Below are 144,179 nucleotides of genomic sequence, written 5' to 3'. Positions count from 1 at the left end.
GATATTGTCTTCGTACTGGAGTGTCTGGAAGATGATGATCATTCTAAAATCCTCCACCGGTTTTCGTATTGGGAGCACGCCGATGCATGCTTCTCAACTGCAGTTCCTTGCTGTGTTGGTTGGGGTGAAACCTTTCAGGGCACAGCTGAACTGTAGGACGCGCTGCTGTTGTGAGAAGCGGTGGGTTTCAGGTTGGGTGAGTACTGTTTGCTGGCAGGCTCCACTTGTCTGTTAGTGCTATGGGGGCTAATTGACAATGTTTATGAAAACCGGCCCCAGGCTAGGGTCCTTTGTTCAGCCTCTTAGGCGACAGAAGACCTTGGTCTGAAGCCCATTATAGTTTTAACTAGTGGGCCGCGACCATTAACACTGGTGATCCCTGTGTTTTCTGGACGAGTGGATATCTCTTCTGTCACCGTGTAGCCCCTTCTTTCATATCCAAATGAGAGTATTCCTTCACGAGGAGATATGGGCATAGATGTTCGATAGCGGAAGATCTATGTTCAAGTCAGCTACAAGTTCATGTTAGCTGCGGCGTTAGCCTGCTGTGATCACTGCGTGGCCTACATATGTTGGGCCTACTGTTAGCCAGTCAGCTGTTAGCTGCGGCGCTAGCCTGCTGTGATCACTAGGAAACATTAGCTTGCTGCTATCGGCCAAGGCCCAGCGCGGGGTAGCTCCGGCTCCTCGCGCGCCGCCGCGAGCTCCCCTCTGGTCGCGTGCGCCGTTCGCTCAGCGTCTCGCGGGCAGGGGCAGTAGCGACCGACGGTTGGAGCGGCCTTTAGCTTAATGCTACTCTGTTGAACGTGCTTTGATTATAACATGTTTTAAACACTCTTGACTACGACGTCATCTTTGACAGAGGATGTTCGTCGAACCTGCCCTGGGCCAGGACGGCAAAGCCTGCGTCAACAAAGGGGACCGTAGCGACGGGTTGGAGCGGCGACGCTGCCCAGGCCGAACAACACAGGGCGGCTGTGTTTTCTACGGGGCCTTGAGACTGCACTTCGTTGATCTACGCTCCGGGTAGGACAAGGTTTGGCCAGACCTTATACACGTCTTCTGGCTTTACCTTCTACATGTTTTGTAAATAACGCTGTTTTCCAAAAACGTGTGTTGCTGCAATACATTTAGGATACGACGCAAGTTTTGTGTGAATTGTCTTGTCACTGGTAATTAGCTTCTCCGTGCAAATCGGGTTGTTGTTACAGATGTGAAAATGATCTGGTTGTTGTGTGAGAAACATCATGTGTGTTTATATGTACCGTGTACTCACAACTAAGGGGTAACTAACCTATGAAGCTATGCTTAGTGACAAATGAGTAAAGAATATTCTTTTCTCAGCCTGTGACGACAATGAACAGTGTGTTCACATATTAACAGGTTTTCCTGTTTTAACTGGCCGTATTAAGGGTAAAGTAGGAGGATTGTGTTTTTCCCCACGGTTCCCTGGGGACTTCTTCATCCTCCTATCAGACATGTTGTTGCACTACATTGTGTCTTTGTGTGGTAGGGATGCGATGTAACCCTTAGCTTGATTGCTGAGGTTGTGCTAAGACTGCTGGAGAAACTTTATTTTTCTAAAAGAAAAGATTGTTTGGTCGCTTTCGTGTGTGCTTAGCAAGGCCTGTGGCCGATACTAATCGAGAATTATGTATTCTCTCATTATGAAAAACGGCGTTCCTCTGTAGAGTGTTTTTGCCATTTTTTGTAGGTGATGATGGGTTGTGTGTGTCATGTGACCTACAACTGGGTTGGACTGGCCACAGAAGCACATGTGTAAGTTTGGACCGGGGCTCTTAGAGAGCCCTCTCTATTCTGTGTTTTTTCCTTAGTAAAAATCAGATAGCAGGTTAGCTCATGCGCTGTGTGAAGATGTCAAATGCTTCATAGAGCTGACTATGACTGTGTCATACTCTCTTTTTGTCATTACATCGTATCATGGGTGTGGGGTCGTAAAGGGGTGAACTGGTAACCTTTCCTCTCCCCCTTTTTTCTGTTGGTCAGGGGTACACCCCCTGTCCTTCAAGGTTCCTGTCACGTTGCGGTTCGGCACGTTACGGGGTGAGGGGGGGGGAGTTTCCTGGTCCCACGGCCTGGAATATTGGGCGTGTGCACCGCAGAAATTCCCCCGCCATAGGGACGTCACCGTGCGTGTCTCTGTTGGTAGGACTTCCGTGTGCTGTTCAGGTCCATGTGATGGATCTGTTTTCGGGGGGTGGTCAGGGCTCCTCCTCACCAAGCGCCTATTCGGGCCTTCTGTGAGTTCGGACTCCTCCTTCCATGTGAAGGAGCCTCCTTCAGAGTACAGAGCCTCCTCCTCAGATTGTCAAGGTGAGTGGACCCTCTAGAAGGTGTCCTATTCTATTGTGTATGTATTCGATTCAATTCGATTATTGAGTGTGTATGGGTTCAGTGCCTCTTCCCCGGAGAGCCCTAAAACCAATTTTTTACATGGCTCAAGGTGCAATATATTCTTTTCAATCTGTACAGCTCGCGTGGGAAGTCTCTCTGGGGATTCCCGTCTCCTTCCTATGGGAGGGTGGTGGGATGTAAAAATGTGAATTTTTTTTACCCCCGGCTGTGTAGACTGGGATACATACTGTTGGTGCTTCCTTCTTTTCTATTAAAAAAGAGTTGGAGTTAGGAAGTGTCACACCCCTCTTGTCGTTCCCCTGGGCGCCTTGGGGATTCAATGACAGGTCTAAATAGCCTGTTCATTGATGTGGGTGTGTCCCGACGCACGTATAGTGCTAGCTCGCTGTAAACAGGCGACTGACTGGCACGCCTTGGTTGCTTGAGGTTAAAACGGCGTTTTTATAAAGCAACTGGGATGGAGGTTTTTCCTCTTCCGACGACCACATCCCACGACCTGGGTTGGTTATCGACGGATTCTCGTTCATGTCTGGGGGATGATGACGGAATGTATCTGAACATATGTAGAGGGGTCTCACGCCCTGGGGGTGGGCCACCGGGCGCGGTTCGCCCGAACGTCTGGGTGGCGCCTTCTTTTCATGTTAAGATCAACACGCAAATCTGCCCTTTCTCCTGGAGTAGGCATGTCGGCGTGGTTAGGGCACGGGACTGGTTCTGGTCACGCTGGTCCGGATCAGTTGAACCCGTTGTCCGCCGGGGATGCAGATCTGCTGTTCTGGTACCCTGAGGGACTTGGGCTTTTTTCAGGGGGAAAAATGCCAGGTTGGTCCGGGTGTCACAGGGTTAAGCACTATGGAGACCCTGGTTGGGTACGTTTTTTACTCAGCACTGTCGTAATGGCTTACGGCCATGCCAACCTGTACACGCTCGATCTCGTCAGATCTCGGCCGCTACACAGGTTGGTCCTGGTTAGTACTTGGTTGGGAGACCGCCTGGGAATACCAAGTACGGTGTGCTTAGGGGCGGGCTCTCCATTCTTTTTCGCTCCTCTCTCACGCATGGCGAAGAGGGGCCTGTTGGGGTGGTCTTTGACCTCCTCTGGTGACCCTGTGCTTCCCGTATCGCCAGGCCCGGTCCGAAGTAACGTTTCGTCGACCCGTAGGCCTGGGTTAACCCTTTTTTGAAAACTGAAACACTTGTACTGCGGTATAGCCGGTGTATACCCGCAGGTGTGTTTTGGAGTTTTTTCTTGAGGGGTTATAGGAACAACCACCGCATTGGGTAACACCAAGGTGGTTGATTCCCTGGTGTGTTGGAGCAGTGTCAACTCCCGGGTTCACCGGTTGAGGGTGCCCCTGCACGTTCATGACGTCTGCCAATCGTGTCAGCCTTCTCTGCCTCAACCCCTCTGGGTGGGGGTTTTTAAATGGAGGCTTGGTCATGCAACAACGCCAGCATACGCCCCTTCCGCCGGAGCGGCTGTGTTCAGCTGTCCCCTCTGGCGCCTGTCTCGTCCGCAGTCTCCAGGCTAGGGTTAACAGCATGTTGCCTGGTTTTTCCCCGGTGCGCTGCCTGCTTCCGTTGGTTAACCTTTTTTGTGTGCGTACGGCCATGCTGACTGCCTGTTCTGCAGGGTCAGTGTACCAGGCGGTGTACTATTGGGGGGACAGGGCCCGCTCGGCTGAGGGGCCTTTGTCCGAATACGCTGGCGATGTGGGGGGCGGGGTCACTAAGTGCCCACCTGGTGGGGTCCCGGGTGGCATGCGGGTTGTGCGTGTGTGTAGTCGTGGGGTCAAGCCACGCTCTGCTCACCCTGTGCGTTGAGTTGCTTGAGTGCCTCTTCGCACGGTCGGGTCCGTCGCCCTCCCGTGAAGCCACCAATAGGGGGGGTGCCCTCCATTAGGGTGGGTCGGGGGGGCTCGGCCCTCCCTGATCTGATGGCTGTGGGGGGCCTCAGCGGGGTGTATTTGTCGAGCTTCTAGCTCCCGCTCAGCTCCTATTATGCAACAGACGCAGAGCGGGAGCTAGTGTGATACAGAATGTTAGGTTATGACTATAACCAAGTTCTGTTAACACTAGTGGACGCTCTGCGTCTAGACGCCGCTGCGGCCCTTGATTTTTCATTGTGGTGAAATTTGTTGGGAAGGAGATGAGTGTGTGGCACCACCCCTGCTTATATAGGTAAGCGGATGGGGGTGTGGCCAGATGAATGCTGGCATTTAAAGGTACATTTTGAAATTTATTCAGTGTATATATGCTGAAGCGAGATATATGCAACAGACGCAGAGCGTCCACTAGTGTTAACAGAACTTGGTTATAGTCATAACCTAACGTTAACAATTATAGTCCCACATGGCAGTAGAGTTCATGCAGTGTGGTCTCCTACTCATCACGAGAGGAGGTCATTGCCTGCCCAAACTCCACATAGAAGGGATGAAACATACAGACTGGGGCCCTGTTGTCCAAGTGCTTGATGCTGGCCTTTAACTTGCCATATAATATGTACTCAATGATGCAATGGCCCTGGACCGAGAGGCCGATACCACTGAGGGGTTGGCCTGCTATGTATGAGAGAAGCATATCTGAATCTAGCAACATATTATTTAAATGTATGACTTATTGAGTTCACTAAAGAGGGATGAATAGGATATATAAATAAGGTTTGCCAAGGTATTTCAAAATGTGCAAGTGTGTTGGTGTAGTTATGTTTACCAATACCATGTGGTTTGTGCTTCAGAAGGGGCACCCAACACTCAACTTGAGGGCTCTTCCTTGTAGTTCTCAAATTATATTTGTAAAGTTTGTATCCCTTTTATATCATTGAGTCCATCGGCACGTTCCAACGGCGCGCCGGCCCTGTCCTGGGGTTTCCTCGTCTTCTGACAGCGGATCAAGGGACGTCGTGCGGCGGCTAGCTGTCATGGCTAGGTCGCGCCCAGGTAGGGTCTGCGCCACTAGGCATAACAATGCTGGCGTTAGTGATGCTGCTCGTTGTCCCGTGAGACAACCGAGTTGTGTATTGGCGCAAGGGGCAGGATATCTGGGTAAACGTTGTCGTTTTCCTGGTTATCCTGGAGCGCGCGGCTAACGCTATGCTACGATGCTGGGTTACTGTTCTGTTTGATTCCCCGCTAAGGGCTGTCTTTTAACACTTTCAGTGACGGGCCGTGTTTTCCTTTTTACCCCGTTGATGCCACTGTCCACGGACCATGTAACGTTAATATCGCCTAATCTATGTTTTTAATTATGCTATGTGTCTAATCTGCCCATCGCTTATCAAAGAATCATTTTCCAGTCAACATTGGCAAAGCAGATTGTGTTTTTATCGCTTCATTTCCTTTTTATAGCATTTTGAAAACCACTCGGTTTCGAAGAAAAAACAACACATTCCATGATAATCGCCTTTTACTGGAATATTCCAGAACGTTATCATTTGTCTGTCTATTTATGAATCGTTTTCAAATAAACGCTAGATGGTCGATAGTATATATGTGCTATGTGTGATAATCGCTGCTATTATTTCCTCATGGCTTTTACAGTGAAACAGCCATATCACATATAGTGGAAACGCTTATATCTCCATGAAAACGAGTCTGATTATCCTAACACTGATAACATAGATTCCTTACCTGACATCAGATGGTATCCAAATGGTATATTCCAATTCCTGATCACCATTCGAAAAAATCGATAAGTATATTGATCCAACGTGTGTACAGTACAACCCATTTTCATTGAGTCCATTCCAAAAGGGTGATTTACCATCTGGGAGACGATAGGGGCGCTTTTTTCACATCTGATCGCCGGCGGCCTCTGGATCTCCAACGGTAGGCTTGCGTGATGCAATATGATTTCAGATCGCAAAAACAAAAAAAAAAAAAATCCGAGAAAAGCCGTGACGTGGCGCTCAAGGTGTTAAAAAAAGGTTTAACCATTCATGCTGACGGTCAATCGGTGTCTACTGTTGGGAGTGTTGACGGGGGCTTGTTTACAACATCGCACAAGGTTTTGACGTTATTAGCTTTGACCTAGCCGCAAGCTATAACTGCAGGGAGGGCTAGGATGCTGTCAACGCTTGTTTACAGACATATTGGTTGGATTGGTCTCCCTTTGAGGGGGTGAGAAGTTTTTTTCCCTCCTCAGGGCTCCCCTCTCCGCAGAGGGACTTTGGTCTTCCGCTGGAGCGCGGGCGGTATTTGACCTAGGCCCCACACCGCGCAGCCAGAGGTGAGAGCACGGCCTCGCCAGCGGCTGTGGCGAGGCCCTCAACCAGCGGCCATGTTTCCCCCGCCTGAGGTACCCTGGGCACAACGTCAACAGGTGACCGCAAGGCCGACAGCCTTGGCGGCCGAGGGATCGGCTACATTAGATGAGCACACCTTAAAAAAACATTGCCATCTAGCTGTGTGCAGCTCGCTCTCCGGTCACTCCCCCCCCCCCAACACCAGCGGGATAAGGGCTCTGATTTGTTTCCCTTGGTTGCGGGTCGCGTGTCTTCAATGAAGAGCAAGCGGCCCCATGTTTCGCTTCTCATGGGGACAGGGGCTGACACCCAGTTGATGGCTGAGACTGGGTCTGTCCGTGAGAATGTTGTGCTGTCAAGCGGCTCCCACGCCACACGTTCTGCGTCTGTGTTTGGTTGAGCCTGGTGTTACGTCTGTCAACTACAAAGGTTGTCAGCAGGGGGGCTCGAGACCTCTTGAGGCAAACAGTGCGGGTTCCCCCGACCTCGCCTTCGCCAGGCCGGGTATCACGTTAGTGCCTCCCACTCCCGGAAGGCCGGCAGTGGTCTGGCAGGCGCGCGTGATTTGGGTGGTAGTAATATCACTGCACGGCTACGGTGTGTAGGAACCCACCCTATCGGGCAGTGTGGGGGCCTCACACCTTGCATGTCCATCTGTAGAACAACTCCTCAGCTGTCCATGCTGGAGGGGTGTTCAGTGGGGGAGCTTTTGTCACCTAGTATGATGTCAGCTTCCCCTGTATCAAACAGGCCTTTTCTGTCGGGGTCCACCCTTGGGTGCGATTGCCTCGTGGGTAGTGTCAGGGTCCGATGTCCCGACTCCATCGAACGCTCTGCTCGCACGGTTAGCGGGTGCAGGGTTGGCTATGCACAGCGGGCGGGACTGGGCCGCCTATCTACAGTTCCTACCGGACCAGCGCCAAATGGCGGCGGGTGCGTTTTGGGAGTATCATCACATATGGCTACAGCAGTACCATATGTCGAGGTGGATGGAGAGAACGCTGAGGCGGGGACTTGTGTTTACACAACCCCACCCGTTTTCAGGTTTGGTACAGACCCTATTGTCAGGGTCACCAGCAGTGACAGCTCTGGCCAACGAGATCCAATCTCTGTGGGCAAAGCAAGCCATCGTCGTGGTCCCAAAGGAGGACGCGATGCGTGGCGTTTCCTCCCGGTATTCTCTGGTGCCCGAGAAATCGGGAGGGGGGGTGTCAGACCCATGCTGGACCTGTCCCATGGAAGGTTCAGCATTTTGGACCGTCTCCCACCTGTTGAACGCTGTCAGGTGGGGGCCTGGTTCTCCTCCATAGACCTGTAGGATGCGTATTCGCATCCCCGATCTTCCATCCTAGGGCTTACCTACACTTCCTTTGCAGGGTTTAGCGTATGAGTACCAGAGGCTGCCGTTCGGCTATTCTCTGGCTCCCCGCATCTTCACAAGTGCGTGGAGACCGCACTGGGGCCTCTGCGTCGTCAAGGGTTACGAAGTGTATTCTGCCCTGAACGACGTTCTGGTCCTTGGTGGTCAAGGTAGATTGTTAGGTCTCATACCAGGCAGGTGGTGGAATTCCTCACCAGCCTGGGGTTTGCTGTAGACTGGAAGTAGAGTACTCCTCTTCCCAGTCAACGGGTGGAGTACTTGGGCTTATTCTAAGCTCAAGGTCTATATGGGCATCCCTCTCAGAGCATGTTATTGACACGCTCGGGAGGTTCCGTCCTAGGTGTCTGCTCGGTATGATGGCATCTGCTCATTCCGTGGTCCCTCTTGGCCTCCTCTTGACCTCATGAGGAGGATACAGAGGTGCTTTTCCAGTATGGAAATAGACCCGGTGAGAGGCAAGTGGAAGTGGATGTCAGTACTGGGGGGCCCTCACCAGGGGGGTCCCCATGGGCAGCAGGCTGTCACACGTCACGGTCTTCACCGACGCCTCCCTCACTGCGGGGGGGAACGCGTCGGGCCAACGCAGTAGGGGGCAGCTGGCAAGACCATGCTGCCCGGTCTGCGCTACATTCAATGTGTTGGAATTGAAGGCAGTCCTTCTGGTGTTTTGATCAGGACGGACAACACGACGTCAGCGTCGTATATCGACAGACAGGGAGGAGTACGCTCCCCCCATCTGCACCAGGCGGCGGTCGGCTGGCTATGGGCGTTCTCCATCTGTGCAGCCTGAGGGCTCTCCACATCCCCGGCAGGGTGAATGTCGGTGCAGGGGCGGTCCTCACCCTGACGAGTGGGGATTACGTCCGGACATAGTCGGGCAGGTCTGGGAACGATTCTGTGGCCGCCCGGGATTCTGTAAGTTTTTCCCCCCATACATCTGATAGGTCAGTTGTTGGTGCGGATACGTCAGGAGTGCAGGACCTTGATCCTGATTGCGCCGGACCAGGGCACAGCTGTGTGGTTCCCGGTCCTGATCCAGCTCTTGATAGCCCCGCCGTGGCCTGTTCCTTGGTCATCGCGGGCCCTCTCTCAGGCGCACGGGTCTCTGTGGCAGTTCCCTGTGCTGGGCCAGCCGCTGATGGTTTGGCTGTTGAGAGGGTGAGTCTGGAGGGGATGGACCCTTCTGTGGTCGACACCATCCGGAACGCGCATGCTCCCTCCACTATCGCGGTTTACGTGGGTAGGTGGCATATTTTCCAAGAGTGGTGTAGAGTGGGGGCCTGGACCTGGTGTCCTGCCCCCTGGACGCTGTCCTTTCCTTCCTTCAGTCTGTTTAGGATAGACTGTCGGCTTCGACGGTGAGGGTATATGCCGCGGCTATATCCTCTTGTCATGTGGGGTTTGAGGGTGTTACGTTGTTCAGCCACCCTCTTGTGAAGCGTTTCCTGCTTGGCGCTCGGCGCCTTAAGCCGGTGGAACGTTCTCTGTCTCCGAGTTGGGACCTACAACTGGTCCTCTGCCGGTTGTCTGAGGCCCCGTTTGAGCCTCTTGAGCAGGCGTCTTTGGAACAGCTGTCTTTCAAGACTGCATTCCTGCTGGCCATCACCTCCGCTAAGCGCGTGGGTGAGCTTTGTGCTCTCTCGGTGCGGCCTGAGTGCTTGTCTATTCGTGTCAATAGCGGTGCGACTCTGAGGCCTAATCCAGTCTTCGTGCAAAAAAATATCCTGAGCTATTTTCGCTCCAGGGATATTGTGGTTCAGGCGTTTCATCCGCCTCCTCACGCTGGTGAGTTAGAGGCGAGCCTTCACCTGTCGTGTTCAGTCCGGGCTTTGGGGGTTTACCTCAGCCGGACTCAGGACCTCAGGGCTACCGATCAGCTCTTTGTTTGTTACGGTGGCTCTCGCGCTGGTAAGGCACTGTCCAAACAGCGCCTGTCACATTGGTTGTGCAAGGGCATTGCCCTTTGCTACACGTTGGCTGGGTTGGCCCCCAATGGGGGTGTCAGGGCGCACTCCACTCGTGGGGTGGCGGCCTCTGCTGCCTTGTTGGGAGGGGCCTCGGTAGAGGACATCTGTGCTGCGGCCTCCTGGTCCTCCCCGGGTCCCTTCGTTAGGTTTTACCTCATGGACATGACTGGGGGTTCTGTCTCCCAGGCGGTTCTGAGGTCTGGGACCTCCCCTGCGTCCCTCCCTTTGGTGGGTTAGCAGGGGTGTGTGGGTGTGTGCCACGGGGTGATGTGTCACACGTGGTTCCGCCTGTGCTGTGCGTTTTTAGGGGTCTCTAGTTCCCTCTTTTTCGCACTTTGGTGGAGTTGACTGCCGCCCCCTCTTCACTAGGAAGCATGGGTGGACGGGACTCCCCTCCCCCCTGGTGGTAGGGCTTGCGGGTCCTCAGGGGGTACATTTGTCGGGCCACGCGTCTGCTCTGCCCCATATCTCAGTATGGTGAAGAGCGAGACGCGAGGCCAGTACGAATATATAACGAAAGGTTATGTCTATAACCTAGTTATATGATTACTGGCTGAGCGACTCGCTCTTAGCGCGCCCTGAGGTCCCTTGGTTGGGTTTTTTCTATGATGGAAAACTTTTCCAGAGGAAGGGCGAGTGTGGCCATGTCCGGTGTCTTATAGGGGACACTAGGGGCGGGGCCTGGTCAAGTGCATGGGTGCATTGTTTTCGTTAATGAAGTACAGTAGGTACTGGAGATGAGGTATATCTCAGTATGGCGAAGAGCGAGACGCTCAGCCAGTACACATATAACTAGGTTATAGACATATATAACCTTTCGTTAAACTACTAACTGACTGACACATTTTTGTGAACTGCTCAAATATAAATCTAAATTATTTAAGAATAAATAAACAATTTTAGAGAGCAAGTAACTTGTTTTTCATTATTTTCATTTATAGAGAACAAGATAGGTCTTGATTCTTGATATGGTTTCATGCCTCATGCCCCAGCCCCTAGGAATACACATAGAAAACAAAAATAAATGTTTCTGCCAGAACAGAAATGACAGTGAATATTCAGTTTGAAGTGCAACTATGCATTTATTTCCAGTTACCCATAGTAACAACATGCAGACACACACACAGGTCTTGTACTCATTCTGCCCCGTCAAGGCAGACCGCAGTAACTTCCAAACAGTGAAACTGAGAAAAATGGCTTTAAAGTTTTTTGACTTGCCATCCAAAATGTGTTATAGGTAGATAGATGATAGTACCCAGATTTAACATGTATTAATGAAGTAATCTTTAGGCATACAAAAATATGACGTAGTTATTTTAATTAACCCCAAAAAAGCAGATACTGCACTCTGCTGCACGATTTCGTTAAATAATTATACGGGTAATGTACAGGCAAAGTGCAGTAACTTCAAATACAATGTTGTTTTCCCTCCAGCTTTCATAACTTAACCTAGCCATTTTATTTGGATCATCCATTCCAATATATTCAGGTATTAAATTTCATTTTCAAAATGGCTAGGTTAAGTTATGAAAGCTGGAGGGAAAACAACATTGTATTTGAAGTTACTGCACTTTGCCTGTACATTACCTGTATAATTATTTAAGGAAATCGTGCAGCAGAGTGCAGTATCTGCTTTTTTGGGGTTAATTAAAATAATTATGTCATATTTTTGTATGCCTAAAGATTACTTCATTAATACATGTTAAATCTGGGTACTATCATCTATCTACCTATAACACATTTTGGATGGCAAGTCAAAACACTTTAAAGCCATTTTTCACTGTTTGGAAGTTACTGCAGTCTGCCTGGGTTTTGAGTGTGATTTTGTAGTTACTGCAGTTTTTAAAACCCCATATCTCCAAAACTGAGCGACATTAACATCTGAAACTTGGTCACAAGATAAAACATTTATTGACAAGGTCAATTTCACTCATAACAAAATTTTTACTTTTTTCAAGTTACTGCGGTTAGCCTTGACAGGGCAGCATTGATCTCTGTGGGAACTCAACAGTTTTACAAGGAGTAGGCTTGTTTTGAATAAACTTAGCAGATAATAAAAAGCTGTGTGTATTTATTTCTATAGCTTCTATAGTGCATCCAGGGCCCTGTTTCATGTACGTGGTTCAACTAAGTCGATCAACATGTCCATTATCCAGCTTCAGTTAACCCGATGTTCAAAGCCGGGATTTTCCTGTTTCACAAAGGAGGATTCAGTCTCGTTAACTCAAGCCAGACTTGAGAGTCAGGCTCAAGTCAGGCTAGATGCGCGCTCCCGTTTTAGGTGGAAAGCCAGCACGTATCGATGGCAGAGACCCTGATTCTCAACGGCATTGATTGATTAATTGATTTAAGACTTTATTGACAGATTGCAATAGGCTCAATCGCCTCGCCGACAAGTTAAATGCGTTATCTATAGGCTAATTCTAAGTCCCTCATTACCTCAATCAATCAGATTATATTTCTTTAAACTTGCCTGCTGGATTGAATAATCAAATGAGATCTTGCTAGCGAAAATTATTAGTTAACTGTTATACAGAATTACGATACGGCTCTCTTACCCATTGATTGATGTATAGTCAATCTTTTACTTATCTTCTCTGTGGTGTAACGGGTTCTTCTTTTGACTTTCACACGGACGACCGGGGTTCAAGGCCCTAGTCTTTTCCTTCTTTTTGCAATATAGGAATAATTCAATTTGGTGCACGTTGAGAGCTATATAAAGAATGACATCCTCAATGCATGTAGATTTATAATATTTTAACTTAAAACCAGGCTACTTTGGCGTATAATCATTAATATTATATTCAAAAAAATCATATTGGAAACACGGGGATTTGAACCCCGGTCGCTGAATTGGCAGGCATGAGCACTACCGCTGGGCCACTGGGCCAGATGGGATAAATTCATTGTTTATACATTAATGAACGAGAGACCCGTGTTTAGAATATCCGTTGTTTTGAATGAAGTTTATCTCTTTATCCTCATTCATTAATGTGACGTCAACGGCTCATTCAATTTCTCAAATCCGTCAAACAGCGCATCTCATCAGACATCTTAATCCCAGTTACAATTAAAATAACCACATCATGTGTACATCGCACGAGCGAGCGCCACCGTCGCCACGGTATATATAACGTGCATTATTTAGGACAAAGTGAATTTAATATCAGCATTTTGGGTCTATTTTACATTTCAAAAGCCCCCTCTGGAAGAATGGAGCACAAAAACGTAATTCAGAATGGTATAATGCAGATCGTAGACTGTGGGAATAGTTTCAGGAAACGGGCTGTCACTTCTTTGCGGGGGCGTGGCGATAGTTCAGGCTAACTTGAACTTGAACTCTGCTTTCGAGCAGGCTCAAACTTTTGGATATGTTGTCATGGTGATTTGGGAAATCCACGTACATGAAATCGGAAAGTCAGGCTAACACAGTTATCCAGCTAAAGTTATCCGGCTAACTCGGTTATCCCGGTACATGGAACGGGGCCCTGCTCTCAAGCACAGACAAGTGCTCCAACGTACTTGGTAAACAGTACTCTTAACAGGTAAAACTTTTAAATGTCCAACAGTACCCTCAAAACAAAACAGCCAGATAAATGCTGCGTTGTACATATTTCACTTCACACTTGGCTTGGTACACAGTAAATCTTGCAGTGTCAAATTAACACTAATCCGAGTGTATTTGGTCCCACTCAGAATAATAAAAAGCTGTGTGTATTTCTATGGCTTCTATAGTGCCTCCAGCTCTCAAGCACAGACAGGTGCTTCAACGTACTTGGTAAACAGTACTCTTAACAGGTAAAACTCTTAAATGTCCAACAGTACCCTCAAAACAAAACAGCCAAATAAATGCTGCATTGTACATATTTCACCTCACACTTTTATGTTGTCAAGCTGTTGTTTAAAATATTTCAACTTCCTATTTTCAGGAGTGCATTAATCTCCCCAAAGTTAGCTCTCTGCCTTTGTTATTGATACATTTATTATTGGAATTATTTAGTTCCTTCCATCAATAATTTTCATTGTATGGCTTGGTACACAGTAAATCTTGCAGTGTCAAATTAACACTTAATACAAATGAACACCTAAGTGTATTTGGTCCCACTAAGAATTGGTGTTAAATTGACTCTTGCTCTTGTGTTAAAATAATTGACAATAATTGTCTTTGGTGAAATTGGTACAGAAATACAACTTGCACAGATCCACACCCTACCCTATATTTATCTATAAGATAAAAATAGAACTTGAATATCTAACACATTATAAACATGCAATAGCATGATGTAGTGTAGTGTCTTTGTGGAAAAAATATCAGAATATTAGACCCTCTAGTCGACTGCATCAATGACATTCCCGGAGACATACACCTGTCTAGAAGGTCTCCCATGTATGGTTTTCATCACTTTGAATTAGTCAGTTAATCCTTGATAGTGTATCAGCACTACATCATGCTTCTTAACACAGATAACATCTGATCCGGTGACAAACCTTAACATCCTTCTGAGTCCTGTATCATCCAGTCCTCTGATGTACTGTTGCAGAAAAAACGAAACTTCTGGTTCTCAGCTTGAGTTGTAGGAGATGCATCCAGCAACTTCAAAAGCTTTCTTGTTGTTGGCTTTTTGTCCTCATACATTTGTAGGACAGCTTGTGGGCTCACAGATGCTTCTTTTAGGAAGTGGCTAGCAATTAATGAAATGTTTCTGCTGCATATCTTGGTTTTTGGATCAACTGCTTGTGTGCCACTTTTAGAAGGATGTCTTTCAAATTATCTCGTGTTGGAAGCGTTGTTACATCCAAGCGGTCCAAAAGATCAAGTAGTTCATCCCTGTCCTCATCTGAAAGATCTTCTTTTAAGGCAGTGGTTATCAGATCCCTATCTGACTGACTTATGTACATGAGAAGACTTTCAAACAGCATATCATCTGAGACTTCATTCTCACCAAAAATAAGTGCCACTGTGAAAACAGGGGCAAGGCGACAGGGAAAGTATCCATGGTCTTGAAATCCCTTCAGTAGAATTCAGCCAATGGATTTCCACTCTTCTTCCTGGCATTTAGGAGACAGTGATGGAACCCTCAGGTCCTTCCCTTCAGCTGTGTGGTCCATAAACTCTGTCCAAAATGCAGCATATACATCTCTTGAGACACCATCTGCGTCCAGTCATTTTCCCTCTATGAATGTGTATTTCAGGGGGTGGTTGAGGAGTGCTGGATCCTTGAACTGGCTAATCATTTCATCCAGAAGATTAACCCTATGAAGTTTTATGGTGACACATACAACTTCATATGAAACTGTAGAACTGCCTGCTTCATTGCCTATATATGGAGTAATATAGGAGTAATGAGGTGTGCTTGTTGGGGGAAGCATGATGGATGTGATGACCAGTCCATCTTCCTCAAACTGCAGGCTGGGTTGATGTATCAAAGTGTCATCCAGTTGACTAGCCATGGGTTCTCCAAGGAAGTGGCCAAACATCACCTCAGATGTGTCTGACAATGCATCTGCATCAACCAACTTCAAATCTGGTGACAGGATGACAACAGTTTGAGTAACTTGCTCATCTTCTTCATGTGTGTCTAGTTGTACATCATTGTTGTTTACATCTGATTTCCCCCCATCATATGCATCATCCTCATCTGTCAGGCTCTTGGTGCACAGGTAAAATCTTAACACTCCCATTCTTAGTACAGTGTACAGTTCCCCAACTGTGATATCTTCATCAAACACTGCTCCCTCCTGATAGTCTACTATGTCATGACTGAATGTCTCAAGTCTTCCAAGTTTACTTGTTCCATTTGGGAAGAACATTTATTTTGCATGCTGTGTAAACTTTTCTTTAGCTTCTTTGGGTACATCAAGGGCCCTTGTTCTCCCTCCTCTGCGTTTTCTCACTTGTGTACCTTCATGAATTCACCCCAACTGAACTTTTCTGGTCTTTTTTTCAGCCCATTTGTTGTTTTTTGCATTACCTCTTTTCCGCTATGGAACAGAAGTCTCTTCATGATCAGATTTATTATCATCATTCCCATCGATGCCCATCTTTTTCTTTCGTTTTTCAAGCAGTGACTGTTTTCTTGATTGTTTTGCACTTGTACCATGATTTTCCAAACAGAAGCGTCTTGCTGCAATCCGATCTCCATATGTTGGGATGTAGCCAGCCAGAGTGTCATCATTCATAAATTCAATTATTGTGGCATCAATCTGTGAATACAGACATAATCATTACAACTCAAGGACAAGACTGGAAACACCTGCAACATCACTCACGCTCACACACACACGCTCACGCACGCACGCACGCACGCACGCACGCACACACGCACGCACGCACGCACGACGCACGCACGCACACACACACACACACACACACACACACACACACACACACACACACACACACACACACACACACACACACACACACACACCCAGGTATGTGGAGTGTTCACAACCACTTCCGCCTGAGACCAATTTATCACGTTATAACGTGAAACGTTTTATGTTAAAACAAGAAGTTATCATGTTATAACGTGAAACGTTTTATGTTAAAACTAGACGTTATCACGTTATAACGTGAAACGTTTTATGTTAAAACAAGAAGTTATCACGTTTTAACGTGACTTTGTTATGTTAAAACAAGAAGTTATAACGTGATACGGATATTTTTGTTCTGTTTCTGGTGTGGCAGCAATACGCTTCCATAGTAATGTTAATTACCTGAAATTATTCCGTTTTTGTGGGGGGGGGGGGACCCTGCATATATCAGTATCGGTTGTTATCGGTATCGGAAAATAATAGTTGGACAATATCCGTATATCGGATATCGGTAAAAAAGCCAATATCGAACATCCCTACGTATTAGTCTAATGCAAGCAAAAATCAGAGTAAGTCATCAGCACCTTGGGGGATCAGCACCTTGGACAGTTCCAGGAGTTGGGCCAGTTCAATGCCCAGGCCGCGTGAACACTTTAGGCAACCAACTTGCGCTTCCGCGTTGCTCTGATTGGCCGAGCGCCTTCCGCGTTTCTCTGATTGGCCGAGCGCGGCTCCCCCTTAAGCTCCAGGAGAGAGGAGAGAGGCTGAAAACCCGCAGTTCTTGCCCGACTGATGGGAGCCGAATCCCGGATCCGATTTTTCTGATGAATACCCCCAAAACATGGAGGAAGTATTGATTGCGCCGTAACGAATCATTAAAAAATCATACCGTTAACTGGAATATGTTGTGCCTTTACACATATGTTGGATTATGTAATTGGTTTGTCATGACAAACTAATAAAAAATCGCGATTTACCCGGTGGCTACAACAACACACAGTGGCTACATGCGTGTTGATGTTTTGGGGGTATTCATCAGAAAAATCGGATCTGGGATTCGGCTCCCATCAGTCGGGCAAGAACTGCGGGTTTTCAGCCTCTCTCCTCTCTCCTGGAGCTTAAGGGGGAGCTCAGTATTCCTGCCTCTGAGGAGCGCGTCGCGGCTCATGCGCGCGCTCGGCCAATCAAAGCAATTCAGAGCAACGTGGATGCGCAAGTTGGTTGCCTAAAGTGTTCATGCGCCCAGGCCGGAGACTTGGTGGTGTTGACTTCATTGCGGCTTTTCTCCAGCGCGTCCAGCTCGTCTTTCTTGGATTGGCATGTCTAATGCTGTTTTTCTGAATACAGGTAGATGTCGGCCCGTCCTCTTTATCTATCCAGTCGTTTATGGTTAACGGGTACGTTAAATCAAATGTAACGTTGTCCGTGGAGTAGATCATGTTGACAGTTTCCATTTGATGAATGGCAGTTGAAACTTTCTACAACATTCTAAAGCCAGCGCAGTGGTATATATTCACAGTGATTTAAGCATGAGTGTATCATGAATATACTCACTGTTTAGAACGCTCTCGACCAATCACAATGCGTGATCGGATCTACCTTAATATAATAATATAATAGCTGTTACATGCAGATGTCTGCATACCGTACGGAAGGAAAATAGAGTAGCGGGGAGGTATTATTTATGACAAAGCAGGGTACTGAAGTGAAACAAACTGAAAAAAACTTTAAGAACAGGACAGCTTAACAACATAACAGTTTAAAATATCACAACAATCCATATTGTAGGATTATGTATGGTTTCTATGTAAAAAACAGATGTCCTCAGCTAAATAAAAGGTAGGTTTTATATTTTATTTCCTGGAAAATCTGTTCCTCAATGATGTGTCAAAATGCCCCATGGAATGATATAATCTTGAATTATTAAATTGAATTGGGGGTAGCATACAACCAGTGGCGGCTCGCTAGGGCGCCGACCCACCTGTTAAATGAGAGAAGAAGAAAAAAAAAAAACTTTTTTGTTTTTTGTTTTATAGCCCTATAAATAATATAAACATGTTTAAAATGAATAATATTTACTCATTTTAAGTATGTTTGTATTTCCAATGCACAATATAACGTTACTATCTACGTTTTTTTTTATTTTTTCGTATTTCTCGCCCGGGCAAGAAGCGATAGCGCTCTGACTGCGCGTCACAGTTTGATCGCTGTCTCCGTCACAGCCAATCAGTGCATACGGCGTTGTGCGTTGAAATATGACTATTATGTTGGAATCCGAGCGCGATTTGAAGCGGTCTAGAAAGCAGCGTGAACTTCCGTGAGAATTTCCATAGCCGCATTTCGCGGAGACGCTCTCTGATTGGCCGACGCCAGTATTTTTTTCTATGGCAGAATTTCACAGAGACGATCTCTGATTGGCCGAATCCAATTTCTAATGTTCCAATTCTAGCTTCTAGCTTGGTTCCTGGTACTAGGACTGTTGTTTGTCTTAGAGCGTGCCATGCTGTGACTGCAAGTTCTTTAGACTGTTAAGCTTAGGCACTCTTTCAAAGTTGGTTAAGGTTAGAGTTTGTCTTAGAGCATGGCGATAGAACGCCAGGTAGTTTGCAGTCTGTTCGAGCGGAAATGGACAAAGGAATGTACTTGTTGAGTGTTGTGCTAACGTCGACGAGCTCAGCTGAGCTAACACTTGGCTAACAAGCTATATGGCGGATTATACACGTTTCCTGCCCTGGACGTTTCAACTAAACAGTGAGTCTCTCTCTCTCTCTCTCTCTCTAACGTTAGTAGTACTACTAGGCTGGTGCGGGCTAACTGGCTATCGTTCTGGGAGCTAACGTTAGTAGTACTACTAGGCTGGTGCGGGCTAACTGGCTTAACGTTAACGGTTGTAAATAGTTTTTTTAGGAGCAGTACTACTGCTGGCCATTCATGAAGCGAGACATTGCTGATTGTTTATTTATCGATGGCTCATTGATTTAACTACTGCAGCTCTCTCGGATTGAAAATACGTGGATTATGGCTTGTTCAATATTGTCTATGTTTGAATGAATGAATGAATGAGAACTTTATTAACAGATTGCAGAATGGGTACAATACAGTACGGCTCAATACACACAATTGTTAAGGGGATGCAGACCAGAGAAAGACGTTTGTCTTGTTTACATCAGGGTCCCAGATTTTCGATTCATATCGATAGTTTAATAGCTAGCCTTGGCTCGTTTAACAATATGCAAAATATGTGTACAGCCCTGTACTCATACTGAAGTTATTCTTGGTATATAATAGGTCTGATTGTGTAACGAATCGATTCCACGTCGCGCTGTGTGTGAGAGAGAGAAGGAGAGAGGGAGAGATCTGCCTGTGTTTGGAGACGGGCGAGATTTGTTTCTAACTTTTCTATTTATATTGTGTTTCAAGTTGTGAATTAGAGTCTAGACTATACTTTATTTGACTGGTTGTGTGTTGTTGTAGTAACAGCTGAGCGACTCGTTCATAAGAGCCGATTCATTGCCGTGAGCGTGAGTCGAATCGCTCACGTCTTGCCATGAGTCTTGCGTGGTACAGTACTGTACTGTACATGTTTGCAAAATATTTGGTATAGCGCCCCTAGTGGCGAAGTACCCAGCGGCCGCCACTGCATACAACTGTGAACCAAAATCAAGTTGGGAGAAACTACAGCTAACACAGCCACAGCATCTGCATTGGAAAATGATGATACCACAGAAGGAAACCATTGCAAGTATCTTCCACGATATTTCTGCAAAGTGAGTGTGTGGAAATAACTGACAATTTCAACTTCGGAAGCTCTAATGATGCTTCCCCTAGTTCCCTGTTTAGCCTAAGCATTTCAAATAGATAGTGGTTGTGTTGACTATACTGTATACTGAACAGATCATGATCATACATAGGCTGTGTACTAAACACATTATAGAGAGGATGTGTACTAAACACATTATAGAGAGGATGTGTACTAAACACATTATAGAGAGGATGTGTACTAAACACATTATAGAGAGGCTGTGTACTAAACACATTATAGAGAGGCTGTGTACTAAACAGATTATACAGATGCTGTGTACTAAACACATTATACAGAGGCTGTGTACTAAACACATTATAGAGAGGCTGTGTACTAAACACATTATAGAGAGGCTGTGTGTGTGTGTGTGTGTGTGTGTGTGTGTGTGTGTGTGTGTGTGTGTGTGTGTGTGTGTGTGTGTGTGTGTGTGCGTGTGTGTGTGTGTGTGTCTGTGTCTGTGTCTGTCTGTGTCTGTGTCTGTGTCTGTGTCTGTGTGTGTGTGTGTGTGTGTGTGTGTGTGTGTGTGTGTGTGTGTGTGTGTGTGTGTGTGTGTGTGTGTGTGTGTGTGTGTGTGTGTGTGTGTGTGTGTGTGTGTGTGTGTGTGTGTGTGTGTGTGTGTGTGTGTGTGTACACCGTATATCTAAGGAGCTTGAGAGCCACACTCATCTGTTTTCCCTGAGGCCATTTTAAACCACAGTCAATAGAAATACAGTATCCAGTAACCACTAGTCAGAACTGTTTGTATGGCTGTAATACAATCAGTACTATATCTGGAGCTGTAAAGGGATGTAACATTGAGAGTGTCTGTGAGCCACACACACACACACACACACACACACACACACACACACACACACACACACACACACACACACACACACACACACACACACACACACACACACACACACACACACACACACACACACACACACACACACACACACACACACACACACACACACACACACACACACACACACACACACACACACACACACACACACACAGCACTTCAGGGAATCTTAACACCACTTTACTGGATTGCCGGAAACTTGGATTTGCAGTTGATTAGAGGGATGTTTCTCTAATGGCAACAGTCACATCAGGTCTATAAAAAGGTTTTGTGAAAACTACCCCTTGGTCTTGAAAGGTTTTTCACGGTCTGAGCTGTTTTGTGATATTTTAGGTTTGCCTGATCAACTTTTATAAAACTGCTTGTAAAACCCCAACCCTGTATTGTAGGCTACAATGAAGTGATGTACATATTTCTTTTCAGAACAACCTGGGCTATCAGAATATATGTGATTCAGTTTGGTCAGACCAAGGTATACATGCGTTTTACCACTATATATAAATATAAAATATATATATAAAAATATATATATCAAAGAATTGTATTGAAAAAAAAATAGAGCCCAATAAAGAACAATATTTTTGTCTCCAAAGATGTCTTCTATCAAGACTTAGGAATCAGTGGGGAAAAAGGTAAAGTCATAACTTATATGCATAAAGAATTATTGACATTTTTGCAATAGAAGTCGGTTTGTTTTCCAATCTGTATTCTTAGGATGCTCATACAGAACCAAGCATTTCACTGTAATGTACATGTACTTTATACGTGGCAAATAAAACAAAACTTTAAATATTAGATCACATAGAGACTGACACACACAGGCTTTGTTTTACATACAAAATAAAAATAACCCCACCATTACATTTACATGTACAACCACCACACAAGTTTAGTTTCTCTAATGGCAACAGTCACATCATGCCTTGAAAGGTTTTTCATTAAAGGTGTATTGAAGCAATCAAGTGTGTGCGTTATTTTTCCTTATTTGTGTTTTAGCCCAGAAACCAGTAAGTGATGGTTGAATACTGACTTTAAACCAGTTTAATATGTTTGAAACTAGGGCTGTCAGTTTATCGCGTTAATTAGATTAATTAATTACACAGCAAATTATCGCGTTATGAAAATTAACTCAAAATTAATTACAATTTTTTTTTTTTTTTTTTTTGTTTTTTTTTTAAATAATATTTTTTTTGTATCTCATTCATTCCATAAGAATGTAGAATACACATTTACAGACTTTTTTATTTTTTAATATGGTCCATTTGCATGTTCTTGGTATCTGATTCTAGGGACATCTATGAATCTCAGGGAATGTATTCCCAGTGTCAGAAATACTGTGGGCTAGATCCACAAATGGATTGCACGGTGCAAGTTGCACCCTGGTCTGCATCCCCTTAACAATTGTGTGACGTACTGTATTGTACCCATTCTGCAATCTGTTAATAACATTTTCATTCAATCAATCAATCTGCGCGGTGATTGATTGAATGAAAATTTTATTTTGAGTAAATTGTAATGAACCAAATGAGAATATCAATAAATGTTTTTGTATCTTTGACTGTGAATATAACACCATGCTCAAATTGACCAGACCTGAAAAATCTAAGCAAATTAATAGATGGAAGATGATTAAACAGAAGGTTTTGTAGATACAGTACTGAATTCTGCCATCCGGACACATGCAATTTGAAATATGATTATATAATATAGAATATCAGGCATAAAATGGTTATGCGATTAAAATGCGATTAATTAGATTAATTAATTACAAATCCTGTAATTAATTAGATTAATTTTTTTAATCGCCTGACAGCACTATTTGAAACACTAAGGCTAGGTTGATACACTAAAGAGGACTGATTATGCACTAATGGTTGGTGCTGGTGTCGAGTGGATTATGTATATATGTAATGTATATGCAATTATGCATAATCTGTGTGTGTGTGTGTGTGTGTGTGTCAAGTCAAGTCAAGTAATTTATTTATATAGCACATTTAAAAGCACAAGAGCCAACCAAAGTGCTGTACAATCAAAGCTTAAAATCAATGTCCTAATATAAAATACACAAATACAAAAATACAAAAAGGCACAGCAGGACAAGACAGTACATTCAGAGAATAGGACAGTAGGACAACACACGGATAGGGGAACACAAAGTACAGTAGCACACAGGGGACAGAGGAGCATAAGAAGAGATACAAGAGGGAGGGGGCAGGATAAAATTACATGGGAGTGTGTGAGTTAGGGTGTGGGAGAATCAGGGTTTATTGAAGGCCAGGGAATAGAAGTGGGTTTTTAGACGGGCCTTAAATGTCTCCAGCGAGGAGGCAGATCGGATCTCCAGGGGAAGCTGGTTCCATAGCTTGGGGGCCACGGCCTTGAAGGAGCGATCGCCTCTCTTTTTGAGTCTGGTGCGGGGGGGGACCAGCCGAGCCTGGTTGGAGGATCTTAGTGACCTGGGTGCTGCGTAGGGGGTGATGAGCTCGGTGATGTATAGGGGTGCTGCACCCGATAGTGCCTTAAAGGTGGGGAGGAGGATTTAGAAGTTTATTCTAAGTGGGACTGGGAGCCAGTGTAGGGAGGCTAGGACTGGTGTGATGTGCTCTCTCTTTCTGGTGCCGGTAAGGAACCTAGCTGCAGAGTGCTGGACCATTTTGAGGCGGGACATGGCTGCCTGACTGATGCCGGTGTAGAGAGCATTGCAGTAGTCAAGGCGTGAAGTGATGAATGCATTGACTACCGTTTCCAGGTCGACGGGTGAAAGGATTGGTTTTATTTTACTGATGTTGCGGAGTTGGAAGAAGCATGATTTGACTACGGCATTTACCTGCCGGTCGAATTTGAGCTCTGGGTCAAAGATTACACCCAGGCTCTTGACGTGGGGTTTGAGGTGGGTGGAGAGTTGTCCTAGGCTGTTGGAGAGTGTTTTGGTGGAAGAGGGGGGGCCAAACAAAATGATCTCCGTTTTATTTTCATTTAGCTGTAAGAAGTTGAGGGCCATCCAGCTTTTTATGTCCCTAAGACAGTTTTTAAGAGAGTCTAGGTTAGCTGTGTCAGAGGGGTTGAGGGGAAGGTAGATTTGGGAGTCATCGGCATAAAAGTGATATGAAATGTTGTGTTTCTGGATGATTTCGGCCAGAGGGAGCATGTAGATGGAGAAGAGTATGGGGGCCAGGATGGAACCTTGGGGGACCCCATACGGTAGACTAGCTGTGGGGGAGGAGTGTCCACCCAAACTGACCGAAAAGGAGCGGCCGCTCAAGTAGGATGCGAACCAGTTTAGCGCAGACCCCCCAATACCTAGCCTGTGTTCGAGACGATCGACCAGGGTGGAGTGGTCGACCGTGTCGAACGCAGCAGAGAGGTCCAGGAGGAGGAGCATGGCACAGCTACCTGAGTCGATGGTGAGAAGCAGGTCATTGTAGATTTTGACTAGCGCTGTCTCAGTGCTGTGCCCTGCCCTGAAACCCGACTGGAATTTGTCTAGGAGGTTGTTGTGAAGTAGGAAGGGGAGGAGCTGTGCCAGGATAGCCTTTTCTAAAATCTTAGATAGGAAGGGTAGTTTGGATATGGGCCTGTAATTATTGAAAAGAGCAGGGTCTAGGTTAGGTTTTTTTAGGAGGGGCTCAACCATGGCGTGCTTAAGGGAGGAGGGAACAGAGCCAGATTCCAGAGAGCTGTTTATGAGAGACAAAATACTGGGGCCTACTATGTCCATGGACTCTTTTAGAAAATGGGTAGGAAGGGCATCAAGGGGGGATGTGACAGTCCGCATGTCTGCCACCAGCTCTCTGAGAGTGGTTAGAGAGCTGGGTTGGAAGTTGTTCAAAAGAGCTGGGCAGGAGGGGTGGGAGGGAGGGGGAAGTGGGCAGGAGGGCTGGGCAGGAGGGGGGGTCCGACAGTGTGTGTGTGTGTGTGTGTGTGTGTGTGTGTGTGTGTGTGTGTGTGTGTGTGTGTGTGTGTGTGTGTGTGTGTGTGTGTGTGTGTGTGTGTGTGTGTGTGTGTGTGTGTGTGTGTGTGTGTGTGTGTGTGTGTGTGTGTGTGTGTGTGTGTGTGTGTGTGTGTGTGTGTGTGTGTGTGTGTGTGGGTGCGTGGGTGCGTGCGTGCGTGTGTGTGTGCGCCCGTACGTTCAAATGACTGGCTCACACATAAAATGAGAGTTTGAATTTTGTAGATCTGCCTTTGTCCATGGGTCGATTTAGAGCACTGGTTGCCAAGCAGGTCACCACAAACTGTAATTGTTTTTAAATTGTGTTTGAGTGTGTAATGCTTTAAAGGAATCTATTTTTATATTCTTAAAGTACAGTTTTATGTATTTTGATTACAATATCTTTTGTACTTTGCATATTAATTGATGATTGTAGATGACTATTGATGATGAACATGTGTATATTATCGAGTCAAAATAAAGATTGAATGAATGTGTGTGTCAGTCAGTCTGGATAGGGGCTGCTGGAGTGACTATAGGAGAGACAGACATCATTACGCTGCTTTACAATAAACATCTGATATGATGAAACACCAACACTGTAAGGGTTCAATAACATGTTTATTTCCTTCCATTCACATCATAGAAACACACACACACACACACACACACACACACACACACACACACACACACACACACACACACACACACACACACACACACACACACACACACACACACACACACACACACACACACACACACACACACACACACACACACACACACACACACACACACACACACACACACACACACACACACACACACACACACACACACACACACACACACACACACACACACACACACACACATTGCAATCTTCCATAATTCCTTTCCACTGACATACTGCCTGACAGCTTGACTGACGGCTCCATCTTCATTATTCCTTTCCCTCCCCTCGCTCCCTCCCCTTTCTCCATCCCTACTCTCCCCCTCTCTCCTCTCATTTAGCCAAAGCCAGCCTCTGCCTTCTTTACTCTCTCTGTGGATATCTGCCTGGCTCCAGGAGCTTCACAACTCCATCATCAACAGAGACAGGGCTAATAGCCGAGTGTCTGCCCCAGAGAAGGCCCTCTACGCCGTGGCACACAGGCCTGTTGGGCAGGGGGTCCTCCTGGAGGTGAAGACTGAAGCTCTGGACAGATCACTGACTGTGTTACACCCAGAAGGCCCCTGATTTATTGGAGTAAGAGAGAGAGAGAGAGAGAGAGAGAGAGAGAGAGAGAGAGAGAGAGAGAGAGAGAGAGAGAGAGAGAGAGAGAGAGAGAGAGAGAGAGAGAGAGAGAGAGAGAGAGAGAGAGAGAGAGGAAGACATACATAATCTTTACTTAGATCAGAGGTGGAGTTTTAGCTGTCAGTTTATCTGTATTTCACTATTCTTCTCTCCAGTGGCCTTTTATTTCCTTATACCACAAAGTTACTGAATGAATCGGGAATGAATCAATCTCACAACAGTGTGGATTTGGAGCTAATGAACCACTGATATAGGCTGGTTTCAAACCAGCATAGCAACATAATAGCCTGCATTTGTATTCAGGTGTAGACCCTAACATTGTCTTGGAATCTCGCACACCAAGATTACATAAACATACAGTACCATGATTGCCAGCATCTGGCCGGGGAAACTGAAGCAGCTAAACACGTTCTACATTAATGAATCACACTAAGAGGAGAAGTGATGTCTGAAACCCTTTTACATCCTCCCATTGTGCTCTTCCAGAAATTAAATTACATTTTTGGAGCAGCACCAATAGTCTCTTGTCCAAAACCAGCTGATTTGTAAAAACCAGCTGATTTGTACGACTTCACCTCCACAACCCTCCATACCTATCTCCAGGGGTGTAAAGTACTTGAGTAATTGTACTTTGTTACAATACAAGTACTGTTTTGGGGGATTTGTACTTTACTCAAGTATTATTAGGTTTGTATACTTGTACTTTTACTCAATTACATTTCAGGTTTCAGGTTCGGTAAAATAGACATGTAGGGGGTCCTTACCTTAGCCAGAAGGTAATCCAAAAAGAATAATTCCAATGATCCCATCGACGATCGTGATTACTCGTTTATATGTAATTACACGTGTTTACGGGACACTATATGTTTTGAGGCGAGCAAATCTGCTAGCGATTGCTTTGGAAGAGCTCGTCCCCCCCAGAGCGAGTCTTGATAGTCCGGTTCATTCATTGACTCTCCTGTTCCCTTTCCATCAGAGTTCAAAAGGTAGGCGATACTGCCACCTGGTTATATTCGATCGGCATTGCAATTTCAACGTAGGCAAATGAGCCAGGGACACTATAAATGATCCGGATGATGGTTTAGAACGGGGATCAGAGGAAAAATATCAAAGGATCTAAAAGCGTAATATTACGTGTTTGGCGCTCAAGCATTGGCGAGGCAACACATAATATTACGTGTTTGGCGCTGAATGAGTTAAGTACATTTAAAAGTAGACGCTTTTTTACTTTTACTCAAGTGTGTTTTTTGCCAGATACTCTGACTTTTACTTGAGTACGATTTTAAGACGGTACCCATACTTTCACTTGAGTATATTTTCTGGGTACTTTTTACACACCTGCCTGCCTCACACACCCCCTGCACTTCAGCTCAACCCTCCATACCAGTCTCACACACCCCCTGCACTTCAGCTCAACCCTCCATACCTGTCTCACACACCCCCTGCACTTCAGCTCAACCCTCCATACCTGTCTCACACACCCCCTGCACTTCAGCTCAACCCTCCATACCTGTCTCACACACCCCCTGCACTTCAGCTCAACCCTCCATACCTGTCTCACACACCCCCTGCACTTCAGCTCAACCCTCCATACCTGCCTCACACACCCCCTGCACTTCAGCTCAACCATCCATACCTGTCTCACACACCCCTGCACTTCAGCTCAACCCTCCATACCTGCCTCACACACCCCCTGCACTTCAGCTCAACCCTCCATACCTGCCTCACACACCCCCTGCAATTCAGCTCGGGCACTACATGTGCGTAATATGCACAGGTGAAATGAGTTCCACTGATGGATGGGGATTCCACACCTGCTCCAACTCTGCCTCCAAGAAGCATTCATTCAGCGTCAGATTTTCCATAAGAATAGCCTGGCAAGTATCCTCTACATTGCTCACATTATGCTGTTTGTCATAATGTGTTCGTGTCTTTTGACATTGTATTTTCTCTATACAATTCTCTTGTGATTTTTGACGTTTTATTTTTCCCATGTACAATTTTATCGGGAGGACTTATTTTTCTCTCTGTGTCCTCCACAGCCCCCTACCTCCAGCGATCCCCACCGGCCACTACCGTCCGCCCACCAGGCTAAAGCACCCAGACAGACTGCACCTGTTTTTTCCCCCCTCTACCCAGTAATAAATGCCCTATGGGGTTAAACAGTATTCTGCCTCCCGTGTTGTGCATTTGAGCCCACCAGCTACCGTGACATAACATTCTTCACACAAAAACATCCAGGAAAGAACAGAATAGAGCAGCATGGTGGTGTAATGATAACTAACACCATCCAGGAAAGAACAGAATAGAGCAGCAAGGTGGTGTAATGATAACTAACACCATCCAGGAAAGAACAGAATAGAGCAGCATGGTGGTGTAATGATAACTAACACCATCCAGGAAAGAACAGAATAGAGCAGCAAGGTGGTGTAATGATAACTAACACCATCCAGGAAAGAACAGAATAGAGCAGCATGGTGGTGTAATGATAACTAACACCATTCCGGAGAGAACAGAATAGAGCAGCAAGGTGGCCTGTTGACCGCTGGTCTTAGAGCTCCAATCCAAGCTATTGGCACATCTGGACCAGGACATCTTCAAGCTGTAAACACTGATAGTACACTTGATAGAGACATGATACTGATATAAGGGAAGCTGGGAGATCATAAATACCACCATGAAGTCCTTAATAATGAATAGAGTGGCCCACAGGATTACTATTACATAGTTTGATAGGACTGACAAGCACTGAATGACAATGCTGAGGACAACGTCCAGAGTGTAATGAACTATGTCACATCTGGATGAATGCAACAGCACCATTATTATACTATTGCCTGTGGGTGACACTGAAACAAGAAGACAAAATGCTAAACGTCTTAAAACACACACACACACTTTTTTCCACCAACACCATCTAGTCGGCAAACTCAGCTTCCAGAGTCCAATATGTGTGTGTATCTTTTAATCATAGAATTAGCTCTCAAAACGTGAAATTGGCACGTTTGGTCTCCACAGATACAGTAAGATAAGATAAGATAATATAAGATATTCCTTTATTGATCCCCTTAGGGAAATACAGGCATCATAGCAGCATGGGGGAGGGGAGTAGTACAGGTATTGACATGGTAATAGTAGACATGAATAGGCAATACAATTATAGTACAGTAGGAAAGTAAAAATAAGCAGTGTGAATTTAATCACATGAGCAAGTTGTCAGTGTAGATCCCATTCTCTGCTACAGTGAGCACTAGAGCTGGATCAGGATCTGGTTAGGATATCTGTGCATTCTGCTGCCTTTACGCTGGGAAAACTCCAGGGACATTCTGGATGACAGGCGCAGGTAACAGTTTCATCCAGACTGTTCCTGGAGACTCAGGGCCCTCATGTATCAATGTTTCGTACACACAGATATGTGCGTAACCCATGCATACGATAATTTCTAAGCAAAGTGTGGGACCTATCAATTTGAACGTGTGCTTGACTTTGTGCGTATATCTATGCACAGCTCGGACCATGCGTACCTGGCGGCCAGCGGTAGAATATGGAGACTGCAGATGCGGAAATAAGCTTTCGTGCATTACTTCCAACACTGGTGCGTGTTCTGTATGAAGCGTAATTCATTATAGTTAATTGTAAAATAGCGACAGTAGTGTAATTATAACGGGCTCACGCTCAAACAAGAGGTTGGCCTGCTTGTTTGGCACGGGGGGGGGGGGGGCAGACGCAGAACACCCACCTCCAAACGCGATTAAATATTATTTAAAATAAAAAGCAAAATACTATTATTTTGTGTGTCATGTTTCCAAATAAGATTGGTCACAACGAAATGCTTTCTACTTCAATTTGTTGGTTAGAATAGATTACCTCCGTTGAAACTTCACTGAGACTAAAATACTATTTGTGAGCTCCCGCACAGATGTGATAATAATAATAATAATAATAATAATAATAATAATAATAATAATAATAATAATAATAATAATAATAATAATAATAATAATAATAATAATAATAATAATAATAATAATAATAATAATAATAATAATAATAATAATAATAATAATAATAATAATAATAATAATAATAATAATAATAATAATAATAATAATAATAATAATAATAATAATAATAATAATAATAATAATAATAATAATAATAATAATAATAATAATAATAATAATAATAATAATAATAATAATAATAATAATAATAATAATAATAATAATAATAATAATAATAATAATAATAATAATAATAATAATAATAATAATAATTATTATTATTATTATTATTATAACAACAACAACAACAACAACAACAACAACAACAACAATAACAATAACAATAACAATAACAATAATAATAATAATAATAATAATAATAATAATAATAATAATAATAATAATAATAATAATAATAATAATAATAATAATAATAGCTTAATTTTATATAGCGCCTTTCAAGAGACCCAATGTCGCTTTACATAGGGGGAAAAAATAACAAAGTAACAAACATAGTGGACAGACACAATATATAAATATGATGATGGGATTCAAGTTCGCGTTTGTATTGATCACATAGGCAGGCTATACATAGGCTACATGGCACGGCCCATCGTGATATTGGAGATGGATCGAGCAATAGACTGTTATTATACCACCCATGTAGCTGTCAAAGCTCAATCACAAATGCAGTTATGTGAATAGAAAGGCTCTTGTATATGCTCTCGTATTATTGTTTATATAGGCTACCTAATACCGACATCAAAATAGATTGTATGCCTCTACAAATCATATGCAGGTAGAAAATGTACGGAAAATCCGTCGCGATTTGGAATGAAATTGACGGAGAACTTTAATCCCTGGGTATTAATAGAACAAAACGAAGAAAAAGCAGTCATATTCCAGCATGGTTATTAATGACATTGACACCAACAGCAAACAGTGGTTAACGGTCTTTATTAGTGTTTGCGCTGCCAGGCAGCAATGGTTTTTAGGAAGTTAATAGATGTCTGTCAGCCTGTCGCGTATTTCTCCCAGGCGTTCGCTCGGCTTAGTCCACTTTTCCACATTTCATGGGGGTGTTTCATGACCATATATGGTTAATTACGGGCGGTGCTATATGCAAATACGTAAAACTGTGCACGAGCGTGGAGCGTAGATCAAGTGGCATTTATCAACACGGAGTGTGCGTAGAACCTGCATACGCACAGATATGTGCGTAACCCGTGCGTACGATCATTTCTAAGCAAAGTGTGGGACTTATCAATTTGAACTTGTGCTTGACTTTGTGCGTATATCTAATCACAGCTCGGAGCATGCGTAGCTGGCGCCCGGTGGTAGAATATGTTTACAACGCGGAAATAAGCATTGACTGCGCTCCACGTAACTCAACTCGTTATTATTTTGCGCATATATTGCAGAAATACGGGAACGTTTTGATTATATTTAAAAGGCTTTGCCATTGTTAAACGTAATAAGTGGAACCCTGAAGCTGTAAGCAGAATACAAGTCATATGAACACCCACGATATAGTGTTCTTCCCCCTTCCTATAAGAAAGAATTAAAAACGCATTGCAACAAGAACAGAGGTTATTTGTTGAGTGTATGTGTATTACAAAACACTTGCAATAAATGTGTCTTAAATGAATGAAAAGCATACATGCTCTGGATACAGAGCATATATCGTGTGGGTGATATCATGACTTGTATTCTGCTTACAGAATTTCACTTATTTAGTTTTACAATGTCAAAGCCTAAATCAAAACGTTCCCGTATTTCTGCAATCTATGCGCAAAATAATAACGAGTTGAGTTCTAACAAAGAACGTATTACATGCTGGTAGGCTGATAGAGTAAACTATGATATGAATATGAATATGATATGATATAAAGGTATACTGGTCCGTCCGCGAGGATAGCGAGGATGCGAGTCAGATAGCCATTAAATGCAATTTGAGAATATAGGCTATTAATGCAAAGCGACGGCCTATAGCCTATACATATTATTTAATGTTTTCATAAGCGTAAAGATACAACAGCTAGATTAATGATCAAGTTAGTTTACTGTATGCAGGCTTCGCAGGGCTGTGAGTTATTATATATGCGCAAGTTACTGTTGCATAATGTAGGCTATGGCTGCTATTATGTAACTCATATAGGCGACCTAATACCGACAACAAAATAGATTGTATGCCTCTAGTACAAATCATTATACCCGGTAGCCAAACAAAATGAATAAAGGCATTCATATTCCAGCGGTTATAATGACACACCAACGCCAAACAGAAACAGTGGTTGACGAACGGTCTTTATTAGTATTTTGAGCTGTCCAGGCAGAATTGCAGCAATGGTCTTATTAGGGAGTCTTTGATATCTGACATCACCATGTACAAGTCCGCCTTTTATTTATCCCATAAACACGGGTTGTGTCTTCTTGGTTGACAGCGCCTCCGTAAACAATCTCCCTCTCAGAGAGTTCGCTCGGGTCAGTCCATTATTTCACATCCCATGGGGGGTGTTTCATGACCATATATGGATAATCATGCACGAGCATTGACGGTAGAACAAATAGGTATTTATCAACACGGAGTGTTATAGGACCCGTGTACGCACGGTTGATAAATCCAGATTTTTTTGTGCGTACACACATTCTAAATTCTGTGCTTACGAACGAAAATAGAACACTTTCTAAGAATTGTTGATAAATGAGGGCCCAGGACTACAAAACTGACTTTGTTTGTTTATACAATGGCATGGACATTTCTCGATTCTGATTGGCTGAAACAGTCAAGTTAGACGTGGTTATTTCTCATAACCCACGCTCGTGATCCCAGAACAATAATCTTTATGAATGGATGTGTTGAAAGCGACTAATTCAAAAATGATTCTGTCACATGGAATGTCATTTTCAATCAATCAATCATTCCAATAACAACCGCTAACTTCATAATTCATCTGTATCACAACCGAATCACAGATTTCGTCGAGGCAGGTAGCATTATGTCGGGAAAAATGAAATGAAATAAACAAATGTTAATTAAAGAAGTTAAAACGAAGTTTAGCCTATTAAATTGTTTTAAAATCCTATAGCAATGACTTTAACGAGACTGGCGAGGACTGCGAGCAGGCGGAATTTAATTGCAACCGTGTACAAGCAAAACTTTGACTGTAAACGGCGTCTAACCTGACTGCATAAACTCAACGTCCATTATGCTTCATTCATGTGTGTTTATTGTATAGCAATAAGGTTGGATGAATTTTGCAATTGTATAAAGATGTAAGCACTGTCTATCTGTAATAAAAATTTTAATCAATCAATCCCATAACACACGCTCACTTTGAAACAGCGCTGCTTCTACACACGGAGGCAACATCTCTTATTATTTTTTGGAACTACTTTTTCTGCGGATGGTTTTGTCAATAAATCTTCAACCCTTTATCTGCCAGGGATTATTCTGATCTTATACCGTCCTCTGCCAGCTCTATTTGTCTATGGAGATGTTCCCCTTCTTTGCAGGGCTATAACTTTTTAAATTGTATTGCTAAATTGACATTACTATGGCCCATTCAACATCAAGTATCTATCGTTTAGGATGTAGCAACGTTCTACTTTTTCATTCACACATTCATACTAAAATATGGTCTAAAGTATAAATATGTTTTTATCGTTTTCTGCAGCATTCCATAGAACGTGAGTTATAGCCACAAATACATATATTAGATCATCAAATGTAGTTTGATACCGATTGACGTCAGATAAAAAATTTCAATTGTACAAGGTCCTAATCGTCATGCCTCATCATCTGCTGGTGACCGGAGGGGGGGGGGGGGGGGGGGATATAAGTCCGTGGCCGACATTAAATGATTCATGTACTATGGGTGATATGTTGATCGGAGCAGTGTGTATGTTTAATTATAATCAAACACGCTGAAACTCACCGCGGCTTCCTCTGACCGTTGGGTGATCAGCGTGGAGCAGAAATATCGCTATTATGGGATGTTGTTATATGCGATCCATTTCCAGGTTGTATACTACTATATACGTCCAAATCATGTTGTTTATCGAGTTATTGGCAACGGATCGCTATCCAGTGTATCAAGCTGGAGTCCCGCTAACGATAGCGAGTGGCCGGACGAAATATGGGTGAGCACCACTTCCGGCGCGTCACTTCCGGTTTTGGCGATTCGTTGATCGGCCACCAGATGGCGGTCTTGAACCGTTGGAGAGTTGAGAGGAGATCGACAGCAAGTCTCAAGTCTCCGTGGGTGAAATATGATTGTCATGACAGATTTTTGAAATATTGATCTCAAAGACGCTGTACGACGTCCTTGGCAGATTACACATGGCGGAGAATGACGTGTTAAGTCGTCCTTGGCGATTAAAGGGTTAATGTGTGTTTATTGTATAGCAATAAGGTTGGATGAATGCGGCAGTTGTATAAAAGCCATTACACCACGCGCAGTCATGCGTTATGATAATTAGACCATGCCTAGGGGGGTCTAACGACCACCCCTAGGCATGGTCTAATTCTCATAACGCACTCCTGCGCGTGATGTAATGCTTAATTATATATTCCGTTGAAAATGGCATCCTGGTATGATGAAATAAACACAATGTAAGTGTTTTTGTCAATAAGATTATGAGTAAATGAGATGTGTGCTTGTACTAAGTGGCTGTACTTACACTTGAGCTAATTGAACTGATTTAATCCTGTTTATAGTGCAGCCAACCTTTGTATTTTATTGACTAAAGTGATTCATTTGTAGTCACTAGCCTAATTATTTCAACCTTGTACCTTGCAGTGGTGTGTGTGTGTGTGTGTGTGTGTGTGTGTGTGTGTGTGTGTGTGTGTGTGTGTGTGTGTGCGTGCGTGCGTGCGTGCCTGCGTGTGTGTGCGTGTGTGTGTGGTGAGAGAGAGAAAGGGATTTCTCTCTCTGTTGCTCTGCTTTCTCTCAGCAGAATGCAGAACTGCAGGGTACCCTGGCCTCTGGAACCAAGCCAGGAACATTTGTTCTGTTAATGGAAACACCTGCGATGTTCAGTAGATTAAGATACATTCTGCTTCTCTCTCCCTCACTCTCTCGCACACACACACACACACGCAAGCACGTACGCACGTACGCACGCACACACGCACGCACGCACGCACGCACGCACGCACGCACGCACGCACGCACGCACGCACGCACACACACACACACACACACACACACAACACACACACACACACACACACACACACACACACACACACACACACACACACACACACACACACACACACACACACACACATACACACACACACACACACATTTATATCTATATAAAAGGAAGGCACATTGTTTCTCCCAACATTTAGACCCAAAGTGGGTCCTCATCAGAAACACCATTAATTTGATGTGTGAAGGGAATGATTGCAAATGGGGGCTCATATGTAAATCAGAGGAAGTGCAATTACAGTGATTCAATATCCTACAAAGAGTCGAGGAAGGAGGCACTAATCATTTGGCAAGTTAGCAGCAGACGGCACATTATTGAAAGCTGCTGTCAATTTGAGAACTGTCAAGCCTGGATATTATTCAATTCATCAAATATTTCTCTGCAGCTGATCACATTCAGCAACCATACTCATTTACATGTAGTAATTTAGCTGATTATTTATCCAAAGCAACTTCTTGTGTACAACCAAGCCAGCAAGGGACTTACTTTCGTCGGTCAACAAGTTGTTCATCTGCCAAACTCATGTGCTTCACTTGGAATGCATAGCATGCATAGACAATACAATAGTTTAGACATATGTACACACACACACACACACACACACACACACACACACACACACACACACACACACACACACACACACACACACACACACACACACACACACACACACACACACACACACACACACACACACACACACACACACACACACACACACACACACACACACACACACACACACACAGATATATAATACATTATTCAACATCACATAATCAGCCTCAGCTCACAAATTTATTGATTTGTGAAGGTAACGCCTGTGGCATCAGAGTTGTTTGTTTTTCAGATAAATCAATATTGTGATTACACACAGGTTTCTAGCTACATACTGTACAGCCATTTTTTATACAAACTGTAAATAAACCACATTCTCATCAAAGGTGAAATATTGTGTTTGTGTCTAAACAGTTCAATCTTGCACCATGGGCTATTTTAGCCTAAACAGGCAAGAGTGTTATGATATTATGTAATTCAATTTATATTTAAAAAAAATTTACCGTAGTGCCGGAGGTTCAACTGTGTCGCACTGAATAAAGTTTGGATTGTTGGTGGTATCAGCAGCTAAGTCTCAAGAAAGTGCAACAAGAAATATCATATGGGTAGTAGGACAAGAGTGCCATCCAAACACGGATGAGAGTTTGCATTTATTGTCTATTACATCACACCTTTTCCTGGTACAGTAAGGCATTACGTTACTGCTTCCCATCTGATATGTACTGTATGTTGGTTTCATGAATTAATTCAATAAAAATCCACGTTTTCTGTTCTGTCCACACATAATTTGTGGTATTTTCGTCCGCCACTATTTCCCACACTTTGTCTCTCTGATGGAGTGGGAACATGGGACTGACCCTGGTACGTCGTTTATTAGAAAAAGCTGTTTCCATCACCCTTTGTTGCATCTTCTCTTTATCGATAAGATACTTCAACTTTTCTACTTCAGCCAAGTGTAACAACCTTTTTCTTTTTACAATATAGGCCTTGCTTTCTTATGTGTAAATTCCAAATTAGCATTAAAAACAGGTGAATGGAAACAGCATAGAAGACATGAACATTAAAATAGAAGGTCTCGAAGCGAGGTGTGACATTTGAGTTGGCTGAAAGTCTGGGGTTCGTTTTTCACTGGATACAACTGTAAATAAAGTGTAAGAAATACTGCATATGGCTGAGCCCACTGTGTGAGTGAAGTCCACGACCTCTGCTGGTCACAGATCCTAATGTGTCCCTGAGTGTGGAGGGGTGCTTTTTGGAGCAGAGCCACTTAAGACTGTGGCTGAATCCCCTATGACTCCACTTGAATGTAAAAGTCCAGAGATGAGTGGGCAGAGAGGCAGAGCATATCTCCCATCACGGCTGCTCCTCCGTGAGGTTGGAGCCTCATTCAGCAGCCTGTGATCACCAGGAAAAGAGAAACACAACAACCGGGCTGGTTCCTTTCACTTTTCAACGTGCTTTCAGTGTCTTTTCAAGTCTTCCATCTACTGTTTTCTTCCTCCTTGTTGCTTTTGGTTCATTACAGCTGTGATGGGCAGCGTGTCAGCCCCCGATCCCCCAGAATTCCCTCAAGAGGCAATTATGGATTATTCCTGTTTCCTTTGGACAGGCAGGCAGGGAGATGTATGCACACATGGAGATGCACGCATACACACATAAGTACTGCACGCACGCAATATACACATTGCTATGTGCACACTCTCACACACACACACTCTCACACACACACGCACACATGCTCGGATGCACGCATGCACACGCACGCACACACACACACACACACACACACACACACACACACACACACACACACACACACACACACACACATCTCTCTCACCAGATAAAGCCACTGCATGTCCCTATATGGATTATGTGAGAACCAGAAAGCTACAGGTACCTATTCAATTTCTTATTAGTAGCTTATTTCACAAAGAAATGAAAGCATCAGCAGCTGCTGCAGACAAACATGAATAGACTGGTGATGACCATGCTAATGGTGTGTGTGTGTGTGTGTGTGTGTGTGTGTGTGTGTGTGTGTGTGTGTGTGTGTGTGTGTGTGTGTGTGTGTGTGTGTGTGTGTGTGTGTGTGTGTGTGTGTGTGTGTGTGTGTGTGTGTGTGTGTGTGTGTGTGTGTGTCTGTGTCTGTGTGTGTGTGTGTGTGTGTGTGTGTGTGTGTGTGTGTGTGTGTGTGTGTGTGTGTGTGTGTGTGTGTGTGTGAGTGCGTGCGTGCATGCGTGCGTGTGTGTGTGTGTGTGTGTGCACGCTCGCGCACTAGAATTATCCTGTCCAGGCCTTCCTGCTGGTGCTGTAGCACTAAGTAATAACTCTCATAGATCCTTTATCCTGCAGAGCTTTAGCAGGAGTGTCTTGTCAGCTCGTTTCATCTCAGACTCTATGAAGCTCCAATAGCCACCAGCCTGGACCAGGGACCTTTTAGTGCATATCTCTGCTGTAAGGCTACAAGGGCTGTTTCTAAAGACGGAAGGAAACAGGTATGATACCAGAGTTGGGAAGTAGCTTCACTAAACCACTAAAACAGCGTTTACTATATATTGCAGTCGCTTGGTGGTAGTAACTGAATTCAATGCAGGATGATTGTAGTTGGAATAATAACTACAGTATGAGACACTGCTTGTGTCATGTAAATATAATATTTTGCTCTGACATGCACAATGTTTAGACCATTGTTAAGGTTAAAATTGGACAAGGTACAATACAAAGTACAGCAGAAAGGTACAATACAAAGTACAGCAGAAAGGTACAATACAAAGTACAGCAGAAAGGTACAATACAAAGTACAGCAGAAAGGTACAATACAAAGTACAACAGAAAGGTACAATACAAGTACAACAGAAAGGTACAATAAGTACAACAGAAAGGTACAATACAAAGTACAACAAAAAGTGAATGTGTCTTGCACTTAGGGGTCATTTGGTGTTGGTTCACATCCAATTGGCAACCTGTTCAAGCTAAAAGTGTGCATTTAAAAAAATATATTGCAATCAACTCAATTGGGCAATAGGGGGAGAGTCAGGAGTGACTGAACCGCGTCTATAGTTTCCGTAGCCGCATTTCTGGCAGACGTTTCTGGTCATGTGACATGTGCGCCCAATAGCGTGACGAGCTGTGTCTTTTCCCATTTCCACGTCAAACAGCCTGCAAACTACCTGGCGTTCTATCGCCATGCTCTAAGACAAACTCTAACCTTAACCAACTTCGAAAGAGTGCCTAAGCTTAACCGTCGAAAGAACTTGCCTAACCTTAACCAACTTCGAAGATTGCCTAAGCTTAACCAGTGTAGAAACTGACGTCGGCCAATCAGAGAGCGTCTGCCAGAAATGCGGCTACGGAAAGTATACAGGCGACTGAACCAGGGCAGCAACGCAGCTGCAAGGTATCAGCCTAATTAGCAATGCTGCAGAGTGTTAGGCTGGGACAAGAGGTACACACATAATAATAATAATAATAATAATAATAATAATAATAATAATAATAATAATAATAATAATAATAATAATAATAATAATAATAATAATAATAATAATAATAATAATAATAATAATAATAATAATAATAATAATAATAATAATAATAATAATAATAATAATAATAATAATAATAATAATAATAATAATAATAATAATAATAATAATAATAATAATAATAATAATAATAATAATAATAATAACTAGACAATTCCGCGCGGGGGAAATTGTGAAAGTGTGGGTGACGCCTGTGCACCGCCGGCCAACGGGGGAGAGGGTCTCTCGCGAGTCTCTATGACAAACGGTTCAAAGGATACAAAAAGGGGACGCGGCCTAAGGATCGGGGGAGTGGTCAACATAGACCATTTGAAGATGACTACAGATGTGATTTTATTAACTATAACACAAACTCCCTTTCGTGTTGTATTATTTAATACTCACCCTTTCTCATGGCACCATGTGTCCAAGTGGCAGATCAAACTAAATGATCTATTACACACTATTACACTATTACACACTATTACACACTATTACACTATTACACACTATTACACTATTACACACTATTACACTATTCCACACTATTACACACTATTACACACTATTACACACTATTACACACTATTACACTATTACACACTATTACACTATTACACACTATTACACACTATTACACTATTACACTATTACACACTATTACACTATTACACACTATTACACTATTACACTATTACACACTATTACACTATTACACTATTACACACTATTACACTATTACACTATTACACACTATTACACTATTACACACTATTACACTATTACACACTATTACACTATTACACACTATTACACTATTACACTATTACACAATATTACACACTATTACACACTATTACACTATTACACACTATTACACTATTACACTATTACACTACACACTATTACACACTATTACACTATTACACTATTACACACTATTACACTATTACACACTATTACACTATTATACTATTACACACTATTACACTATTACACACTATTAAACTATTACACTATTACACACTATTACACTATTACACACTATTACACTATTACACTATTACACAATATTACACTATTACACACTATTACACTATTACACACTATTACACACTATTACACTATTACACACTATTACACTATTACACACTATTACACTATTCCACACTATTCCACACTATTACACACTATTACACACTATTACACACTATTACACTATTACACACTATTACACTATTACACACTATTACACACTATTACACTATTACACTATTACACACTATTACACTATTACACACTATTACACTATTACACTATTACACACTATTACACTATTACACTATTACACACTATTACACTATTACACTATTACACACTATTACACTATTACACACTATTACACTATTACACACTATTACACTATTACACACTATTACACTATTACACACTATTACACTATTACACTATTACACAATATTACACACTATTACACACTATTACACTATTACACACTATTACACTATTACACTATTACACTATTACACACTATTACACACTATTACACTATTACACTATTACACACTATTACACTATTACACACTATTACACTATTATACTATTACACACTATTACACTATTACACACTATTAAACTATTACACTATTACACACTATTACACTATTACACACTATTACACTATTACACTATTACACAATATTACACTATTACACACTATTACACACTATTACACTATTACACTATTACACACTATTACACTATTACACTATTACACACTATTACACTATTACACTATTACACACTATTACACACTATTACACTATTACACACTATTACACTATTACACTATTACACACTATTACACTATTACACACTATTACACTATTACACACTATTACACTATTACACTATTACACACTATTACACTATTACACTATTACACACTATTACACTATTACACTATTACACTATTACACACTATTACACACTATTACACTATTACACACTATTACACACTATTACACTATTACACTATTACACACTATTACACTATTACACTATTACAAACTATTACACACTATTACACTATTACACACTATTACACTATTACACACTATTACACTATTACACACTATTACACTATTACACACTATTACACTATTACACACTATTACACTATTACACTATTACACACTATTACACTATTACACACTATTACACACTATTACACTATTACACTATTACACTATTACACACTATTACACTATTACACACTATTACACTATTACATACTATTACACACTATTACACTATTACACACTATAACACTATTACACTATTACACACTATTACACTATTACACTATTACACACTATTACACTATTACACACTATTACACTATTACACACTATTACACTATTACACACTATTACACTATTATACACTATTACACTATTACACTATTACACACTATTACACTATTACACACTATTACACTATTACACTATTACACACTATTACACTATTACACTATTACACACTATTACACTATTACACACTATTACACTATTACACACTATTACACTATTACACACTATTACACACTATTACACTATTACACACTATTACACTATTACACACTATTACACTATTACACAATATTACACTATTACACACTATTACACTATTACACTATTACACACTATTACACTATTACACACTATTACACTATTACACTATTACACACTATTACACTATTACACACTATTACACTATTACACACTATTACACTATTACACCGAGTACAATGGCACAATCCGCAAGTCTCTACGACAAACGGTTCAAGAGATACACTGAGGGGGTGTGGCCTACGGGGGCGTGGTCTAAGGATCGGGGGAGTGGTCAACATCGACCAATGAAAGGTGGTCAACATCGACCAATGGCACAATCCCCAAGTCTCTACGACAAACGGTTCAAGAGATACACTGAGGGGGTGTGGCCTAAGGGGGCGTGGTCTAAGGATCGGGGGAGTGGTCAACATCGACCAATGAAAGGTGGTCAACAGGGGGAGTGGTCAACATCGACCAATGAAAGGTGGTCAACATCGACCAATGGCACAATCCGCAAGTCTCTACGACAAACGGTTCAAGAGATACACTGAGGGGGTGTGGCCTAAGGGGGCGTGGTCTAATGATCGGGGGAGTGGTCAACATCGACCAATGAAAGGTGGTCAACATCGACCAATGGCACAATCCCCAAGTCTCTACGACAAACGGTTCAAGAGATACACTGAGGGGGTGTGGCCTAAGGGGGCGTGGTCTAAGGATCGGGGGAGTGGTCAACATCGACCAATGAAAGGTGGTCAACAGGGGGAGTGGTCAACATCGACCAATGAAAGGTGGTCAACATCGACCAATGGCACAATCCGCAAGTCTCTACGACAAACGGTTCAAGAGATACACTGAGGGGGTGTGGCCTAAGGGGGCGTGGTCTAATGATCGGGGGAGTGGTCAACATCGACCAATGAAAGGTGGTCAACATGGACCAATGAAAAATGAAAGAGGATATCCCTACTGAGTACAATGACACAACCCACAAGACAGAGGGCGCTGTCAGCAATTCAGTACTGCAACACAGTGATGGCCAATGATGGGTTAAGTGGATGATGTCATTGGCAGCTCAGCCACGAGCCACACAGCTGAACCAATCATGAGTGAGCCATGAGCCACACAGGTGAAGCAATCACTATGACTTGCATATTTTCTATCCAATGCATTTCTATGGAGGCAGATGCATGACTGCATTGTCACATTGATTAAAAGAAAACTATAAGAGATGAAGCGTTGTGACGCGCACATGAGCACTACAACGAGTAGGCGAAGGGTTGTGCGCGATATTGTGACATTCGTGCGATATTGTGGCACTCCTTCGGCGATCGGAACAGAAGGCTAAAAAATAGTGTGAAAAATGTGATTTCTAGAGGGCGATTGCATGGCGGTCAATGGGGAGGAGAACCTTCAAACAAATGGTCGTCAGTTGAGATAGAAATGTCCAATTCCATTTATTTTTCTTTTGTGAGCGGGTTGACAGCCGTGTCATCGTTTTGATGTGTTTGTTTTATTTCTACGTCCAAAATTGAGATCACACTCGCAATTCACCCAAGGTAGGGGGAAAAAGATTATTTCAGCTGCTACACTCTAAAATGCAATGCATTCCCAATGGGACCGAAATTTTACTGTTTAAAGTCGATTCGTAGCCAGACGGTGCGGTGAAACTTTTACGGGTTCGAAGACCGCAGTTGCCATAGGCAAGCCGCTCGTTTTGATACCTTTCACGTGTATGGTGCGCGAACGCTTACGTGTTGCAAAGTGTTCAAAGTGTTTGAAACTCTAAATTGCACTGTATTTCCGAAATTTTACCGTTTAAAGTCGATTCGTAGCCAGACGGTGCGGTGAAACTTTACGAGTTCGAATAGCACATCGAGTTGGAGCAAGCCGGTCGTTTTGATACCTTTCACGTGTATGGGGCGCGAACGCTCTGGCACGAGTGTGTTGGCAAAATCGGTGGAATAAAGAATAATAATAAAAAGAGTATGGATATGTATAGTGTGGGTGGCAACCTGGCTTCGCCAGGTCACCCACACTAATAATAATAATAATAATATCTTACATTTATATAGCACCTTTCAGGAGACCCAAGGCGCTTAAATACTTAATACTGGAGAGGACGTACAGCCTGCACGTACAACCTGGCTATTTATGTTCTGACTACGTTTACTACTGTATGTTGAGCACGTGTGGCAATAAAGTCTGTCTGTTTGCTCCATGACTGTCTCTGTCTGTGTTGGGAACCCAGAGAGGTACAGTAGCACCTATGTGATACAGGCAAACAAATTGGCCAACAAATTGAGATACAAATACTTTTTAAGTCTGGCGAAAAAGCTGAAATGTAAGTTATGTTTTCATTTTAGTCTTGTTTTCCCCTTGACGTCAGACGAAGACTGGTTGAAGTGACATTCTTGGTGGTTCTTGAATATGGTGATCTGCTATACATGAATGCATCAGCCCATTGTCTTCATATGTTTGATACTGTATATCATGGTGCTTTAAGGTTTGGTACACACTGTAGAGCCCCCACTCATCATTGTATATTATATTCCAAAGTCAATTGGCCTACTCTGTCAAGCTTAGACAAAATAACTAAAATTTCACGATATATTCACTCTGGCAACAAGTCAACACAAAAGTAAGGAGCAAATATTTAATTTCAGTGTGTTCAAACCTCTGTTTCTCTATTACATTAGCACTCAAAGTGATTTTAAGAAACTTCAGAATGTTACCTTTCAAAAGAGACCAGACTCATGCATGTGCTATACGTATAAAGTATAATAAATGGCAAAACAGGGCAAATATGGGCTATAGTGTCTCAGGATTTATAACTGTTCCTAGAGTTCAGGCTGAATTAGGAAATAAGGCCTTCATGTTTTCTGCACCATTTGCATAATGCAAAAATAACTTCCATTCCAGGATATAGTCACGGTTAACCGTCTGTAGTGTGGTAGTGAAAGGGTTAACCTTCTGTATTGTGGCAGTGAAATGGTTAACAATTTGGTAGTGTGGTAGTGAAAGGGTTAATCCATTTGAAGTCATGGTGAAAGCTATAGAACGGACTATTGCTGCTTGTAATTGTTTTAATTGAAATATGATTGCATGTACTTTTACTGTAAAGCACCTTTGAGCTGATCTGTTCAGTGTGTGTGTCTGTCTGTGTGTACTGTATGCAACTGCTGTACTGCTGCCATTATTAGCCAAATCGCTCTTGGAAAAGAGATTTTAATATCATAGTGTTTAACCTGCTTAAATGAAAGGTTAATGGATACAGTGGTAATATCATGCAGTCATGTGATATCCTTTTGTATTACATCTCATATGTGGATAGATAAGATACATTTTTACAAAGTACTTTGAACAGTTTTTATTTTTATTTTTAAGTAGCCTTATTTAACCAAACCCTATTTTCCCGAGGGGAGCTCTGCTGTCATGTGAAGTGATGGCAGACATTCAGAAAGATGCCATGAACCCCATTTTGGTATCTCCAGGAATCCAGAATGTAACACGCCCAGAGTGTTCTTCTTCTGTGGTCACAGTTGGCTGGTTGTAATGTGAAATGCCTTCTAGCCATTAGCTTCCTGTCCTTGGAAACACCACACCACTGCCTGGCGCTGGAGGCACACCGCCGTCGAAGGGCTGCAAATGAGAATTCCTGTGCGAGCAGTAGCCTGGTTGTTCACACCAGCGGCGATTCCCCCGCGTGCCTGTCTGCTCCGCTGCTCTTTTATAATCACAGGTATAGAGCTTTATCGTGGGTTAAAAATAGTTTGGTAAACGCTTGTACATTTTTAATCCATGATGTTTACTGTTTGTACCTGTCTCAGACACCAGAGAGAAAGTGTCTCTCTCCGCTGCATCTCTATCACCTTCCGCTGGTCCTCCCCCTTGTCTCTATCTCTTCACTTACTGTCCCACAACCCCACCCCCCTTTGTGTGTGTGTGTGTGTGTGTGTGTGTGTGTGTGTGTGTGTGTGTGTGTGTGTGTGTGTGTGTGTGTGTGTGTGTGTGTGTGTGTGTGTGTGTGTGTGTGTGTGTGTGTGTGTGTGTGTGTGTGTGTGTGTGTGTGTGTGTGTGTGTGTGTTTTATCTGCTTTCCCTCCTTCTCTCCTCACGGCAAATGGACTACAGTTATATATATATATATATATATATATTTAACAAACCAGATTTTATTGACAAAGCACATCATACCCTTCATGGTTACCTTCACTGATATACAATTAATTTATATGAACATAATAATGTGTTATTAGGTTGGTTTTCTAATCTGGATATGTCCGATTCACACATGGCTTGCGGAGAAAATAAACAAAAAGACGAAACCATTGCTGCAGATCGTGAGCCGGCCATGTCGTAATCTGTTAAAAAGAGCAACGAAAGGAAACTTTGGGGTCGTTCAGCGTCTTGCTAGCAGTGTTACAACAACCAACAGCCAATCTAGCAGCTACAGTTGCTAATGTTAGCTAGATAGCAACACCCCAGCGATGTGACAGTCAAACACATAGCGGTTAACATAGTAAACAGTACTTACCTCAGCATTTTCTTCAGGGCAGTGGTATGGTTTAGCAAAATACCTTGAATAATGCTTCTTATTCTAGTTCAAAGACTGGAGGGGACTATCTAAAAGGGAACTACATTATAGCAGGCTACCAGTGACAATAGAACGAATATCCGCCATTGGTACAGTCTCTTATACTTTCAGAGTAGCTTCTGTGGGTCGGCTTATGGTTGCACCACCTGCATAACTGACTTGTGTGTGAGGGTGTGCGCGTGTGTACCTGCCTAATGTACTCACTATCCCCTTTGCTCTGCTCTTATCATGGCTCTGTAGTGATTTATCTCAACAAATTAGCCCACCTCACACTCGGATCGCAGCCAGATTGATTACTATGGCAAATAACCTCATTACATTTACTGATACCTCATCAATCATATAAAAAAAAGACCTCTACAAATGATATTTTACCCGAATGAGCTCACAGTGGTGTGGCACTTATGTGCCATAAAATATACTATACTGTAAATAACTGTGGTGTGCCTTGAGGTAATTTAGGAAAACATATTTTGTTTTCATAATTAAAACACAAAGAAATCCAGCTGCCACACATTAAACAACACGTGTATGGCCAATACATCACACTAGTTACACACAGACCTTGAGGTATTCAGGACAGAGGTTTAATTACATTCAGCAAAGGGTAAAAATGGAACATTTTGATTGTCTCATTCACTATACTGGCTGACAGGCTCTCAGTACCACAACACAAGGAATGGCTGTGGGTGTCCCACTTTCTTCCAACACAGATTTATCTAATTCCATCAGTGCTTTGGGGCTGTGTGATTCATTACTGGAAGCAGTAATTAGATTATGTTTTCAGTGAAACAGAGAGTTTGCTGACAACTATTCTTCTCCACCTTCTCACCATGAACTTAAGAAGCAAATAAGCTACTAATTGAAATCATGAAGTGTAATCTTCTCTAAATGAAATCTATGGAACCTCTAGAGGAGGGAAGCTCTGGCATCCAGGGAAATATGAAGAGCTCCCTAATGCAAGCTTGCATGTCAGACTCCAAAATAAAGTCTTTGGTGAGTATAGCCTAATAGAAAATAAAGAAAACAAAAGAAAAACACAGAAAGAGTGGATGTTGACAACATTTTCACGAAAGCTGAAACAGCTCTGTAACAATTTACTGATCTCTGCAATCAAATTAGCTTGAAAGAAGATTCTGCAATAGCTTTGAATTGCATAGTATTACAAACAAGCAAATAGCTTGTCTGAACATGTATGAGTTATGCAGTTATATAGTTATCAATTACTTTATGGCTGCATTCATTGTTGTGTCCATGGACACAGGTGCTTAAACACGTCAGGACAGACACTGTGAAGTATAATGTATTAACTCTCATTTTCGGTTTGTATTACTAAAGTAGACTAGAAAAGATACGTTAAAAACATATTAACAGAAAATAGTTTCTTCAATATGGTTCCTCTTCATTACAGGTTCATTACAATCTAAAAAACCCTGAGACATTCCCTATCATCAATATCAATAGACTGATAATCATTTTGGCCCAGCCACATTTGAATCACTAGGATCAGCTGACTTTTGAAAGAGAACTACTTGTCTCTGAGGCACCAAAAGAAAAGAACAGATCCCTTTCCTCCAGGGTCAGTGGACATGTGTCAGTAAGAGCCTTGATGAAACCAGAAAGGCTGAAACACGGTAATCAGATCTCAGGAAGAATTTGACATCAATCACCCAGAAGAGAAAATGGGAGTGCAAAGCTACGTGCTCCTGGAGACAGATGTGTTGTTAAAGAGGTTGACCGATAGTGGATCTTTAAAGGCCAATATAATAACAATAGTTTGGAGCATGAAAAAGCCGATACTGTCGACAATGAACAATCTGTGACTATTAGAAACAGAATAATTGTTGAACTGAACAATGTGTTGTTTTAATATGCAAAATAAATATGTTTCAATAGCTTCTGTGTGTTTTAGACTTGTGCAGAATCATTCTTTTATTTTGAAAAACCATTGCCGGAAGTTGGCTTGGCCTGTTGTGTTTTGGTTGTACATTACTCATGGAGAGGTTGTACTAACATTGTTATACAAGTAGTGTAGCTCCTGGAATTGCTCAGTGCGTAGCGTGTGTGCAGTAGAGAGAGAGAGAGGCAGGTGATGATCAGTGGCGTCGCGTGGGTAAAATAACAGGGGAAGCCAAAAAAAATTATTAAAAAAAATGTATTAAATATTTTTATTGATATTTTATTTTATTTTTTTTTAAGTCAAGCAGTCACCATGTACACTACAGTATGGCTCGGCGGCCAGTCAAACTTTCTTAACAGATTGCAGAATGGGTACAATACAGTACGGCTCAATACACACAATTGTATAAGGGGATGCAGACCAGAGAAAGACGTTTGTCTTGTTTACATCAGGGTCCCCCATTTTCAATTCATAGTGACATTTATGACATACAAGACATCATGACATCAAATATACAGTACTGTTACCCATAGATCCTGACAGAGTATATACATATGATGGGGAGGGGACTGTACATTAGGAGGGGGTGGGTGGATGGGAGAGAAATATACATACGGCCGGGAGTGAATATGACAAACGTGACAAGACAAACGTATTTCTCTGGTCTGCATCCCCTTAACATTTGTGTGTATTGAGCCGTACTGTATTGTACCCATTCTGCAATCTGTTAAATAAAGTTTTCATTCATTCATTCATTCATTCATTCATTCATTCATTCACGTGTCTGTTGCGCGGCGCGCCCAGCCATCAGAGCGCTCCTACTGTAAAATGCGGAAGCAGCCATTTCAGCCTCAGTTTTACTCATTTATAAAAATTATTTAAAATGTTTATTAGCAACGCCGAGCTTTCAAACCCCGCCGCATCTGTGTGTGAAACCCTAATGGAACGCTGGGTACCTTTGACATTTATATCCGATATATTTTGGACCCACCGCTAGCTTTTAAGCAGTGCTTGATGGTGCACATTAACCTGGCTACTACGGAGGAATAAGTGACTGCGTATTCCAGCCCCTGGCTTGCATTGCAGTCATGAAAGGGTATACAAGCTTGCCTGATAACGTTAGTTAGTCAGTCAGGCTGCTCAGTGCTTACCTGGTCAATAATGTGGTCCTCCTCTTGCCAGATAGATTTGTTAAATCATAATATCCACAGTGGTGTGCTCTGCTGGTCCTCAGTAAATGTCCCGCCGGCGAAAATAAGTTGCTATTAAAGTGCTAAATGTTAGATACACTAATAGAGGATTCGAACGTGCCCGCTCTGTTAATAACATTTTCAATCAATTCCGCGAGGGGATGATGTTCAGACATGTTTGTAGTAGACTACTAGACTGAGTGACGCCAGACAGTTTTATACTACTAATGGGATGTCACGTTAGGTAGTCAGGTGGAAACGTGAACTTCTGAGTGCCCCGCCTCCAGGGGGGAAAATATGCTGAGTGTTTTCCTCCCAGCTCCGTTTTAAACTTTTAGGGTGTGGCAGTCAGCTCGAATCTGATTGGCTAGGATCGGATTTGGACTCTATAATGCTGGAAGCCTGGAGAAAGAGACCTACCCACTGCCTCTCTCCTATACTAGCTGCAGTGAGCACAGTGAGTCTGACAGTGTGTTAGAGGGAGTGAGAAGGAGAAGAGGGAGACATTAAAAAAAATAAAAAAAAATATAACACAGATGCACAGATGAAAAAGAATGTAAACTACCGGTATATTAAAAAAGAATTATATATATATATATATATATTTTTTTTTTCATATTTCATATTTGATATGAATTTATAGGGAGGCATGGCTTCCGTTGGCTTCCATAAGGATTCACCACTGGTGATGATGACGTTGAGGCTGGCGACCGTAACTGAAAGTTGACAGGTAGCAGCAGGTAGGATAGAGATGTGTACAGTTTCAAGGCTGTTATTGATTAAATGCCACAACTCCTCAAGACACAAGTCAAGTTTGTGTGTCTTGCTTGCCTGTTGATCAACGTGACGGGGGTTAGCCCTGAAGTTAGTAACTTAATGCAGTTATGTTAACGTCTCAAGCTGGTGATAGAGTAAGTGACCAATAGTCTGCCTGATATAATGAAACCTGAGATTTGGTGGATTATATTGGGTCATGCACTGTTCTGTAGAAAATGATTTATTCAGTTGTGCCGTATTAACATTACATTGTTAAAGCATTAGTGTCAGTGATGGATATTACTGCGGTAAGGAGGATCCTAAAGTGTGATTTAATTTCATTGTGTGGCTCGATTATTTGGAGAGAACGCCAAATTGGTGAGTAAAAGACTTAAAAGTAGCCTAATGTTTATATATTTGAGAGAAATAAACTGAAAAACGGGTCAGATATGACTTGAATGCCACTTTACAGCCTTGCTGTAAAATCAGCTGTTCCAACGTTTACCCCAAGACAGATGTAGTCTGTTACAATGTCACATTTATGACTGCATATATGTACAGCAGTTACCAAAGTCTTTGTCTCTGGCCTAATGTTAACAGTTGTTTAGATTATTACAGATATTTTCAACAAAAGTCAAAGTGGCCCTCAAAATTCTGATATGGCCATAGTTGTGTTGCTACTAGCAAAACGGAGAAGGCATGCTTTCGGCAGAGCAACCGTTATCATTAATAATGCCTGAATACTTTAACCAACAAGCTTACCACGCTCATAATTTACGAATAAATCGGTCTTATATAAAATTAACTTTAATTGAAATAAATTATTGTCTAGCGGTAGACAATGACATCACCTTGACTTTGTGTATGGAGTCTCCATGCATCCTATCGGCGCCAATTAAGACCTCTACTATATACTCCATGATTCCACTCCGCTCTGACGCTGAAGTCGGTAAAACTCATCAGGGGACTATGGATGAGTTCTGACATTTTAAAGAGTGTGTCTCAATAGGGCAGACACATAGATGATGGATGCATGTCTGCACATACTGTAAATGCATAACTAATGTTTGAAAAAGAAAAGCCTTTTTTCCTGACATTGTTATGTTGTGAGGGTTCTCCTCTCGGCTGGATTCCTTGACAGCTAAAGGATTTGTCAGAGTCACTGAAGCACAACTGTACAGCACTGTGCTTGTTGATAACAGCAGGGAGGGTAAGACAAGGGTATGTTGAGCCTCCTTTGGGTGGATAAACAATAAAACATACCGCTAAGTATCACTTATCCACCAGACCCAGAGGACTTCTGTAGTGTAATAAATACAGACTGACCTCTGATAAACACTGCTATATTCACTGTGTGTGTGTGTGTGTGTGTGTGTGTGTGTGTGTGTGTGTGTGTGTGTGTGTGTGTGTGTGTGTGTGTGTGTGTGTGTGTGTGTGTGTGTGTGTGTGTGTGTGTGTGTGTGTGTGTGTGTGTGTGTGTGTGTGTGTGTGTGTGTGTGTGTGTGTGTGTGTGTGTGTGTGTGTGTGTGTGTGTGTGTGTGTGTGTGTGTGTGTGTGTGTGTGTGTGTGTGTGTGTGTGTGTGTGTGTGTGTGTGTGTGTGTGTGTGTGTGTGTGTGTGTGTGTGTGTGTTTATTCCCCTGAGACATCCAAAGGGTGGGTCATTGCTGCACTTAAGAGTCTGGACAATAATATGTAGCAGGCAGAAAGGTAAAGGGTCATGTCACTTTCAGGGTTTCAGTACAAAATTGCCACCTACTAAACGTGTGGATGGTCTTTCCTGTCCTAAGAGAATGGATGGTGAAGAATAGTATGTCAAGAATAATGTGTTAATTCGTCCCATTAAAGCTCAGAGTCTCTGTCAGCCATGATGCCAGTCAAGTGAAGAGTGAACGTGAGGAGGCCATGATGCGAAGCGCGTTGTGTTTTATAGCCTATATGACTAGGAATTAAACTCCTGGCGTGCGCTGGATTACTTTGATCTTGAAACGTCGTATTGTTCCTGCTCTGGCTGCACTCTGGATGAATAGCACGGCTATGCACAGGGCACCCACTGATTCTCATTAAAGCTCCATTAAGCCATTTACAGATAAACTTAATTTCCAATTTGAAGGCGGAGAAAAGTCATCACAAGAAAGAGAGAGTAATTAACACTTCCTTAATTTATCTGACGTTATTAAGGAGAGACCTTTATGTAAGCCTCCACAAAGCCACCACACTGTTTATAGAGACAAATTGATGTGGGTTTAGGGTTGTTTTTTGCTCTCATAAAGCTTATCTGCCAAATGCAGCACTGATGAACTAGACTTGTGCTGCCAGTAGGGGTGTCCGAAAATATTGATACACTTGAGTATGTGCAATCTTGGTCGATATTGCTGTATGTTCCAAGGCTGTAGCATGCAATATTTTTTTATTTAGCCTATTACCTTACCTTAACCTAGGTATCTATTGGTATCCACCATGTCATGCTGGTTTGTCAGACTGTATTTTGCAACAATGCTAAAAAATATGTGCTATAGTACACAATTTGTCCACATTTTCTTCAGCATGTCGGAGATGTGATTCATTTCATTGGGTTATTCAGGGTTCATGAAATATCGATGAAGCAATTTGAATTGAAATTCTCTAGTTATATTATGGCTTGTTGCATTATGGATGTTTCCCCACAGTTTATGCCTGCTCTCTTGTGGAATTTGCAATTGCAGATCAGCCTCCCATGATTTCTTCAGGCAATGTAGAGGTGTGGTTTCCATGTTAAGTAGAGTGCAATACTCCACTTTAAAGGCTCATGCACACCTTTCAATCTCTTGCAGACAGAGACAACCTTTTTTACCCTTATGAAGGTCTAAGTGTTAAATAACGTTGATTGCATGTAAAAGGACAGTGTGCAGGAGTTCTCTCTTCTCTGAAGTAGAGTGCAATAAAATGTTGAAAACCCTAACATTGGTTTGTCCCTTATAGATTACAGCAAATTAATTATTCAAAAGGTTCATTGGGCTCAGACGTTGTTTGTACCACACCATTCCTCACCAAAAACTCCCTCACTTGTAAATATCTCAAAATGTTTCCCCATGTAGATGTAACTCCTCCTGTAGTTTTCAAACATTTTGAAAATTGGACAAAATTAGGAGAATTATGAAATATAGTTACATTGCTGCATTCTCATGTCAATATGCGCTTTTGATTTCACTCCATGCCTTCAACTTATGGGTGGCTATTGGGTTTTGTTTGATGTTATCATAAGCCACAGGATATGACATAACTTGTAGACAATGGTCCTAATTCTCGATCGGACATACGTAAAAGTTACCAAGGAATTCCTTCATAACTTGATTTACGTACTTATTCAGCATTCCCGAACGGCTTCATATTGTAAATTCGTTGTAGGATTTACGAACTCCAAAAGGCAGTCGTAAGTCGGACAGAACGGTTTGCGCCCGTGTTTTCAATAGCTTTCTCATTGGGCATTGCCGATACTACAGACATCCGTGGAATAAAATAATTATAATGATAATAAATATGACAATATTTGTATCATTAACAATTAGGTTTTGCATTTATAGTCCTAACTCAATGAGGCATCGTGAGCAGCACACACACACTGCAAACTAAATAAATAAGAACTAAACCGATCACCGATATAGCTACTGTATAGTGGAATATACTGTATTAATATGCCATATACTGTCTTCTTCTCTATGATATTATTTATTGTTGGTTTGATTCATTCCTATTCAGATGACTTGTAAAGGATGACATCATCTGCATGTAATGAAATATTGTGTTCTATCGAGGAGGAGCGGAGGAGCTCCAACCCCTGTCCCAACCCCTCTCTATCTCTCTCTCTCTCTCTCTCTCTCTCTCTCTCTCTCTCTCTCTCTCTCTCTCTCTCTCTCTCTCTCTCTCTCTCTCTCTCTCTCTCTCTCTCTCTCTCTCTCTCTCTCTCTCTCTCTCTCTCTCTCTCTCTCTCTCTCTCTCTCTCTCTCTCTCTCTCTCTCTCTCTCTCTCTCTCTCTCTCTCTCTCTCTCTGTCTCTCTCTCTATGCCACTCACACACACACACACACACACACACACACGCGCACGCACGCACGCACGCACGCACGCACGCACGCACGCACGCACGCACGCACGCACGCAGGCACGCACGCACGCACGCACGCACGCACACACACACACACACACACACACACACACACACACACACACACACACACACACACTCCATACTGTACTCCGTACTCCAACTCTGAACTCTGTTCCCTATACTCAATCAATACCTATCTACTGACTTCACTGCCTAGATCGACCTTACACTGTATACATAAATACCTACCGCAACCTAGTCTATCCATATAACACTGTATGATAGCTATGTACAATAGCACTGTATATACCTTATACATGTATCTAAACATGTGTGCATACAGTATATCTGCATATGTACCTGATTACATACCCACTCTATACACTGTACACACTGTACTTTTTATATATCTGTATATATCATATACCTCTGGTTATTAGTTATACCACTGGCTAGTGGCTAGTATAGTTTACTAACTAGTGTATTTATACTTGTGTTGCTGATTACTGCATATTACATTAGATGACCATATTTACTCTGTAGCTTTGCATATATATGCCATATAATCACTATCACTTGTTACATTGTATATTGTTATGCACTTTACTGTTACCTTGCACTCTGATTCGATTAGTGTTAATTAAGGTATCTGACATAAAGGCCACCTAATCATCCCTTCCCCTTAATTGACTGATATCAATCCCTGTCTCCTGAGCCGTTCAGCCATTGTGTAGTGTGATGTGTGCCGGGTGCCAGTGTATGGCAGCCATTGAGCCTGCGTAGCCCAAGGTTGGGTGCTACACGTGGTGGTGAAGGAGGCGCTTTGAGTGTCTAGAAAAGCGCTATATTTAAATTCAAGTAATTATCAACTATTATTATGAATCTAATTGAATAACAACTTCTGCAAGAGGCCCTATACTAAGAGTAGAAGAGCGGGGGGGGGGGGGGGGGGGGGGGGGCAAGAGGATATCATTGATGAGTTTGTCTTTGTAGTGGACAATAATATGACACATCACTAATTATCCCAGATGCTTTAGGATTAGAGTATAATAATATAATCCACTTCTGGAATTTCCCCCCAAAACCAAAGTGTATACAAATCACAAGTCAACACAGTCAATTATGTTTTTTCAGCATCTAAGGATAATAAAATTGTTAGTATCTTTTGTCATTTATAATGTTCAATAATCTTTGTATGTTTGCAGAAAGTGTCTAACCTTTATGGATCCTGTTGGATCAGATCTTTACTAGTCTGAGGACAATGTCTTCAATCCTTTTAGCGACGATCTTAGCATGAATTTTCACATTTTTGTCACAGTTCTGCAAACGTATAGGTCTATTTGACCCACATTCTAGGGGATCGGTATCTGGTTTGCTTAAGAGAGTAATGGTTGCCTCACACCAAGTTTCTGGGATTGCATTGTTCTCTATGATATTATCTAGATTCTATAACATCCTTAATTAATGGAGTCATTTATGTGCTGAAATTCACAGGGGAACTCACCGGTGCCTGGACATTTCCCATTTTTCATACTTCTTATAGCAACTGTTATTTCTAGATCAGCGACGGGTGCATCAATCTGCTCTCTCTCATCTGACAATTCTCTCAGATTCAGCTGTTCAATACATCTCTCTGGGGGAAGGTATAACTGCAGGTTTCTGTTAAAGAGTTGTATAATAATATGCAAATATTAGATTTATTTATTTGGGGCGAGATGTAACTAATCCCTAAGCATTTCTTATACTCGGGATACATCAGTCTGCTATATCTCTTTTTAACTGTAATGCAAGGAGTATGCAAGGAGTATAATACTTGTTCCAGACAAAAACCTTCTGCTTCATACTGTAGGTAAGATGTGTATTAAGCGCTTCCTTTGCTGCCACTGAAAACCATCCATTTTACTCTCGTTATGATGTGCTTCTAACATATATTTATTTAAATGTTCTCTTGCTTATGTTTCCTGGTTTCTTTGAGTGAAGAGCACTATGCTATAACTTGACCCATAAGGTAAGCTTTTGCACTCTCCCATAGTCATGTTGGGCTAACCGTCTGTAGTGTGATAGTGAAAGGGTTAACCGTATGTAGTGTGGTAGTGAAAGGGTTAACCGTCTGTAGTGTAGTGGTGAAAGGGTTCATCTTCTGCAGTGTGGTTGTGAAAGGGTTAACCATTTGTCATGTGGCAGTGAAATGGTTAACCTTCTGTATTGTCACAGTGAAAGGTTTAACCATTTTGGTAGTGTGGTAGTGAAAAGGTTAATGTCATCCTTGGTAAACTCTTGAAATTGTATATCCCCAACAAGAGATGAGTTCAACATCCATCAAGGTGGACCCAGTGGGCGGTTTAGCAACTTTACTATGAAAGTAACAGGACTATAATCTGAAATAGTGATGCTGCCTATTTGTACAATCATCTAATTGGTGAATTAGGGTTTGTGGTTTGAGGAAAATAAATCTATCCTGGAATAGGTTGTGTGAGTTTTGTCACTTTCATATAATTTCATATTGCAGTTGCTATTATCATAGCCATACTGTACTTGTGCATTTCCCAACTACAGTACAACAATAACTAATATAGCAACATTGATGAGGGGGGAGGGGAAGTACATATATGGACATGGTAATAGTAGAAATACATAAATATAGGCAATACAATTTGATCTGTATACAAATAAATCAAAAGAATAAACAGTGTAAACAATATATGTGTCTCTAAATATAAGAAGTACAGTACAGAAACAGTGTAATCAAAGGTGCACATGAGGGTCTGTATGCCCTATCAAAAATATTATACAATATTATATTTTTATTATATATTATTACAATAAATATTGGCATTAAAGAATTAGAATCTGAATAAATACTATGAGTAAAGTAAAGTAAACCGTATACACAGGTGAGGTATACACAAGGTACCCTAACTAGCATGATATACACCATATGTTATACTGTACGTTGTAGTCTGTGCAGGTTAGGTACAGTAGTAAGAGGTAAGACTCAGACACACTTAGACATTCCTAGTAGTTCTCGTGTTCTGCCGCCATTAGTTCTCCAGCTGCTGACAGCAGTCCATGCCCGCGGTTGTGGAGCCTGATGGCTGCTGGACTCACAATCCCTGTTGACAGTCTCCTTATGGAAGTGTGATCACCCTGAGTACCCGGCAGTTGTTTATCTCACTACCCTCCAGAGTCCAGAGGTGCGGACTCAAGTCACATGACTTGGACTCGAGTCAGACTCGAGTCACAAATTTGATGACTTTGGACATGACTTGACCAAAACAAAAAATACTTGCAACTCGACTTTGACTTTAACACCAATGACTCGTGACTTCACTTGGACTTGAGCCTTTCAAGTCAAGTCAAGAGTTTTATTTGTCACGGTATACAAGTATACAGTGAAATGCGGGGGGTCTTGCCCGCAACGATTGTGCATAATACAATAATAATAATATAATAAGAATCCAATAGAACGACATTGTGCAATAATAAAAGTAATCAAAGTAGGGCATATCGGTATATGTACATGAGTTTTTACAGAGCATGGTAGGACATGCTAGGTCCTGTGATACACTGTTAGCTACAGATGAGGCACTGGGTCTTTATGTACACTGCTATACAATGCTATATTATACAATCTCAAGTTATACTATACTATTCTTAAAGTGACCTTTCCTTTTGTAAAGTGACCATAAGTGTGAGCGTGTGCAGCATGAGTGTGTGTGTGCTCATGTTAAAGTGGCTGCTAGTGTGTGAGCATGTACAGTGTGTGTGTTGTGTGTGTGCTCATGTGTGCTTGTGTGTGGAGAGTTCAGTGTTCAAGGCTCTGATGGCCTGGGGGAAAAAGCTGAGCCGAAGTCTCTCTGTCCTAGTTGCTGGTGTTCGCAGGCGTTTGCCTGACCGCAGCAGCTTGAACAGGCTGTTGTTGGGGTGGTGAGGGTCTTTCATTATTCTGCAGGCTCGGGATTTGCACCTCTTGTTATATAGGACCTGCAGGGGTGGGAGTGCAATACCCATAGTACGCTCGGCTGAGCGTACCACTCTCTGTAGGGCCTTCTTGTCCTGTGCCGTGCTGTTTCCATACCAGGCAGTGATGTTTCCAGTCAAGATGCTCTCTACAGCTCCGGAGTAGAAGGACTGGAGTATCTTCCCCGTTACTCTGAACTTCCTTAACTGTCTCAGGTGGTAGAGGCGCTGCTTCGCCTTTTTTACGACTGAGTCTATGTGTGTTGACCATGTCAGATCCTCTGAGATGTGGACCCCCAGGTACTTGAAGCTGCTCACCCTGTCCACGGTAGCCCCGTTTATCCTCAGTGGTGTGTGTGTCCCCTGCTGTCTTCTCCTAAAATCCACGATCAGCTCCTTGGTTTTACCAATGTTCAGGAGCAGGCTGTTGTCCTGGCTCCAGCGTTCCAGTACCTCAACCTCCTCCCGGTAGGCCTTCTCGTCGTTGTCCGAGATCACCCCCACCACCACTGTGTTGTCCGCAAACTTTACTATGGAGTTGGAGCTGAACTTGGCCACACAGTCATGTGTGTATAGTAAATACAGCAGGGGGCTCAGAACACAGCCCTGGGGGGACCCGATGCTCAGGGTGATGGTGTTGGAGGTCTGACCCCCCACCCTGACCGCCTGGGGCCTTTCACTCAGAATGTCCAGTATCCAGGCGCTCAGAGCCGAGCTCAGACCCAGCTCGATCAGCTTGTCCACCAGTCTGGTGGGTGACTATGGTGTTGAACGCTGAGCTGTAATCAATGAACAACAGTCTCACATAGCCCCCCTTCTGGCGGTCTAGGTGAGAGAGGTTGCTGTGCAGCCTTTTGACTTGAGAAGACTTGATACATTCCCCCATGCCCAACGATTAAAAATTATGTTATTAAATGTGCCGTGAATTAATTCATTTCCAGCAAATATACACTTCATTCGCGCAGCCGGCTCCTGTGTCACCTGCGGAGATTGTGGGCGTGTTTTATTCTTTCTTTGTTTACTTGTTAGACTGTCATGGCGGCCCCCAGTGTACACATGATATTGGATATCCTCACTACTTCTCTTTTGTTGAGCACAAAGAAAATAACGTTTTAGTTAAATGTAAATTGTGTCTTGGCTCAAAGAACCTATCTTACGTTACGAACGTTAATAACGACGGATTCAGTGGAAAATTATACCAAAGATTGCTTCGTTTGCTTATAAAAACTACGTGGTGGTGGTCAACAAAAAAACAAATTGCAGTACGCAAAACGTGCGGCTTGAAAATCACAGATGGAGAAGCAACAACTTCCAACTTCGTTCGACATTTGAAGCTGCACAAATCGGTAAGTAACTTGGCTTGATTGATTGATTGAAAACGTTATTAACAGATTCCAGAATGGGTACAGTACAGTACAGCTCAATACACACAATTGTTAAGGGGATGCAGACCAGAGGAAGACTTTCGTCTTGTTTACATCAGGGTCCCCCATTTTCAATTAATCATATATGACATTCAGATTCAGATTCAGATTCAGATTACTTTATTTGCCATTTTATACAGGTACAAAATGGAACGTGAGTTGACATTACAGTGCATACTTGTTTCACAATTAAGAACAATACAACAGTAAATAAATAATTTTAAGTAAAGTGCAAGACAGGACAGAACAGTGAGACAACGATAAGACTGTGAAAGTGCGGTGGTTGGGGACATGGATACAGTGCAACACAAACTTCAAGTCCAGAAGTCCAGCCCTAGCAGCTCGCCATCGAGGGGGGGGGGAGCAGGGGGACACCTGACTCGTTTACCAGGCGAGCTGCTGAGGGGAAGAAACTCAGTCTGGGCGGGACTTTAGTGTCTTGGGCAGCCATAGCCGCCTGCCGTGGGGGAGCATGTTGAAGAGGTTGTAACCCGGGTGGGCGGGGTCTGCCATGATCTTCCTCGCCCTCCTCAAGGCCCTGGTGGTGTGTAGGGACTCGAGGGAGGGAAGGGGGCAGCCGATCACCCTCTCCGCCGAGCGTATCACCCGCTGCAGCTTGGCCTTGTCTCTGACCGTGGCTGCAGGGAACCAGGTGATGATGGAGAGGGTGAGGATGGACTGGATGATGGCGGTGTAAAACTGGACCATCATGGTCCTCGGCAGCCTGAACTTCCTCAGCTGACGTAGGAAGTACATCCTCTTCTGGGCCTTTTTATTGAGAGCGATGGTGTTCAGCTCCCATTTCAGGTCCCGGGAGAGTGTCATGCCGAGGAAGCGGCAGGACTCCACAGAGGCCACCGGGGTGCCTCCCAGAATGATCGGGGTGGGGGGGGCTGCCTTCCGCCTAAAGTCCACTACCATCTCCACTGTTTTCTGGGCGTTGAGGTCAAGGTTGCAGCTGCACCAGCTCAGCAGCCTCTCGATCTCCCTCCTGTAGGCGGACTCGTCCCCCCTGGATATGAGACCCACCAGGGTGGTGTCGTCCGCAAACTTCAGGAGTTTGACCGAGGGGTGCAGAGAAACGCAGCTGTTGGTGTACAGGGAGAATAGTAGTGGGGACAGAACACAGCCCTGTGGGGAGCCAGTGCTGATGGACTTGGGATCGGAGATGTTGATTCCCAACTTCACCCGCTGTGACCTGTTAGTCAGGAAGTCCGTGATCCACCTGCAGGTAGAGTCCGGCACCTGCAGCAGAGACATCTGGTGCTCCAGGATGTGCGGGAGTATGGTGTTGAAGGCCGAGCTGAAGTCCACCAACAGAATCCTGGCGTAGGTCCCTGCAGTGTCCAGGTACATACACAACATACAGACAGTAATGCTACATCTATACATTTATGACATACCAGATTTGCAAATACAGTACTGTTTGTGATACAAAAATAGTCTAAAAAAGAGAGTATATACATTTGACGTAGAAACTGTACATTGGAGGAGGTTGGGTAGGTGGGGTGGGGGGGGGGACTGTACATTGGAGGGGGTTGGGTAGGCGGGGTGGGGGAAACTGTACAACTGTACAAGCAAAACTGTACATTGGAATATCGACGAAACCATACTTGGTTCTAAGAAGAGGGTCTTGTGTATTCTTGGGTTAAGTAATTTACTGTACATTGGAGGGGGTTGGCTTAGGACATTTACAGGGACCAGTTTAGAATTGCAGTCTCCCGTAGGTGTTCTTTGAGAGTGGTTTTGAAAGTGGGTAGTGATTCACATTCCTTCACAGCTTTGGGTAGGGCATTCCACATTGATGTGGCATAATTGCTAAACGTGTTTAGTCCCTTGTTTGAGCCGAATCTGGGTTTAACATGATGTGTGGAGCTCCCTCTGGTGTTGTGGTCGTGGTATTCACTGACCTTTGGGAAGTATTTTTACATGTACATGGATATCTTAGTCATGTAGTGTATCTTGTAGACCAGGCCCATTGCAAGTTGCTGTACTCTGTCTTCTACTCTAAGCCATCCTAGGCAGTCAAAGTGGGCAGGGGTGAGGTGGGTTCTAGGAGTAAGGTCAAGTAGTAGTCTGACCAGTTTGTTTTGTGATGTTTGTAATCTTGTTTTTAGCGCCTTTGAGGTACTTTGGTACCATGAGGTGCAAGCATAGTCGTAGTACCCTTGAATGAGTGCTCCTGCCAGAGTCTTCAGGGTATTCTTGTTTACCAGAGAGGAGATCCGGTGTAAGAATCGAGTTCGTTGGTTGACTTTTTTTATTACATTGGATGCCATTTTGTCACAGGAAAGATTTGCCTCTAGGATGGAACCTAGCCCTAGGTATGTAATTTCGTCTTTCCTTGTGACAATATTGTCACCCACTATAACTGAGAGAGCCATCGACACAGTCAGTTTGGTAACGTTATCATTACATCCTAGATTGATACACGGCTGGCTAGGCAGTTGGTAGTCATAGTCTTGTCTTATAAAATCAGCAATGTCTCGGTTGATGAATGGCCAGCAGTAGTCTAACAGTACTGCTGCTCCTTAAACATTTTTTTATTTATTGACATTTGTATTAACAGATTGCAGAATGGGTACAATACAGTACGGCTCAATACAAACAATTGAAAAATACTTTCATCATTGATCCAAGGTAGAGAGAGATAACACACAAATTAGGCCCTACCTAATTCTAATACCTAATAAACTACCTAATATACGAAATGCAGAGATGCCTTGTCATTTCAGTACAGATTTTTTATACCCCAAAATGTATAGATATGATTTTTTATACCCCAAAATATAGACTAGTTAGTTGAACCGAGGTCTGCTATTATGGATCATGTGCCATAGACTGTATACAGGGCAGGCAGACGTTAAATAAATTATTGGTCCAAGTGGGAAGACAATATGTTGGTTATTGTTATCCTACCTTTAAAATGGATATGGTGATTCTTATTTTTTTTTTCTCAATATACTCCTGAACTGGTTTTCTCAAGCAGCTCTTGCCCAAATGTATCTAGTTGTGAGACTAACCCTGATTCTGAATATTATGACATTTATAGAAATTAGATTATGTTTTGCCAACAAGTTGATAATGATTTTTTTTGGTGAATCGCGTATTATGACTTGTTTAGGACTCGAAACTCAAAGGTTAGGACTTGGGACTCGACTTGGGACTTGTCAGTCTTGACTTGGGACTTGACTCAGGACTTGAGTACCAAGACTTGAGACTGACTTGAGACTTGCAAAACAATTACTTGGTCCCACCTCTGCTACCCTCTGCTCTTTCAGAGCTCAGCCAGAGGTGCTAAGGGCTTAGTGTAAGAAAGTGAGAAACATGGAGGAAGGACAGATGCAGCTCATAGCATTTCCCAAACAGATGTGACAGCTAACAGTGCTTCTTGTGTTTGCATGCACATGTATTTACTGCTGCTACTGTATGTGTATCTGACCCACTCCAGCCTTCCACCACCACAGACCTAAAACCTGTGGGAAACAAGGGGAGCAACTCAACAGAAGGCTGTAATGCTATTTCCATATTTTTAGCGTGAGCCATCCATGTTAGTTCGGGAATCACCCTGGTTCAGAGCAACAGCTAATTGCGTTGGGCTGAGAGTAGCAGAGCGTTGCTAGAGGCTGCAGGCATGTTGGAACATGGAACTGTTTTCAGTAAATAAAGTGCTGTAAAAGGGTGTGTGTGGGGGAGACCTTATTACTAGTTTATCTCTGGACAGTGCTGCCCAGCAGCTGAGAGGTCAAACGGCCAGACAGAATATAAAGCCTTCCTTCCCTGGCTTCCTTGTGTGTGTTCTTCTCAAGCAGCTTGTATAATCAATCAGTAGGCTGCCCATAATACTTGTGTGATTTTCTGAGCACAAACAGTCTAAGCATGATGCTTTTATATCCATAGTTTTAATATACTGAAATGCGGACTGAAATGCTTTCGCGCATTTTATGTAAAAACTAATTATAGTCGACATTGTTCCAAATAATGACGGGATCAGACTACAACATATGTTTGCCATTCATGATGGTCCCTCACCATGTCAGATTATTATCATAGCATAGACAACCTTTGAACATATCAATTATATCTATAAATCAAATTCCTGGAATTTGTGCGTCGTGAACGTGTGCTCTCAGTGGAGGAACAGGAGGAGAGGAGAGAAGGGGAGACAGGCGAGAGGAGAGATGGGGAGACAGGCGAGAGGAGAGAAGGGGAGACAGGCGAGAGGAGAGATGGGGAGACAGGCGAGAGGAGAGATGGGGGAGGTGTGGAGCAAACATTCCTGCATCACAGTAATTTGGGGTTTTATCCACCAAAAATTGCAAAGATTTTGTTCAAGGGACAAAAGCCACAAAGTGGGCAATCCAGAAACACTGGCTCAGTTGATTTGACACTAACAGCACATCAGTCCTCCTCTGAGCTCTGAATGAGGGAGAGGAAAGGGTGAAGGGAGGTGGTCATTTGACAAAAACTAGACCGAAAGAAAAGCTACATGAGTGGTAATGTAAACCACAACTAATGTAAACCACAACTTAGTGAATATTGTAGTGACCCAGTGCTGGAAATGTAGTTTGGCCCCTAGTTTGAATGTTGGGAATTGGAAAACAAAGCTACCTGGAGGCAGATGAAAAAAAGAAAAGGTGCAGTATTCATAAGCCTGATTGAATAACCAAATAAGGGGAATAATAGACATCATTGAGGTGGTGCATGAGGAGGGTGGAGGTGTGAGGTGATCTATGATTAAGGTGGAGGTGTGAGGTGGTGCGTGATGAGGGTGGAGGAGGCAGGTGGTGCATGAGGAGGGTGGAGGAGGCAGGTGGTGCATGATGAGGGTGGAGGAGGCAGGTGGTGCATGATGAGGGTGGAGGAGGCAGGTGGTGCATGATGAGGGTGGAGGAGGCAGGTGGTGCATGATGAGGGTGGAGGAGGCAGGTGGTGCATGATGAGGGTGGAGGAGGCAGGTGGTGCATGATGAGGGTGGAGGAGGCAGGTGGTGCATGATGAGGGTGGAGGAGGCAGGTGGTGCATGATGAGGGTGGAGGAGGCAGGTGGTGCATGAGGAGGGTGGAGGAGGCAGGTGGTGCATGAGGAGGGTGGAGGAGGCAGGTGGTGCATGATGAGGGTGGAGGAGGCAGGTGGTGCATGAGGAGGGTGGAGGAGGCAGGTGGTGCATGAGGAGGGTGGAGGAGGCAGGTGGTGCATGAGGAGGGTGGAGGAGGCAGGTGGTGCATGAGGAGGGTGGAGGAGGCAGGTGGTGCATGAGGAGGGTGGAGGAGGCAGGTGGTGCATGAGGAGGGTGGAGGAGGCAGGTGGTGCATGAGGAGGGTGGAGGAGGCAGGTGGTGCATGAGGAGGGTGGAGGAGGCAGGTGGTGCATGAGGAGGGTGGAGGAGGAGGCAGGTGGTGCATGAGGAGGGTGGAGGAGGCAGGTGGTGCATGAGGAGGGTGGAGGAGGCAGGTGGTGCATGAGGAGGGTGGAGGAGGCAGGTGGTGCATGAGGAGGGTGGAGGAGGCAGGTGGTGCATGAGGAGGGTGGAGGAGGAGGCAGGTGGTGCATGAGGAGGGTGGAGGAGGAGGCAGGTGGTGCATGAGGAGGGTGGAGGAGGCAGGTGGTGCATGAGGAGGGTGGAGGAGGAGGCAGGTGGTGCATGAGGAGGGTGGAGGAGGCAGGTGGTGCATGAGGAGGGTGGAGGTGTGAGGTGGTGTATTGGGGAGGGTGGAGCAATAGGCTAATCTTACGCTCCAGTGTATTTTAGTCCAAATCCAGTTCTCTGAGTCTGACCTCATGTCCTCATGTCTCTCTTGTTTCATGACAAATGGATTCTTTGTACCAGTGACTGTCTATTACTGTGTCTCTCCGCTCCCCTGCAGACTGAGTCACAAAGCTATTAACAGGAGAAACGGCTTTGATATTTGAATCTTAGTACAAAAATAATGATCAGCTCAGGCTTTATTTGCTTGATTAACCGTTGCTGAAAGGACACACACTAACGTTCCTACATCAGTTATACAGTCTGCAAATCAACAGAATCCTGCTAGCCACGCCCTATTCTGCCTGTCTGTCTGCTTTCACACGGCACAGTTTTCTGACATGCAGTAAAAACTAAATGTGAATTTTACTGAGCAATCAACCCAATTCATACACTAATGCTGCCCACACGGGTGACAGTAACCACCCTATGGGTTGCATTTGTTACAAATCGCTATTCACACTAGGGATGTCCCGATCACGTTTTTTTGCTCCCGATCCGATCCCGATCATGTGATTTTGAGTATCTACCGATACCGATATTTCCCGATCCGATCAAAAAAAATTGTTTAATTATTTTTTATTTATTTTTATTTATTATTATTATTTTTTCAACAAACATGACCATGTTCACGTCTTAAACTCATACTGAGGCCTTAGTTTTGGTTTTAAATTGCATATCATCATTCATTTATTTATTGTCACACAGAGCAGAAGAATTTTGCCAAAACAAACCAATAGTATCCAGCTGCAGAATGGCAGGCCAGCCACAATCTCAAACCCAAACACATTTTCTTTGATTTAATTATACATCAAATGATTTATGTCAAGGATTGCAATGCCTTGCTTGAATGAAGTTAACTTTTCACCTGGATAACGTCAACATTCAGGGTGAATGTAATGTGAGAAATTGGGATAAAAAAAAATAAAAAAAAAATTATTTGGGTCTGAGAGTGTGGCTGGTCGGCCGTTCTGCAGCTGGATACTATTGGTTTGTTTCGGCAACATTCTTCTGCTCTGTGTGACAATAAATAAATGAATGATGATATGCAATTTAAAACCAAAACTAAGGCATCAGTATGAGTTTAAGACGTGAACATGGTCATGTTTGTTGAATAAAAAAAAAAAAGCTAAAAAGAAAAGAAAAACATATTTTTTATTTTTTTTTGTCGATCCCGATCTTCGGAAAATCACGCGATCGGCCCCGATCCCGATCACGTGATCGGATCGGGACATCCCTAATTCACACTATTCATATCCTCGTCCTCTATCCCTCGTTCCAGTGTTGTATTTACGTGAGACCGGTCTTAGACATGAGACCAGTGTCAGGACCACGTTTCGAAGGCTCTGTCTCGGACTGAATTTTAATTAGATCTTGACTCAGATAATGCAGACTCTCGACGACCCCAGTGGACCACTAAAGACTTGGATATTGACTCAAACTCGATGAGCTCTGGTCTTGGAACGTATTGACTTGGTCTCGCTTTAAGTGGTTTCAACAACAACAATACCTCTTCCCAGCACCCTTCCTCTCACCCCATACGTCACATTATCCCCTCTGCGTCCATCCATTAGTCTGTCTGCCCTGAATTAAAGCTGGAGTTGTTTACTCTGCAGGGAAACACAAATCCCCTTATTTGAACTTTAGTCAATCTCAACTCCACTCACCTGAAATGCGCTCTGATAAACACACATGCATGCACACAGAGGGAGAGAGAGAGGGAGAGAGAAAACATGCATGTTAACACTGTACCCCCCCCCACCCACACTCACACACACACATACACACTTATCTCTACTTACTCTCCCTGCGTCTGACGTTCAAAGTGAAAGCCCTTTCTATCTGGTTGGATGTTGGTTGGAGGGATAATGTCTGTGTTATCTCTGTCAAAGGCTTGCTGGGCCTGGGCCTGGGGTTGATGCCAGGGTGGCTCTGTCTGAGAGCCATTACTGAACCTCCCATCATGAGTACTTTGTTTACAGAGTCCTCTCCTCTTACTAATGGGACAGCAGTTTCAATTGATCAGCATATTTCTATAACACACTTATTCACCCGGGCCATGCTGTGCATTGATCCAGCCATGAAATGCAATTCTTTAGTATTACTGGGAACACATTTTGACATAAAAAGTAATCAATCTGCAACTTCTGTTGTATTTTTGGAGATGCTGGATCTCAGGACAATACGATTGAGACTATTTCCCCCCCTTAAAGATCCACAGACGATTACACATTTATTTCAGAACTTATTGCCCTCTTAGCAACAGCAACCGTTCAGTTTAACAATGGGAATGTAATGCATGACATCACTGATCCTTTTCTTCTTTGAAACAAACCTGCTGCAACACGAACACACATAACCAATAACCCATAATACATGTTCTGTTATCGACAATAATCAATTACTGATCAATATGATGTCGTCTATATTAAAATAAATTATATTTAATCCAATTTTGTAAATAACGAAAGTGATAAGAAATACAATTTATTAATTGCAGTTTCTGTCGTACTCTATGCCGTTGTACACATAAAAGTACCCAAACAAAACCCACATGGCAAATAAAACAACAACAAAAAAAAGACAAAAACCTGCGCAGCCAGACAGAGACATGTTCATCTGCCCAGTTCTGCTTATCGGATCCAAGGCAATAAATAATAATAAATAAAAAAAATTAAAAGCACACATCTGCAATTGCTGACCTCCATGCAGAACCACAGCCTTCTAGGGGTGAGACTTATGGACGCTAGAGTGCTGCTGTTCACAGGTAAAATCACTATCATCAGCTGATATACATTTACCAGGTTTTGCCCATTGGATGCACCCCTAATCCTAATACCAAACTTTTAAGTGACAGCTTTTGACAATCAACTTTCTACAATAGCTTTTGATAATGATAGTACTGTATAACTATTTATTCCATTCTGCATCTGTTCTAGTCAATTACATTTGACTTCACTCCAACTTGTGTTGTATTCCAAAGTAACTCAACTGCATTCTATGCTATTATATTCTGCTCTGTTGCATTTAGCTCTAATAGCTCAGCTTCACCGCTTGTTAGCAGCGACAGCTGTGCAGGGAAGAGGCCTGTTATGTGTCTACATAGAAATTAACACTGAGTATTAGAATCAACATCTTCCTCTTTTCTTAAATACTGTAGGTGCATAGGATGAAGAGGGTTAGGAATCTCTGACCTCTGACAACAACAATAACACTAACATAGAGTTCATAGAGGATGGACTGGTCAGGGTTGACGCATAGCTTTTACCCTGGGGACCAGATGGTGTGTTCTAACTCAGAGCAATTTCCTAATGAAATCCTATTGAGCCACTGATCGATGGCTGTGGTGCTTTAGACGGCAACCATTAGTGCGCACTCACAGACACAGACACACACACACACACACACACACACACACACACACACACACACACACACACACACACACACACACACACACACACACACACACACGCACACACGCACACACGCTACACGACAGGACAGAGGCAGGTGTGATGAGCTGTTATCTACTGTATTATACAATAACCGGATAAGCTGACGTGCCAGTGCCCTTGGAGGACAGGAGCAGGTATTGAGACCTCAGCCCACAGACTGAAAACACTGGCTTCCTTCAGCAGCATGGACAGAGCTTGTCTGGCCATTCATTTTAAACACTTCAGCAGGCAAATAAATTCTTGGCATCGTAAGAACAGAGTCAAATGGTGTTAAAGAGGTCTGCTATCCTAGGTAATGTGTTCCTTTGGGAGAGGAGAGGAGCTAATTGATTCAAGTCTCAGGTCTCCGAGATGGCAGTTTTTTCGGGTCAATCCCCTGTGCCGCCTTGGTAAAGATATACCTGATATCAGCAAAAATGCAATACTGTATATTAATTACACAACTCCACTAGAGCTGCTGTGATTTCCATTGACTGTAGTAGTCCAGCACAGCACTGCAGCTTTAGCTGACCTAGAAGTTGAAATGGAAGTAGTCCTGCCGGCTGCTGCTGCCACGGAAGGCTAGTGGAACAGGCAAGGCGGCTCAAGCGATTATAGACACAAGTGGTACACCAAACAAAGCAATCGATGGAGTTGCTAGTACCCTTGTTAAATACTGGAACTAATGCTAAAGGAAGATGTGTGATCATATTACCTCCACATAGCTATTATCCAATAATCTAGACCTCAGTAGATTCAGGGCTGCAGAGGTGTATACTAAATCCCATCTAAAAATACATCTGTTCTCCCTAGCATTTAAACAAATGTACAGTCTGCTGCCGTAATCTGTTTGTAGTTCTGTGTGCATTGTATTGTGATGAGTCTGTGTGTTTTTTACTATATTGGTTGATTGTGAAGCACTTTGATCAACTTTGTTGTTTTTAAACGTGCTATATAAATAAAGTTGGATTGGATTGGATACTGATACTAGCCAATACAACAAACAGAGGTACTGCAGCCAAAACAACCGTAACGCCAACACATTCAGAACTTGATCATGGCCGGCTAGATAATAGTCTACTTTAGAAAGAGAGCAGGGATGATAATAGCAGGGGAAGCAGCAGGCTGGGTTAAAGGGAGAAAAGTACACTGAAAATGTAATAAAAGCCTAAATAACATTTCAGATCATCATAAACTTGACTTGACTGGAAACATCACTGCCTGGTATGGAAACAGCACGGCACAGGACAAGAAGGCCCTACAGAGAGTGGTGCGCTCAGCCGAGCGTACCACGGATATTGCACTACCTCTATACAACAAGAGGTGCAAATCCAGAGCCTGCAGAATAATGAAAGACTCTCACCACCCCAATAACAGCCTGTTCCAGCTGCTGAGGTCAGGCAGACGCCTGCGAACCCCAGCTACTAGGACAGAGAGGCTTCGGCTCAGCTTCTTCCCCCAGGCCGTCAGAGCCTTGAACAATGAACACTGAGTGCCACAGAACACTGAACTCTCCACACACAAGCACACATGAGCACACACATGACACGCACGCTGTGCACGCTCGCACACTAGCAGCCACTTTAACATGAGCAGGCACACACTCATGCTGCACACGCCCACACTTATGGCCACAAAGGAAAGGTCACTTTAAAAATAGTATAGCAACAGTAACAGTGTATTGCACTACCAAAGGACCTAACATGTCCTACATGCTCTGTAAATAACTATGTACAGATACCGAGATGTTTATTGCACAATGTTGTTTTTATTGGATTATATTATATGTTGTACTACTGTATTGCACATCGTTGCGGGCAAGACCACCCGCATTTCATTGTATACTTGTATGCCGTGACAAATAAAACTCTTGACTTGACTTGACTAAATGGCTGTTAAACCATGATTTTAATAATGACACAAAAGAGGATGCTGCTAATGAGATGAGGTTAGGGCTGTCGGTGAGACGGGAACGGAAGCTAAAATTGTGATGTAAAAGTTGACCCAATTTGAATTAGATGAATTAGATGGAACCGAAATTGAAAGAGTATATGAAACAAAATTCTTAGGTGTGATTATAGATCACAAACTCTGTTGGAAGCCACATATACAATATATCAAAGGTAAATTAGCCAAATCTGTTGGCATTCTGTACAAAACAAGGGAGCTGTTGAACCAGAAATGTTTGCATATATTGTATTTTTCACTTGTGGTGCCATACATGTCATATTGTGTTGAGGTCTGGGGGAATGTTTATAAAACAAATATAGATCCTATTATTAAACTACAGAAAAGAGCTATTAGAATAATAAATAAAGCTAGTTATCTTGAATCGACAAATCCATTATTCATAAAGTCCTGCACATTAAAATGTGTAGATATGGTTTACATAAAAACCTTGGAGATAATTTTTCGTGCTAAGATTAAGAACCTACCAGCTTCTATTCAATGTCTCTTTCAACCAAGAGAAGGAAAGTATAATTTAAGAGGGTTGTGTATTATTAAAACATATAAAAAGGTAAGAACTAATGTAAAAGCTATATGTGTTTACATTTTTGGAGTTAAATAATGGAATAGTCTTAGTGACGGGTTGAAGTTGTGTACCTCTCAGGGGAGATTTAAAAAGGCCCTGAAGGATAAAATAATTCACGAGTACAGTTTTGAGTAAAACATCAAACATTTATTTTCTCTTTTCTTTTTTCTCTTAAAGAATTTTTTTTTTTATCTTGCAGCATATTTTAAATTTGTCTTTCTTATATTAAAGTATATTTAGTTTTTAAGAATTGTAAGGGATAGGCAAAAATAAGCATGTGCATCAGCCTATTCCTTTTTTCGGTCATTGAGTTTGGATTTTGTGTGTGAGCTTACTTTGAATATGTACTGTACATTTGTGATTTTTTTGTAAAGTCCACACATGTGTGTTTTTGATTTATCTGTAAACAAAGACCGAAAATAAAACTATTCATCATAATCATCATCAATTAGGCTTTTTATATTAATTTGTATTAACTACTATTATTATTGTAGTATAAAATACATCACTTCCTGCTACAACAAAAGAGCTAATCTATAGGGAGGTGTAGTGGTTGTCATTGTCATTTCCGGCCGGTCCACCTCACTTGAAATTGCAATGTATTTCCAATGGACACATTTGTAAATCATCTCATTTAAAACAAATAAAGCATGAACATTGGCATGGTGTACCATTATGTGTGTATTCATCCACAATCTATAGCTCACCATGAAACAATTCACAATGAATCGTAAAATAATTACGTATAATTTTATTTCAACGAAAAATGCTTAAACAATATTAGTGATAGAAGGGAACTAATTTTGTGCAAAAATGGAAAGCTTGCCAAGGTTCATGAGGCAGATTATTACAATAGCCGATAATACATTTCCCCAATAATACTATTAATATATGTATCTTTATTTCCATGTATATATATTTTTTTGTATCCACTTTTTCTCCCATTTTCAATTTGTCTCCCATCCCAATTTCGTATCATCCAATTCAACCCTCCCCTGTCTCGAACGCTGTTTCTTGCCTCCCACAAGCCGGCTGCAATGTGGACTAAGTCATACAGTACATAGCACGAGTCCCCTCCGATACTCGAGGTAACAGCAGTCGCATCTTTTCACCTGCGCGGCGCGATCTTTCAGCGTCAGGGGTCTGCGCTTTGGAGGGGCGCCGCCCCCATTGCTTCCTGATTCTACTGCGCAGGCGCACCAACCGACCTGTATAGTCGCTGTCCACAACGCCCGATCCCCACCCATCAGTTTCCCACCCCCTAATACTGCCAATGTGTATTAGTACGGACGACCAGCTAAACTGAAAGCAATGTGGAGAGCTGGGCTCGAACAGGCGAGCCCAACGTCTCCAGTATTCGTGGTGAGTGCCTTGCCCACTGCACCACGTAGCCGCCCTATTTCCATGTATATTTGTAAAAACTTTTCATTTACTTGATTGAAGATAATTTCAAATACCTTTTTATAACCTTTTATAATACCAATTAACATCAACTTGGTTGAGCCGGAATAGTGTGAGGGAGGAATTGTGTGGGTGTTATTAATCATCAATTATTAATCATTATTAATCATCAATTATTAATCATTATTAATCATCATTAATCAATCATTATTAATCAGCCTTTTGAATTTCATTTATGCTGGTAAAAGCAGTGTCAACCCTAAAACGTTTCATACTTCTTGGAATCTGTGCGGTCTACAGATCAGGTCTACAAGGCATCGATGGCAATATTGGGCGACATATTCATGTAGGGTCCACGCAGGGTCCAACATTTTGTAACAACATGGACAGGAGGTGCACAGACCACATTGCTATGATCGGTGTCGCTATGGTGACAGAATGTCCACTCCTCGAGACTACAAGACGCGTGAGACTCATCTAAGAGGAGTGATGTAGTGATATAGTGATATAGTGAAATAGTGATATAGTAGTTCAGGTGGTCTACTGAGGAGGCGGGTATAGACACTTTTTCTTCGCCAATGTCATCTTGTAGGCAAAACTCAGAAACCAGCACACGCAAATCAGAGACTCCAGAGACATGGACGTTCTTGCACCGACAGGTCATGGGACATTGCATGGTTTAATTCAGACTGTTCCCGGAGCAGCAGTCCCTGGAGTCTCTCTCCCCAAAAGATGCATGCATGGTTCTGGAAGCGGAGCTCTCTCCGCAAACAGCAAAAGGGTCTATACTGCTGAGAAGGTGGGTATAAAGGTGGGCCTATTGCTGAGGAGTTGTGTCATTTACTGGGGAGGAATAGCGTGAATTTAATTAGCTAATTTGCTGCAGTTATTTCTTTATTTAAACAGTTATTTATTAATAAATGGATATGACAACCCTGATGGGCATGTGCTATTCAACTCGGAAAAAGAGGCAGGTAGTGTTAGCTTAGTGTAAACCTTCAGCTTTACACTAGACTATAAGGGCTACATGACAAGTAATTTAGCTAGATAAGCCACTGTTATTGTTTCACTTGAAGATAAGAGAAGAAAAGCTCCTGCCAGCCTGAACCATGTGAGGTTACAGTGATTCCTACTCACTCATAACCTGGTCTCTCTAGGGAAACAGTGTGACTAAGGCTCACAACAGGAGTCCATCCGCCTGCAGATGAAGCCATCAGCCTCCAAAACTGCCAGACGCACGGTCATAATCTCCTCCGTCTCAGAGACTGGGACACGGAGGCTGCTGCCAGTTCAACTCAGCAGCGTAGAGAAGGAGCAGAGACTCTGACCAGGACACAAGGCTGCAGCAACGTCCTCATCTGAACCCTGATCACCTCTTATTCCTGATCGCCTCTTCTGATTGGTTACTCTACTAATTAGGTCCCATCCCAAAAGAAAGACTTTACACTTTATTTGGAGATAAAGCACAACTACAGCTCTCTCTCCCTCTCTTTCTCACACACACACACACACACACACACACACACACACACACACACACACACACACACACACACACACACACACACACACACACACACACACACACACACACACACACACACACACACACACACACACACACACACACTACACACACACACACACGCACACGCACGCACGCACGCACGCACGCACGCACGCACGCACGCACGCACGCACGCACGCACGCACGCACACACACACACACACACACACACAGACACACATGCTACCGTTTCTCACGCAGACTTTCTCTCTCTCTCTCACACACACAACCACACACACACAGTCCCTTTACTCAAACAGCTCTCTTTCTCTCTCTATTGTGTGCATGCGTTTGTGCACTGCGTGTCCTGCTGTCTGACCAGGTATCCAGGAAGGAAGTGCTTTTCATTTCATATTTCAAAGCAATTATTTCTTTCATAGACGCACAAAGGCACCATTAACATCCTTGTGTAGAAAGCACATTCAACAGAATTCCCCCCGCCAAACTCCAACACAGCCGAGCCCACTATTTCATTGAAAAGGACCAAATCTGTTACCTTGAAATCCGAAGAGGAAAACAAATCCAGGAATCCAAATTGTATGTATCCAGAAGCAGTTCATGATGTCCTTTCCTCAGCTCCAAAAGCCCCTTAATTCTCTGGAACGCCAAGAGTGTTTGGAACACAGGTCGATATCCAACTATATAATGTCTTGAGCTGGAAGAAAACGTGCTGTCCTCTGTAAGTGATGCTCAGAGGGAGAATATCCACAGGCTCCTCAGTAAGCTATTGTGGATGCTGCTGCGCAGCACAAGCACAGTGATGAGGTACCAATCGCAGCGCTCTCTCTTTCTCTCTCTTTCTCTCTCTCTCTCTCTCTCGCTCTCTCGCTCTCGCTGTCTCCCTCTCCCTCAGTCTGCAATATGGTCCTGTAATGCCGTGCCACCTAGCGGTTTTATAAATAGGCATAAAGGGGCTCTAGGTGGAGGCCAGTAATGAGAGAGGGCAGCTACAATCAGTAACACAATAGAGGATGCTAGGATGGTCTAAGACTATTAGCTTGAAATGCAAACCATTTTAATCCAAAAGTGGTTGTACTCATCTAAAATCTAAAATTACTAGGGTTGTATTTTACAGCGATTTCAAATGTTAAATATACATCTGCAGAGTTACAAAATCCAAAGTCCACGCCAAAGGGAGTTTCTCTCCCAACAGAAAAAACTCCTCCTGAACTGAACTGCTTGAAATGCCTCATTTGTAGTCCAGCCTTTCTTGCTAGAATGCCTCCTTTTTAGTCTTTTCTTCCGTTACATATCTACATCATTTGATTTGATTTGATTTGATTTGAAATCTTTATTTCGAACATGCAATGAATACAAACAAACAATAACAAAAGCAAAACACAACTCAATTTACATGTTCGAAAAGGAGTAGGAAGAAGTATACACTTATTTAATCCTACCCCTTTTCCACTACTTAAATGAGTGTACTATTTTAAAACATAAAACAAATATATATATATATATGCAAAAAAAAAAAAAATGTAAACACCCGTGAATATCAAGTCCCTTGTGAACATAATTTCCTTATACATCAGTTTGAATTGTCTCATGTTTGGACATTGCTTTAGCACCACATTTAGACTGTTCCACAGTTTCACTCCACATATCGAGATGCAGTGTCTTCTCATGGTAGTGCGTACATTTAGCACTTTTAAATCGTGTTCTCCCCTCAGATTATAACCCCCCTCCAAATCAAAGAACAATTCTTGAATGTTTCTTGGAAGCGCATGACTTTTTGCTTTATACATTAATTGTGCCGTTTTAAATTCCACAAGATCATTTAACTTCAATGTCTTTGACTCCAAAAACAATATGTTAGTGTGATCACGATAACCTGCAATGTGAACTATCTTTATGGCCCTTTTTTGGAGTATAAAAAGTGGTTGTAGTGTAGACTTATAATTGTTTCCCCAGACTTCAGCACAGTAATTTAAATATGTGAACAGTAGAGAATGTAGAGTGGGGCGGCGTGGCTCAGGGGTAGAACGGGGTGTCCAATTATCGAAGGGTTGGTGGTTCGAATCCCGCTCAAGCCCATGTCCATCCCATTGCCGTTGTGTCCTTGGGCAAGACACTTAACCTACTTGCCTTGTATGAATGTGTATGCATGTGAATGAATGTTGGTGGTGGTCGGAGGGGCCGTAGGCGTTGATTATTCGCCACGCTTCCGTGAGTCTGCCTCAGGGCAGCTCTGGCTGCAATTGTAGCTTACCACCACCGGGATGACTGTGTATGAACGAATAATGGACTCTGTGAAGCGCTCTGAGTCAGAGCAACAGTCAGTCAGAGAAGAGTGCTATATAAATCCAATCCATTATTATTATTATTATTAGAGTGATTTTCTATCCAGAATGTGCTTTACTTTACTCATGACTGAAATGCTTTGTGAGAGTTTAGATTGGACATGTTTTATGTGAGGTTTCCAACAGATTTTATGGTATACTCTTTCAATAATCACTATCATAATCATTATCATCATCATCATTATTATCATCATGTAACACAATAGTTTTCTCTTGGCGTATATGTCTATTGATGTTTATTATTGTTCACTCTTGCCCGGGGTGCCCTTTGTGCACATATTTGCCCAACACACACACTTCTTCTTCTTCTTTCGTGTAACGTCAGAGGTCCAACTCCGTATCGTGTAGCCATGCCCTTAACTCTGGTCCCACATCAAAGAGGCTGGCTTCCGAGGGTGGTTTGTATAGGGGGCAGATGGTCAAGATGTGGTCAACAGTCTGCTCAGGGTCTCCACACTCACATGCAGCGCTGTCTGCCAGGCCCCACTTCTTTAATGATGCTTTAAAGCGACCGACCCCAGATCTTAACCTGTTAATCTGTAGACCGTTTTCGCCTAAAGGTACATGCCTACGTAAATGGAAGATTGCTCCACTTCTGCAAGGTCAATTTGCATGTTCTTGGTATCTAGGAACATCTAGGGACCTGGTGGTATGTATTTCCAGTGTCAGAAATATTGTGTCTGTTACTAGTAATTATTCAATTGTAATGAATAAATTAATTATGATTAATTATGATTTATGATTTTAATGATGATAATCAAAAATGTATATGGGTAGGAGAAAATGCTCACTGAGCTCATTCACCACCTTATTGAGATCATGTGTACAAAAAATCTAAGCAAATGAACCGCGGGAAGATGATTAAACAGAAGGATTTGTAGATACAGTAATTAATGATAATCGACTTTAATTATAAATTCATATTTGACCTTGAACTTGACCTTGACCTTATTATGGCCAAATCATACATCTATGGATAGGGAAAATGCTCCTCTTTCCAATGGCAGGGTTGAATCTGGATTTAGTTATTTCTTGCGATTGTTTTTACGATAATTAGCATTTTCCGATACATTTGTATTTCCGATAAATCGTATAAAACATCGGTAAAAATGAAAATATACACTTTGACTACTGTTTTTGATATGATTATGGTCTTTACTCTTGGCTACAAAAAAAATTATTTAAAAACATTGACCTCTTAACATCCAAGGGCCCACATGTGGATGATTCTTTGCCGACCTCTTGTTGCCTGTCGATTGCCCATTCAGGTGACAAAATCCGTTCAGAGGTTCTCGAGTTACATGCCGATATGTGAGGCGTGCCCCAAAGTACGCAAAAGTACACATTACCACCCCTGACTCCCGGGGCTCTAGCTCCGTCAATCGTCATGTAATCTTTGCACAGGGTTGTAGCCAATGAGTGCAGCTTTCCAATGATACCCCATGATATGATAATTGGGGATCTAATACGGTCTCTATTGATCGATTTATGATAAAGAAAAGCAGGGTCCTCCTATAGGGGGACCTTAAGGCTTAACAGGTTAAACGGTTCAGCAGAACCCATTGCCGGCGTGGAAGATCGTCTCCTGTGGCGCCATCTCCTGGATCCCAGATGTAGTGGTGGATACGGGTTGGCCCAGCACTCTCCCACTCTCTCTTCCAGGCTGCCGCCAGCCATCCATTTCTGGATAGGTCCTCAGTGGTGGAACGGAGCATCTCTTGTGCCACCTTGTTGTAGGGGTGGCGGGACTTGAGTCTGCTCATAGGTGCTGTTGTTGTTGTGGTATTGTGTAGGGTGTGCCAGTCATGCTTCACTGCTTTCCTTGCTAGGGCGAGAGTGGCAGCCTCTCGTCGTAGGCCAGCTGGTGCCCTCTCTTCCTCCTTACACTGTCTGCCAGGCATTGTGCCCATCTTTGTGCCCTCTCTGCCAGTGCTGTAAGGAGTGGCTCACCTTATTTGCAGGGCTATAACTTTTTAAATATTATAGCTATATCGACATTACTATGGCCCATTCAACATTGGGTATCTATCGTTCCGGATGTGGGAACGTTATATTTTTCCATTCATACATTGTCGTGTTAGTACCCTCGTGAATATAAGTATGTTTTTAGACTGTATAGCAGTAATTCGTAAAACGCGAGTTATAGGCCCAGACGCATATGATACATTATCGATTGGCGTTTTGTTCTTATACACGCTATATTAAAAAATTCAAATGTATATGATCGGTATACATTATGCTACATCATGCGTGAAGGAAAGGGGGGGGGGGTCGTTTATAATTCCTTGATGGTCAGTAACAGCTTTTTTTTAGTATGGGTTGATACGTTGATCAGATGGATTGCAGTGAAATAAATAAACAATCAAGCTGAAAATAATGTTAGATTCCTCTTACCGTTCGCCGATGAGACTGGAGGAAAAATATTCCAATTATTTGACGTCGATCTGCTAGATCCATTTTCCGTTTGTATGATGCAATAAACTCCGAAATCATATTGATTCTTGCGTTTCGAAAGTGATCCAATGCACTCGAGTGTGTCTAGACCCACGTTACAATAATATCTCTGCCGGAGGAATTTCCCTGATGCACCAAGCGACACTTCCAGTTTGGCGTGGAGTGTAACTCGCCAGAAATCCACCAGGGGGCGGTATTGAGGCGTTGCAATATCAGACAGGGTCCAGCTGCATCCCCGGAGGGAGGCTGGATGAATTATGAATGCCATGGCGAAAAAATTCAATATTGCACAACGATTGGCGGGCAATAACGAGTTTGCTCGTTGTTGGCGCACAACGATTGGCGGGCAATAACGAGTATACTCGTTGTTGGCGCACAACGTCAGAAAAAAGTAATAGTGTTCTACTGAATGTAATGATTTTCTACCAGGAGCTTTCATACTGTGGTGTTGAGATGGTTAGCTCTGGCTCTCAAGTGTTGTACATGGTGATTGTCGTCGAAATGTCAAATATAGATTTAACTGGTCTTAGACAAAGCCATGCCATGGAGCCGCCACTAGGGGCAGAGTGGCTAAGTGTGAGTGAGTGGGTGAATGTAGGAATGAATAAGTGAGTGAGTCAGTGACATTACCGGTCATAGATGTGCTCTAAAAACGATATGCTGGTCTGACTCCTGACTTATGTGTCTTCTTTTGTCAAGATGCCATCTGACTATTTTGTTTCTCTTTTTCAAACGGTTTACTAAAGTGTTTCTGACAACATTTTAGGTGAGAAATAAGATCTGCAACGCCTAGTTTTACAGCTTGATCTGAATGTTGTGAACCAGGAAATGCAGCTGCACAAGGGGGACGGGCGCGTTATTTTTTTCCGTAGCCGCATTTCTCGGAGACGCTCTCTGATTGGTTGACGCCTGTTTCTACACTGGTTAAGCTTAGGCACTCTTTCGAAGTTGGTTAAGGTTAGAGTTTGTCTTAGAGCATGGCGATAGAACGGCAGGTAGTTTGCAGGCTGTTTGACGCGGAAATGGGCAAAGACACAGCTCGGCACGCGATTGGGCAAACGCATCAGTGGCCAATCAGAGAGCATCAGTCAGTGGCCAATCAGAGAGCGTCTGCCAGAAATGCGGTTACGAAAAAAAATAACGCGGGACAGGCAGCTCATTTTCATTCAAAGAGACAGGAGCCAAAACGGCCTGCTTGAGGCTGACTGAGCCTGACTGCTGAGTGGCACAGCCTGCACAGTTGTAACCAGGTGCGTTTTGACCACACAAACATGCAAGTAGTAAAAAAAAAAAAAATTGCATTTCAAACTAACATTTCAAAACCTTTTTTTATTTGTTTTTAAATTATTATAATAATTATTTTTAGATAAATATGTCTATGTCAATACCTTCAACCGAGATGGATCCTGGATCCAATTTCAATTTCCTAAAGCGCTAAATGATCTGAAACTGTTTTTGAGTTTGACATTTTGATTTAGTTTGCTGAGTAGTGTCACGGTTAAGGTTAGTGTTAGGTTAGGGTTAGTTATAGAATAAATGTAAGTCTATGTACTGTCCCCTTATTTCACAACACAACATACATGTGTGTGTGTGTGTCTGTGCATGCATGTTGATGCATTTGTGTGTGTGTGTGTCAGTGGCGGCCGGTGCATTCTTCTCCATGAGGGGCCCTATACCAAACATTTTGCAAACATGTACCACGCATTGGCGAATATTTAAGTAGGTACAACTATCACCATTGCCATCAATCAATATATGATCACAGACACAGTCAGTCAAATGCAGCCACGCTTCTAATATGCCCTACACAAACACGCGCACATCTCTCTCTCTCTCTCTCTCTCTCTCTCTCTCTCTCTCTCTCTCTCTCTCTCTCTCTCTCTCTCTCTCTCTCTCTCTCTCTCTCTCTCTCTCTCTCTCTCTCTCTCTCTATTCCCTACCCCCCCCCCCTCTCTCTCTCACTCTCTCTCTGATCCATGCCAAAAATAATCACTTATGTATATCTTGTCCTTTTTAACAAGTTACTATTCATTGTCCGGGTCATTATGGCCCCCCCCCCCCCCCCGCAGCGAAATTAATTAGTTCAACAACAACACAGCATCGCTCTAACAGGGAGAGAGAGAGAGAGAGAGAGAGAGAGAGAGAGAGAGAGAGAGAGAGAGAGAGAGAGAGAGAGAGAGAGAGAGAGAGAGAGAGAGAGAGAGAGAGAGAGAGAGAGAGATCGCAACTCTCACTTGTTAAGTTGAAACGCACCACTGTCCAGCAGGCAGAAGGGCTTGATAAAGTATATCCACTGTCCAGACTGTGTTGATGTCCATCCATGTCCACTGCATCCATATATAGCTTCTTGTTAGCCAAGTTAGGCAACAAGTACTGTGAGTGACGAGCTGTGTCTTTGCCCATTTCCGCGTCGAACAGCCTGCAAACCAGTGGAGGTTTCTCTATGACAACACGTGAAATACAAATGCACTCATAATTCATCATTATTATTAATTTACATATACCTATATATATATTATTTTTTTTTATTATTATTATTATTATTTTTTATTATAAATGTTTTCCCCTGAAAAAAAATGCCAGTGAATTTTTTTCTTCTTCAAAAATGCCCAAAATTGACCGCTCTGAGCAGGCCTGCACTGCAGTAATTATTCGTGCAGAATATCTGCACAGGTTGACCAGGGTTAAATAAATAATAAATAATAGCAAATCAAAATAGGCTATTAACTTCATCTAAGCACGGTCTGTGCAGTTAAACTATTTCCATTGAATGGATAACAAGGCTGTCAATCATTCAATCCACCAATCAGCTAATGGTTTCTCTTTTGCTGCTCTGCGGCTCTGCAGCTAGCATGATTGACAGCCTTGTGGCCCAATCAGATAATGGTTTCTCTTGTGCCGTACTGCGGCTCTGCAGCGAGCTTGTTTTGAAAATAATTTTTATCTCAGTTTAAGAAGATAACTTGTTGGAGCTAACGTAGCTAAAGGGCTACCACCGCAGCTATCAGGCCCAGGGTGGAGTGTTTTGTTATTGTTCATGAACTTATTGTGCATCGTTTGATGATATATATATACACCTGCGATAAAAGATAAACGTGACAACAACAACAACAACGTCATCGCCTCGCGGGCACTTTGAATTCTCTAGTACTGTAGATAGTGTTGCAATGGAGGAAAGAGATATTGTCGACTAGCTTGCTTGCTAGCTAACGTTACGCAAGTCTTGTGAATGTCTAAACAGGGCTGATGGCATTGATGAAGATGATATCAATAACAACAATGCCTCTCCATGGCCCTATCTGCAATGAATGAATGGAAAAGATGACGTTGTGGGATGGATGCAGCAGGCGCGGCGCATCTAAGGTAAGGGACAATAATAATGTTGTTGAAACTGCCGCCGTGCAGTTGTAACGTTATGCAAGTCTTGTGAATGTCTAAACAAACGGCATTGTTTGATTGATTGATTGAAAACTTTATTAATGACGCAATGAAGCATATAGCACTAGTTAGAGGGGAAATTCGGATTCCTCTCGGATTCATTCATTGAGCAGAACTGCAATTCGCTCAGCTGCAGAAACGTTGAGGAGACAATACCCACTGGACTTGGAGGAGAACTTTGTTTTCACTGTCTGTCTATTGTCTACACATTCTGCCGTGAATTGAATTTAATTGAATTGCAAAAACTTTATTAACAGATTGCAGAATGGGTACAATACAGTACGGCTCAATACAAACAATTGTTAAGGGGATGCAGACCAGAGAAAGACTTTCGTCTTGTTTACATCAGGGTCCCCCATTTTCAATTCATCATAACATGACATTCAGATAGACAGTACTGCTACATCTATATATGACATACAGAGATATAGACAGTACTGCTACATCCAGACATTTATGACATACCAGATCTACAAATATACATTACTGTTTAAGAGTACAACGCCTGTCATATAGATCTATAGCGTTGGAAACTCTGATTAAGGAGAGTAGAGGAGAGGAGAGGAGAGGAGAGGGAGAGGAGAGCAGAGGAGAGGAGAGGAGAGGAGAGGAGAGGAGAGGAGAGGAGAGGAGAGGAGAGGAGAGGAGAGGAGAGGAGAGGAGAGGAGAGGAGAGGAGACGAGAGGAGACGAGAGGAGAGGAGAGAGGAGAGGGAGAGGAGAGGAGGAGAGGAGAGGAGAGGAGGAGGAGGAGGGGAGAAGAGAGAGGGAGGAGAGAGAGGAAGAGGAGGAGGAGGAGGAGGAGTAGGGAGGAGGAGGAGGAGGAGGGAGGGAGGGGGCCACGGCGGACCAAAAGAAATCGCTCGTTATACCAACGCAGAGAGAGAATACAGCCAATTAAATCATAATCAACACAGACCCGCCCCACGCAGCTACTAAATATAAAAAAAAAATGTCACTCACCATTGACGACGTTACTTCATAGGAGGAAATAGTGTTACTGTCGCTCCTTGTAAATGTAATCCATCCTTTGCTCTTTTCTGATGAAACTTTCAATGACCTCCTCTGCTGTTGCAAATCCAGCAATGCAACAAACAGCAGTCTTTTGTGATCTAATCGATCCTTCATTTGCGTGAGGATCACTCAGACAGTCACCCAAGCGATTCACCCAAATAAAGTTTTCATTCATTCATTAATTTGCTGTCTCGTTATAACACAAACAGCTCACCATGAACCATGACCAGCTTAATTACGTTAGTTAGCATCCAAGCTAGCGTGATAACGTTAGTAGTTATTAGCATCCAAGCTAGAAACTGCTAGGCTGCCTGCTTACAGTACCTGCAATAATGTTGTCATCCTCCTGGACAGATAGACTTGTTAAATCATAATATCCACATGTGTGTTGTGCTGGTCCTCAGTAAATGTCCCGCTATTAAAGTGCTAAATGTTAGATACACTAATATAGAGGTTTCGAACGTGGCTGCTCTTAGTGCTCTGTTAATAAAATGTTCAATCAATCAATCCCGCGAGGGGAGAAACAGCCGTGTAGCTACAGAGCTGCAGTCGTAGGAGCCATACTCTGATTGGATTTGCAAGGCTGCCAATCATTCAACCTCCATGTATTGGATGTCAAGGGCTGTCAATCATTCAAACCTCCATTCAATGGCAAGAGTTTAAATGCACAGACCGTGCTTAGATGACATTAATAGCCTATTTTGATTGGCTATTATTTATTATTTATTTAACCCTGGGTCAACCTGTGCAGTTATTCTGCACGAATAATTACTGCAGGCATTACTGCAGTGCAGGCCTGCTCAGAGCTGTCAATTTTGGCAATTTTTGAAGAAAGAAAAATGCACTGGCATTTTTTTTACAGAGGAAAACATTTATAATAAAAAAAAAATAATAATAATAATAATTAAAAAAAAATATATATATATGTATATGTAAATTAACAATAATTATGAATTATGAGTGAATTTGTGTTTCAAGTGTTGTCATAGAGAAACCTCCACTGCAACACACATAGACTCAGTCGTAAAAAAGGCGAAGCAGTGCCTCTACCACCTGAGACAGTTAAGGAAGTTCAGAGTATCGGGGAAGATACTCCAGTCCTTCTACTCCGGAGCTGTAGAGAGCATCTTGACTGGAAACATCACTGCCTGGTATGGAAACAGCACGGCACAGGACAAGAAGGCCCTACAGAGAGTGGTACGCTCAGCCGAGCGTACTACGGGTATTGCACTACCACCCCTGCAGGTCCAATATAACAAGAGGTGCAAATCCAGAGCCTGCAGAATAATGAAAGACCCTCACCACCCCAACAACAGCCTGTTCAAGCTGCTGAGGTCAGGCAAACGCCTGCGAACACCAGCAACTAGGACAGAGAGACTGTGGCTCAGCTTCTTCCCCCAGGCCATCAGAGCCTTGAACACTGAACTCTCCACACACAAGCACACATGAGCACACACACAACACACACACTGTACACGCTCACACACTAGCAGCCACTTTAACATGAGCACACACTCATGCTGCACACGCTCAGGCTTATGGTCACTTTACAAAAGGAAAGGTCACTTTAAAAATAGTATAGTATAACTTGAGATTGTATAATATAGCATTGTATAGCAGTGTACATAAAGACCCAGTGCCTCATCCGTAGCTAACAGTGTATTGCACTATCACAGGACCTAGAATGTCCTACCATGCTCTGTAAAAACTCATGTACCGTACTTTTCGGACTATAAGCCGCGGCTTTTTCCCCCATTTTTCGACCCTGCGGCTTATATAACGGTGCGGCTTATATGTGGACAAAACCCGAAAATCGAAATATTGCTTTTTTTACTGCATTGAAATGTTATTTATCTGTTCCCTTATTTGCTTAATACAACTTGTAAATGAGTTAATTCTTGTTATTTGTCCGACAGTATTGTGTCCCAATGGGAGTCATTCTCTGTAGAGGTGGGAGTCATTCTCTGTAGAGGTGGGAACTTAAAGCTCAATATAAGATTGCACCACCACCCACAGAATCGAGAAAGAGCAATCAATCTGTCAATCCTTTCCGTGTCCGGGTGAGGTTTCCCGTGTTGAGTGAAATTAAGCCGCAGGCTCCACTCCTTACATATGGTAATTAAACATTAAAACACATGCGGCTTATAGTCCAGTGCGGCTTATATATGTACACATCATTCAATTTAGCTGCTGCGGCTTATAGTCGGGTGCGGCTTATAGTGCGAAAAGTACGGTACATATACCGATATGCCCTACTTTGATTACTTGTATTATTGCACAATGTCGTTCTATTGGATTCTTATTATATTATTATTATTGTATTATGCACAATCGTTCCGGGCAAGACCCCCCCGCATTTCACTGTATACTTGTATGCCGTGACAAATAAAACTCTTGACTTGACTCTTGACTTGACTTGACTTGAAGATGCAGGGGAACCTTGTTGTATTTGACAGTATTTTGTTAATTTCCAGTACTTATTATTATGTGATATGACATATATTTGAACTGTAAGTAACCTTTTTTTATACTGCTTCATGAAGCCTTTTTCAATTAAAATACAATATGCATAGTTCTAATGATAATTATAACATGGATGATGGTATAGTTCAAATCCATACCCTTGCATGGATTCATGACGGCATCCGTTCATTTTCGGTATACCTCCCAGCCCTACCTCAGTGTCCAAAAAACACAACATGAGAGACACGACTGATAACAAAGAACACTGCGTTTACTCTCTCTCTCTCTCTCTCTCTCTCTCTCTCTCTCTCTCTCTCTCTCTCTCTCTCTCTCTCTCTCTCTCTCTCTCTCTCTCTCTCTCTCTCTCTCTGTCTCCCTCATTTGTTCTGGACAGGATGTTCTGCTATGATCTAGAATGTTCCGTGCCTCACACAAAGCCAGGCAAGGCTGCTTGTCTGAATGTAGTAAGGCCAAGGAATGTTAACACCATCAATAATTGAATAGACAAGAAACCAAACGCGGCTCAGGAAGAGAGCAGGGAGGAGAGGTATGGAGGAAAGAGGATGGGAGAGGAGAAAAGGAGGTGGAAGAGGAAAGGGTTGGGTGGAGGGGGAGAGGAGGGGAGAGGATGAGAGGAGAGAGTTGGAAGGGAATGTTTAAGTGGAGTGAGAGGAAGGACAGAGTGAGGAGGAAGAAGAGGTGGTGCTGGTATGAGGACGAGAATAAAATAGGTTTGTCTGAATGACAGTTGAGCTATGCAGTACGAGCCCCATCTGTTATGTTATGCGATGCTATATCTTCAATGAATGAATTGTGACCTAATAAAAACATTGAGGAATTTAATGACTGTTAACAGAATTCGGCTACATGGCGACAATAATGTGGTCAAGAGGCATGGTTTCTATCTTGAGCCTGAACTGGCGTGGTTTCTTTTATTCACATGGAAAGAGCAGTAACACAGGTATTCTCTCACTGAGAGACATGGGGGAGAGAAAGAAGTGGGAGGAGACATCTACTTTTATAATCGCGACATGGTGGTGTACCTGAGTGGCTCTGCCTAGAGCACCCTCTAGTGGTAACAGATATATATGCAGCTAGACAGTTACTGGTGGAGACAGTTATATTATGCAGGTAAACAGTTACTAGTGTCAACAGCCATATATACAGTTAGACAGTTACTAACAATCCTACACAGAACCTCTGACTTCAACAATGACAACTTGAATTAATACGACTGACTTTGATGAGTTTCAATAATACAACATGTTATTGTCATTTAATTTAGCCTCATCCAGTGTGTCCTCGCTTTAGGCACTAACACATTATAAAACAGTCACCAATGACTGCCCTCTATGATTCTCATGTAAACACGGAGAGGCTGTCAATGGAAAACTATCTCATTGATTTCATCCTATGGATGATTTTAAAATTACATGTAGTCAGTCATTTTATATCATGTTTTGACAGATGTCCAATACTAATTATGGCATATCCCATGAACCTTTTTTATACTATTTACATTTTCCAATTCACTGTCAGTGTTTAATTAGGTGTTGCGCTACTCTGTTCTGAATTATCCATGTGATGTAGCCTATGTGTCTAGTTTAGAACTCACTGAAACCCAAAATGGAAAATCTGAAATATTTTTTGACATTTTTAAATATATGGAAAATATGTGAAATTTTTTCATTTATCTTCCTGTTTTGGACCAATTGCTTTCTCACCAGAGATGAACCATTCCAGGGTTACATGGAAGCGGCAAGGCCATCTCAAACAGCTGCACCCAGGTACAGTTATTTCGTGCAGATATGAGTTTGATAATCGTGTTCAAACCCCCATGAACGAACCACGCTATGGCTCTAGGATTTGATTCAACCTCACTTAGCAAGGCAGGCATGAAAGTGCTCTGAGAAAGCCAACCCCACAAGCCTGAGAGTTACCATTCAGTCTAAAATTAAATTGTCTCCCATATGGGCTAGTAGCACTAGACAGTTTTCCCCAATCAGGCCTACAGTAAATCTGTGCTGCTCAAAGAGCTGCAATGAGAGAAGAGGAGAGACAACAGCATGGTGGAAGGAGTAGTCAGAGCTCCATCAAATACACTTGTTCTTGGGGAGGACTGGCATGTAGAGGCCATGCTAACCTATAGGAAGGGCCAAGTCAATTCAAATTAGATCATTAATAGCATTAGATCATTAATTATAATAATAAATTAGGACCAATTACAGCAGAATAACCTCCAGTATACTGTATGGCCCTGGTTGGAGATAAATCCTCTTGATTCTAAACGAAGGTGGTTTGTTTGCTCCCTAGAGAGTTGCTGGGTGTTTAATTTGCTTGCTGTGGTGTGTATGATGACTGCACATGTTATGTAGTCTTGCCTCCAGTATGCGTGTACATTATGTTTGTATCATATGCACAGCCATTCTTTTTACTGATGATTTTGAAAGTTATTTGAAATTAACTCACTACCCTTTTTAGCCTAAAACAACATTGTTATGAACTCCAAATAATTAATTAAATGTGAAATATAGCCTTTCATTATAAACTGATGTGAAGACATCATTCCAGTCAATTTGCATTATTACACACAGGAGTTGAAAGGTAGAGGGACAGACACTCCACTAAGGAATCAGAATTTAACCTCAGAGCTTTTGGAGCTTAGCTCCACAGGAACTAGGGGTCATATTGTTAGCATAACGTTGTTCTCTCAAGGACAGTGTTCAAATGTGTCTATTACTGGTAACATATTGATGGGAATGAGCTAGTATAGCTAATTTGTTTGATAAATGAATTCTAGGTTATTGTAAACCTGTGCTATGAAACCGTTTCATTAAAAAGGTGCTTCTTTAGCAAGCTAAATCACAACCCAAAACCATCAGCATACTGTAGAGTGACTGAAGCAAGCAATATCTCTCTGGTATTCAAATAAGGTTATTCTAAACCTGCACCATGAGACATTTTAATAAAAACAAGACACAATTATAGTCTAATAACAGCATGGCGGGGACTGTCCATAAGTCAGACAGCCTATTATTCTGACAGCTCAATAGTCTCAATAATATTTGTTCCTATTTGTCCGACAGTCTGTTATCCCAAAAACAAAACCCATTGGTCCTAATTACCGTTGCCCCGATTAGTTAAGAATGGAGGCCCATTGATCAACTGTGATGAGAGAAGAAAGAGATGTACAGTACAGTCACTTGGGCTAGGGAGGGGGCTTTCAATGCAGGCGTGACAAGGGTGCTTAGACCCCACGATCAGTAGGGGAAGATAAGGGAATATATTTTGATCATCCCTTTGTTTATGTTCTCCACCCTTTTAATCTAAAATTCAAGACAACCAGGCTACAAATACAATAGGAGCTTGTGCACTTTCCAGAGCCACACAAACAGTTGTAAAATTATGCTCAGTTCAGTTATTATGATAAAACAGCAGCAGCAACAACAAATATAAATGCGGACTAGGTCCTTTTATTCATCTGCAAGTCATGGGCTTGTGAGAGAGGAGACATGGCACATACCCATTGGTTACCTACTAGAAATTATGTAATTCAATGCATTTATTTATTTTCTGTGAAGTTTAAGCAAACAACTAATGATGATAATAAGACCTCGGCACTCTGGCCATGGTGCTGAAATAGGTAGGATGAAAGGCGTACAGTATTTACTGGTAGTCGGTAGATAAACATAGGCATTGTGAATTGTGAAAAATGCCTCATGGTTTGCACGTTAAAATACATAAAATATTAAGACCAAGGGATAGGGACCATCAGTCCTCTAATGGGTCTCCTTTTTCACTATTCGGCACTTTAGAACTATGGGTTTTCTTGTCGGGATAACGGGCTTTCGGTCCAATGGGACATTTTTCAGTCTATTGAGCTGTCAGAATAATTGCCCATCGGACTTATGGCATGGCACCGGTGTGGCTTCCCTGTGCAATATTTAGCTATGGATAGCAAGTTAATAGGTGTGCAGTTTGTGAGCAAAGCGCCACACGTGGGCACACACTAAAATGTCACTTGAAACTTTTACTGAATGTTGGCAGCAGCCCTGCCAACATAGAATAATCCTTCACTTCCATGAGGAAAATTGGTAACGTTGCCCACACAGTGGTGTAAAGGAACAACGTACAAATACTTAATTACAGTACTTAATAAGTAGCATTTGGGAGGATCTATACTTTATTTGAGCTTTTATATTTTTTACGACTTTCACTTTTACTTAAAAATACGTTTACAACACTGCATTAACATTGCACTCACTACAAAATACAAATCTGCTATAATCATAATATAATTGTCAATCTGACATCATCATTATATTGGATTATACGTATTGTGCATATTGGTGTGAGAACCACTCTTATCAAGACAAGTTGAGGATGATATCTCCTGGTAAATGGTAGTGGAGCCTCAGGGCCCGGACCAGCAACCAAAATTTAGAGATATTTTATCATTGTTTCTGCTGCTATTTTATGCTATTTATATTGCTTCTATGTCATCCTATTTTAGTGCAGTGCCCGTTCAAAACGTGGCCATTTGGAGCATATTATTTTGCTTGTTCAGAACTGGACGATTGCTTGGCCACTGGAAGTGCTTGCAGCATCGCATTCAAAACATGCCGGTTCGGAGCATGTGCCATGTAAAACGTGTTTTTACCTATCCAAATGGCACCACATTCAAGACTGCATGCCCTTAGGTCCTCAGCAATACACCCACTAAGTGTGAAGTCGATTGGATGTATGGTTCTCCAGATACTGTATGCATACAATTTGTTGTTATAGCGCCACCATCTGGCCAAATTGCACCAAAATTCATACTGCATTCCCATGGGTCCTCAGCAATACACCCGCTGAGCGTGAAGATTATTGGATGAACAGTTCTGGAGATATGTGAGCCACAGACACGCATGCAGATAGACAGTTTATATTACTGTACTTGACAATACATAATCTGAATCTCCCACAATACCACACAGCTGAGCCATTTGCTTATTCTTCAGTCTCTGCAAACACAACACCATGTTCACAACACCAATTTGCCATTTAAATAAACACATCATCACTCATAGACACCAATTTATGTTTCAACATAGTTGAATGGCCGGGAGCATGTCTATGTTCCCCGGGTCCCATGTTCCCCGGATCCTATGTTCCCCGGTAGCGATAGATAGTCAGACCACCAGCCCTGATTCCCAACTCTAACCATAACCAACTTCGAAAGAGGGCCTAAGCTTAACCAATTCGAAACAAGGCAGACATTAATAATTAATAAAATAATACAAATTAATACAATTTTCAATCAATCAATCAATCAATCAATCAATCAATCAATCGGGGAACATAGGACCCGGGGAACATAGGACCCGGGGAACATAGGGATGACCCCGAATGGCCCACGTCTAAGATAAACCTTCTGCAATACTCATAGCCTACATTACTTGTTGCTATACGGATTTGGAAAAAGTAGTCAACCGCTAATTTCAGCACCATAGGAAACAGTGACTGACACACACTCACACACACCATGAAACACATGGAAAGTGATAATCAATGCCACTAAAAGTATTGAGTAAAAAGGCTCACATGAACATAAATCATAGGCCAAGTACACAATCAAGAACACCACCGTGGCTGCTAGTATACACATAAAGAATGCAACATAACAGTATGGGCTAATGGGCCTATTAACACGCCAAACTAGATATACTATTTAACGTTACACACACAGAAAGCATACAAGTGCATGCAGTAAAATACAGTCAACTAGAATGGGTGCTCATTGGAGCACATAATGTCCATGGCATGCTATAGTGGGTCATAATTAAATTCCCCCAATGAATTAAGGAATTATGGCATGTACACATTATGTTTTATGTCGTCTCTTGTGGCCTTTTGATTTTAAGCTAGAGTCCCTAGCTAGACACTTTCCATACTCTCAAATGATCACTTAGTATGGAGTGATCATGTTTTTAATATTGTCTGTTTTCATTTAAATGTGAAGACATTTATATGGTTTAGTAGTGTGTTCTCACTATCTTATTTGTATTTGTGTTTGTTTTAATGTTGTTCTATTATGTGAACATTTTCTGTACACTGCCTTGTTGGCCAGGGCCCACTTGAAAAAGAGGTGGAAATATCAACATGATTACCCTGGTTAAATAAAAGTTTAAAAATAAAATAAAAATAACATGCAAATGATGTTATGATTTCTCAAAACACAACTTAGTGACTGAAAAGATAGCTGGTTATGCCATACAATTATGTTATTATATAATAGTATGTTATTATTTCCCCCATATGTTCTAGTCTCTATTATAAATAAGAACAGAACATTGTTAAGTTTTTTTAATAATGTGTGTAGCTTTGTTTATTTACTGTGTCTATGCAATGAATGAAGCCATAAAGGTATGGTTTACTTACGCAGAAAAGATAGTCCATTTATATTACTGAATAACTCATGTAATAGTGTTGGTTATTTGCGATACTCTGTACACACAATTCAAAGTTTCTTTCAAACTAATTTGGTGTTGGAAGTCACTTGTACATGGGACGACCATGGCTTAGGAGGTAGATCGGTCCTTGGGTAATGTGAAGGTTCCCAGTTAAATTCCGGTTCCTCCCGGCAGCATGTCGAAGTGTCCCTGAGCAAGACATTTAACCCCTTAGTCTCCTCAATATCAACCTTTTTCTTTTTATTACCGTACTTTTCGGACTATAAGCCACGGCTTTTCCCCCCATTTTTCGACCATGCGGCTTATATAACAGTGCGGCTAATCTATGGATTTTTACAGCTAACTGGGCACGCTCCCTCAGCTCTGTGACCATCAGATCAGACTCCTAAATCTGCTGCAGCAGTGCACGCCTTGCCCCTCCTCCTCCCCCTCACGTCAACAAACCATTACGGCAAGAGTCTAGTGTATGAGCAGCTCAGGGCTCCTCTTTCAACATGCTGCATACCTACTGTACCCGGCGCTGCTAACTGGCTATCGTTATGAGAGCTAACGTTGCTACCTACTGTACCCGGCGCTGCTAACTGGCTAACGTTATGAGAGCTAACGTTGCTACCTACTGTACCTGGAGCTGCAAACTGGGAGCTGCTAACTGGCTAACGTTATGAGAGCTAACGTTGCTACCTACTGTACCCGGCACTGCTAACTGGCTAACGTTATGAGAGCTAACGTTGCTACCTACTGTACCCGGAGCTGCTAACTGGCTAACGTTATGAGAGCTAACGTTGCTACCTACTGTACCCGGTGCTGCTAACTGGCTAACGTTATGAGAGCTACTGTAACTTTGCTACCTACTGTACCCGGAGCTGCTAACTGGCTAACATTATGAGAGCTAACCTTGCTACCTACTGTACCCGGAGCTGCTAACTGGCTAACGTTATGAGAGCTAACGTTGCTACCTACTGTACCCGGAGCTGCTAACTGGCTAATGTTATGAGAGCTAACGTTGCTACCTACTGTACCCGGAGCTGCTAACTGGCTATCGTTCCTGTTTAAACAAAAAATTTAATAAATGGGAGCTTCCTCAAACAGCCATCTCTTTCCCGACAATCCCCTCTGTACACGAACCCTTACATATGGTAATTAAACATTAAAACACATGCAGCTTATAGTCCAGTGCGGCTTATATATGTACACATCATTCAATTTAGCTGCTGCGGCTTATATTCAGGTGCGGCTTATAGTGCAAAAAGTACGGTATTATTATTGGGACGGAAGGATGGACGGGCCGACATACCAACTAATGGGCCGACAGACTGACTCATAGCCTACTAGCTGCTTGGTCGCATGCTAAAAATATTCATCGTCACTCAGCTTGTGAATGCAGATCTGTAGAGCAAGTAGTGAATTATTCAGACAAAGTCATTTGTCACTCAGGAGAGAATAAATGTAACCAACATTTATTGGAGTCACAAAGGGAGGAGGAGAAAGAGAGACCAAATGAGAGAGAGCATGTGTGTGTGTGTGTGTGTGTGTGTGTGTGTGTGTGTGTGTGTGTGTGTGTGTGTGTGTGTGCTTGTGTGTGTGTGTGTGTGCATGTGTGTGTGTGGGTGTGTGTGTTTGTGTGTGCATGCATGTGCAAATGAGTATGTGCTTCTCTGCTCAAGTGTCTGTGTGCATGTGTGTGTATGCAACCATGCCCTTGTGATTGAATGTGCATGTGTGCCACTGCCACGGGGACTGTGGCAGTGTGTGTGTGTGTGTGTTTGTACATATTGTGTGTATTTGTCTGTGTGTGTGTGTGTGTGTTTGTAGATTGTGTATTGTCTGTGTGTATGTGTGTGTGTGTGTATGTATGGTAATGTGAGTGAAACAGCCCCAGAGAGAAAGAGAAACACACCATACCTAATGTTCGGTCCAAATAAGTGGGGAAAACAAGCAGAATGTGTTCGTATCTAAATCAATCATCTGTTCTCTTTCCACAAGCCATGGCACACTGGATGCGGAAAAAAAGCACATCATTAGGAACAAGGTCATTAAATCAAATTAATGCTAACATCTGTGTAAAAAAGACTGCTAGAAAAATCCAAACTGGCCCTTTAATGAGCACTGATGTCCGCTCGTAACTGACGGGGAGCGGATGCTTATGAGGCCGCCGGGAGGCGTGAATACTTTCCCCAAGGCAGTTGTCCTTCCGCGTTCGGTTTGCGCGCCCTGATTGGCCTCTCAGCGCCCAATCGCGTTAGCCCTACTGTTACAAAGGATCAGATTAAACCGAATATATATATTTATTGATTGATATATATTGCATAGTATTTGTATATCGTTTGATATCCCTTGTATATTCCTTGTACATATACACGGAATATCCCTTTAGCCTAGTACAGACCATAATATTTCATTCTCCTATTGGACAGCGGTCCACAGGCGCCAGGGCCATGCCTCCAGAGTCAGGTTCAAAGCCACCGTCAAGACATGTCTGTACATGCCCGGCCTTGCCCAGGAATACGAGACAGAAATGAGGTTGGCACTAGATTGTTCGCCGTGCATATAAATATGGCGCAGGTGAATACAGAAGCACTTAGTAACTAAAGTTGAAGCCTCACCCACGATACTCCGTGCGGTGAAGTATGGCCTTTTTGGCCCCAAATAGAGCATTGAGACCGCGTGCGAATTAATAACTGAAGTGTCAGAGTTTGGCGCTATACCGTCGAGTGCGACATATTTCTATTAAGTCAGTAATAGTCTATTTGTGTATAGTGTATCGTGCTGCTAAAGTTCTACAGTGACCAGCATCACCAACGCTTCCTCGTACCAGCTAGAGTGCTTATCCAGGCTGGGCTGCTTTCATGGCGCTTTCACCCGAGGAGACCTAGACGAGGATCGTGTGGACATGTACACTGGATTAATCTACCCGACGACTGCATAGCCATTTACGGCTGGATTATATTTGTTTTGGTCCTGTGATTTATGGAGCGGAGAATCGCCGATGCCTACACGTGTGTGGGATTTACCCTGTGAGGAGCCACGTCGAGTATGCGCCTCAGAGAGCCTGAGGCAGGCTAGCTTTCTTCACTGTGGAGCTACAGTCTACGGAGAACAGCTGTATTCGTCTGTGGATCAAGAGACTATTGCACCGTCTCCTGTACTTGGAGTCTCCTTAGTCATCGTTGACCAGACTCTCTACTACCGACAGATCCTCTACCCCTGCTGGCTTACAACCGGGGGGACCCTTCAGTATCTCCCGCTATATATATTACCAGTGCACCATAGATATAATTCCCTAAGATTCAGGTCGTATAATTACCTCCTGCGTAACCAGAGAATGGACATTCATTATTGATTTGCCTACGCACATTCCTTTGCCTTACAAGTGCATTCAAAGTATAATAGAGAAGTATATTATGTACCTTTTGCTGCAATAAATACTTAATTATAACTTTGTGTGGAACCGATTTATTGTGGGAAGTGTTCATCATATTTATATATCATGTACTGTATGGCCAGTAATTAAAGTACATAAAGCGGTAGTGGTTTAATGATACCATACTTATCAATACACTCAGGGAATTGTACCCCTCAGTTACACCTACTATCGCCTAACTACTCGCTCAATATACTACTATCACTCAACTCGCTACCGCCGTGCATCATATACTAAAACTAACTATCACTCAACTCACTATCACTCAACTCGCTACTGCCGTGCATCATATACTAAAACTAACTATCTCTCAATATTAACGTAGCCCATTTCCTCGTATTGTTTTCATCTCTCTATATTAACGTAGCCCATTTCCTCGTATTGTTTCCATCTCTCTAGATTAACGTAACGCGCTATTCATATCAATCGACATCACATCAATATAAATAACGTATTGTTTTCATCTCTCTATATAAACATAACACGCTATTCATATCAATCGACATCACATCAATATAAATAACGTATTGTTTTCATCTCTCTATATTAACGTAACGCGCTATTCATATCAATCGACATCAATATAAACTAGACAATTCCGCGCGGGGGAAATTGTGAAAGTGTGGGTGACACCTGTGCACCGCCGGCCAACGGGAGAGGGTCTCTCGCGAGTCTCTATGACAAACGGTTCAAAAGATACAAAAAGGGGGAGGAGCCAAACTATGGGCATGGTCAACATAGACCAATGAAAGAGGACATCCCTACTGAGTACAATGGCACAACCTCCCGAAAAATTTAAAAACTTAATACGTTTTTTTTTAAATATATTTCTTTTCATAAAACAAATATTTTTTGACAAAAAAGTCAAAAAAGTAGTTTTTCAGTACCATTTTGCGGAAAGTGGTCCAGGGTGGTCGGATCTGGAGTACTGGCCCCCTTTTTAGAAATCAGACTAAGTGTTGAGCTCCAGGCTCTCCACTCGTCCCGGCATGCACAAACTTAAGCACTCTACCGGGCCTCGCAAGCCTCCAGCGCGACCGGAGTACTGGCCCCCTTTTTAGAAATCAGACTAAGTTTTATGAAATTGTTTTATGAAATTGTTTTATGAAAAAAAAAAATATTAAAAAAAAATATTAAAAAACGTTTCTGAGTTTAAAAAAAAAATCTGGACTAAGGGGGTGTGGCCTAATTGGGGTGTGGTCTAAGGATCAGGGGAGTGGTCAACATCGACCAATGAAAGAGGATATCCCTACCGAGTACAATGGAACAACCCGCAAGTCTCGACGACAAACGGTTCAAGTGATACACTAAGGGGGTGTGGCCTAATGCGGCGTGGTCTAAGGATCGGGGGAGTGGTCAACATTGACCAATGAAAGAGGATATCCCTACCGAGTCCAATGGCACCACCCGCAAGTCTCTACGACAAACGGTTCAAGAGATGCACTAAGGGGGTGTGGCCTAAGGGGGCGTGGTCTAAGAATCGGGGGAGTGGTCAACATCGACCAATGAAAGAGGATATCCCTACCGAGTCCAATGGCACAACCCGCAAGTCTCTACGACAAACGGTTCAAGAGATACACTAAGGGGTGTGGCATAAGGGGGCGTGGTCTAATGATCGGGGGAGTGGTCAACATCGACCAATGAAAGAGGATATCCCTACGGAGTACAATGGCACAACCCGCAAGTCCCTACGACAAACGGTTCAAGAGATACACTAAGGGGGTGTGGCCTAAGGGGGCATGGTCTAAGGATCGGGGGAGTGGTCAACATCGACCAATGAAAGAGGATATCCCTACCGAGTCCAATGGCACAACCCGCAAGTCTCTACGACAAACGGTTCAAGAGATACACTAAGGGGGTGTGGCCTAAGGGTGCGTGGTCTAAGGATCGGGGGAGTGGTCAACATCGACCAATGAAAGAGGATATCCCTACCGAGTACAATGGAACAACCCACAAGTCTCGACGACAAACGGTTCAAGAGATACACTAAGGGGGTGTGGCCTAATGGGGCGTGGTCTAAGGATCGGGGGAGTGGTCAACATCGACCAATGAAAGAGGATATCCCTACCGAGTCCAATGGCACCACCCGCAAGTCTCTACGACAAACGGTTCAAGAGATACACTAAGGGGGTGTGGCCTAAGGGGGCGTGGTCTAATGATCGGGGGAGTGGTCAACATCGACCAATGAAAGAGGATATCCCTACCGAGTACAATGGCACAACCCGCAAGTCCCTACGACAAACGGTTCAAGAGATACACTAATGGGGTGTGGCCTAAGGGGGCTGGTCTAAGGATCGGGGGAGTGGTCAACATCGACCAATGAAAGAGGATATCCCTACCGAGTCCAATGGCCCAACCCGCAAGTCTCTACAACAAACGGTTCAAGAGATACACTAAAGGGGTGTGGCCTAAGTGGGCATGGTCTAAGGATCGGGGGAGTGGTCAACATCGACCAATGAAAGAGGATATCCCTACCGAGTACAATGGCACAACCCGCAAGTCCCTACGACAAATGGTTCAAGAGATACAATAATGGGGTGTGGCCTAAGGGGGCTGGTCTAAGGATCGGGGGAGTGGTCAACATCGACCAATGAAAGAGGATATCCCTACCGAGTCCAATGGCCCAACCCGCAAGTCTCTACAACAAACGGTTCAAGAGATACACTAAAGGGGTGTGGCCGAAGGGGGCATGGTCTAAGGATCGGGGGAGTGGTCAACATCGACCAATGAAAGAGGATATCCCTACCGAGTACAATGACACAACCCACAAGTCCCTACGACAAACGGTTCAAGAGATACACTAAGGGGGTGTGGCATAATGGGGCATGGTCTAAGGATCGGGGGAGTGGTCAACATCGACCAATGAAAGAGGATATCCCTACCGAGTCCAATGGCACAACCCGCAAGTCTCTACGACAAACGGTTCAAGAGATACACTAAGGGGGTGTGGCCTAATGGGGTGTGGTCTAAGGATCAGGGGAGTGGTCAACATCAACCAATGAAAGAGGATATCCCTACCGAGTCCAATGGCACAACCCGCAAGTCTCTACGACAAACGGTTCAAGAGATACACTAAGGGGGTGTGGCCTAAGATGGCATGGTCTAAGGATGAAAGAGGATATCCCTACCCAGTACAATGACACAACCCGCAAGACAGAGGGCGCTGTCAATCAATTCAGTACTGCTACACAGAGGGGCAATGAAGGGTTAACTCCATGAGAGGTCATTGGCAGGTCAGCTGTAATGAGTTGATTCCTTTGAGCCATGAGCCACACACCTGTTACCACTAATTAGGCTGATGCAATCATGAATGACTTGCACTTTGTGACATAATGTATTTCAATGAGGGCAGACGCATGACTTCATTCTCACGATGATTAAAAGCAAACGATAAGAGATGAAGCGTTGTGACTTTCACATGAGCACCCAAGAATCCCAATGAAGGGTTGTGTGCGATATTGTGGCATTCCGTCGACAATTGTGGCCCCGGTGGCGATCATAACACAAGGGGGGAAAAGCGATAAAACCTGCTTTTTCTTAGAGTGGCTAGCCATTGGTGTCTATGGGGAGGATAACTTTCAAACAAATGGTCATCAGTTGAGATAGAAATGTCCAATTCCATTTATTTTTCTTTTGTGAGCGAGGCGACAGCCGTGTCATCGTTTTGATGTGTTGTTTTTATATCTACGTCCAAAATTGAGATCACTGTCGCAATTTACCCAAGGTGATGGTAAAAGAATTATTTCAGCTGCTCCATTCTAAATTGCAATGCATTCCCAATGGGACCGAAATGTTCCTGTTTAAAGTCGATTTGTACCCAAACGGTGCAGTGAAACTTTCCGAAAAGTAATAGACACTCGAGTTGGAGCAAGCCGGTCGTTTTGTTACATTTCATGTGTATGGGGACACTCTAATAACGTAGTTTTCATCTCTCTATATTAACGTAACTAGCTATTCATATCAATCGACATCACATCAATAGTTAGTATATTGATGCACGGCGGTTGCAGTATAGCGATGCACGGCGGTAGTAGTTAGTGCATTGATGTGCTAGTTAGTTAGTATATTGATGCACGGCGGTAGCGAGTTAGTTGATAGTTAGTAGTATATTGATGCAGGTAGGTAGCTGATGTGATGGACTTGTGGAACTGAGAGAAGTTCTGAAAGTTAGGAGCGAGCGTTAGTAGTAACAAGATTGGGCATTGAGAGAAGCATCAGTGGCCAATCAGGCCGCGTAAACCGAACGCGGAAGGACAACTGCCTTGGGGAAAGTATGCACGCCGCCGGGAGACGCGCTCTGGAACTCTTGAACTCTCCACACACCTCATCGCTTCATCACGGAGACTCTGATCTGATTGTGTGTGTCATTCGGAAACCAAACGCACACACCCAACCTCACCATTTCTCTGATGAATAAACCCCACCTGAGAGTGGTTAACCTCTTATCCATCGGGCAAGAATGGGGCTAGTTTAGCTTAAAAACGCCTGACGATTGCATACCCAAAGTAATTTGCGATGTATTCTTGAACCACTTATAGCACACAAGTCTGGTCTCTTTTGAAAGGAAACATTCTGAACTTTCTTCAGAAGAATCACTCCGAGTGCTAATGTAATAGAGGACAGAGGTTTGAATGGGTTTCAAGACTCCAAGACCCAATCGATAACCATCACCCACCACCCAATCCCGGATCACCACACCCTGTTAAAACATGGCTGCTCACTTCAGTCATTCCTCTCTCTGGCATGAGGCTAGGCCTGGTGATATTTTGCAACCTGGACTTTGATAATTTGTTTATTGGCCTTTGTGTTTTGGAAATTGCCTTTGTGTGTGTGGCCACAGAGAGCATTAATAGCTATAGATTGTTGTGTTATATGTTTACCATTCGTGTATGTATCATTAATATGTGTTTTTTCCTCTTTTCCAGGAAGCACAGATGGGGTGAGCTGCCATTTCATTTGGATATTGTTTTCTCCTGTTTTGGTTAGGTATGGGTAGTTTAGTTAATGTCATTTATTTTACCATAGATTAGGTTGGTTTATTTTGAGGATAGTGGTGTTTGTTTTGGCCTTGGCTCACCCTTGAGTACTTGTGCTTCCTGTGCATATTTCAATAAATATCATTGTGTTTACAAATCATTTCTATCAAGCAACATTTATGTTACAGCCCTTTACCCTTAGACCCACAGGGGTCATAAAACACACACTGAAATAAAAGTTTTGTTTACTTGCAAACAGATGCCTGTTTTTGAGTTCCAGCTGAGAGGTAGGAGCTGGAAAACACAACGGTTCCATAGCCTGAAGTCTTGTCTAGTACAGGTCCAAAGATGATAACAATCCCATGATAAATGAGTGTTTACACATTTACACATGTTTTTGTAATGTTTGTATTGGTAATAATTCATCCAAAATGGCCGACCGCGCAATTCATTTGGATGGGCGTGCAAGAAATTCTCAAAATAAAATATCGTAATCAGAATCAGCCCTCATGTAATATAGCATTAGCTCCAGAATGTCATTGGCTACAAAAATGGTCAATCATTTTCACCGTCATAGGTGACAGCTCCATTCAGGGCCAGCCGAAACCAGACATGGTTACTTGTCCGAAACTGACAATTGTTGGTTGTTTGGTCTTGTAACCCGCAATTGGAAGAACATAATAGGTCGGTTAGGGTGTCAATGGAACATCTGCCATCATCGGCAAAAATACAGCCCGAAGCCGACAGATGAGGGCAAAGTGCCGCGACGACGTGCACGTGCGTGATAGCCCACCGGAGTTGAGTGGCTGCGCTTGCTGGCATGGAAGAGCTAAGCCAGTCAGAAGCCCGATTGGGCTCTAAGAGCCATCATCATGCCCGCCATCATCATGTCCACTCCCCATCCAGATGTCACTCAGCCCCATAAGTCTGACTCCACCTACCATTCTGAACAGCTCTGACTCACTTCAGATCGGAGCTATAGGTCTAAACACTCCTCTCAAACCAGTTACCCCTATGGGAGTGGCAGCACCTTGAGTAATGGGAGTAAAGGGCCATCAGTGTCTCTGAGTGAGTCCCAAGCTGCTGCAAAGAGAAAGGATGAAACGGTTGTCTTCTTCTTGTAGAATAACCTAAAAAGGACACTACCTTATGCATACTGCTCCTTATGTGAATACTGTATATTTCAGTGAGTTAGTTAGTTAATTATATTGACTTGTTATATTGTTTACACTGCTTGTTTTTACTACCTGTACCTCCCCTCCCCCTCCCCCATGCTGCTATGATCAGTGGTGCAGTCCTAATATGGGAACTGGTAACATGCCACGCCACGTGCACGCGCACACGCTCGCACACATTTATACACACACGCATGCACACACACGCACACACACACACAAGCGCATATACGCAAGTGCAATCTTTCTATCATACAAGCTCTTCTTGCTCTCTATTTGTGTGAATGTGCGCGTGGAAAGCTGGCGCGCAGCACAGACGCTTGATTCAATATCATAAGCAGGTAGACCCCCATCACGAATTCCGAGCCACATTAGTATTCACCTCCACTGCCTGTGTCACACAGAATGAAGGGGGAGATGCATTCAGATAGCCAACACCCAGACACTTAGTCTACCTGCGCTTTTTGTTATGTAAAACGGTGGCCGGGTACTAGTCACAACGAATGGATACAGCGCATTTTTGTGTGCGCGTACACGCGAGTACACATCCGTGCGCGATCGCGCGTACTTCTGCCTCAGTGATCTGGTAACACGGCGTGTAACCGGGTGTGACCGCGACTGCACCACTGGCTATGATGCATGAATTTCCCCAAGGGGATCAATAAAGGAATACCTTTTCTTATTTTACCAATGATTTTAAGTGTTATTAGCGAAATATTAGCTTATACAAATGTCTGCGCATTGCAAACTGGTTTGACTACTTCACAAGTAGCCACACACATCGCCGCTTCATCACAGAGATTGATCGGATTGTGTGCGTCATTTGGAAACCACACACACACACAGACACACACACCATGTCCCTGATGAATAAACCCCATAAAGAGTGGTTAAAGTGGAACTCTCTCCTGTCTTCATCCTGACCAGTCATAATACCGTGCTCACCATCACTTTCATTCACCCTGTGCCAACATGTCTGCAATATAAGTGCAATTGTCACTTGCAGGTTGACACCTGACACTTTTTGGCTTTTACCAGCCTGTCGACATCAGGGACCATTTTCTGGGCAGTTGTGATTTTCATTATGTCATTTAGATGTCCATGTGTCAGACGATTGCGCAGTTTGGACTTGTTAATGTTCATCACAGAGAAAGCCTGCTCACATAAATATGTTGTCCCAAACATACAAAGTATCTTTGATGCAAAGGATGTGATCTTTGTGTAATTTGGTGTCAGGCATTGATCGAAGGATTCCAAACCAACAGATGCAAATGCATCCTTCAGCGGTGCGCTACACTGCAGTTCAATCAGCTCCATTTGGAGTTCACCTGGCACGTCGGATGCGTTGGTAGTGAACGGAGAGCGAAAAGGTGCAAAGTCCTTCTCCAGTTGAGTGAATCGATTGTCAAACTTGCGTATAAGCCTGAGCAGCATGTTCTTGTACATGTCCATACTCTCGTGATTGACAGGTAGATTTTAGACAGGGGAAGTGGACTGCGTTGTGCTGGGATAGCTGCATCTCCCACAGAGCCAATTTCATTTGAAAAGCATGAACGCTATCATATTACTCTGTGACGAGTTTGTTTCCGGCCCTGCATGCTAACATTTAAGTGTTCTGTAATTTCCACTAAAAGGCAAGATCCCTAAGCCAGTCTGGATCATCCAACTCGGTCACTGGCTTTCCTTTCTGCTCCATGAATTGAGCAATCTCTTTGCGTAATTTGAAGAAGTGTTTGAACACTGCTCCTCGGCTCAACCAACGGACCTCAGTGTGGTAGAGCAGGCCGTGACTAATATTGCGTTCTGATAAAAGTGTGTCAAATTGCAGATTGTTAAGTCCTTTGGCTCTAATAAAATTTACAGTTACAGGCTCTTGCTGCATAAGGCTTCTTGATGTAGGATACAGTGAAAGTTCCAGAACACTGCTCGGGATTAGCAGCCTGAACCTTCTCTCTGAGCTTCACAACCACACCTGCCTTTTTTCCGATTGATGGTGCGCCGTCGGTTGCCAATCTGACGGCGCAATTCCAGTCCACCTCCAGTCTGTCCAGGGCCCCGCAGGGCCTCGGGAAGGGGGGGTGCTGCAGGGACTCCAGCACCCCCACCTGGCAGGGAGTGTAACTGCAACTGCACGGTTGTTTTGGCTTTTATTCCATTGTAATACCAAGGCGGAGCGGCACTGCAGATTTACCCTACTCTTGGAATTCATTGCCAGATCCTCATAGGGGCGCTGTCTCGATAATGCAGTTTTATTAAAGCAGCGTGAAACATGCGTTGGGTTAAGAATAGACGCGGCCTGGAAGCGTCAAAGCGGAACTGGAAATCCGTTGGTAAAAAAATAGACACAGCCTGGAATCGTTTTTGGGACGCTGAATTTGCAGTAAAGGAATATCATCAGCTGTACAGCACCGGGCTAAATCAATTAGCTCGTCCAGGGAGGCGTCGGTGGTCGAAGACCTTTTGCATGTCGGCGATGTATGCAGGGAACGAATTGCAGAGGGAGGACTGACTGAAGTGGTGAGCTGTCGCCCATTCTAACGCAGGACCCTTGAGCAGACTCGACAGGTAAGCGATTTTAGATGTATCACTTTGGAAGGTGTGCGGCTGTTGTCCGAATACTAGTGAACATTGACAAATAAAGGCACAACATTTAGAGACATCTTTGTCGTAGCGTTCTGGTGCGCATGCATTTAATATGATATTATTATTATTATTATTTATCTCCGACTCCGACCGCACCCCCAACTCTGACTGACTTCCCGCGGCCCTGGGGCCCCAACAAGGCTAGTGAACACATCGTCAGCACATCGACAGTCAAAGATGCATCCACACCGCAAATAAATATTGATATAGGTTTGCCTCGTACCTCCAACACAAAGTACTTCTCTTTCCATCTTTCTTGAAATATTCGACATTCAGCATCAACTTTTCTCTTTTTCGACCGACAGCATAAAACATTAGCTAGCTAACTCTAATATAGCTCTCATCATCATCATTAGGTGGCTTCTTCGTTCCGAAGGTTGCCTATCACTCTCCAACCCATTCTGTCCCCACTTCTTCTCTCCAACTCCGTGACTCCGCCTCTCACTCCGCTCCAATCACAGACGTCGTCTACCCAGCCTCTTCTTGGTCTTCCACTTCCTCTCTTTCCATCCACGTTCCCCATCACCACCTTCTTGAACATCTCCCCGCTGGATCCTCTCAGAACATGCCCGCACAACTCCATCTTTCTTTTTTTCAACCTCTCCAGCAGCTGTCCTCCTTGCATATCCGCTCTTCTCAGTACCTCCTCATTCTTGATCTTATCCTTCCATGTTATCTTCAGCATCTTCCTCAGCGTCCACATTTCAAAAGAGTCTATCATCCTCTTTGCCTCTTCATTCAGCGTCCATGCTTCTGCTCCGTATGAAAAGACTGACATAACATACGTTTCCAAAATCCTGGTCTTCGTTTTCCAACTTATGTTTCTTCTCAATAATTCTTTATGGTTCCAGAATGCGCCCTTTGTAATTCCGGTTCTTCTCTTAATGTCCATGTTAGCTCTTCCACCTTCACTGATCCAGCTTCCAAGGTACATGTACTCCTTCACTTGTTCAAGTTTTTCTCCATCCACCTGTATTTTACAAACAGTTTCTGGTGTTTTTTCAATGATCATTACTTTAGTTTTCTTTGTGTTTAGCGACATTCCATAGTTTTTGCATTCGACATTCAGCGTATTCATCATGTCCTGTAGATCTTCTTGACAGTTACAGACTATAGCAGTGTCATCCGCGTATCTTATATTGGTGATGTTCTCTTCGCCAAGTTTTACTCCTTTCCCTCCTCTCAGACCTTTTTTCATCAGTGATTCACTGTACATATTAAAGAGTACAGGGGACAAGATGCATCCTTGTCTTACAGCCTTCTCCACCGGGAAGTCTCTTGATTTCTCCTTTCCTATTCTAACATTAGCCTTCTGCCTCCAGTATAAGTTGACAATTATTCTTCGGTCAGAAACTGGTATTTTGAATTCTTCCATTGTTCTCATCAATGTTGTATGTTCAACTCTGTCGAAGGCCTTCGTGAAATCGATAAAGCAAATATACAGCTTCTTCTGTTGGTCTATCGATTTTTCACCAATGATTCTGAGTTGACAGATTGCATCTCTTGTTCCTTTTCCTTTGCGAAAACCCATTTGGCTATCCGAGAGCTGATGTTCAATTATGGGTTCTATTCTGTTCTTGATGATTTTCAGGAGTACTTTTGATGCATGAGATATCAAACTGATAGTCCTGTAATTGTTGCATTCTGTGGCTCTTCCGGTCTTTGGGATCGGAATGAACATTGATTTTAGGAAATCATTTGGAATATTTCCTGAGTTATAGATGTTGTTTACCAGTTTCACAGGGAGCTCGATGCATCTGTCACCAGAGTTCTTAATCAGTTCAGCAGGGATCTCATCCTCGCCGGGCGATCTGTCCGTGGCCAGTGACTTCACAGCCTCTTCAACTTATTTTTTCGTGATCTGGACTTTTTCTATCTCTTCTAGACTAATTCCTGTGTCTGATCTGTTCTGGTCTTTGTATAGTGTTTCCACATACTCTGCCCATCTATTGATTATTTCCTTCTCGTCAAGGAGCAGTTTTCCTTCTTTGTCTCTGACACCTTGGGTTGTTTTTTTCCTCTTCCTTGTTAGTTGTTGGATCTTGTTGTACATGAGAGGGTTGTGCTTCTTGTCTAGATCTTCAATTTCCTTGCATTTTTCTTTGTTATACTTCTCTTTTGCATCTCTACACATCTTCTGTACTTTTCGTTTTGCTCTGTTGTATTCAGTTTTTCTGTCCGCATTCTTCATGTCTGCTCTCTTTTTCATCTCATCCAGAATGTCTTTCGTCATCCACTCTTGTTTCTCAACTTTTTCTGGTTTACCACAGATTATGTCTGCAACGCTTCCCAGTTTTTCTTTCAGTTTTGTCCATAGTTCTTGTGGATCTTCAATATCTGCTAACTCTCTATTTTCTAATGTTTTGTTCACTTCGTTTCTGTATCGTCTCTTCATGGTTTCTCCTTTCAGACTCTTCACATCCCATCTTTTGTGTGTCGTTTTCTTTTTCTTGATGGTTTTCAGTTTGATCTTCATTTTCATCACTACTGGAATATGATCTGAACCACAGTCTGCAGATGGTCGTACCTTAGAGTTTGTTATTCCTTTCTTGTATCTGTGGTTTATCATAATGTAATATCAATTTGGTTTCTAGTGTTTCCATCAGGAGATCTCCATGTGTGTCTTGCAGATTTACGTTGTTCAAACCAAGTGTTTGTGACCCACAATTGGTTCTTCCTGCAGAAATCCACTAGTCTATCTCCTCTATCGTTTCTTATACCCAGACCAAAAGGTCCGACAACACCATCAACTTTTTCTTCACCTAATTTGGCGTTGAAATCGCCCATGACTATTTCCACATCTCCCCATTTCTTTTGGTCTTTCATCGCTCTCTCAATATTTTCATAAAAGTTGTCTATTTCATCATCCTCAGCTTCTCCAGTTGGTGCATATGCTTGTGTGATGCATACATTGCTGGTGTTGCTTTCATTCTCAAGGTGATAATACGTTCCGATATCGTTTGATAACTTTCCACGCTTTTTGCTGCTTTCTCAGTCAAAGCAAAAGCTACACCTTTTCTATGTTGTTTTCCACCCGAAGATATGATTCTAAATGATTGTCCAGTTGGTAGGGTGTATCTAAAGTCATCTTCACCTCTCCAAAATGTTTCAGCAATTCCCAATATATCTATCCCCATGGTATCCATCTCTTGTAGGACATTTGCCAATTTTCCAGGTGTTCGCAGGCTCCTCACATTCCAGGTTCCCACTTTCCAGAAGGTAGAGCAGTCACTTGTTGACGGTACAAAGGTGCCTGCTCTCTCACACTCAATCCACCGGGTAGAACAAATGTCTTGATTAGGGCAGACATTTCTCCGTTTACCAGTAGCGGTTTTTGTTTGGTTTGTACTCATGATTTCCAAAAGGGGGCTAATAGGAGTCGGCAGGCCCCCAGAACTACCAATCCAGTATTTTTTTTCGAGACACCATCTCTAGCCTTTGCCAAACCAATGGCACTGCAAGGCAGCAGGTTCTTGGTTCCTCCGCCTTCCCATTCCTGGTCCGCCGTTGACCTACCTGTAACCCCAGGTGGGGAGCCTTTCAGGTGCTACACTCTTGGCTAGGGAGTGACCTGGAGGTAGCGGATCTAAGGGGTAACCTCATTCTGGTCCCCAGGCCGAAGCCTCTTCACCGGATGTCTTTTTACGTCATACCCAGGACGTGAATATAAATATTTTTTATCCGCTTTCACATCCCACGTTCATTTGTGAGGGCCGTATCTCTGACATCCCTGTGTTAAGCCCTAGCCATATTTTCAGAAAATTTGCCTAAAAGTACATACCCAAGTAAATGGAAGATTGCTCCACTTCTACAAGATCCATTTGCATGTTATTGGTATCTAGGGACATCTATGGACCTCAGGGAATGTATTCCTAAATAATTTATTATAATAATAATAATAATAATAATAATAATAATAATAATAATAATAATAATAATAATAATAATAATAATAATAATAATAATAATAATAATAATAATAATAATAATAATAATAATAATAATAATATAATCATTTATAGATAATTATTATTATTATCATTCATATTTTTCTCCCATCTTTGACGGTGAATAACACCATGCTAACATTGACCAAAAGTGAAACATTTAACCACTGAGCTCATTCAGCAACTTCTTGAGATCAAGTTTAATAAAAATCTAAGCAAATGAATAAAGGGCAGATGATTTACAGGTTTGTTTGTAGATACAGTACTGAATTTTGCCATCCGGACACATACAATTTGAAATAAGAATATAGAATATCAGGCCTATAAATGACCTTATTATGGCCAAGTCATACATCTATGGATCGGCCCAAATCTCCTCTTTCCATTCGCATAATTAAATACCACCAGGCGCCCATTTCAGGGCAGCAAAGACTGTGAATTAAATATACTGTAAGTACAGTTTTGTTTATATGTCCATAGCTCCGCCATTTTCTTACCGGATTGCGACACCTTTTTTTTTTTTTTAGATGTTCCCAGAAAGGTAAAGAAACAAAGTACGTTGTATTTCATGGCAATAACATTGAGGTGTGTTCGACCCGTGAGATATAATCATGATTTTCACAGCAATTTATTTTTTTCCACATCAAGCGGCTGCAGGTTTGACTGTGGCTGGTGTGAGCTGACTGAGTAGTGTAGTTTTATGAAATTTTATGAAAATCCTCTTTCTTAGGACTACGACAATTTCATAATGGCCTCATGTCCTTGCATCTAAATCAGCCGGTTTCTGATGCAATGCGTGGGGATTTTTATAAGCCCATATTTAGCTAATAACACTTAAAATCATTGCTAAACAAAAATATATACTTTGACTGCTGTTTTGATAGGGTTAGGTTCTTTACTCGTGGCTACATGTGAAATAAATCTATATAAATGTTTTGACCCCTTATTTTTTACCTCTAATTTGGGAGGGGGTTGACTTTCATATTTCTTAAGGGGGACAAATGTACCTCTTCTCAATATTGACAGGGACATGTCCCCTGTAATCCCAATCTCAGTCCTTCAGGCTTTTGTGTTATCTTTTTTTTTATCTACTTTTTCTCCTCCTTTTTTCTGTGATTTTTCTCCCCATCCCAATTTACCTCTTGTGCCAATTCTCCCTCCCCTGTCCTGATCGTTGCTCGCATATGCCCCCCACTGGCCGGTTGTAGGGAGGATAGAAGCCTTGCATCACATGTCCCCTCCGATACATGTGGAGGCAGCCTGTCACATCTTTTCACCTGCCAGCGCGGACTCTCATTTGGCGAGGAGTAACGTGTAGGAGGCTCACACTGCCCCCGCCATTTTCCTGACTTTTGCTGTGCAGGCGCCCCAACCGACCTGTAGGAGTCGCTGTTCACAACGACCAGACTACCACCCTTCGACTTCCCACCCGCTAACTCTGCCAATTGAGTTAGTATGACGGCCGGCCCAAGCCGGATGCAACGCCGACAGCCGGATTCGAACCCGGTGTATCTTGCGTTGGTGACGAGCGCAATGTCCGCTGCGCCACCCATCCGCCTTGTCTTTTGTGTTTTCTGTAATTGTCTCTTCAGGGAGTAACAGCTAATGGCACCAGCACACTGTTTCCTAAATGTCTGTTTCATTCACACTCCTCATTGTAATCATCCGTTGATGTATTTTAAGCTCAACGTAGAAGAAAACTATTTACATTATGAGGTGATATTAGCACTGACACAAAGGAGAGACACAAAGGAAACATTGTGTGGAATAGTCACATCAAAATGCTGAAATATAGCTCTCTATAATCACCAAGCTGAAATCTTTTTCTTTTGAACAAATGTTTTTTATTTTCCCTTTTTTAACATGCAACTAGAGTCAGGGGTCTCAAACTCAATTTACCTGGGGGCCGCTGGAGGTATAGTCTGGGTGAGGCTGGGCCACATCAAATATTTCACACAAAAAGGGTTTCAAGTATTTTAATTTTTTTTATGGAAATGTATGGTTGAAACATGCAAACGTTCAAACGCACACACGCTAATAAGCATTGGAGGCTTTTAACCAGGGCCAGACTGGGGAAATCATTCAGGCCAGGAAATATAGTGCAAAATATAGCCCCAGTCAGGCCACTTTTTAAGCGGGGGGTCCCCCACCAGGAGATTTTGTGTTACAAATAATTAATTTCCTGCATTCTGGTGCAGGAATTGTTTTATTTGTACCCTTTAAATGCCAGTGTTTGTGATGACATGACTGCAAACATTTTGTAAATTATTATTATAATTTTTTTTAATCATCTGGGGGGCCGCAAAATATCATCCAGCGGGCCGCAATTGGCCCGCGGGCCGCGAGTTTGAGACCCCTGAACTAGACAAACAATACAGTAACAGTAATAATCAATGATAAATCACAGGACAATGACAGAAATAATAATAACAATAATGACAGTCCAGTAATTAAATCAAAATTAATGTAGATTAAAAGACATGAAAATAATAAATACAATACATGTGCTCTTGCTCGCTCTTCCTCGCTCTTTCCTTCCCCTTCCCTTCCCCCCCCCACCCCCCCTCAGGACCCCCACTTGGACTATACATCCACTATTTCATTTAACATCAGAAAATTACAAGTTTATATGCTTCCCTTTATCTTCTCCACCACAGCTACCCAGACTGCTATGCTGGCTTCATTAACACCTACAATTCGTGCAGTGGATATCTCTAGATAAATCACATCGAGATAGGTAAGAACCCATACCTTCTGGCACATTTTATCCGGTTGAATCCAGCGTGACGCTATCAACTTTTTGGCAGCCGTAAGACCGGCCAAAATTAGTCTCTTTACATGTACAGAGGTCGATGACCTCAATACCTTCTATGCGAGGTTTGATGCTGGTAATAACAACACCAGCCCACAAGCCACGGCAATGGGGGGGGGGGGGGGGGGGGGGGGGGGGGGGGGGGGTCTGCTGCTGATGGAGACTCAGTGTTCAGGGTAACAGAGCATGAGGTGAGGCGGACCTTTAAAAAAGTGAATATCAGGAAGGCAGCAGGTCCGGACGGCATCCCCGGCCGCGCCCTAAAAGTCTGTGCCGACCAACTGGCCCCGGTATTCACTGACATATTTAACCTGTCCTTAGAACAGGCTGTCATCCCCACCTGCCTGAAGAAGTCCACTATTATCCCTGTACCCAAAAAATCCAAGCCTGCTTGCCTCAACGACTACCGCCCTGTAGCTCTCACCTCCATAGCCATGAAGTGCTTTGAGAAGCTAGTAAAGGGCTACATCTGCTCCTCCCTCCCCATCAACATGGACCCCCTGCAATTTGCATACCGCCCCAACAGGTCCACGGAGGACGCCATAGCCCATGTGCTGCACACAGCAGCATCACACCTGGACAAGAGGCAGGGGAACTATGTGAGAATGCTATTCATCGACTACAGCTCGGCATTCAATACCATAGTCCCCTCCATACTCATAGCCAAGCTCAGGGACCTGGGCTTGAACTATGACCTCTGCCAGTGGGTCTTGGACTTCCTGACGGGCAGACCCCAGGTGGTGAGAGCAGGCAACTGCACCTCCTCATCCATCACCCTCAACATAGGGGCCCCCCAGGGCTGTGTTCTGAGTCCCCTCCTCTACTCCCTGTACACACACGACTGTGTGGCTCAGCGGAGTAGCAATACAATCATCAAATTTGCTGACGACACAGTGGTGGTGGGCCTGATCTCTGCCAACGACGAGAGGGCCTACCTGGAAGAGGTCAAGGTCCTGGCGGGATGGTGCCAGGAAAACAGCCTCTCCCTGAACGTCAGCAAAACAAAGGAGATGATTGTGGACTTCAGGAGGTCGGGGGTCAAGGACTACAGCCCCCTCAGCATCGACGGGGCACCCGTTGAGAGAGTCAACAGCTTTAAGTACCTCAGAGCCTACATATCCGAGGACTTGACATGGACCACACACATTGACAGTGTTGTGAAGAAGGCACGACAACGCCTCTACTTCCTCAGGCGCCTAAGGAAGTTCCAAGTCAGTCAGAAGATCCTTAAGAACTTCTACTCCTGTACAATAGAGAGCATCTTGACTGGCAACATCACCTCCTGGTTTGGGAATAGCACTGCACAAGACCGAAGCAGACTACAAAGAGTGACACGTTCAGCCGAACGCACAATTGGAGGGGGGCTCCCCACCCTCCAGAACATTTACAACAAGCGTTGCAGGGGCAAGGCTAAGAGAATCATTAAAGACTCCAGTCACCCGAACAATTGCCTCTTTGAACTGCTGCGGTCAGGCAAGCGATACCGGAGTCTCAAGGCGAGCACAGAAAGACTCAGAAGAAGCTTCTATCCCCAGGCCATCAGGCTGCTAAACGAACAATGAACACTACACAACAACAACCATCAAACGCACATAGCACACACATCCACACGCACACACTCACTTTAAACAAACACACTGTAGCACCCACTCCACACACTTTATAGCACACATCCACTTTAAACAAACACACTGTAGCACCCACTCCCCACACTTTATATTTATTGATGGAGGATTGCACTACAACTCGTACACCTTACTGTAAATTGTACCTAAATTGTACCTCATCCCATTTCTGCTTTGCACTATATAGTACTGTACATTAGTACACTGCATAGTATTGTATATTATATGGTAACTCAGTTACGTCTATTCTGCATCGAACATTGTACATATGTCTATACTGAACACTGTGACCTCATTTTCTACTTCTAAATTACATGCTATACTATGTTATTTGATACTATCTTGTCTAGCACAGTCTCTGGAGCGTAACAGTAAGAAGCATTTTGTATGAAAGTATTATGTACTTCTGTATGACAACTATTAAAGAAACTTGAAACTTGATAACTGAGAAACATCATTCAACAACAATACAGAAGGCAGTGTAGGTATGGTCAGAGATAAAAATTCTGATAATTGAGTGGTTACTTTTTCCCAGAAAATCTTAACAGGAGGGCATTCCCAATACATATGCATATATGTACCAATAGCACCGTTTGAACACAAGGAGCATCGAAAGTCTTGTCTGAGACCCATTAGGTGCAAACGTTTAGGAGTCAAGTAAGTCCTATGAACAAAATTGAGATTAATCTGTTGGTGATCTGGGTTGCGTGATGATAGCCGAACGTTTGTCCAGACTGCATCCCAATCAAAATCTACTTCCAAGTTTGGGATATCCTTCCTCCAAACCGAGTCTAGGGGAATTACCTCATATGAGGACCAAGCTGAAATTTGAATAACAGCATGATGCCAGACTTGCTCATTCCCAAATAGATGCCAAGTGTGTTGTGGGTAAAACTGAAAAGGCCAACAGACTTAGGAATGGAATGGAAAATGCGTTCTGCCTTGGTGTCCACACTGCTCACTTTTAGCACTATTCATGAGACTACCTCTTCACATCTGGTTGTAAGAGCATATGCACTGTGTGTGTGCAACACAGTCTCATCAGAAAACGTAAATAAAGTACTAATCGACCACAAAATAAAAATAAAGATATATTATGTACTGTACGGTATGTTATAGACATAAGTATTATATTTAGAATATATTTCTTATCGGTGAAAGTCCAAAATAAATTGCGTGACCGGGAGTCGAACTAACAATGATTGTTTTCTGGTGCGCTCACCACTAAACGAAGCCACCCCACCCACACAGCATTACTATGATGATGATTTGTTAACGGTTATGGTTGAAATAGAAAGTTAGGATTAAGGATACGGTTATGGTTATGGTTAGGGTTAGGGTTAGGGTTAGGGTTATGGTTAGGGTTATGGTTAGGGTTAAGGTTATGGTTAGTTTAAAGTAACAGTGTGGTTAAAGGGGAGATGAAGCATTGAACAATGTGATCCTAGTTTGTTTGTTGTGTACCTTGTGTAAGACAGTGTCCTATAATCAAATGTGAAATCCTGCTTATTTGTCTGAAAAATCAAATATAATTTCCCTGTTTTCGCCATGGGCGGCGCCATTTTAGATGGTGACGTCACGTGTTGGTTTGGTGTATACACTGCTGGTTAGCTGCCTATAGTAAACATGGATTGTCGGGTCAGTCAGTAAATAAAATGTTGCCTACCAAAGAACGGGACCGCGGTGGTTCTTTTTGTATTGCTCCTGGCTGTTCAAACTAATTTTACCGTGTGAAAGAGAGAGGAAGGTTGGTTCATTTCCACAAACTACCAGTGAAAAAAACAGTATTGTTGGCACGTTGGCTGGCTGCACTCAAGCCGGCGGCGCGATCAGCCTGTTGGACAGGGAATGAAGATCTGCAGCGAACACTTCATTGCCTCGGATTATGTTGTTGGGGTGGGAGGTTTGTCCACTAATCAGCTGAAGCCCGATGCGGTTCCCTCGGTCTTCGACAGACAGACCGGCGCAGGCAGTTGAACCAGCGTTGCGGAGCATTTAGCTACCTGGCTACCTAGCTCCAGTTCAACCAGCGTCACGGGGCATTTAGCTACCTGGCTACCATGCTTTTTGTAAACTTTATGTACATTATGCCTGTTATTGAACTCCAGTTTGAACAAGCTGACTCTAGAGCTATGTGGCAGGGGCTCAAAACGATGACAGACTACAAAGGCGCCTCCCTCAAACTGAACAGTGACATCTCCTTAGCAAATGACCTCAATACCTTCTATGCGAGGTTTGATGCTGGTAATAACAACACCAGCTCACAAGCCACGGCAATGGGGGGGGGGGGGGGGGGGGGGTCGGCTGCTGATGGAGGCGCAGTGTTCAGGGTAACAGAGCATGAGGTGAGGCGGACCTTTAAAAAAGTGAATATCAGGAAGGCAGCAGGTCCGGACGGCATCCCCGGCCGCGTCCTAAAAGTCTGTGCCGACCAACTGGCCCCAGTATTCACTGACATATTTAACCTGTCCTTAGGACAGGCTGTCATCCCCACCTGCCTGAAGAAGTCCACTATTATCCCTGTACCCAAAAAATCCAAGCCTGCTTGCCTCAACGACTACCGCCCTGTAGCTCTCACCTCCATAGCCATGAAGTGCTTTGAGAAGCTAGTAAAGGGCTACATCTGCTCCTCCCTCCCCATCAACATGGACCCCCTGCAATTTGCATACCGCCCCAACAGGTCCACGGAGGACGCCATAGCCCATGTGCTGCACACAGCAGCATCACACCTGGACAAGAGGCAGGGGAACTATGTGAGAATGCTATTCATCGACTACAGCTCGGCATTCAATACCATAGTCCCCTCCATACTCATAGCCAAGCTCAGGGACCTGGGCTTGAACTATGACCTCTGCCAGTGGGTCTTGGACTTCCTGACTGGCAGACCCCAGGTGGTGAGAGCAGGCAACTGCACCTCCTCATCCATCACCCTCAACATAGGGGCCCCCCAGGGCTGTGTTCTGAGTCCCCTCCTCTACTCCCTGTACACACACGACTGTGTGGCTCAGCGGAGTAGCAATACAATCATCAAATTTGCTGACGACACAGTGGTGGTGGGCCTGATCTCTGCCAACGACGAGATGGCCTACCTGGAAGAGGTCAAGGTCCTGGCGGGATGGTGCCAGGAAAACAGCCTCTCCCTGAACGTCAGCAAAACAAAGGAGATGATTGTGGACTTCAGGAGGTCGGGGGTCAAGGACTACAGCCCCCTCAGCATCGACGGGGCACCGGTTGAGAGAGTCAACAGCTTTAAGTACCTCGGAGCCTACATATCCGAGGACTTGACATGGACCACACACATTGACAGTGTTGTGAAGAAGGCACGACAACGCCTCTACTTCCTCAGGCGCCTAAGGAAGTTCCAAGTCAGTCAGAAGATCCTTAAGAACTTCTACTCATGTACAATAGAGAGCATCTTGACCGGCAACATCACCTCCTGGTTTGGGAATAGCACTGCACAAGACCGAAGCAGACTACAAAGAGTGACACGTCCAGCCGAACGCACAATTGGAGGGGGGCTCCCCACCCTCCAGAACATTTACAACAAGCGTTGCAAGGGCAAGGCTAAGAGAATCATTAAAGACTCCAGTCACCCGAACAACTGCCTCTTTGAACTGCTGCGGTCAGGCAAGCGATACCGGAGTCTCAAGGCGAGCACAGAAAGACTCAGAAGAAGCTTCTATCCCCAGGCCATCAGGCTGCTAAACGAACAATGAATGAACACTACACAACAACAACCACCAAACGCACATAGCACACACATCCACACGCACACACTCACTTTAAACAAACACACTGTAGCACCCACTCCACACACTTTATAGCACACACCCACTTTAAACAAACACACTGTAGCACCCACTCCCCACACTTTATATTTATTGATGAAGGATTGCACTACAACTCGTACACCTTACTGTAAATTGTACCTAAATTGTACCTCATCCCATTTCTGCTTTGCACTAGATAGTACTGTACATTAGTACACTGCATAGTATTGTATATTATATGGTAACTCAGAACATTGTACATATGTCTATACCGAACACTGTGACCTCATTTTCTTCTTCTAAATTACATGCTATACTATGTTATTTGATACTATCTTGTCTAGCACAGTCTCTGGAGCGTAACAGTAAGAAGCATTTTGTATGAAAGTATTCTGTACTTCTGTATGACAACTATTAAAGAAACTTGAAACTTATGTCTTATTCTTATTACTTGTATTATTGCACAATCGCTGCGGGCATGACCTCCCGCATTTCACTGTATGCTTGTATGCCGTGACAAATAAAACTCTTGACTTGACTTGGAGGATAGGTCCGATGCGGTGATTTCAGTGAAGAATGTAAAAGGGGGGTTGGGTGGTGGAGGGGGGGTTGAATCCGGAGGGGAGACAGTGTTGGCAGAGGCATGTGTTAGTTGGGTGTGGATTTTGTCAATTTTTGTTTGGAGATGTGACAGATAGGAGACGCATTTACTGACAGTAAAGGAATATGAAATTGTCTCAGAGGGTTTAAGAAGTGTGTTGATGGTGGAAAACAGAGTCCTGGGGTTGTTGCTGCCAGACTGTATGATAGCGGAGTAGTGGGGGAGAACTAGTGAGAACTAGTAGTCCAGTATTCACAATGATTTTATCAACACAGTTTATACATCATGGCACATATCTTCATGGTATGGCTTACTACCATAACCATGTATTTATACTTGTATCACTGTAGATAATAATAATAATAATAATAATAATAATAATAATAATAATAATAATAATAATAATAATAATAATAATAATAATAATAATAATAATAATAATAATAATAATAATAATAATAATAATAATAATAATAATAATAATAATAATAATAATAATAATAATAATAATAATAATAATAATAATAATAATAATAATAATAATAATAATAATAATAATAATAATAATAATAATAATAATAATAATAATAATAATAATAATAATAATAATAATAATAATAATAATAATAATAATAATAATAATAATAATAATAATAATAATAATACTGTACATACATTAACTTAGCAAATTTACTCAGTAGCTTTGTTATATACGTATTCCATTATAATCGCTTGTTATACACTTTACTGCTACAGTACCTTGCACTTGTTGTACTGTAGTGTACTGCACTGTTGTACGGTGACAATGCATTTTAATCTAATCTGATCTTCACTCTGCCTGCTTGCAGTACGTTAAAACTCTTTATTCTGTATTTCCTGAGCTTACTTTCTTTTTATACCATGTCATGGGTGAATACTTGATTCTGATTGGCTGGAGGGGTGTCGATACATGTTCTGCATCACTGATGAATGCACTTACACTGGACACCACAATCCTCTCATGTCTCACATCAGCTGGTCTAGCTGGCTAGCATACCGTTAGCAGGCAGATTATATAATGTACTCACTATTAAGTGCAGTGGTGGAAAGTATTTTTGCTCAAGTACTGTACTTAAGTACAATTTTGAGCTACTTGTACTTTTCGTGAGTATTTTCCCAACAGTTACTAGTTACTTTGACATGACCTTTAATTAGAGCAGCATAACTGGACCACATACCACTTTATGTATCTAAAGTAAAAGTATGCATTCTATATGATAAATAATGGATTGGATTTATATAGCGCTCTTCTCTGACTGACTGTTGCTCTGACTCAGAGCGCTTCACAGAGTCCATGATGTTTGTTCCAGTGCCTGGGAGCATTCAACCCTCAATATATTGACCTCTAAAGGTTATGTTAAGTACATGCAATAGCAAATACTTCTATACTTTAATCACGTAGAATTTGAATGTGCACTTCCACCACTGATCAAGTGTTGTGAACTTTCACTGCTGTGATTTGATTTATGAATGTAAACCTATTTAGTTGGACAAATATATTGGTCTTTCATCAATATTGAGCCTAAGCACTCTAGTTTTTGGAGAGGGGGAGTATTGATTTTGTTTGACATATGCAGCATGCCACCTAAACAATACCAGCTCACACAATAAAGCACATGGCTAATTTGCATAGTGCATACATATTTTTTTCATTTGGGGACAATTGTTTGGCTAGCAAGCATTTTAGTCAAACATACTGTCAGATCATTGTTGCTGAACTGGCCAGGTGTAGCCTACTCTAATATAATTTCCCATAATCACCATTGGAACATAAAACAAAACGATGGATTGATGATAATAAGCGCATGGCAATGACAAACACCCAACATTAGTCCAACAAAGTCTGAAATAAAGGAATAAACCTGCCAGAGCAACAACATCTGGGTACATTTACAGACGCTCTTTAGAGGTGCAGAAATGTTGGGCAAAACTGGCCATCCCAAATTGTGTAAGCTTTATTCAGTGGAATACTGTATATTATGAACTTAATGTATTATATCTCCACCTGCTTTCTTGCATGAACCTCCTTCAAATGCATATGCATGAATGAGAGGACCAAGGATATACTGTGTATCCAAGCCCATGCTCCCCTTTAGTAAGTGCTGTGTATTATGTGTGGCCTTAAAGCCTTTTGATTGTGTGAGTGGGATTCTTCCGGTGGGATTTGTTCATATCCTCAGGATGGTAAATCCTTTGATGACGCAGGTCTGAGGCCTCTATTTGACTGTGGGAGTAGGATGTGTTTGAACAGGTCTCTCCACGCTGCTCCAGGCATCTTTTCTACTGGCTGCTACTACCTGTTGGTACCACAGCAATGCCACTGGTTAGAGTTGCCAATACTATCTATTCTGGGGTATTTTACCAAAGAAAAAAAAGGGAAAAGCTGAGACAATTAAGCACAGTATCTTTATAATGTAAAGATGAAAACATATGAATTGACCTCAAAGCTAGGCCAGACATTCTGCCCCCTTTAGTTGTACGAGTGCAAGTCTTACAATTTCAATCATACTGCAAAGATAATCCCATGAATGAAGTTACATTATACAACAGGTAGTTTCGACCACGCATTGTGATTGGCCGAGAGCGTTCTAAACAGTGAGTATATTCATGATATACTCATGGTTAAATCACCATGAATATACCACTGCGCTGGCTTTAGAATGTTGAAGAAAGTTTCAACTACCATTCATAAAACGGAAACAGTGTCAACATGACCTACTCCGCGTTACAACGTTACAGACCTCCAACACCATCACCCTGAGCATCAGGTCCCCCCAGGGCTCACTCTACACACTATTGAGGAGGTTGAGGTACTGGAACGCTGGTGCCAGGACAACAGCCTGCTCCTGAACATTGGTAAAACCAAGGAGCTGATCGTGGATTATAGGAGAGGACAGGAGGAGACACATACACCACTGAGGATAAACGGGGCTACCGTGGACAGGGTGAGCAGCTTTAAGTACCTGGGGGTCCACATCTCAGAGGATCTGACATGGTCAACACACATAGACTCAGTCGTAAAAAAGGCGAAGCAGCGCCTCTACCACCTGAGACAGTTAAGGAAGTTCATAGTATCTGGGAAGATACTCCAGTCCTTCTACTCCGGAGCTGTAGAGAGCATCTTGACTGGAAACATCACTGCCTGGTATGGAAACAGCACGGCACAGGACAAGAAGGCCCTACAGAGAGTGGTGCGCTCAGCCGAGCGTACCACGGGTATTGCACTACCTCCCCTGCAGGTTCTATACAACAAGAGGTGCAAATCCAGAGCCTGCAGAATAATGAAAGACCCTCACCACCCCAACAACAGCCTGTTCCAGCTGCTGAGGTCAGGCAGACGCCTGCGAACCCCAGCTACACATATCCGAGGACTTGACATGGACCACACACATTGACAGTGTTGTGAAGAAGGCACGACAACGCCTCTACTTCCTCAGGCGCCTAAGGAAGTTCCAAGTCAGTCAGAAGATCCTTAGGAACTTCTACTCATGTACAATAGAGAGCATCCTGACCGGCAACATCACCTCCTGGTTTGGGAATAGCACTGCACAAGACCGTAGCAGACTACAAAGAGTGACACGTTCAGCCGAACGCACAATTAGAGGGGGGCTTCCCACCCTCCAGAACATTTACAACAAGCGGTGCAAGGGGAAGGCTAAGAGAATTATTAAGGACTCGAGCCACCCGAACAACTGCCTCTTTGAACTGCTGCCGTCAGGCAAGCGATACCGGAGTCTTATGGCGAGCACAGAAAGACTCAGAAGGAGCTTCTATCCCCAGGCCATCAGGCTGCTAAACGAACAATAATCGCTAAACGAACAATAATCACTATGCAACAACCATCAAATGCACACAGCACACACACCCACACGCACACACACACTCACTCAAACAAACAACACACTGCAGCACCCACTCTCCACACTTTAGATCACACAAACACACTTACACTTTATATTTATTGATAAAGGATTTGCACTACAACTCGTACACCTACTGTGAATTGTACCTAAACTGCACCTTGTCCATTTATGCCTTGCACTATATAGTATTGTATATTAGTACACTGCACAGTATTGTATATTGTATGGTAACTACGTCTACGAACATTGTACATATGTCTAAACTGAACACTGTGACCTCTTTTTTTTTTTTTTCTTCTAATTTTTACTATGTTTTTATTTCATACTTATCTTGTCATGCACAGTCTCTGGAGCGCAACAGTAAGAAGCATTTTGTACAAAAGTATTCTGTACTTCTGTATGACAACTATTAAAGAAACTTGAAACTTGAGAGAGGCTTCGGCTCAGCTTCTTCCCCCAGGCCATCAGAGCCTTGAACACTGAACACTGAGTGCCACAGAACACTGAACTCTCCACACACAAGCACACATGAGCACACACACAACACGCACGCTGTACACGCTCGCACACTAGCAGCCACTTTAACATGAGCAAGCACACACTCATGCTGCACACGCCCACACTTATGGCCACAAAGGAAAGGTCACTTTAAAAATAGTATAGCAACAGTAACAGTGTATTGCACTACCAAATGACCTACCTAGCATGTCCTCCATGCTCTGTAAATAACTATGTACAAATACCGATATGCCCTACTATGTTACCTGTTTATTGCACAATGTTGTTTTATTGGATTCTATTATATGTTGTACTACTGTATTGCACATTGTTGCGGGCAAGACCACCCGCATTTCATTGTATACTTGTATGCCGTGACAAATAAAACTCTTGACTTGACTTGACTACATTTGATTTAACGTACCCATTAACCATAAACGACTGGAGAGATAAAGAGGACGGGCCTACATCTACCGGTATTCAGAAAAACAGCATTATTAGACATGCCAATCCAAGAAAGACACGCTGGACGCGCTGGAGAAAAGCCGCAATGAAGTCAACACCACCAAGGCTCCGGCCTGGGCATTGAACTGGAACTGGAACTGTCCAAGATGCTGATCCCCCAAGGTGCTGACGACTTACTCCGATTTCCGCTTGCATTAGACTAATACATCATTAGTTTGTGTTGCCAAGCTTGTTGATAGCCTACTCAATTCCATAATAACAAGACATCTTTAGGAAAAGAATTATAAGCCAAGTTGACTGAAATCGATATAAAAGACTAGAATTGTCTGTATTCATCCTATATTTTTCCAGACGCAAACTGCTGTATAAAAGCAATAATACACTCGGAAGCCTGTAGGATGTCATGAATATTGCCACGGCTGTGATCAAGCTTCGCTCCCGTGCCTGCGGGCGCATCACAGTCATGGAAATATTCATGACATACCATGGCTCAGACCCGGCGGCATGGGCGGGCATTAGGTGGCCGGGCCCGCCCACTGAGTCAGCTGTGCCCGCCCTGGCGCTGGTCCTATAGGCTGGTAAAGCTATGCCCCTTAAAGTGTGCAAACGGAAATACAGAAAATACCGGCTACAGGCTTTCCGGTTCTGGTCAGCCCAGATCTGTTTATAATCCCCAGCGAAACAAAGAACGAACCAGACGCTCGTAAATCTCGAAAACAAGAAAGTGAGTTATCAGCGGACATTTTCAACAAAACAATTATAGAAACGTGTGAAGTGCACAATATTTCCTCGTTTAAGCCACTGCAACGGCTTTCCCTGAAGAATTTGCTAGATGACCGGGACGTTCTCGCTTGTTTTCCGACAGGAGTCAGGAAAAGTTTGGTTTTCCAAACATGGCCAACGGCATGTAGCATATTAGCAAAGACTTACGGGTATTCCAAATGGCACGAAAAGCCTATTGTTTTAGTGGTTTGTCCACTCATGTATATTATTGAGGACCAAGTACGTGCCCTTAATAGTAAAGGGATATCGGCAGCCTGTGCCGGAAAAAGTGCAGAAGTAGACAACCAAAATACTTACTAATAATTAGGGGTGCACCGATGTATCGGTCGGGTATCGGTATCGGCCGATAAGTGCCTTGTTGACTGCAATCGGCCTATCGGCCGATAAGCTTGAATGTGCCGATGGCAGTAGCCGATAAATTCAGTCGCGTCCTGCCAACGGCGTCGCGTCCAGTCCACTGTCCCCCACACACACACACAAGCTACTGCATCAAAGTTACTACTAAATATTCAACATTCTCTTTTGAGACTCCGCTTCAGACTATTATCATTTGGCACTAAAAGCTAAACATTGTCACCGATATGGCTGTCCGCAACATGTCATTAATTGTGTACGCGAGGTGGACGCTCAGTGACGACGCTAACATGAGCTAGGTTAGCTAGCATGAGCTACCGGGAGGCAGAATACTAACGTTACTGGTGAAAATGTGATTTACGTTGGAATACTCCTTTGCCAACTTGCTGTACTTTGCTTGCAGGTCTGCAGCCATTATTGCTGGATTATGAATAGCCCCAACTTTAGCCAACGTAACGTTATGGCTAAACCTTTAACATTAGTTAACGCTAGCTTTCGGTTAGCTGTTCAATGCTAATAACACAACCAAGGGAACCCATCAGAGCTCCCCATCAACACCAATCTGTCGGGAGGATGGCATTTAAGAAAGTATCTGCTGTTAAAATGACACAAACATTCATTTTGTGGCATTAACGTTATATAGTTAGTGTCCGCAACATGTCATTAATTGTGTACACGAGGTGGTCGCTCAGTGACGATGCTAACATGAGCTAGGTTAGCTAGCATGAGCTACCGGGAGGCAGAAGACTAACGTTACTGGTGAAAATGTGATTTACGTTGGAATACTCCTTTGCCAACTTGCTGTACTTTGCTGCAGCCATTATTGCTGGATTATGAATAGCCCCAACTTTAGCCAACGTAACGTTATGGCTAAACCTTTAACATTAGTTAACGCTAGCTTTCGGTTAGCTGTTCAATGCTAATAACACAACCAAGGGAACCCATCAGAGCTCCCCATCAACACTGCTCTGTCGGGAGGATGGCATTTAAGAAAGTATCTGCTGTTAAAATGACACAAACATTCGTTTTGTGGCATTAACTTTATATAGTTAGTGTTACACGTTCAATTACATCAGCATAGTATTTACCCGAAGATAGCAAGCAAGCAAGCAAGGCATTACTCCGTTCATAATAGCTCAGTTCCATTCCGTTGCTCATTCCGTACCCAACTACCCATTCTGCAATCTGTTAATAAAGTTTTCAACCAGACAAATGTATAGAAAGGCTTTGTTTTATTATAACATTTGTTGCAGTAAAATCATTGTGTCTCGTTTGGCCATCCTGTGGAGCGCGCTGGTCGGCGGGCACTGCCGGGCAGCTAACGTATTAGCTTGTTGTGGTTCTGACTCGCAAGCAGATCAATGGCAATCGCAAGCAGCTTCTTCCCCCAGGCCATCAGAGCCTTGAACACTGAACACTGAGTGCCACAGAACACTGAACTCTCCACACACAAGCACACATGAGCACACACACAACACGCACGCTGTACACGCTCGCACACTAGCAGCCACTTTAACATGAGCAAGCACACACTCATGCTGCACACGCCCACACTTATGGCCACAAAGGAAAGGTCACTTTAAAAATAGTATAGCAACAGTAACAGTGTATTGCACTACCAAAGGACCTACCTAGCATGTCCTCCATGCTCTGTAAATAACTATGTACAAATACCGATATGCCCTACTATGTTACCTGTTTATTGCACAATGTTGTTTTATTGGATTCTATTATATGTTGTACTACTGTATTGCACATTGTTGCGGGCAAGACCACCCGCATTTCATTGTATACTTGTATGCCGTGACAAATAAAACTCTTGACTTGACTTGACTACATTTGATTTAACGTACCCATTAACCATAAACGACTGGAGAGATAAAGAGGACGGGCCTACATCTACCGGTATTCAGAAAAACAGCATTATTAGACATGCCAATCCAAGAAAGACACGCTGGACGCGCTGGAGAAAAGCCGCAATGAAGTCAACACCACCAAGGCTCCGGCCTGGGCATTGAACTGGAACTGGAACTGTCCAAGATGCTGATCCCCCAAGGTGCTGACGACTTACTCCGATTTCCGCTTGCATTAGACTAATACATCATTAGTTTGTGTTGCCAAGCTTGTTGATAGCCTACTCAATTCCATAATAACAAGACATCTTTAGGAAAAGAATTATAAGCCAAGTTGACTGAAATCGATATAAAAGACTAGAATTGTCTGTATTCATCCTATATTTTTCCAGACGCAAACTGCTGTATAAAAGCAATAATACACTCGGAAGCCTGTAGGATGTCATGAATATTGCCACGGCTGTGATCAAGCTTCGCTCCCGTGCCTGCGGGCGCATCACAGTCATGGAAATATTCATGACATACCATGGCTCAGACCCGGCGGCATGGGCGGGCATTAGGTGGCCGGGCCCGCCCACTGAGTCAGCTGTGCCCGCCCTGGCGCTGGTCCTATAGGCTGGTAAAGCTATGCCCCTTAAAGTGTGCAAACGGAAATACAGAAAATACCGGCTACAGGCTTTCCGGTTCTGGTCAGCCCAGATCTGTTTATAATCCCCAGCGAAACAAAGAACGAACCAGACGCTCGTAAATCTCGAAAACAAGAAAGTGAGTTATCAGCGGACATTTTCAACAAAACAATTATAGAAACGTGTGAAGTGCACAATATTTCCTCGTTTAAGCCACTGCAACGGCTTTCCCTGAAGAATTTGCTAGATGACCGGGACGTTCTCGCTTGTTTTCCGACAGGAGTCAGGAAAAGTTTGGTTTTCCAAACATGGCCAACGGCATGTAGCATATTAGCAAAGACTTACGGGTATTCCAAATGGCACGAAAAGCCTATTGTTTTAGTGGTTTGTCCACTCATGTATATTATTGAGGACCAAGTACGTGCCCTTAATAGTAAAGGGATATCGGCAGCCTGTGCCGGAAAAAGTGCAGAAGTAGACAACCAAAATACTTACTAATAATTAGGGGTGCACCGATGTATCGGTCGGGTATCGGTATCGGCCGATAAGTGCCTTGTTGACTGCAATCGGCCTATCGGCCGATAAGCTTGAATGTGCCGATGGCAGTAGCCGATAAATTCAGTTGCGTCCTGCCAACGGCGTCGCGTCCAGTCCACTGTCCCCCACACACACACACAAGCTACTGCATCAAAGTTACTACTAAATATTCAACATTCTCTTTTGAGACTCCGCTTCAGACTATTATCATTTGGCACTAAAAGCTAAACATTGTCACCGATATGGCTGTCCGCAACATGTCATTAATTGTGTACGCGAGGTGGACGCTCAGTGACGACGCTAACATGAGCTAGGTTAGCTAGCATGAGCTACCGGGAGGCAGAATACTAACGTTACTGGTGAAAATGTGATTTACGTTGGAATACTCCTTTGCCAACTCGCTGTACTTTGCTTGCAGGTCTGCAGCCATTATTGCTGGATTATGAATAGCCCCAACTTTAGCCAACGTAACGTTATGGCTAAACCTTTAACATTAGTTAACGCTAGCTTTCGGTTAGCTGTTCAATGCTAATAACACAACCAAGGGAACCCATCAGAGCTCCCCATCAACACCAATCTGTCGGGAGGATGGCATTTAAGAAAGTATCTGCTGTTAAAATGACACAAACATTCATTTTGTGGCATTAACGTTATATAGTTAGTGTCCGCAACATGTCATTAATTGTGTACACGAGGTGGCCGCTCAGTGACGATGCTAACATGAGCTAGGTTAGCTAGCATGAGCTACCGGGAGGCAGAAGACTAACGTTACTGGTGAAAATGTGATTTACGTTGGAATACTCCTTTGCCAACTTGCTGTACTTTGCTGCAGCCATTATTGCTGGATTATGAATAGCCCCAACTTTAGCCAACGTAACGTTATGGCTAAACCTTTAACATTAGTTAACGCTAGCTTTCGGTTAGCTGTTCAATGCTAATAACACAACCAAGGGAACCCATCAGAGCTCCCCATCAACACTGCTCTGTCGGGAGGATGGCATTTAAGAAAGTATCTGCTGTTAAAATGACACAAACATTCGTTTTGTGGCATTAACTTTATATAGTTAGTGTTACACGTTCAATTACATCAGCATAGTATTTACCCGAAGATAGCAAGCAAGCAAGCAAGGCATTACTCCGTTCATAATAGCTCAGTTCCATTCCGTTGCTCATTCCGTACCCAACTACCCATTCTGCAATCTGTTAATAAAGTTTTCAACCAGACAAATGTATAGAAAGGCTTTGTTTTATTATAACATTTGTTGCAGTAAAATCATTGTGTCTCGTTTGGCCATCCTGTGGAGCGCGCTGGTCGGCGGGCACTGCCGGGCAGCTAACGTATTAGCTTGTTGTGGTTCTGACTCGCAAGCAGATCAATGGCGGCATGCCCCGAAGTAGAAAATGAATAAACGCTTGCCGATTGGTGGTAAGAACAGCAGGAGGTGGGTGCTAGCGGTGTGGCGTAATTGGCCGAATCGACTGTCAATCAAAATGGTTCCATTGCATTGGTTGAAAGCTCTGGTTGAGAGAATAGTATCCCTCTGCAGGCCGCCAGACGATACTGGGAGAAGGTAGTGATACATGGCATGGTGGAATTAATACCATAAACATATTTCTTGATGTTTCCTTTTTTTAAGTAAGTAAAGAGGCCTACAAATACAAACATACACATACAAATATACAGTAGTTTCATTAAAAAAAATAAAAATATAAAAAAAAATTACAAATACTTATTTTTTGCTACAAGTATCGGTATCTTAATGTCATTAAGTGGTAAGTCAAATTATCTGATCTTTACTGTTTTATTATGATTTAACAAGTGGTGGTCACTGCTGTTTTCAAGTCCAATCGTCAAAAGCGAGGGGAGCACACACATTTATAAAGCAAGACATTAACTTTTAATGGGTAACATACTCCGTTATAATCCCATACAAAGAGAAAATTGACTGGCTTAATGCACAAAGAAAACAACACATTTCGAGAACAGTCTTCCCTTGTACACATAAACAGTACTGTATATTTGTAGATCTGGTATGTCATAAATGTCTAGATGCAACAGTACTGTCTACCTGTATGTCATGTATGTTATGATGAATTGAAAATGGGGGACCCCTTAACAATTGTGTGTATTGAGCTGTACTGTATTGTACCCATTCTGCAATCTGTTAATACGATTTTCAATCAATGGCCAGTGCTTTCCAGAGGATGACGCAAAGTGTTTTCTTTGTGCATTTGCCCTCTCCTTGTTTATTATCACCATGGTCGGCTGGCTTGAACTTGAAGTTTAGCTTAAAACGCATGCAGCTTTATACTTTTACGGTTTTACCACATTGAGACTTTTTTCGATTCAGCAGCATCCTTTTATTTCTAAAAGAGAGACCATGTTGAGCAGTGGCGTCGTTAGCCCTGGGCTTCCGGGGCTTTAGCCTCGGATGTTTTTCTCCTAGCCCCGGATCTAATTTTTTTTTTTTTTTTTTTTTTTTACTTTTTTACTTTTTTTTTTTTTTTTTTTTTTTTTTATGTCAGCATCCCCATTGTCTGTGCTGAATGTTTGTTAGTGTTTGGTATTTTTTGTTGGTTTTTAGTACTTAATACATTTTTAGTAAGTAGTTTTCATTTGATCCTATAATTCTTTCATTCACCGATTTGTGGACTTTTTTTTTAGTGTCCTGAAAGGCGCCTTATAAATCAAATGCATTATTATTATTATTATTATTATTATTATTATTATTATTATTATTATTATTATTATTATTATTATTATTATTATTATTATTATTATTATTATTATTATTATTATTATTATTATTATTATTATTATTATTATTATTATTATCATCCAGGAGGGAAAAGACACTAGGATAGTAGGGACTGCATCTCTGCCTGTCCTGACCAGGAAACACTTTGCAACTGTGATCTCCTCTGGCAATAGTTGGATATTGTAATGTGTGGCGAGGGGTTGCAGCAATTCCACTGAGAGAAACTGGTCTGAGGCTGGATAACATGCCTGTATGCCTCTCATAAGTTGTTATCCAACTCATGAGAACCTGCTCTCAAGCTCTTGCAGCATTCTGTCGACGACTGGATAGAACAGTCTCTGTCTCAGCTGATCTCCTGAGCTGAGGTCTGAGCTTGTGCCACAAGATCACTCAACTACATACTCGTCCATCCTTTTCTGCTTCCTCCTTTGGCTGGTAGTATGTTCCTCAATCCAAAGGCCATTACATATGGCCTTTGTCCTGTCATACATGTCCACTGCCATCTCTGAGGTGCGATAACCTTTGAGTGTGTCCTGCACTGTGCTTTTAAATAGTACAGATATTGAAGATGTGCACTTTAACGCAGCAGCACCTGGAGCCATCCATACCCATGTCCAGTGTCCTATAATAAGCTTTAATCGAACCTCGTGTAACGGATATGTGCCGCGATAGTGTGACTACGGCACATAGAAGTGTGTAAAACTCACTCCCCAGAGGCAGATAAACCGAGCGCTTAGAGGGGAATTCCCTTCTTGGCGCAGCGGTTTGCTATACTGGCCCCGGAGCAGATGCTCGGGGTTCGACTCCCACTCGAGGCATGGTCGAAGTTTCGTGACGGGTACTAGGGCGTACCCGTTATACTGGTGCCGTGACCCGGATGCCTTGGGTGGTGTGAGTTTAGGGGGGGTGAATGTAACGGATATGTGCCGCGATAGTGTGACTACGGCACATAGAAGTGTGTAAAACTCACTCCCCAGAGGCAGATAAACCGAGCGCTTAGGGGGGAATTCCCTTCTTGGCGCAGCGGTTTGCTATACTGGCCCCGGAGCAGACGCTCGGGGTTCGACTCCCACTCGAGGCATGGTCGAAGTTTCGTGACGGGTACTAGGACGTACCCGTTATACTGGTGCCGTTGACCCGGATGCCTTGGGTGGTGTGAGTTTAGGGGGGGTGAATGTAACGGATATGTGCCGCGATAGTGTGACTACGGCACATAGAAGTGTGTAAAACTCACTCCCCAGAGGCAGATAAACCGAGCGCTTAGAGGGGAATTCCCTTCTTGGCGCAGCGGTTTGCTATACTGGCCCCGGAGCAGACGCTCGGGGTTCGACTCCCACTCGAGGCATGGTCGAAGTTTCGTGACGGGTACTAGGACGTACCCGTTATACTGGTGCCGTGACCCGGATGCCTTGGGTGGTGTGAGTTTAGGGGGGGTGAATGTAACGGATATGTGCCGCGATAGTGTGACTACGGCACATAGAAGTGTGTAAAACTCACTCCCCAGAGGCAGATAAACCGAGCGCTTAGGGGGGAATTCCCTTCTTGGCGCAGCGGTTTGCTATACTGGCCCCGGAGCAGACGCTCGGGGTTCGACTCCCACTCGAGGCATGGTCGAAGTTTCGTGACGGGTACTAGGACGTACCCGTTATACTGGTGCCGTTGACCCGGATGCCTTGGGTGGTGTGAGTTTAGGGGGGGTGAATGTAACGGATATGTGCCGCGATAGTGTGACTACGGCACATAGAAGTGTGTAAAACTCACTCCCCAGAGGCAGATAAACCGAGCGCTTAGAGGGGAATTCCCTTCTTGGCGCAGCGGTTTGCTATACTGGCCCCGGAGCAGACGCTCGGGGTTCGATTCCCACTCGAGGCATGGTCGAAGTTTCGTGACGGGTACTAGGACGTACCCGTTATACTCGGATAGTCCGGTTGGTTTGGGTTGGTGTGAAAGCTCATTCACTCTTGCAAGTGAACCCTGCTGCGGTTCATTTGAGATGTGAATGCAAAGCGGACCAAAGGCAGGAAAAGACCCAAAAATCGAATCTTTTTTTTATGAGAAGACTGAAACATATGTATATAATGAAACACACAATAGTTTTTTTTCGATTGCCTAAGCATGATTTTGAAAACGGGGCCCGGTGTTTCAAAACACACAATTAGCACAACCACACACACAATTATCAGAACACCTCAGATCCTTTGCTAAATTAAACACTTGTCAAAACCATACACTAATTTTGTTACCATATGAAACACACGTTACATAATGACTTAATTCTGTTTGAACCAGTTACACACACTGCTGTGCTTAACCTAAAACACATTTAGAAATTCTACTTCTCAGTGATTAGAGTACTGTAAGTGAAGTACGCAGAGAATGTATTGTATATTTTCACGTTCTCTGTGTACAGTACTTCACTCTCCTTCCATTTTGGTTGAAGACAGGTGAACTCACCTGCTGCATTTTTATAGTGCTTAAACCTGATTGTGTATCTACAATTAAGCAATGGTGTGTTTGCGCATCTGATGGCTGTGTTTAACCAATTGGCTCATATGTGGTAATTTGACATTCTGTGTCTAATGTAATGCAAGTGTGTTTAGTGTTTTGCAAATCACTGTGTGTATTGTTTTGCAAAAAGTGAGGCTGACATTGTAGGGGTGCAAATCTGGGCCTATATTTTGCTCCTTGAGTGTAAGGTTTTGATAATTGTGTAATACTTTTGATTTGAGTGTTTATGCAATTGAAGAAAACTGTAAAGACTAGAGATGAACTGTTTATTTATTTTGTACATAGGCTGTGCATTATGTTTGTTTGTTTGTTTATTTGCTTATGTGTATGATTCTTAACTGTGTTTTTATTTTGTTATTGGTGTATATGTGTATGTATGTACAGTATATGTATATATATAATATATATGTATATATATGTGTATATATGTATATTTGTACTCCTGTTGGGGCTTCTTGGACCAGATCAATGTTTTATCTGGCTAAATAAATAAATAAATAAGAAACTGATGATTTGGTCCTGTTAACTTTGAATTTTCTATGGGGACTGCCCAGATCCCTCTCATGGACCTGGACCTCACTTTGAGAACCTCTAATGATTCTAGTTATTCAGTATTCATCTCTAATTACTCTAAAATTGCGTATTTCTGTGCTTAAAAAAAAAAAAAAAAAAAGGAGTAGAGATTGTCCAGTCTGTCCAGATCGGGCCAATATCAGGCTGGCATCAAAGAGGGTGTTGTCAGATCCAGTCAAGGCATTCTCAAGGCTCTGTAAATAACTCATGCTTAGGGGACCCAGCACAGAGAAGGTCTTAATATACTGCAAGAGCATTTCTGACTGCTCTCTGCTCTACACAGATGTGTTCAAGCCGACCCTTGGGAGTACGTTTTTTCACCCAGAGGGAGCAAAATACATTTCAGGCAATAGACTAGTGGACATGTTTGAGGTGCTTTGGTACCATGAGGTGCACACATAGTCGTAGTACCCTTGAATGAGTGCTCCTGCTAGAGTCTTCAGGGTATTCTTGTTGACCAGAGAGGAGGTACAAGAATCTTGTCCGTTTGGTTGACTTTTTTGATGTATATGTATGCCTGCCTATTCAGTGCTTGTCCATGTAGGTAGGGGCTTTGATTTGTCCCTATATACTATGTTTTTATAGATGCATGAATGCCTAGTGAATGAATGTAGTATAGATTATGTTTAAATCGTTTTTATATTCGCTTTAATGTCCTTCTATGTTTCTGTTTCTTTCTGGCTTAAACATCTAGCTCAGGGACTACAACTGCAAACTAGCAACCGTGCTAATGTTGGCATATTTACAGTTTTTAATTTGTATTCATTTATAAATGTATACCTGTTGATTGATATGCACTGTCCCTGGGGTGAGCCACCATTTCATTTGAGTATTGTTTCCCCCCTTTTTTGTTAGTTTAGTGGTTTAGGTTAATTAATGTATTTTCCTTTACAGATACACAAGTTGGTTTGTTGTTTTGCCTTGGCTCACCCTTGAGTTACCATTGTGCTTCCTTTATGTTAATAAATATCATTTTTGTTTACAAACCTGGTCAACATTTCTGTCAACCAATATTTATGTTACAGCCCTTACCCTCAGGGGTCGTAACAGGCTCATTGAAGAACTACTGTAGATGTTGCATGTTTTCTGTATGAATGATACATTTACTATATTACTGTATAGATGTTGCATGTTTTCTGTATGAATGATATATTTACTATATTATAGATCAGGGCTATTCAACTGGCGGCCCGCGGGCCAGATCCGGTCCGCGGGATGATTCTGACCGGCCCGCCAAAGATTACACGATAATAAATTTTTTTTTCTTTTTTTTTTTTTTTTTTTTTACTTTCTTTCTTTTCATGTCAACGTTAACACGCACAATTGAGCCAAAGTCACTCAATTAATGACAGATTTCATTGATAAATTGAGGGAAAACTTTGCAAGTCGATTTGATGAATTTGTCCAGAGAATTGATGCATTTTGTGAGCAACCCATTTGCCAATGTAGCTGCTATTTCCACAAAAGGACAAGAGTTCCTTGCATCACTTCACATTGATGAAGGTCTCCTGCAACTTGAAATAATTGACATGCAAGCATCATCTGCTCTGAAGCAGGCACTTGAGAATGAATCCACCACAACATTTTGGATAAAGTGTATTCATGTCAAGACATTCCCCAAAATAAAAACGCTGGCAATATCTGTGCTAACAATGTTTGGCTCAACATACACCTGTGAATCCAGTTTCTCTCACATGAATGCCATTAAAACAAGCAACGTGCCTCCTTGACAAATGAGCATTTGCATCACTGTTTGCGGGTAGCCCTCACTTCCTATGAACCCTCTTTCTCTGCCATTGCCCAGTCCAGTCCCGGCGCCATGGGCGGGCATTAGGGGGCCTGGCCCGCCCACTGAGTCAGCTGTGCCCACCCTGGCATTTTTTTTTTTTTTTTTTTTTTTTTTTTGTCAATCAAAGTCAACTATCCAAATCCTTAGTCGGGGACAGCCCTAGTGGGCACTGATGTCAACAACAACACTACTGAAGCTAGCACGGCACTCTGTGAGAATTCATTTTCTACCCTTGGCGTTTTATCGCTTTATTTCTACTGGGCAGTTCAGTAGGGAGAGACAGATGAGGAATGGGAGACAGAGTGGGGGGAAGACATTCGGCAAATAACGATGGGTTCGGGAGTCGAACCCGGGTCGGCCGTGTCGCGGCTGAGCGCGCTATGTGGTTCGCCCGAGGGGCAGTGTTTTAAGAAGATTTCACTCTGTCCCCAAACGCCGTTTGCCGTTCTACTTATGATGGTGAGTAGCCTGTGGAGGAATTTTGTTTGCTTTTTTATGCACCTTATTTTTGTCAGTTCAGTTCAGTTTGTCAGTGAATTCAGAAGTGTTGAATAAATGGAGACTTTTCAAAGATATAGAATAGAATAGAATAGACATTTATTATCCTGAGGGAAATTTGTCACTGCAAATCACTCAACATTAAACATTTAGACAGACAGAAATCACAAATAAGGATAACAAAACAAATGGCCTAAGAATAGAATAAAATTAAATAGAATAAAAATTGAATAAAAGATACAGTAAATAAATACAGTAAAAATATACTGAAGTCTACAGTAGGTGTAATAATGCACAGTGCTGTTTAAAAAGTAAGAGTCCAGGAAAATGGTAATTGTCACTCTGTGCTCAGTGATGCAGTGAGGCACAGTGATGCATTGTATAGTCTGATGGCTGTCGGAATGAAGGGCTTCCTGTGCCGTTCAGTGCTGCATTTAGGTAGTGTGAGCCTATAACATGCTCCTCCTGTCAGCCAAGTCTGTGTATAGTGGGTTGGAGGGGTTTTCCCTGATGGCCTGGAGCTTAGCAAGGTTCCTCCTCTCCGCCACCCTCGCTAGAGTCCAGCTCCACCCCAACCACGCTACTGGCCTTCTTGACCATCTTATCCAGCCTGTTTGTGTCCCCTGCTCTCAGTCCGCTGCCCCAGCAGGTCTGTTATATATATATCCGTTCAGTCTGTTTTTGTATAAGTGAAAGTTCTTAAGATAGAGAGAAATTAGATTGTTCAATTGCCTCTGCTGTTTAGTTCAGCACCGTGGGCAGCGCCAAGCAAGCCACAGCGCCGCTGTCCCAGCTGAAACGTATAAAAGGGAACCTGTGTTGAAAAACCATTGTGCCCCCCCGAGAACATTTTATGCCCCCCCACTAATTTCTTTCTGCAGCCTGGTCTGGCCCAGTCAAAGAAGTGCAATCGCTCTCATTAGATGTGTGTATGTAGGCTAGGCCTGTCTGCCCCCCACCCCCCTGATGTTTGAGAGTTAAGAGTGGACAATAAGTGCTAATAAGATGCTGTGATTTGCTGTTGTTGCACAGACATGAAGCACTTTTTCACAAGCTCAGCTGCACTATAAATGTGTTTTTTTGTTCAAGTGTTGATGTTAGAATGTTCAGATGCACATCATGCACTTGTTTGTTTTTTATTTTATTTTTATATTGAAATGTTGAAGAGGAGATGTTGCAGTTGTTGCACAGTCATAAATGAAGCACTTTCTGCAGGAGATGTTGCAGATGTGGCACATAAATGAAGCACTTTTTTTGAAAAGTATACTACTTTTGCAATGTAGTTAAATAAAAGTTGTGAAAATGTGGTTGCGTGTTGTGTCAAGTGTACATATATTCATAGCACGGGGAGGCGCCGTGGCAGTCCGGCCCCTGGCCCCTTGGGTTTCTGACAATGTGGCCCCCTGAACAATTTAGTTGAATAGCCCTGTTATAGATGTTGCGTTAAGTTTAAGTAGAATTAACTTAATTCCCCCCCAAAATCTATCTATTCTTTCTCTAAATATCTCTCAAGAGGCTCTATTGTTATGCCTTATTGCCCAACATTACAAAATTGATTATTCTTAATTATACTAACAATGACTCAATTCACACCATTCAAAAGTGTCATTATCGCTGTTTTGTAAACGATGAACTTACTTTTATAACATTGACTTCTAACAATCTGAATCTTACACTTTCAACCAGTGTGTCTAAAGGGACAGTCTCCTAAATCTCCCAGCCTTTTGTACATGTATCGTGAGGCGATAACGAGGTTGTTTCTGGGGGGAATGCATTTTCATGAACACCATGTCGTGATTGGTCCGTTCTGAGGCAGCTTCCAGGGGACGTACATTCTACCCCATACACACTTTAGGCCGTAGTGCTTTACCAGTCTTTATCTCATGGAGGAGATAAAACTGGGAACGAGGTTACTGTTCCTAGGATGATCACGAAATTACCCGCCCTACTCTGCCTCTGATTGGCTACACTGATATTCCTAGTTTCCTACTACCTAGCCAATCCAACCAACGAAGGTAACGTACTAGCCAATCACAGGCAGAGTAGTGCGGGTGACGGCCGGGTCAATCGACTCATACCGGCGTCGCCATCTTTGAAATATAATCTCTAAACATCTAAATATAATGGAAAATTATGGACATCAGAGCAGCACTGTCACTGATCTGAATAATAACATGACTGAGGCTCATGCGAGGAGCAACGGGAAACCGCAAGCAGTAACGACAAGCAGTGCCACTCCCCCTAGTAGCGTGGGCACTGATGTCAACAACAACACTACTGAAGCTAGCATGGCACTCTTGTTTTCTACCCTCAAGAACGTCTTTACAGAGCATCGCTTCATCGACGCAAGGCCAATTTTATTCAGTTGGCATTTGAGAAGGACTTAACAAAGAAGTTCAGGAATGAGTGGAGGGACAGTGTTTTAAGAAGATTTCACTTTATCCACAAACGCTGCTTGCCGCTCTACTAATGATGGTGAGTAGCCTGTGGAGGAATTTTGTTTGCTTTTTTATGCACCTTATTTTTGTCAGTTCAGTTTGTCAGTGAATTCAGAAGTGTTGACTAAATGGAGACTTTCCTGATATAGAATAGAATAGAAATACTTGTATTATCCAGCGGGAAATTTGACACTGCAAATCGCTCAACATTAAACATTTAGACAAAACAAGTCACAAATAAGAATAAGAAAACAAATTGCCTAAGAATACAATAAAATGAAATAGAATAAAAATTGAATAAAATATACAGTAAATAAATACAGTAAAAATATACTGAAGTCTACAGTAGGTGTAATATTGCACAGTGCTGTTTCAAAAGTAAGAGTCCAGGAAGATGGTAACTGTCACTCTGTGCTCAGTGATGCAGTGAGGCACAGTGATGCATTGTATAGTCTGATGGCTGTCCGAATGAAGGACTTCCTGTGACGTTCAGTGCTGCATTTAGGTAGTGTGAGCCTAGGACTGAACATGCTCCTCCTGTCAGCCAAGTCTGTATATAGTGGGTGGGAGGGGTTTTCCCTGATGGCCTGTAGCCTAGCAAGGTTCCTCCTCTCCGCCACCCTCGCTAGAGAATCCAGCTCCACCCCAACCACGCTACTGGCCTTCCTGACCAGCTTATCCAGCCTGTTTGTGTCCCCTGCTCTCAGTCCGCTGCCCCAGCAGGTCTGTTATATCCGTTCAGTCTGTTTTTGTATAAGTGAATGTTCTTAAGAGAGAGAGAAATTTGATTTTTCAATTGCCTCTCTGCTGTTTAGTTCAGCACTCTGGGCAGCGCCAAGCAGCCACAGTGCCGCTGTCCCAGCTGAAATGGATGAAAAGGGAACCTGTTATGTTGAAAAACCATTGTGCCCCCCCCCGAGAAAATGTTATGCCCCCCCACTAATTTGTTTCTGCAGCCTGGTCTGCCACGGCTTCTCGTGTATGATTGCTTAATTAGCCTACTGCCATCCGGATCACAGCATATCCTTCAGGATAGATCCACTGATATGAACAAACCTCCTCTATTGAGATGTACTTTGACATCACTGATGATTGGACACAATAGAGGCCTTCCACATAATTTTTTTGGAAGAAACAATGGTTGCTATGTGCAAAACAATGGTTGCTATGTGTTGATATATGAGAAATATATCAACAAAAATGTAATACATTGGTGTTTTATTACTGGATCTTGTAAACAAGTCAGACTGGAAAGTAATATGATTTTCTAACGCTTTACCTACTTTACCACTACATAGAAATTCTGCATTTTCTTTCAAAAGTGTTTACCAATGGTTACAGGCAGCCACGTTGGAAGAAAGAGAACTGCACAAACATTCTATGCAAGGCTTCTATTGAGCATGGGAGCTGCTCAACAATACTGAACTACTGATCTAAATACTATATTATTATCTAGAATGGCACTCACAGAGATGCCTACACCGAGAATACATTCAAGATATTCAGGCCCTTGGCCTCCGGTCAACCTAGGTGTAATGATACTGACACACATGCACACAGGAGTGATTGCAATACCCTCCTTGCAGTGCTCCACACTATGTACCAAAAGACAGGACCTGTTCCTTCAGCACCACCAGTAGAGGCAGGACCATGGACAGCGATACCACTATTGCAGTGCACAGATTGGCACAGCTGATGTAGATAGAACGCTGCATAGACCATAGCCTACTGATTTATTTGCTGTATTCTGTACGGTTTGATTACATCTGTATATTCATGTTTTTGTTCTCTGTAAAATTACTAATGAGTTTTTGATGTAATTTGACAGTGCTTGGCAATTATTGCTGCCAGACTTTTGACAGTGTTATACTATAATAATGCACCTCTTCCTTCTCCCCCTTTTGGACCAAGAAAGTGCTGCTAGTGGCAACTAAAATGATAAGGAGAGACAGCAAGAGGGGGAGAGAGAGGGGGAGAGAGAGAGGGGGAGAGAGAGATAGAGAGAGAGAGAGAGAGAGAGAGAGAGAGAGAGAGAGAGAGAGAGAGAGAGAGAGAGAGAGAGAGAGAGAGAGAGAGAGAGAGAGAGAGAGAGAGAGAGAGAGAGAGAGAGAACATTGCCGGCTGTGCTCGACTGCAGACCCAAACCATTTGATTCAATCATTGTTGTGAAGGGCCAGATTAAACCGAATATATATATTTATTTATATATATATATATATTTAATTGTATTTGTATATTCTCTAATATTCCCTGATATCCCTTGTATATTCCTTGTACAATATGCATTGAATATCCATTCTAGCCTACTGAACATCCCATAATAGTCTCCATTCTACTATTGGTCGAGACCTTGGTGCCAGGCTGCCATACCCCTCAGACCCAGTTCAAACGTACCGCTCAACATGTACGAACAAGTCCTAGTTCCGCGTAGGAATCTGGCTACCGCACCACTAATGGGACTATTTGTTCATAGTGCGTATATATACTGCGCTACTAAAGTAGGACTTTCTTTTCAGTCCAGTTTCTTACCCTCCAATAGAGTCACAGACGTAAAGCCTCCCCGCGACGCCACGTGTGGGAGTAAGGCCAAGTTCGGCTTACCATCGGTATTGAGACATCGTGTATATTAATATTTGAATAGTCATATTTGGCACTATATCGTCGAGTTGGACGTAGTCTATTAAGCTAATAATAGTCTGTTAATATATAGTGCTTCGTGCGGTGAGAATACTACCGTAGTCAGTACCCCATCGTTTCGGGCAGAGAACTGGCTGCTTATCCAGGGTGGTTGACCCCACGTGAAGCTGCACCCGAGGAGCCCCAGAGCCGACGAGCGAGTGGACCTGTATACCGGATTATTCTACCGACGACAGCCCGCCTTCCCAGGCACGGATTATGCTTTGTGTACAGTGATTATTCCATGGATAAAGACCCCCGACACTGCCGTGTGTTGGAACCCCCCCCCCTGGAGAGGACGCAAGGTGAGGAGACGCTCTGCAAGACGAGGTCGCTTCACGTCTCTCCCCCGTGGACCGGAGGACGCCGGCCCACAAAGAGTCCATCTGCTTTCATCTGTGGTCCAAGGATCGCCGGCGCATTGAACGGCACTACAGTGGGTTCACCTGGGATACCCTTGGCCGGATGAGGCAGCCGGATTCTACCCCCCCCCCCCCTTCCTACTCCTGTCGGCTTACAAGCGACCGGATTAACCCCCCCTAGTGTATCCAGTATATAATCATTGAAGTATCATTGCTGTTATTCCTTAAACTATTCCAGGTCGTATATGTACCGCCTGCGCCTTCAGAGACTGGACATTCTCTATTGATATACCGACGAATACTCTTGCCATAAAAGTGCATACTAATTCCCATTCATAAATGTGATTGATTTGATTAAGTGGTTGCTCTACACACCATCGCTGTGTAGAAATAAAGACCTATTTCTAATTCGTACATTTGTGTTGGATCCGTTTCATCTACGTGACAGTGTTCATCATAATATATTTATGCCGTGTACTGGGTGGCCGAATATTAAGTACAAAGGTAGTGGTAGTAAGTATCATATCTAGTAATACAGTCAGGGAATTGTACCCCTCAGTTACAATTGGTCCTTCGAGCCGGATGGTAATTAGTGTAATATTAATATAGTGTTATTAATATTGAAATGGCCTATGATGAACACTCCACAAAACGATCCTCCTAACCAACGCCCGCAGCGCGAACGACGGCTCCCTCAGTACTTAGAGGCTTACGCTGTCAGTCAACAACCTAGTCTTCTACTAACAGTAAACGCGGTAAAACTAGAAAGTAAAAGTATGTCTAACCCCAACGCCCAGACTACCCCGACCATAGAGGCCCCTACGGGCTCTAATGGAACTGACCAAGTTCACGGTGGGGACCAGTGGGAACCAGACATGACTTCACACCCCGCCAGTACTGAAGAAGTAGTCCCCGATGAGTCCCGGGAGGAATACAACGCTACCGAGAGAGAACTCGGCACGGAAGAAGACGGGGAGAGCACCGTGGAGATAGAGCTCCAAGGCTCCGCAAGGAGTACCCCGAGGGAAGGCTCCCCTATACAACCGCCTTCCCCCAGCGAGGCAGAGAGGACCCTACAGCAGGCCTTCCTCATCAGCCTGAACGCCGCTGCTGAACGCGACCGACTGCAGATCCAGCAGCGGAGCGAAGAAGAGCATATACGTCTAGAAATAAGACGCATTCAGAGGGAAGAGAATGTGGCCCGAGACCGAGCAGACAGCCAGCGAGCAGCTGCTGGTGCTCTACGGTACGCAGAGCGCGACAGACAGCAAGCGCAACTAATAGAACAGCTGATCAGACGGACAACACCCTCTCCCTCCGCCAGAGGCTCCAGGAACTCGTCTAGACACACCTCCAGGGCGGCATCCCCTAGCCGAGTAAACAACCCTGAACTTGACCAACAGACGAGGTCTATACCCCCCACAGACCACCTCCCCCCACCGGTCCAAGCGAGACCTAGCAACCGGGAAGGAGCAGCATATCCTGTGGAGAGGCTAAACCAGAGACTACAAGCACTGGATGACCTAACTGAAGACGAAGAGGAAGAGGAGGAGAACCACGCCCGACGACAGCACAGTACTCTACCGGACCAGGAGGTCCGGTACAGCCCAGGCTATACTCCCGCGGAGCTGCGCTACAGACCCCCGACTCTATACACGGGTGAGCACGACGCACGACCCGCACCGAGGAACAGCACCTGGACAAGCGGGCCATGGTACACTGCCGGTACCAGCCCATACCAAGGAGCGGGAGGAGACTCGCCTAGGAGGCCTCTCCCCCAACGCTCGCCGATGTATCCACAGTCAGCGTCATACATTGGCACGCCTATGGTACCCGACTTCACCCAAGAGAACCGGGCCCAGTATACAGAACTCCGCATGTGTCTGGAGACCATGTTGGTGGATGTATTGGATGAACGCCACAAATACGCCATCCTACTGAAGCACTTAAAGGTACCCCGCGCACATAATATAGCGCTCGCCTACGCGACTTCCACCACCCCATACACAGCAGCGCTGGTAGCATTGGACCAGAGGTATGGGCGCATATGGGATTACGTGATCCAGGAGATCCGACACATCGACCGCTTACCCCCAGCAATAGACAATCGAGCACTGGACGACCTGTCCATCAGAGTGCAGTCCCTGGTAGGGATGTTGGGAGCGCAGAGAGAGAAGGGGAGGCATGAACTTTACGCCAACTCAAATGTGGAAAGGATCTTGGAGAAGCTGCCGCCCGCTCGACAGGAGCGTTTTAGGCGACAGAGAGACCACCGAGACCCGAATGGCCCCGAACCGAACCTCCTCGATCTAGCAGACTTCCTGGCGAGAGAAGTCAGCAGCCTACGGCTAGATACATTCGGACGGAGCACCCCTGGCTCCAGAGAAGGAACCAGACGACTAAATGATGGAAGAAGATCGGTGACTGTGATGCACCAATCGGAGTCAGTACCGAGCAGCAGGAGCCACAGTACCCCCTCCAGAACGGAGAAGTGGAAGATAGTGTGCCCCTACTGTGAGAAAGAACACTGGCTAGCGCAATGTGACTCCTTCCCCAAGCTGAACGCGGAGGAAGCAAGTCAATGGATAAAGTCCAACAAGCGCTGTTTTCGCTGTGCGCGCTCACACATGGCAGCCGAATGCTGCTTAAAGAAAAGGTGCACCAAGTGCGATGGAGCCCATCTGGACATACTTCACGACAGTAACAGACGGCGCCCTTCACCCGCACCATCCAGCAGCAAAGCGAGCGTCATGTACATCGATCCCGCCAGCAGCAGTGGAGCCCGAGTACTCCTAAAAGTAGTGCGTGTGACACTAAGCTACCAGAATAAAGTCCTGGACACTTACGCCGTCCTCGATGACGGGTCCGAGAAGACCCTTCTGCTCGCCTCCGCTGCGGCCCAGCTAGGGCTGCGGGGAAGCGAAACCCAAATGACAATTCGGACAATAAGACGAGATTTGAAGACGATAAAGGGCGAGAATGTCTCATTCTCTATCGCAGCAAGCGGCCAGCCTGAGCGACGGTACCAGATTACAGACGCTTTCACCAGCCAAGAAATAGGACTGTCGCGGTACACATACCCCGTCGCCAAGCTGATGGAGAAATATGCACATCTGCGCAAGTTACCAATCCCGCTCATAGACAATGCTATGCCGACCCTGTTGATAGGCTCCGACCATGCAGACCTCATTGTCCCGATAGACCGGGTTCATACCGGACCCCGAGGCTGTCCTGCAGCAGTCGAGACCCGTTTGGGATGGACTCTCCAAGGCCCGCTCACCAAATCTCTCAACCGAAGTACAGCCACTAGATGTCTCCACTCCCGAGTCACAGAGGGAGAAACCGCACTCCTGCAACACGTAGAGCGGTTATGGACCTTGGAACAAATGCCCTTTAAGAACGGAAAGAAAGACATTCGCTCTAAAGATGACATTTACGCCATTCACCTCCTCGAGACAGGGACCAAGAGAGTCCCGGTCAACGGCGTGTTGAGATACGCCACGCCACTCCTGCGGCGAGAAGGAATGCCTACTTTCCACGCCAAGACAGACGCCACAGAACGGTACCTGCTGAACACGGAGCGGCGCTTAGCCAAGAACCCCGCCCAAGAGAGTGTATAACGCGCTGAGATTGAGAAGCTCATCACAGCGGGACACGTCACAAAGATGGACATTAAAGAGGCTGACCAGACCACTGAATCGTGGTACGTGCCTCACCACAAGGTCCATCACAACGGTAAAGACCGCATAGTATTTAAC

The sequence above is a fragment of the Notolepis coatsorum genome, assembly GCF_963971535.1.
Source record: "Notolepis coatsorum genome assembly, chromosome: 1".
NCBI classification, from domain to species: domain Eukaryota; kingdom Metazoa; phylum Chordata; class Actinopteri; order Aulopiformes; family Paralepididae; genus Notolepis; species Notolepis coatsorum.
This window is presented reverse-complemented; position numbering follows the sequence as displayed.